This window comes from Barbus barbus (assembly GCF_936440315.1).
Source record: "Barbus barbus genome assembly, chromosome: 16".
NCBI classification, from domain to species: domain Eukaryota; kingdom Metazoa; phylum Chordata; class Actinopteri; order Cypriniformes; family Cyprinidae; genus Barbus; species Barbus barbus.
Genome location: NC_136744.1, coordinates 14,561,922 through 14,683,817, shown reverse-complemented (window position 1 = coordinate 14,683,817; position 121,896 = coordinate 14,561,922). Strand labels below are relative to the sequence as shown.

General features: G+C 38.0%; 5 protein-coding genes across 29 annotated transcripts in view; all 5 read right to left on the bottom strand.

Annotated features, from left to right (window-relative positions):
- Window positions 1-569: 569 nt before the first annotated feature.
- On the bottom strand, window positions 570-23,034 carry LOC306882020 (melanopsin-A). Its single transcript, XM_079436447.1, has 11 exons — window positions 22,689-23,034; window positions 15,134-15,276; window positions 14,264-14,397; window positions 9,417-9,620; window positions 7,489-7,660; window positions 7,059-7,220; window positions 6,220-6,327; window positions 5,140-5,335; window positions 4,866-5,036; window positions 3,981-4,049; window positions 570-3,171 (listed from the first exon to the last, which is right to left on the bottom strand). The coding sequence occupies exons 1-11, from the start codon at window positions 22,839-22,841 to the stop codon at window positions 2,905-2,907; spliced, it is 1,779 nt and encodes a 592-aa protein (XP_079292573.1). The 5' UTR covers window positions 22,842-23,034; the 3' UTR covers window positions 570-2,904.
- Window positions 23,035-30,584: 7,550 nt separating this feature from the next.
- On the bottom strand, window positions 30,585-63,630 carry LOC306882320 (ubiquitin carboxyl-terminal hydrolase 54-like; the record flags this gene model as incomplete). 3 transcript variants are annotated; one of them, XM_079436864.1, is made up of 21 exons in its annotated part: window positions 30,585-33,011; window positions 33,710-33,926; window positions 34,542-34,679; window positions 34,833-34,960; window positions 36,347-37,245; window positions 37,562-37,730; window positions 39,549-39,668; window positions 39,852-40,013; window positions 41,194-41,330; window positions 41,422-41,959; window positions 42,250-42,432; window positions 42,758-42,949; window positions 43,661-43,829; window positions 45,454-45,603; window positions 46,207-46,353; window positions 47,578-47,683; window positions 49,389-49,471; window positions 49,976-50,089; window positions 50,987-51,121; window positions 52,848-52,940; window positions 63,484-63,630. In XM_079436864.1, 21 exons carry the CDS (start codon window positions 63,628-63,630, stop codon window positions 32,470-32,472), a joined length of 4,569 nt encoding a protein of 1,522 aa, XP_079292990.1. In that variant the 3' UTR covers window positions 30,585-32,469. The 3 variants fall into 3 exon arrangements, with proteins under 3 accessions (XP_079292990.1, XP_079292991.1, XP_079292992.1); XM_079436865.1 differs by having other exon boundaries at window positions 42,770-42,949; XM_079436866.1 differs by lacking the exon at window positions 33,710-33,926 and having other exon boundaries at window positions 30,591-33,011; window positions 42,770-42,949.
- A 29,942-nt stretch (window positions 63,631-93,572) lies between these two features.
- Window positions 93,573-100,097, bottom strand: LOC306882350 (myozenin-1-like). Its single transcript, XM_079436904.1, has 6 exons — window positions 99,927-100,097; window positions 98,291-98,387; window positions 96,576-96,763; window positions 96,112-96,355; window positions 95,102-95,282; window positions 93,573-94,976 (listed from the first exon to the last, which is right to left on the bottom strand). Exons 2-6 carry the CDS (start codon window positions 98,376-98,378, stop codon window positions 94,742-94,744), a joined length of 936 nt encoding a protein of 311 aa, XP_079293030.1. The 5' UTR covers window positions 98,379-98,387; window positions 99,927-100,097; the 3' UTR covers window positions 93,573-94,741.
- A 1,632-nt stretch (window positions 100,098-101,729) lies between these two features.
- LOC306882425 (synaptopodin 2-like protein) lies at window positions 101,730-111,155 on the bottom strand. The gene is made up of 4 exons (XM_079437030.1): window positions 110,741-111,155; window positions 108,528-108,679; window positions 107,665-108,374; window positions 101,730-106,176 (listed from the first exon to the last, which is right to left on the bottom strand). The coding sequence occupies exons 1-4, from the start codon at window positions 110,840-110,842 to the stop codon at window positions 103,592-103,594; spliced, it is 3,549 nt and encodes a 1,182-aa protein (XP_079293156.1). The 5' UTR covers window positions 110,843-111,155; the 3' UTR covers window positions 101,730-103,591.
- A 4,728-nt stretch (window positions 111,156-115,883) lies between these two features.
- Window positions 115,884-121,896, bottom strand: part of LOC306882620 (calcium/calmodulin-dependent protein kinase type II subunit gamma) — a 56,957-nt gene continuing 50,944 nt past the window's right edge. For 13 of the 23 annotated variants that reach the window (XM_079437369.1, XM_079437371.1, XM_079437388.1 and 10 more), the window contains 4 exons: window positions 119,821-119,896; window positions 119,222-119,316; window positions 118,607-118,855; window positions 115,884-118,529 (listed from right to left, as the gene is read on the bottom strand). In XM_079437369.1, the coding sequence (XP_079293495.1) occupies window positions 118,623-118,855; window positions 119,222-119,316; window positions 119,821-119,896 (404 nt within the window). In that variant the 3' untranslated portion in view covers window positions 115,884-118,529; window positions 118,607-118,622. Of the gene's footprint in view, window positions 118,530-118,606; window positions 118,856-119,221; window positions 119,317-119,820; window positions 119,897-120,335; window positions 120,468-121,896 lie in introns of all 23 variants that reach the window. The other 10 variants (XM_079437366.1, XM_079437377.1, XM_079437382.1 and 7 more) reach the window with 1 other exon arrangement.

Sequence of the window (121,896 nt, the reverse complement as noted above, 5' to 3'; positions counted from 1 at the left end):
AGTTTTTCTAGTCACTTTTCAATTTAAATTAAAATTTAACCAGTTGAATGCTTACTGGGTGAATAAAAAGTCTTATCGATCCCATTTTTGAACAGTAATGTACATCAGTATGTATTTGTTTGTCCTCTTTACACCATGTTATTATAATGTTCTTAAGTCAGAAACAAACTAAAAAGCAGGCTCATGCAGTTCAACATGTCGCCAGATGTGTTTAGTCTTGGGTAAAATGAACTCAAAATTACTTACAGAACCACTAAAATAAAGAAGCATTTATCCTGACAATGTAGGCAACTTTTGCTTTGATTCTCTAAATGCAAATGAAAAACCCTGCAAGTTGTGGTTGAGAAAAATGATGTCAAATCATTACTGACAGCATGTGTTAGTGAGGACAGTGATGTCTGAAGGCTAGAGAAACATCTCTATAAATAGACCAGCTTTTTTTATTTTATTTAGTGATGCCACTTGATAGTAATATTTTATGAAGGAAAAATTTGAATAATTTTTGCTAATTTGATTATGAAAATACTTGCTCCTCTCCATAATCTATAGAGAAAAGAAACAATGAGTAAAACTGCAGGTTTATTTAAAAAAACAAATAGGAACAACCACAAAAGAGCATTACGAATATACAATAATGTTCTCCTTGGTGTTGGATACACACACATACTGTGTCTTTCATTTGAATGGATACACATTAACAAATATATATTCTGATACAATTTGAGACTATACTTAACAATATAAACAGTCCACAGACTGTAGTCATCTGGACAAATAAATGATTCCTTTTTACTAACAAACCACTCAAGAACAAGCGAACACTAGATGAACTTTAACTCTAAAGAGTGCCACAATGTTTATTAGCTAAACCGAAGAGCAGCCACCATCACATTTGAGTTACATCCAGTCATTGAGTAAAAAAGAAACACAATTGTTCAAACATTAATAGTTGAATATAATTTGATTGTGTATTCTAAAGTGAATATTCAAACAGTGGTAATTAAAACCATAAAGAATAGCAAAAACAACACGGCTGTAGAGGTGGATGTACGTGAGCATGTGATCAGTATTCATTAGGGTCATTCATCTCGGTGATAGATTGATGGAAACACACACAGCATGTATGACATCAGTTGCGCATTCTCTGTTGGCGTGATTTAGCGAGATAATGATGTGTCCCTGCTCCAGACATATGCATTGTGTGGCTTGAGCTGTTTAATATTTACTTTTTTCAAAAGCAATACAAAAATCGTTTTATCCCTCAAATCACTAGATTACATCAGTTAAACAGATGATAAACGGATGCTTTACGGTGAATTGAAGTGCTGTTTCTATTTTCACTAATGTGATAGGCCTAGCTCATATTTGCAAACTATGATAAGAAATTAAATTCCACATTCTTAACGCTGAAGTTCTTAGGGTTCTATTGGACCAGACTTTTACTTTCAGAGGCCACTAGTAATATTACAAGAATTTGACAAAACACACACACACACACACACACGCACACACAACTTTTTTTAGTGAAACTAAAAAGAAAAAAAAAATCTAAAAATGTCAAAACCAGAAATGATTACAATGCTTTCAAAAATCTGAGGTCAGAAGCAGAATTACAGAAGCCTCCTATCTTAAAGCTATTGGCATTTAGGAGGAAAATGTAAGTTAATTCCAACATAAAACCCCAATGTGGGTATTTGGACAAACTCTAAATAACTTCAAGCCTTCTAGCGGTTATAAACTAAAACTGTATGTGTCATAGAAGAAGATTGGTTGTGCTTCTGAACTTCTGCGCGAATGAAGGTTAGGCCTATTTGAGGCACTGGTGTACACATGGATGCAGTGTTTCTTACCAGAGCAGATAGATAAGTTTCTTTGTTTTTAACCTGCTGGAGGTTTGAATGAAAAATTGGTACATTTGTCTCATTCACACTGACAACAAACTTTTAGCTTCATGCTGCTACCACACCAAAAACATCAGAGCTACTTTACTTTGTGTACAGATATGACATGACAACACAGGAGAATAACACATGGATACAATTTCTTGTCTAAATTATAAATTAGTATTATAGGTTCATCAGTGTTTTGGGGTAAAGAAAAGAGATAGCGTGGAAGACACATTTGCATTTTTTAAAACTCTCCTCAATAATAATTTGCTATTTTTATTTTTTATATATGTAAAAAAATTACAGTGTAGCTTTAAGTCTGAAGATCTGATAAGTTTAATATTCAAAATAAGATCACCATGGTGACTAAACAGATAAAACGGGATTCTAAATTGTAATCTGGCTTCATATTGCATAGCCTACTTTGAAGTTCTGTGGAAGCAAGCATTTCAGTGTCTCGTGAGCAAAACTGACATACCACAGTCTTAAGATGATCCCGTTAAGCAAAACATTCAGAGTCTCGCTTTGAATGAAGATGAAATGTTATAACAAAAAAAAAAATGGTCAAAAAGTCAATATTACATTTATAATGTACAAGAAAAACAAAAATGTAAAGCTTAATACTAAAGCAAACACAAAGAACTCCCTAATTAAGATGATATTACCTGTATATGCTATTTGACATTGATGACAGACTAAAATAATCTGTGATGCACTTTCTCTCCATCTATCCAAGTCTGCATGGACTGAGCAGTAACTTTGCCTGATTCAAAGCACTATCTGTTAAATGTTTCCTTAAAATAGAGGGAGACAAAGAGTCTGGACAATGTATAACAGTTGAGGTCATCATAAAAATGTATTACAGAGCACTGATTAATCTCTCAGGTTTTGTCTTCATTTCAAGTTCCCCTTATCAAAGGTCTAAACCACAGAACACAAAAATAACTCACAAAAACACTAAAAATCCAACACAAAGCTTGAAGGTAAGATTTACATGGCGAGTGACGAGGGATAAGCACTAGAGATACTGAGGGCGAGGGTTGTCTAATAAGTGAGCGGACTCAGGTGTATCAGTAGCAGTGGAGAGATGCACTGCCCCCTGCTGGACTCCTCCACGAGAGTCTCTCCTGGGTGGATTTGCCCCAGCACTGGACACACTTGAGCGGCTGCTTCTGTAGCTGGGCCGTACCGAGGGCAGGAAAGAGCTAGACTCAGAGGTGATGACAATACTGGGAATTCGACCAATCGCACCTCTTGAAATTGGCATGTCGGTACCGTCACCAGCCTGCAAACAGCACAGAGGAACGTTTTGAGAGATTAAATCTACCTATTGCCAATTATCAGCCTTTACTGTGCATTAAATCAGAGTTAAAAAAATGTTCCTGGAGATAATACTGCTGCAATCAAGCTCAAGAAGACCTCCGTAACAAAATACTGACAGCAAAATTCTTGGTTTAATTAATAGGGATTCATGTATGAAAGATGATTAGGATTATTCTTTCAATGGCACATATTTCTTCTGCAGAAACAGGCATTTAATGGCAAAATGGAACAGTAATTTTATTACATGCCTTTCTTCTGCAATCAGAATTCAAATTCATTAACTAATTACATTTTTTCAACAGCACACTGTGATTCATCAAACAGCATTCTAGTCATTTGAATATGCTTTCAGATTTTTCATGAACAAATTTGATTGCCTGGGCGAGTTGTTCTGCCAGTCACACCAGAACAAAACATTCCTGACGTCAACAAATTTTACAAACCACGCCACCTACAGGGGCAGTCGTGGCCTAACAGAGAGAGTTGGACTTGTAACCTGAAGGTCGGGGGTTCGAGTCTCAGGTCCGGCAGGGATTGTAGGTGGGGGAGTGAATAACCAACACTCTCTCCACCCTCAATACCACGACTGAGGTGAGACCCTTGAGCAAGGCACTGAACCCCCAACTGCTCCCCGGGCGCCGCAGCATGACTGCCCACTGCTCCGGGTGTATGTTCACTACTGTGTGTACACTTGGACCCATGGTCACCATACTTGGCCACACAGCACTTCCCTTCCCTTTCCTTTCCCTTACTGAACTTAAACAGACTCACAGCTAAAGGGTTGGAACGGTCCGGCTGAATGAGCCCGGCCACAGACACATCATCCACATCAGAGGAACTCTAGGTCAGAAATGAGAGAGTCAGGATAATAATCAAAAAAGTGTAGGGTCAGAAAGTGTTTTTTGAAGAAAGCAATCATTCAGCAAGTACACATTAAATTGAGACATTTATAATGTTACAAAACATTTCTATTTCAAATAAATGCTGTTCTTGGGGCAGTTGTGGGCTAATGGTTAGAGAGTCAGACTCGTAATCCAAAGGTTGCGGGTTCGAGTCTCAGGCTGGCAGGGATTGTAGGTGGGGGGGAATGAATGTCCAGCGCTCTCTTCCACCCTTGAGCAAGGCACTGAACCCTCAACTGCTCCCTGGGCGTCACAGCATAAAATGGCTGCCCACTGCTCCGGGTGTGTGTTCACGGTGTGTGTGTGTGTTCACTGCTGTGTGTGTGCACGTTGGATGGGTTAAATGCAGAGTATGGGTCACCATACTTGGTCGTATGTCATGTCACTTTCACTTTCACTTTTCTTTTGAACTCTCTATTCATCAAAGAATCCTGAAAAGAAATGTTTCTCCAAAAATATTAAGCACAACAACTTTTTAATGTTGACAGGAATAAAAATGTTGCTTGAGCATCAAAGTATCAAAATGATTTCTAAAGAATCATAACAAAGAAATAAATTACATTTTAAAATATATTACAACCGTTTTTTTAAATTGTAATAATATTTTACCAAATTACTGTTTTCACCATATTTTAAGTAAGACTAACATGAGGATAAACAGGATTAGCAATTCTGCATGAACACATTTTCGTAAGACAGGCTACACTCCTTTGATACTTGCCACATATGTAATACATTCAGCCTGTGAGGTCACCTTTTCAAAGATGCCCGAGTCATGGCTTTTGAGCTTTGACTTGAAGCTGGATGAGTTACATGGTTTGAAGTCTGGGATCTCCGCAGTGTCCTTGCTGATGTCACAAGACACCTGCCGGCTGGCAGGCCTGGAGCTCATGCTCGAGAGATCGGCCTCAGTATCTGTCCAGCCCTGAAGAGTAGAAACAGGCCATAAAATACATCCATTACAATCACATTTGCCCATGTGAAGACTAATCATCAAATATAGAGATCCATCAGCCTCACACACTCACAGATTCGCTGTCGGAGGCTGAGGAGAGCCGGGACTTGCCGGTGCTGGTTCTGCGAAACTGTCCGGACATATCAGAGGACTGGCTTGTGACGGTGGAACGACGTGTCGACATAAAGCTGCTGTGGAGCGAGTGGAGGTCACGCTTGGGGACGCACAACAGCACACGAAGACACGGAATGTATTTCGCTATGGCCAACCTGACAAAGACACAGATGAAATACAGGCATGAGACACCGTAGACATTGTGGATACATATTTACTGTACACAGAGCATGACATGTTTGATTCAAACCTGATCAGTCAAATAATAACTAAAATAATGAAAATATAAAAATAAATAATAAAAAATGAATCTAAAATAATACACGTTTTTAATTCAGTAGCAGTGAAACCTGTTATAAAGGCAGCAATAGTAATAGGCAAAATAAGTTTCTTTTAAATGTGTCAGAATATATGCAATAACTTCAGAGCTTCAAATTAGCTACACATTTCGGATACATTTGAAATAGCATTAATACACTTTAGACCTATATCAAAATGAACCGTTTGTCATTGCATGCATGAAAACATGTTCAGTGCATAGGGACTAAAATGTGTTTAGCAAAATATGGTTTAGAGTTGTGGGAGAAAATCAAATCAAAATGACTGTTTGACCCAGCAGGCCTTACACATGTTTCCATACTGTCAGGATGCTCTGTGCAGGATTAATTATTCTTTATGCTCAAATGGATATTCAGGTTAATCAATCAAAATTAAATTTCACACTTTAACCCAGAAGCAATGCATGTTTCTGATTAATATGCGATTGAATGGCTCAGTGAGCTAGACACTAGGAAAAATTAAAACAATCACAATTTGCCTCAGGTGTTTAGACCTAATGGGGCCAGACTAGGTAATCTAATCTCTGACCCATGTTCTTTGTTAATGGAAAGTTGAGTTTGTCCAATAAAATGTCAAACATTACCACTTACAGCGTCATTAATGTTTTTTATTACTACTTTGGGAGTCAAAACTAAGCCAGTCTGGTTTCAAAACTATATTGAACTGACATCAACGATTCTCAATGAGACTCCTACATTACCTGTATTTGGGGTGTGTGATGGCGTAGATGATGGGATTGTGGATTGCTGAAGCTTTGGCTATCACAGCAGGTACTGAATTCATATATGGTGTGAGCATATCAGAATACCTGAAAAATACAAGTGTATAGATTCATTAACATGTTAATTTATTTATATATATTTTACCGTAGACCATTACCTTGGTACTTGTAGTCTACAGAATAAAAAATAAGTTTAAAAAATATAAATTAACATAATTATGCTAAATATATGTAACAGCTAAAAGAAATTACACATAAACAATAAAAACATAACAATAAAATTACACATATTATATTATATTATACAGTAAAAACAGTAATGTTGTGAAACATTTTTTAACTGTTCTCTATTTTAATATATTTTAATGTAATTTATTCCTGATGGCAAAGCTGCAAAGCAGCCATTACTCCAGTCTTAAGATCCTCCAGAAACTATTCTAATATGCTGATTTGCTGCTCAAGAAACATTTTTTATTATCAATGTTAAAAACAGTTTTTGTTGTTGTTGTTGAAACCATGATACATTTTTTGTCAGGATTCTTCAATGAAAAAGAGTCCAAAAGAACAGCACTTACTGTACTTATAGAGTAGAAGTAATATTTTAATGTCTTTACTGTCACTTTGATCAATTTAATGTGTCTTTGCAGAATAAAAGTAAATATTTCCTTAAAAATGTAATCTTTCTGACACCAAATTTTCCAATACAATACAATAAAATTTTTTATTTCTATAGCACATTTAAAACAACTGCCGCTGAACGGCTATGTATATTTTATATTACATTATATTGTGTTGTCAGGGTTGGGATTTACATTTACCCAGCAAAAGCTGTCAGTGCCACAGATGAATATGGAGACCAGGAGATGACATACATGAGAATAACAATAAGAGCAATTTTCGCCATCTTCCATTCATTTTTCAGCCGTTGAAATTGTTTCATTGAGTCTCTCTTGTTATCGCCATTAATTTTGCCCACAGCTCTTCCAAAGACAAAAAGAAAGCAACAGTTAAACAACACTAATTTTCAAATATTGGTTTACTGCCATCAAAAGCTTATCTATTTTCAATAGGTCACACCTCAAGATTAATTAAAATGCAGAATAAAAGTGTTTAAGTACTTCGGTGTTACATTTAACTGACATTTCTCCAATACATTTTACATTTTTAAAACAAATGAAATTTAACAGCTTTGAGACACTGCTGATGCTAATTAATTCATACTGTTTTGTTCAGCATCGAAGAACTCACTCATTAGTGCTGCGAATGGATCGGAAAATAAAGAAATAGCAGTAGATGATGATAATAAGTGGAATGAAGAAGACGAAGATGAAGAGGAGCATAGTGTAAGCTCGCACAGAGGGTGTGAAGGTCATATAATCCCAGGTGCAAGAGGTCAACAGCCCTTCAGGAACATAAGCACCTGCAAAACAGAGACAGACAGACAGAATAAAAAACTATAAAATAACAGAATTTGTGGAGGAAAGTGAAGGATAGCCAGCAGCTAAGCCGTTTACACCCGGAGAAATATTGTCAAAACTGGAACAAAATCACAAAGAAAAGGGATTTATGAATACTGTCTGGCTGCTGGGCAAATGCAGTGAAATACAACCCAATGCACACACAGCTGAGGATATTTAAGAAGTACGCTAATAAAATTATTATTTCTTATCGCCACCAATCACAGTCTGGCTTTCATGCATGTGCCACTATCATCAGTTCTCTGAGGTTGGAAGATATAAGCTGTCAGAACAGTTAAAGGAGACAGACACCCTTCGTTTGAAGAGCAGGTTGCCTGTAAACCAGAGATAGAAAATGCTGGAGAGCTAAAAGCACCAGGCTTAACCAGTCTATCCCTCTTAAGCTGAAAGCCTTGGTCCTCAGAGACCACCTTTATGTGACACAGATCAGAGTCCAACAGCTCACTGTTTGTAAAGTCTTGGCTAACAACTCTCATGCTCCTTTGCTCACACATGGATGACCCAGAATGCTCAGTGTACTTGTCCCAAAAGACCTGAGCTTATAAAAGACTGATGCATCCTGTGAAAAGAGCATCAAATGCATACTCAACTCCATTAACACAGGACCACACTTAAACACCTGCAAATGCACAAACATCACATGACATGTTGACATCTGGCTTAAAATAAATAACATTTTGTTACCTAATTCAGTGATTTTCATACATTTATTTGATGGATGTGTAGATCGGGTCACTGACTGTATGTGTTTTTTTTTTACAAAGAATAACTGTTTTCTAGTTTTGCAATATTGTCCTTTTTTCCTTATTCTGTATTAATCATGTTTGCAGAAATGCTTTTAGAAAGAGCAATGGAAGACAATGAATACTGCTCATATGAACCTACCTGTTTCTCTTACAATGTAACCTGCACTGTAAAAAAGGGATTGTAGAGAAACGCTGAAAGTGCAAGGCAACGTGATGCATTAAGATATTTAGGACAGTGACAATCAACACTTGTAAAAAGATGAGCTCTTTACATCACAACACAGCAAATAACTAACAATAAAACAAAACAATCTTATAACAGTAGCCATGTAGTTTATTGATGCAATGCATGCTGGAACTTCATGAACACCTAACATTTCATCAATATTGTTCAATATAAAATTCTTTGTTGTTAGACTAGTTGGAACAACATTTGCGGGAATTCTGTAGAATTTCTATAGAAACACATGCAGTGGATATGATGTTACATTTTAAGTGATAGTTCACCCAAAAATTAAAATTATGTCATTATTTATTTACCCTCATGTTGTTCAAAACCTATATGTCTTTCTTTTTTGCTGAACATAAAAAAAAATTGTATTTTGCAAGATGTCTTTTGTTTTGTCCATACAATGGAAGTCGAAGGTCATCAAAACTGTTTAGTTACCAGCATTGTTCAAAATATTCTCTTTGTGTTCTACAGAATAAAGAAAGTCATACAGTTCTGTAACAACACGAGGGTGAGTAAATGATGACATAATTTTCATTTTTGGGTGAACTATTCCTTCAGGCCACATTTAATCTTGAATGAATGCCCTTGTAGGCCTGTTAGATAAAAATATCAAAGTGGCATTAATTAAAAACAAAAAAGCATAAGAACACTTTTCAATTAAAGCATTTCACAAAGTTTAATAGGTTTAAAATGTTAAAACAACAGGTATACTACACTTACTCCAGCCAAAGAAAGGTGGCAGGCTCCAGCCAAGTGAATAAGCCCAAGCTATCAGAAGGATCAGCAGAGCTCTCTTCTGAGACAACACACCGATGGAGGCCAGCGGCCGCGTGATCACGAAGTATCGATCCACAGCGATGACCATGAGCGTGATCATGGAGCAGATGCCAAATAAAGCCCCACAGAATGCATACAACTCACAACCTGGAGAGACAGGAGGAACAGAATTAAGTCCATAACCAAGCACAGCTTATACAGAATTTACATTTCTGTGGTAAATTCAAGCAGTTTTGTTGGAGCAGTGTTGGTGCTTGTTAGTTCAATGTGAAAATAACATTTATGTTTCCAAACATTCTACATCCAGCAAACTTCTTAAAATATTTGCTGCTGTTTGTTGGGGCAGTGTGAACCAGCTTTTAGGCCTGGAGACACTTGGCTGGCAGGAACACAGACTGCCGCTGGTTCCATTTGAGGACCGACATCTGTGGCAGCGGTTCATTAAAATAATCTCCTCTGAAAAACTTACAATGAATGTTTTTCTTTCTGGTCACTGCCGTCCATCTCATCTGTTGCTAAACTGATTTGTGTGTATACATGCTTAGGTTAAATTACCGCCACAGAATTGGAAAATATATTCAAGTGAACTATTTTGCAATGCAGTGGTAGTATTTTGTACATTTTAAAATGGCAAAATCATTCTTATTTGAATTTGATTTCTTTTTAAAACAGTGGTTCTTAACCTTTTTGTCTCCCCTTATTGTACTACTTGAGATACGGGCTAAAGATTTATATCCACCTGATGAAATATTGAGTACTGCTGAGGCCCCCTAGTGGGCCCTGCCTCCCTAATTGAGAACCACTGTTTTAAATGCACTTTGTCTATCCCGCATATCCAAACGAACATCATGGTATCCTAGTAACAGTACTGTTCTAAGTGGATCCTGCATCAAATAAACGCACACAAATACAGAGATAGAGCTAGTTTGGGTCTGTCTGAAGTCTATTTCACATAATACATCATGTCATCAATGAAACAGGTCAAACAGAAGAAGAAGAACCAGCGGAGAACCGAGAAACAGATGATTTCACATCATTATACTTGACACACACACACAGTCTGGCACCTCCTAAACATCCACACACACTGTGTCTTCTACACTGTCAAGGCATATGTAAAAAACAGTCTGATTCATGCTCATTTGTGCTTGTTTTCTCAGAACACATTTACTAGATGTACTTTAATAATTACAAAACAGAAGCGTCTGTTATTGAAGATAATCCTCTCACACATCAGGATGTCTTCTCTATTCTCTCACACCTTGTCAGGTAGATTATGCTTTCAGGTTAATCCTGTAAAAGAGCATTTCTGTGAGTTGTATCTGATTGATTGAGAAAGCTCAGGGGGATCAAGATCGAATTAACAGTGGTCATATTTATGCCTTGTTTTGTAGAGCAGTCAGTGCTGACAGAAGCAAGAAACACATCTTTTAACAGTTTCCACCAAATGAAACTGGGTCAGAGTCCCTCCTCCAGGAGAGAGGCTTCAAACTCTGCTTGGGAAAGCGTAACGCGTCAGGATCCCAACAGGGAGACCAGAGGCTGTTCTGTTTGAATGGAAGTCAATGGAGCAGATGCCTTCAATATGCAAAATAAACAGCTTTGAGTGGAAATTACATAATAAATTGATTTTTGCTGTCTGGTTTGACAAATTAGGTGTTTTACATGGGATTTTTCTTTCTTCCTTTATTTTTATTATTTTTTTAAAGAATTGAATTACGGCACTGAATTTACAGTATATTTAATATTTGAGAATATTGGTTCTCTACGTTTTTGACCCCATGGTCCACAACAATTTACTTTTATTTATTTATTTATTTCGAACTATTAAAAAAATTATAATAAAAAAAAAAATACAAAAGGAAAACATAAATGAATAACAAAAAAAAAACAGATCAACGAATACAATTTTATTTTTATTTTTTTTACATATATTCAACCCGTTCGAAAAAGGATAGGTAGAAGCCCTAGGCTTCTCAGATCCTACCCTCAATAATTACCAATACCAAATCACAATCAGCCATGATAAATCAGACATACCATTTTACATAATACAAAAATACTACTCCAATTCATGTTCTACTTTATCTATCTGTTAAGATAAGGAAGACAAACAGAAACAAAATCAAGCAGCATTAACAACAATGTTGAAATTCTCACCCTCACCCCCACTTCTGTACGTATCAAGAAAAAAATGTATACCTACTTTTAAATTGCAACATATTTACACTTTCTTTGATATAATCGTTTAATCTATTCCACAATATCACCCCACAAATCAAAATACACATACTTTTGAGTTTTGTCCGTGCATTTTGATGTCTCATATTTAAAGCCCCTCTCAAACTATAACACCCCTTTCTATCTGTGAATACTTGTTGTATATTTTCAGGCAGTAGTTTATTTTTTGCTTTATAAACTATTTGTGCAGTCTTAAACTTTAAAGTGTGTGATTTTATAAACAATACATTTATATGCTCATAATATCCTACTTTATTTACTATCCTAATTGCTCTTTTTTGTATTGTACTTTTTGTACAGGGTGGTTCTGTAGGTGTTGCCCCATACTTCAACACAGTAATTGAAATATGGCAATCCAAGTAAACTATACAAAATATAAAGTGCTTTCTCATTCAATACATGCCTTGCTTTCCCCATTACTCCAATACTTCATGCTACTTTCGCTCTGACATGTTTAATGTGGGGTTTCCAGCACCCCCAGAAATTTATTGTAATATACTCTTTCTATTTCAACATTATTAATCATTACTTTTACTTGTGTATCAGTTTTGCGGTTTCCAAACAGCATAAATTTAGTTTTGTCTAAATTTATCGATAATTTATTCAAGCCAAACCACATTTTTATCTTATTAATTTCTGCTGTGACCACCTCCAAAAGCTGTAGCAAATTTTCCCCAGCACAGAAAATATTGGTATCATCAGAAAAAATCACAAATTTTAAAATATTTGTCACCCTGCATATGTCATTTATATACAATATAAATAATTTTGAACCCAAAATCGACCCCTGTGGGACTCCACATGTGATATCTAAACACTCTGATCTATATTCCACAATTTGTACAAATTGAAGTCTGCTACTTATGTAACTTTTCATCCAATCAAGTACAGCCCCTCTGATATCATATTTTTCCAATTTATTGATTAATAAACAGTGATCAATTGTATCAAAGGCTTTCTTCAAATCTATGGATACTCCCACTGCATATTTCTTATTATCTATTGAACTAGTAATGTCTTCAATTAACTCCATTAATGCCATGGATGTGGATCTGTTCGACCTAAATCCATACTGATTATCAACTAACAATTCATGCTTCTCCATAAAGTTTTCCAGTCTATTAACATACAATTTTTCCAATATTTTAGAGAACTGAGAGATTAAAGACAACGGCCTATAATTAGTAAATTGATTTCTCTCTCCAACTTTGTATAATGGAATGACTTTGGCAATTTAAATTTTGCTTGGAAATACACCTGTTTTAAAAGATACTAACAATTTCAATAATCTCCTTTTCGTCAGTTGGTTTCAAATACACTGAATTTGGATTATTGTCTAAAAAATCCATAGCCTGCTCCTCTCCTATTACTATCTTTGGATTTTCAATTTCCTCTGCCAGTCTTGGTCCTATACTTACGAAAAAAAGTTATTAAACCCATTAACCACATCATTCATGTTGCTCACAGTCCCCTCATTATCTATAAAATACTGAGGATATTCTATGTTCCTTGATCCATTCCTGATAATATTATTTATATTATTATCACACATTCCATATTATTTAATATCATTTTTATTATCATTTAATATTTTATTATAATAATCTTTCTTACTTATCCTCATAATACCAGTCAATTCATTTTTATATCTTTTATACTTATCAGCTTCAATAGTTCTGTCTTTTATAAATTCTTTACACAAGGTATTCTTTTTTTTACAAGCATTTTGTAAGCCTTTTGTCATCCATGGTTTCTGATTAAATTTATTCTTATTTTTAAATAGTTTTAAAGGAAATTGCTCATTATATAAAGATTTAAAAATCATCACAAAAGTTTCATATACTTAATCAGTATCAGTTTCCTGACAAGTTTATATATATATATATATATATATATATATATATATATATATTTTTTTTTTTTTTTTTTTTTAAATGTAAAATATAAAATATTGTATCACTTGGCATAGCTATAATTTTATTAATTCACATGACATTTCTGGGTGTAGAAACCATCTTTTAAAAATATAGCTGCAAACATTGTAAGGCATTTAAGCAAATACAAAAAAAGACATTACATATTATTTAGGAAGTAAGTATATACGATTAAATAAATATACGATTAAACAGTGCATTTTTGGCAATTCCAAGTAATTTAACATAGAAATATAATGACCCTTTACAATATAACCAAATTGTAAAGTGCAACCTTTTTAGATAATTATTGAGAGTCCAAAGAATTGTACTGCAGTGGTTTCCATGAGGTTATGCAAAAAACCTAGGACTATTTCATAAAAGTAGTTTTTTTTTTTAGTTATCTTAAATAATCTATCAAATGATTTGATTATATCATTAGTTGTCAGTTATAATCATCAAAATTAAAGGAAATAAACATTTGAAATATATCAGTCTGTGTGTAATGAATGAATCTAATATACAAGTTTCACTTTTTGAATGGTATTACTGAAATAAATAAACTTTTTCATGATATTCTAATTTTATGACCAGCACCTGTATATATTGAAACCATACATGTACGTTTCTTTGTACCTTTTTCCCCAAAGATCCATCTCTTGTGCATGCTGGTGGTGAAAAAGATGGGCGCCTGGGTGGCACACATGAGGAAGTCTGTAATGGCAAGGTTTATTATGAACAAGTTGGCAGGTGTCCTCAGGGTCCGGCTCCTACACACACACACACACACAACAATAAGTTGTTAATTTCTCTGTTCAGTTTATATTAGCTATATAACGTCTTTGAGAATATCAGCCTCCCTGTGCAACACAAATAGCTCAAACAAACCTGAAACAATTAGCCTGTCTACAAGAAACACACAATAGTTTAGTTCCTGCCTGAACTAGAGTTTTTTACTGAATCAAATGAGTGACTGATTGATGACTCACTCAGACAGTCACTTGTTTTGTTATAAACAAATCAGGGCTTTTGAAGAAATAGGTTAAATAGGTGATTCCATGACTCACTCATAAGGTCAGGTGACTTATTTCTGAATTAGTCTGTGATTTTGAAGGAATTGGATAAGTGACTGATTCATGATTCACTCAAACAGTAAATTGTTTCATTCCTAAATGAATCAGTATTTTTGAAGAAATCGGTTGAGCAGATAATTCAATGACTCACTCAGTCACTTATTTCTGTCAAAATGAGTCAAAAGAAAATCAAAGATCCACATCACATTCATAAGACAAGCACCAACTAACAAAAATCTGACCAACCAATCAAATTCAAAGAGTGCAACTATCTATTGTGGAAATGTGTCAGTTCAAAGTTAGTGACACAGAAGTGGCACATGCCTAATGATGCTGTGCACCAATCCATCGGACTACAGTTCACTTTTGATAATGAACAATAAAAATTTCATACACTGTTTTCATATTAAGTGTTCAACTTCTTTTTTCTCACCTGCTGAATGCATAGATGACCAGGAAGTTCCCCAACATGCCAGTAATGCCAACAGCAAGGATGACAGCACCAATAGTGAAGTGAGCATGATCAGGCACGTCCACTGTTGGGAAAGGGTAAACGGATTCTTCCACCATGGCAACCTTGAAGACACAGGAGCACACATTAATTAATAGCTCAGATGAAAAGCAGCACTTGCTGTTTTATAATGACCTTTGCATCAAAGAGTGCGCAATCGGTTTAAGAAACACCATAAGGCCTGAACTCAGCTGACACCACCAAGACATTAATTCATTATATGGGAGGGGAGCAGAAATATAAACAATACAGACACACTGTAGATATTTTGAATATTGGATTGAATGCATTTTTAGACAAATCTCACGATGCCTCATTTTTTCAAAAGAATATCCAGTTGTGGTTTATCTTCTAAATGGGAATTTTCATTATATTGCCAAAAGTATTGGGTCCCCCCCTTCTAATGAACAGGTTTGACTACTTTAGTAATTTCCATGAGTACAAATCTTAATGTTTAAGTATATAATGATATTCTAGGGAATTGTGTGCTTCTAATTTTATTGCAACAGTTTGGACAGAACCCTTTTCTATTCAACATGACAGTGCCTCTGTGTATAAGGCAAGGTTCAAAAAGAAATGATTGATTCAGTCAGTGTGGAAGAACTTGACTGGTCTGCATAAAGCAAAGTCCTAATCTCAGCTGAACACCTCTGGTGTGACTTTAAATGCAGACCTTGAGCCGAAAACTCATCACCAAACACCAATGATTTGTACATACACTATATGGACAAAAGTATTGGGACACCCCCTTCTGTAGAACAGAAGAAGGCACTTCCAAAACTGTGGCAACAAAGATGGAAGCATAATTAACGTATTTAAAAACTGTATTTCCATCTCTGTTTCAACAGTTTCCATCTCTGTTTTCAACAGTGTCTAAAATGACTGTACCCGTATACAAGTCATTGGTGTTTGGTGATGAGTTTTCGGCTCAAGGTCTGCATTTAAAGTCACACCAGAGGTGTTCAGCTGAGATTAGGACTTTACTTTGTGCAGACCAGTCAAGTTATTCCACACTGACTGAATCAATCATTTCTTTTTGAACCTTGCCTTATACACAGAGGCACTGTCATGTTAGAATAGAAAAGGGTTCTGTCCAAACTGTTGCAATAAAATTAGAAGCACACAATTCCCTAGAAAATCATTATATGCTTAAACATTAAGATTTGTACTCATGGAAATTACTAAAGTAGTCAAACCCAATACTTTTGGCAATATAGTGTATATAATCTGTTTTTGCAAACAGTAAGCTTTGGATATGCTTTCATTTTATTATATATTTGCAATAAACCATTGTATATTCACTAGAACAAAACAGCCATTTTCAGGTCTGACTATAGTCTATACTATATTTTTGATTGGTTTCTTGACTGTATGAAACAATGTTGAAAAGACTGTGCACTTGCAGTTAAATCCAGTTATTTGCAGTTATTTGCACATTTCAATCTTAGAGGGATTTAAACAGGCCTAAATGACAGTGAGCTTGTATTTCTTCATGCTTTTCATTGCAGATTCAGGTCTAAATCAGGACATTTAATCTGTTCATATAACAGCTGTTTCTATCTTGTGTGCATTGAGAGACAAACAGGTATAGTGAAACTAGAGTGTGAATCTGTGTAGCTGAAATTTTTTATAAACTCTAAATGACAGATCAATTAGAGCAGCAATATCAATGTTAATCTAAGGTCAGTAAGAGAGGCTTTTTGTCACTTTGAGCAGTAAATCTTTTTAATTAATTGAAATGCTTAAAAGAATGAAGAAATCCTACTATGACAAAGGAATTGTTTTTGATGGTATAATCTCTCACAACAATCCATTCAATCAGATCCTAATTTATTGCATACATTCTTCCAGCACCAGACAGCCAGTGTTGGGGAAAGTTACTTTTAAAAGTAATGCACTATATTGCGTTACTCCCTAAAAAAGTAACTAATTACATTACTTAGTTACATTTTATAGAAAGTAATGCGTTACGTTACTGTTGCGTTACTTTCACATTACATTTTAAATATGAACAGGGCTTGATTGTTTGTTTTTAATATAAGAAGTTCTATTTATAGCAAATGTTAAAGCCCTTTCACACCAAAAGTGTAATGAATAAACTTCAAGCTGAAGGAAAAGTAAATTCACATCTGTACAGTAGAACGCAGGAGAAAAGGGTTCAACACTCTTAAGCAATTGTTAGTTTATCTAAAGTCATTTTTGCTTATTAGTATGATTGAACTGGATCATCAGGTCAGCAACAAAGACATCGGCTAATAAAATGAGATTAGATACATTTTTGTTATTTAACATTTAATTATTGCAGGTTTGCATCTATTCTGAGTTTGCATTTCACTGTTTTAATTCATTTTGATGAATACTAAATCAGATTTTTGCGAGTGAGATGAATTAATGCACATTTAGTCTAGAACTACAGTAACATCATGTTCACACACAACGCCTCTGTACTTCCGATTTCTCTCAGTATGGGGACAGGAGACTTGTCAGTCAATAAATGGGAAAACAAAGTAACTGGTGTTACTTTTTTGAATACGTAACTCAGATATTTTCATGTAAATTAAAAAGTAATGCGTTACTTTACTAGTTACTTGAAAAAAGTAATCTGATTATGTAACTTGCGTTACTTGTAATGCGTTACCCCCAACACTGCAGACAGCACGGTAGAAAAAGTCTTTAAGGTAAGAGTTATTTTTTGGAATCAATGTTATTTGTTTCGCTTGGCATGATACAAAGTAAAATGGAACACAAAAGGCTTTCACAGAACAGTCATGATTAAATGCAAAAAATTATTTTAGCAGATATTTGTTGACTGCAATTTCCTCAGGAAAAGCTTTAATGAAAAGACCTTTGAGTGGCAAGGCTGTGGGCAAATGAGATGGCTGAATGCAGGACAAGCACTCCCGGAAAAGTCATTTCAAGACAGATGAGTGTAACCATGTGGTCGTAATGGAGGAAATATGACAGAGCAGATTCAATCTCTGCCTTCGGTATGTGTCAAGTGATGATGCGGAGACAACTCTTTACCAACAAACTGTCAAAATCATGTCAGCTATAACACAACCATGCATTTTTTCTGGGTCACATCTTGTTCTTTTTCTCGAGGATGTCACGCAGTCTGTCTAATTGGGCTAGTTTCTCCTGAGTGAGTGATGAGTTTGAGCCAAAATGAGTTTGCTTGCACACACACTTTTTGACGTCGACAATAAAACACAGTATATGGGAATCGTTTCTCCTCTCTTTGAAATGTTTATGAGCTGATGCATTTTGCTATCCATTTGATTATATGTTTAGCTGAATTTTTCTTTTTGCATTTAGCAATAGTAATTAATTAATCAAAACAAGCCACCGGTTGAGAACTACTGTGCAGACAAGTTTTTGTTACTTTGTCTCTTCCAAGGATGGCTAATAATATTTTGAACTCCAAGAGCATAGCTGATTAAAAATCATGTTCAAACAAAGATTAAAACCTTGGAAACATGATTCCTTTTACAAACATCCAAATTAAATTAATACAAATCATGTTTCTCATGAACCTCAACAGATATGGGCCATTTTGTGTCATCAAAACATTTGTTAAACTACTTCCATCTTGAGCTGCACTGGTGAATTTATTTGTTATGACGGTTTTTCCAAATAAAGCAGTAGCCATTGCTGTGTTTTCATTCATTAGTTCTGAGTTTGGGGTCAAATGAAGATCTAAGCCATGAAAAACTTTGAGGGCTGAGATAAGACAGTCTTATTTCTCCAGAATGAGAAGGATTGTAATGAAATAGATACTGTTTGAGTCGAACATCTGTTTCTCACTCAGAGTAATATGACAGTAACAATGTTAAGGCATTTCGGTGGGATTTTTGAAGATGCTTCAAAGTGAACCAGGCTCTTCAAAGCATGTAGTTATTCTAGAGAAGAAAGGCGGTTTCAAGTTATTTATTTATTTATTTTTATTTACTGCAGATGGGATAACTCATCATGAAATCATTTGCTTTTGAAACAGGATCGCCTCACGACAAACACAAAATAATTGTATTGACATTTTTTACCATTATGTTTCCCACTCCTGAGGACAAATACAACTCAATGTCATTGTAAATAATTAACATTACACAGACTGTTTCTTAAAATGGGAGCTTTGCTTTGACTTTGGAATTTCAAACTACAACTTCTTCTTATGTTATATAATGGATCATTTATAGTCATTTAATGGTCATGTAATTTTATTGAGGCAATCATAGCTACATAGTGATTAGTGACCTATATACTGAGCAAATGATTAAAATAGATTCTTAAAGAATATGAAACAAATATACTTCTTTTCCTCCAATAATCTGTACCTTAAAATCACATCATTACAAATGATAATGAATAATAAAACCTCGACTCCACTGTTAAAAGAACATTGCTTTCTATTTTGTCACGTGAAGGAAAACAGAAGTCATGTACTATAACACTATAAATCTAGAGGACTTTAATAATCTTTCATGATATTTAAGATTCCTGTAAATGAAAGGGATTGTTCACCCAATTATGAAAACAGTATGATTACCAACATCCTCTACAGGTTTGAACAAGTAAGGTGAGTAAATGACAACAAAATTTACATTTTTGGGTGAACTATCCCTAACTATGAGCATTATTCTGAAGCTTCAGAAATACATTCATTTGGTATATGAAAATGAATATGATGATTTTCATTTACTCATATTACTTATACATCTTAACTCTTATATATTTAAAAAATCTCTTTAATGCACATTACAATGCACAATTGCTACATCCTTGATCCTAATAACTGAGTTATGAATGTACTGTAATTCTCATGATGTTCACAGCTGTCCTTCATATTTGGATGGGTTCTCTTGCGCTCCAGATGCTACTGCGCTTGTTTGACCGCATTACCATGATTACTTAGCTCAGTTAGAAAGCAGAGCTGCCTGAGCTCATCTAAACACACGCACTGCCAATATCTTCCACTCTTTCATCTGAAACAGTGTTTCCTCAACACTACCCAGAGCTGCTTAGTTCCACTGCATTCTGCTGTCCTTTTGGGGACATTTCTCCTCAAATTACAGAAACACTGTAAAAGACATTTTGGCAGATAAGCTTGTTTTGGTTTTTACACAATATATTGGGCTTTAGTGCCAAATAATCTGTCAATTAATGTGTTTTCTTAATGGTGAATGAATTCCTTTGAGTCAAAATAATGGTACTTGCAGAATGATTTCACAATAATAACAGTTTTCTTCATAATAAACATTTATGCACCCACACAGCACAAGATCCCAAACTCAACAAACTCTCCTGAAGCAAACAAACTGTCCTACATCTACAAAACAGTCCACGCTCTGCATCTGCTCACAGATCACATTATTTTAATCAACAGGAGGAAAAGAATACATTTAGAGGTCAATATGTGAGCATGGACCTGAATGTGATTATATCATAATCGCATGATTATGGTGCATCTTTTTATCCTAATCCCTCATGGTCAGTGAAGCTGGTTTTCCTGTGAGGTTTGTTGCCGTCAGTTTGAGACAAATACAGAAGATGATGCTTAACACCCATTAATGTTATTGATAGACTTAAATCTACGTCACTGTGGCCTGGAAATATGCACATCTTATCAGTCCGGGGTGTCACTGGGTTTCTGGGTCACATTTTATTCCTGACGGGTCACAACAAGCACAAGTGCGTGTGTATGATTTATGCAAATTTGGTTAATCACCTAATAAATCCCACTTGACCCAAAAATGTATCCTCCTAAACAAGGCTCAGAGTTGCATAAAATAATTTCAGAGAGCTCAGATAGTGAGTCGTTAAAGTAACAGCTTTCGGGGCCCTTTTTAAGGTCCCCCAACATTCCACTTCCAAACACAGCACCCCCCTCTGTTCATTTTGTGCTAAAACTTTGTAGCAACTGAGATTAGGTCAATAACAGAGTCCAATTAAATTATGAATTATGTAAAATAAAATCATTCAAATCTCAATTCAGGTCATTAAGTCATAATCTCATGATTGAAATAATGTGTTTCTTTTAAATCAATGGCTGCCATCATTTTCTTTCAGCAAATCCAATTTATTTGAGCTTCATTTTAGGATCTCATTTGCTGATGAAGACATGTTGAATTACAAATAGGAACACGCCATTTGTTGAAGATTTATCCTTATTCAAATTAACCTTCAAAAACATTTCATAAATCCTAATTGTTTCAAACTTTTAACTGTTACTGTATTTATTTATTTATTGGTTAGCCTAAATGAATGCCTATATAAATCTACCACACTTTGTGTTGTGTGGGTGCAGACACCCATCAGTACTGCAGGAGTCCAGACTATCTGGTGTTCGCTTCATTAAATGACAAGAGAAAGAGACATCAACATGCCAAATGTAAAAGAAAGCCCCAAGACCCAATTAACATAAATATGTGGCACCTCTGTATATTCTCCTCTGTGGCACTGACATGCCTTCATAAGTCCTCTCATAGCTCAGTGTTTAATAATTCTCAACAGTGAAAACCCCAAAGACTTAACCTCACAAATACATCTTCAGGCTCAAACCACAGACTCGAGCCATATATGGTCAAATTAAGTGATTAACGGCGAAGGACAGTTTCAGTCATCTGTGTTTAAAAATTAAGATTTCACATGAGAAAAATGCAATGCACCTGACCTGACTCGATGGCATAAAGACAGCCTAAACTCTAGGTATGTATTTTATACAATTAAAACAAAATTATTTAGATTTATTTTATCAGAATAGCTTAATTCCTGGAAAGGTGTAAATGAAATGTCAAAATCTTTGTATATTTTTTCAGTTTCCCTTCTGATGGAAACTGGTTTTCTATAGTTTATTTCTAAACTACGCAGGTCCAAGCTGATCTAAATGACAGATACTATCATCACTACCAGATGGTGGGGTCTACATCAACCAGTTAAGAGTTTGATCAAGCTGGTTAAGGCTGGTAGACTTTTAAAGAAATGCACTTTAGACCAGATTAAGCTCACACTAGGATGACGGATTTTCTCCCAGAAGAACACATTTGCATCATAGAAATACATTTCATCACTGTTGTATTTAAACTTAAACTTTACATCCCTGTCCACTAACTCCCACTTCACCTGAAAATTGAAAAGCTTAAATTGTTTAAACGTCACACAGAAATTATATTAAAAATAGTTTTTAAATTTAGAAAGAATGTAGCATCAAGATAGAAATCTCAAAGGCTGAGGATTCTCCCTCAAAAATCTTTCGATAGCTGTCACGCTTTTGCGTAGATCATAATTATGCAGTTAAACTTTTAAGCATCCTTACGTTTTGCTCTTAGTTAACATATCCAGCATCTCTACATGGCAAACATATCAACATATTGACCATGTAAAAATCTATTTACACAGCAAGATAAACATTTAAAGCATTTGGCCAAATATTTTCACTTACACCTGATCATCTGCACAAGAAATGATGAGATGTTTGACTCACAGATGTGGTCTTGGGGGGTAAATCCACCAGCCTGTACGCGCTCATCACGGAGTTGTTCCACGAGGAGAGGCTTTCCACGATGCGCGAGCAGTTCGGGTCTTGTGTCTGACACGAGATGCCCTTCCTCCCCGAGCGCACGGCGCCGCTCATCATAACTCGCGTAACTGACAGAGAGCCGCGCACCAGAAGACTCTTCAGATCGACCAGAGCGATACAGATGTCTGAGAGCGCGCGCCGTAGTAGACCTGTAACAGCCTCGCACACCTTTATATCACTCGCACACAAAGACGATTGTTATGAAATCAGAACAGCAGCGACATGACCTTACTCCGAGTTTTGTTCAAGTATGTGAAGGTACCAATATGACGTAATACGGGATTAAATGGTCATTTTGTCTGTCAGATTATTCATTTTACACCAAATTAATATGAAACAGATGTAGTTTCACACAGACATACAGTGAGGTTCAAAAACTTGAAACCTCTGTGGAAAGATTTCTATTTTGCATTGTTTTCAAACATTTATTTGCCTAGAAAATAGAGAAAATGTTATAATTTCACACATTTGTGACTTAATGCAGGTCGTTGTGTTTACCCTTGTGAACAGGAAGTACACTTTAGCATAATTTTTTTTTTTTTTTAAGAGTAGGCTACTTATTACAGAAATATCATACTTTAAAAAATACTGAATGTAACAATCGTAATTAACATGCACTGTATTGTAGTTTAATATTACATTGCTGTTTTAGGTGTAACCACCACAGACTGTCTTTTAACATTAAAAACAACATTATAAATGAATGTTGTATTTGCAGAATGCCATCATTAAATGGAAAGTGCACTCAAAAATGACAATTCTGTCATTGTTTACTCAACTTCATGTCCTTCCAAACTTTCTTTATTCTGTGGAACATAGAAGATATTTTGAAGAATGTTGGTAACAAAAGTGAGCAATGACTTCCGATGTTTGTTTGTTTTTTTCTCCATACAACTATATCTACAAAATCAAATAAAATCAATGGGATATTAAGGCATACAGATTTGGAACGACATGAGGATGTGTAAATGATGATGAGAATAGTTGTTTTTGGGCTATTCCTTTAACATTAAGTAGGCCGACAGGAAGATTTAAAACAAAGGTGGTCCAATTTGTTGAAGAGATTCCTGGCTGGTGGAATAATCTTCCCACCCCTATCCGGAACGCTGGATCCCTGGCAATCTTCAAGCAACAACTGAAAACTCATCTCTTTCGGCAGTACTGACTTCATCCTAAACTCAAAAAAAAAAAAAAACCTTTCCCTCTCCGCTTAAGCTTGTACTTATTTGAACAATGACTGAGACTTGGTGTTACGAGCACTTCCTCTGTCTGATTGCCTCTTCAAGATTAATCGCTTTTTGTATTCCCCAATTGTAAGTCGCTTGTTTGCCAAATGACTAAATGTAAATGTAAGAACTGGAGATCACAGACATTGTGATCTCCAGTTCAGAGCACGCAAAATTGGCTCAGCTTGATTTCAGTACAGATGCCCAGAAGGCTCGTCTCTCTCACACACACCTGCACTTAAGGAGGTAAATGGCAGTTCAACAGCCCCACATCGGTCAACACAAACCCTGCAGGGGTCAAATCACTTTCCATTGAATCATTCTTACTGACAGGCCAGAATCAGTCACAGTCACATTTTGAGCTGTAGTTCTTAAACCTGTCTTTGCATGCAGAACATCAGACTAGGCAACAGCTCAAAGTGCTGATGATAACATCTCTTTTTAAAAAGATACAAGTAAATACATTATAATGCAATATTTTACTATACTCCAAACTTTAACAAAAAGTATGCCATTCTAAATCAATATTTATATAGGCCTACTAAAATAAACCTAATCTAATTCTGACCTGTGAATAGACATAATAAGAAAGAGGTCAGAATCTGTGCTAATGGGAGATTAATGTCAGCACTTGCGTCACTTCACAAAACCAGAGCCCGGTTTCATGAAAAGACGTATAAATAGTACGCCAAATAAAAACGAAAACTCGTGGTATTGATACGCAAAAATGGACTTTGGCGTATGATACGCAGGTGTTTGGCGTGCATATAATACAGTTTTTACGTGCATATGATACGAAATTTGTTAGCGTGCATATGATACGCATCTACCCCACAACCCTAATCATACCCATCGTGTAGCATATGCACACCAGTGTCCATTTTTGCATATCAATGCCATGAGTTTTCGTTTTTATTTGGCGTAGCCTACTATTTATACGCACTTTCATGAGATCAGGTTGTTTTCCCCACAGTATCCTCTCCTTTTGTCCTGCATCTTCAATAAACAAGCTACAGATTTCAAGTCCAAAATTCAGCAGCTAGAGTCCTTACCAGGTCAAGAAAATATGATCATATTACCACAATTTTACAGTCTCTGCACTGGCTACCTATTAAGTTCTGTATCATTTACAAAATATTATTACTTAACTTATTAACTTAATTTCATGTAGAGCTGCTTTGCAACGATTTGTATCGTAAAAAGCACTATACAAATAAACAAACTTTTATTATTTTATTATTGTTTAATTCTCTTCCTTTTTTTCCCACATAAAAATATTTTATAACTATGATAAATATCTTTTCTCACTCCAAGCCAAGGCCACAGGAGTATGTAATGCAATGGCCTGAGGTCTGCATGGACTGATGGATTCTCATCAGCCCAATGGACATTTGTGGTTCAGCTTCTCTTCAGACCAAACAAAATGTGGCTTAAAGATATAAATAATCACAGTAAATTAATCACAAACAAACACATGCAATACAAATGATAACTAAAACTATTTCTCTCACTGACAAACCCAAGTTGCTAAATTTGGCCAAACAGTCACGAACAGAGGTCTTTAATAGTAATTATAAATATTTTAACAGTCCATATGCACGCATAAAGCGCCGTCAAAAATGCATTCATAAAGTAATAACAATCCAATGGTAGTATGTTAACAGTAAAGTCATAACTGTAATAAAGCATCAGATCAGACAAGCACTCACAGCAGTGAAGCTGAAGCACATTCACAGTCTCATCACATATTCACAATAATCCCACTTATCTGATGACACACAGGCAGGCTTACAGAACCAAAATTCACACGGCAAGGATTAGAGCAAGACTACTTCTATCACAGAATAGAACACTTATCACAAGTCAAAATAATGTCAGGATCAATATATCTGAGGAATTACTAAATGTGCATTGTAATGTTAAATTATGCTGCATAATAACTTTGAAAGGATACAGGAAAGTACTTTCATGTGATATACTGCAGAGCATAGTTTGCACTTATGACTTATGATTATGAAATGTAAATATATCATATATAGACCTACATTTCACACATATAAAAAGATTCCAAGCACCTTTGCACATGCAGCAATTCTATGCAGTCTTTCAAGGAATCCTTGAAAGATATAATGGTTGCTTCTCAATGGACTCCATTGGACTCAATGGATTCCAAGTGTTATGTGTACGTGTTTGACCTAGTGCACAAACAAAAGATATTTAGACACACAATCACCACTGGCAGACACATCACACATATGTAAATATTAAAGGGATAGTTCATCCCAAATCAGATTGTATGGAACACAAAAGAATATTTAAAAATGCTGCAGTATGGACAAAAAAAAAAAAACAGACATTTCTCAAAATGTATTCTTTTATGTTCCATAGTGTATAGAAAGTCATTTTTAGAATGGCGAGCAAATAATGAATTTTTTTTAATTTTTTGGGTGATCCATCACTTTAAATATGTTTAACCTCTACAGAATGAGGTAAACAGGGTCAACCATATGTAAAGTTTCATTAAAAAAATAGTTGTAGGCCACTGTGTGTCATTCAGTGTATACTATTGTTAAATAATTCTATATATATATATATATATATATAGAGAGAGAGCTAAATGTGAATAGTCAGTGTTTACAGCAATAGTCCTCCTTCTACGCAGCCATGATGTTGTAATTGATGCAGTATGTGGTCTGGCATTGTCATGTTGGAAAATGCAAGGTCTTCCCTGAAAGAGACAACGTCTGGATGGGAGCATATGTTGTTCTAGAACTTGGATATACCTTTCAGCATTGATGGTGCCTTTCCAGATGTGTAAGCTGCCCATGCCCGTGGATTGTGTTCACCGACAATGTTTTCTGGAAGTATTCCTGAGCCCATGTTGTGATTTCCATTACAGTAGCATTCCTGTATGTGATGCAGTGCCGTCTAAGGGCCCGAAGATCACGGGCATCCAGTATGGTTTTCCGGCCTTGACCCTTACGCACAGAGATTGTTCCAGATTCTCTGAATCTTTGGATGATATTATGCACTGTAGATGATGATAACTTCAAACTCTTTGCAATTTTTCTCTGAGAAACTCCTTTCTGATATTGCGCCACTATTTTTCGCCGCAGCATTGGGGGAATTGGTGATCCTCTTGACATCTTGACTTCTGAGAGACACTGCCACTCTGAGAGGCTCTTTTTATACCCAATCATGTTGCCAATTGACTTAAGTTGCAAATTGGTCCTCCAGCTGTTCCTTATATGTACATTTAACTTTTCCGGCCTCTTATTGCTACCTGTCCCAACTTTTTTGGAATGTGTAGCTCTCATGAAATCCAAATTGAGCCAATATTTGGCATGACATTTCAAAATGTCTCACTTGCAACATTTGATATGTTATCTATATTCTATTGTGAATAAAATATAAGTTTATGAGATTTGTAAATGATTGCATTCCTTTTTTTATTCGTAATTTGTACAGTGTCCCAACTTTTTTGGAATCGGGTTTGTAAGTTTTAATCATTTGACAAACTTTTTTTTACTATAACCACTGATTCCAATAAAGAACTTTTATTTTTAAGAGTGAGTGGATCAAAAATAAAGTTTTCAAGAAGCATTTTTCTAATTCCTAGACCGACAAAATGTGACTTTCATGGTCACGGCAGCAGATTCAAGCATATACTTTGCATCTTATTGGCAGCATGAAGACTTCCCATGCCGATTAGATTAACGCTCATTAAATCTTTATAAGTAATTCCAAATGGAGAGCTTTCAGAACAAAAATCCATTACGCAGAACAAAGTACAGTGATTTAAAAACCAACATAACTCCTTATTCTCTTCAGATTTCAGAAAGCACATAACTCCCCTGCTGATGATCAGACCATTTGCATGGTCTTCCCTGCTGATGATCAAACCATTTGCATGGTTTTTTCACAGATTACGATAAAACAAGGCTCTTTAGCACGTCTTTGGAGTTTAGCTGGACAGCAGTTCTAGTGATGCTACAGTAAAGGAGAGATTACAGCAACTGTGTCCAGTACCGCATGGTTTGCATCAGAAAGACATCAGACCAGTGTCAGGTGATCCTCCAGCGTGAGATATGCCCTAAGAATGACCCACTTACATCTACATTTTCAGATGAATAGACAAAACATCATTGCTGAGAGATATTGACCCACGGTTGGCTGGTTTGGTGGATCGATGGCTCCAGATCAATGCGTCTTCATATCTGCAGCTTTACAACAAGCATTCAGAACAATATTATAAGTAAGTGTGATTAGGAAGCACAGCTGGTGTTTGTTTGGAACAGTGTGAATTACATCTATTTGACTGACAGCATCTCACAAAACGAAAATCAGCTTGAGGCTTTAAGAGAATGCAGAATATTGTACTGAACCCTGAATATTACTTTGAGAACATTTGCTCTTAGCAGGTACTTTCTTACCAAGGTATCTTATAGAGAGTACATAAAGAGCACAAATAATGTTCCCACAGCAGGTAGGATTGGAAAGTTTCATCCATTTTATAATGGTACATTAACTTATGAATCATAAAGATAAAGACTGGTCTGAAAATAGCATTTTACAGGCCTGTTCACACCAAGGATGATAATCATAACGACAATGACAAAGACATCGTTTTAAAAATCGAAATTTTAAAATGCCACATACCACAACGACGTTAATTATGAACGATCACTTTCAAACTTTTTTTATTTTTTTTCAGCTAATGAATGTTAAAAACATTGAGAGCCAAACAGAATCCTTTTAAAGTGGCAGACCACATTATTGATTATTTAAAATTAGTAATTTGTAATTACATTTATATAGCGCTTTTCTGGGCACTCGCTTTACATAGAAGGGGGGGAACCTCCTCAACCACCACCAATGTGCAGCATCCACCTGGATGATGCGACGGCAGCCATATTGCGCCAGAACGCCCACCACACACCAGCTTATTGGTGGAGAGGAGACAGAGTGATGAAGCCAATCAGTATATGGGGATGATTAGGAGGCCATGATGGTCAGAGGCCAATGGGGAAATTTCAAAGTTACACCCCTTCTCTTTTTCAAAGGACATTATTTTTAATTTTTTAATGACCACAGAGAGTCAGGACCTTGGTTTAACATCTCATCCGAAGGACGGTGCTTTTTTTACAGTATAGTGTCCCCGTCACTACACTGGGGCGTTAGGACCCACACAGACTGCAGGGTGAGCACCCCCTGCTGGTCTCACTAGCACCTCTTCCAACAGCAACCTAGTTTCCCAGGAGGTCTCCCATCCAGGTACTGACCAGGCTCAACCCTGTTTAGCTTCAGTGGGCAACCAGTCTTGGGCTGCAGGGTGATATGCCTGCTGCTAAATATAAACATACATTTTATCTTGTTGGTGTGGACGCTAATATAGTTATCATTCTTGGTGTGAACGTGACTTAAACAGTACCTCGTGATGCATCTTGAAGTGAAACAGCCTGCATCCAGAGCTCTACTGTGAGAATGAAATGCCTTTTCAACGAAGAGCCAATGTTTCTCTCAAGCACAGCCTGGCCTTCATCTGCAGATGCTGCTTTGGCCCATGATGTTCTTTGTGAATCTGCAAGAAAGAAACTAAAGACCTTTTGCTCCTTTCCTCACAGATAGCACAATTCAATTCGCAGCAAACTGAATTGTCAGTTGCCACTCTGGCCTCATGAATGTTACTTTGCAGACTTTTGTCATTGCTGTGACATTGGTTAACACATAACTAGCACAATCCTTGAGCAACAAGACAGTAATGAGAGTTGTGTCCTTATGTGCAGGTCATTGACTGGCCTGCTTTTAATTATTTGAATTATTCATTTTTATTTACCTCAACACACTAATCTTTAATCACCTTCTTGAATACATCAATTTTTTCTGCTTAATTTTATTCAGGAGCCCAATTATTTTGACTCAAGTCTTTCTTTTGCTTTTTATATATTTATGCATCTTTTATGCAAACATACATTTATGATTAATTTAACTTAAACACAAAGGCAATCATTCCATCAACATACCAACTTATTTTTCTTGTTGCTAAGAAACTGAAACAACCCCATTAGTGTTATAAAGTTATGCAAAAAAAAAAAAAAAAAAACTGTCATCTCAATGCGATTGTTCATGTTTGAAGTACAAGTGAAATCTTTAGAGAAGATCAAGGTTAACAAACATTCCTGTTATTAATGGATAGCAGGAAAAATATCTGACAATAAAAAAGCAAAAAGCACAGCAGTGCAAGATGCTCACCGAAGGGCCTCTCAGGTCTAAATTAGCATATTAATATTGGCACATGAACACACAGACATCGGTTTTCCCTATCATACTAACATTATTGTTACTCTGATGCTATCATAAATGCCTGCCCTATTTGACATCTTCATGCCAGAGATTTGGGCTAATTTAAGCAAAACCATGGTAGGTTTTGCAAAGATTTTCCACTTTTTCATGACTACTTCAAAAATCATTGAAGAGACTGCTGGGGGGGGGGGGGGGGGGGGGGGGTATTATTCCTTTCAACAAACAAACAAAAATACACACTAAATAAATACATAATTTTTTCTTTTTTATTCATTTACAGTTAAAATTTAGCTGAAAATGAGCAATCAAAAAGACACAGTACAAACCATAAACAAACTAGAGAGAGAGAGCGCGAAAATAGACAGACAGATAGAGACAGACAGACAGACAGATAGACATCAAAAAAGGCAGCCAGAAACAAAGGTACAGCGTTCTGCTCCAGACTGGAGCTCAATATAACTTTATTGCAAAAATACAAGTTTGATTTCTAGCACAGCATTTACAACAAATCTGAATCCGTCTGTACTTAAAGTCAAAGACTGAATATCTGTACACACATATATACAGCCTTGCTTTTTTGGCCATATCTGTTTGTATTTTTAACTCAGAAAAAAAGAAGGAAGGGTAAATCAGTCACAGATCCCTGTTCTGTCAATAATTACGCCAGGGCAGTGTTACACTGCATATTGGCCAAACAAAAAAAAGCTTCAGATAATTCGCCCAGTGGGAATTCAACGCAGAGGCACACGATTCATCGTTAGGTCCTGATTTACAAAACCATAATACATGCAAAACTGTTCTGGTGAAATAAAAATAAGAGAACATGTGATTGGTTGAGGTATTTGACATGCTCTAAAATGTATGAAAAAAATATTTGGCCCGGTTTCAATATAAACTACTCTTGTGTTCACTAGGATGAGCAGGTAACACTTTAATTTCCATGAGATGGCACATTGCACCATCAAACTCAGCTGATAGCTGACAGACACGCTCAGCACTTTCAATGTTTAAGACTTAAACTAACTAACCATCTCAAGCCACAAGTTCCTCCTCAACAGCGTTCAAGAAATTAAATAAAAAGAATATAAAAAGCATTCATTCACCAGTAGGGGAAAAACTGAAATGATCTCAATTGAAAATGGCAATTCTTGAATTTAGCACTATTATAATAATTATTATTATTTGACTGAAAATTTAGAAAATGGACACTGGCACCCAGTTACGTTGCCTTTCACAAACCAAGGCACTGCAGAATGTTCTGTCCTTCTGTTTTCGATCTCTTAAGTCTTAAAACAGCCTGAAAAAGTTTTGCACTTAACAGTTAAATGGAAGATATACTGTAGAAACCAAAATGTTAAACTGCTGCTACTACAAAATATTTAAAATAAAAATCACAACAGGTGTCGGTGCTACTATCAGGCAGAACAATACTGTACACAAAAATATCAACACAAATGCCAATGAGGTTGTTGAAAGTTGACTGTTGGTACCTGATGTACCTCTGATTACTTGCACACACTGACGTTACAGCCCTCTAAATGAAGTAGTTACACATAAACATTGTTTTCCCATAAAAATGGGAGAAGTTACAACAGAGAAACGCTTCTAACTTAACACTTCTGAAGTGCACTAAACTTGAGTTAACACAGTTAAATTACAATCACAGGACTAAGTAAGGTTAGTTTGGAATGCTAATTGGAAACTAAAGCGTACTTGTGCACATACGGAGCAGACACTGTATATCAGCAGGCAAAGTTTGTCAGTCTTGGCGTTTTGTGTTTGCATCAGTTAAGATGCAGCGGCCCACGCAGCAAAGTGCTCTGTTCTTCACAGCTTTGTGCTGAGATGGTGGCCAATTAAAGTGAACTTAACTCTGTGGAACTGAATTAGCAGTGGAAATGTTTAAAAGCACAGGGAGTGGACGTCCTCCTTTTAGCGTTTAAATGCAGCAGCTGCGTTTAAAATATGCTTTCGGAAAATGACCACTCCACATTCACATATGAGCCAAACATCATCGTCTTTCACTTTAGCCAAAGCAGCTAACAAGACCTTCCTGCTTTTTGCTGTGTGAAGAGCTTCGCAGAATTGGCATGGGCTCTCACATTTACTTCCAAGTCAAAGAATGAGTGCGTTGAAGGATGCGTTTCCTGCATGACTCAGCTGGTCATCCTGTAGTGGTTCATATGGGCTCTGCAGGTCTGGCAGTAGCTTCTAGTGGCCTCAGCTGGGTTCCGCTTGCACAACCCGCAGATATAAACAGGAAGGCCACGGGATGTCCCACCACGTGGTTCTGTCCTGGGGAAGACATGAGTGTCCCTAGCAGCCCTCCAGTCCCTCTCGGGGGGCACATCGAGGCGGAGGGGTTGGGTCGGTGGCTCTAGGTGAGGGTGATGATGGCTGGAGTGATGCGGGATTGGGGTTGTTGAAGCAGATTGTTGGTGGGGCTGTCTGTAAAAGCCATCCGTCGTCCTATTTGATGCTGTAGTGCTATGAGGGTGGGATAGTGTGGCGTAGGCTGCGTCTGGGTAGTTCCGGGGTCCCAGCCTTGCTTGGTGCACAGGGGGCCCAGATGAAACTGACCTACGGGGGGCCCTTGGAAGGGTGCCGTAGCTCATTGCGACGTTGTGGTAGTTTTCACGGGAGAAAGTTTCACCCCTGTCAAGCACAGCCAAAAACTTGTTGGCCTTTTGGCAATCTCCTGCAGAGAGGAGCGAAGAAGATTAGAATTGTTGTTTATAGCAGTGATGCATCCTGTGTAGGGCTGCATGATTAATTATAATAAAACAAAGTCTTGATATGACTTAGAGCGATTAACAAATCACAAAGACTACAATTTAATTATATTAATATGTTTTGCTTGTTTTAAAACAGATATTTTCTATATTGTAGTGATTATTATTAAAAATATTGAACAAATCATATATATATATATATATATATATATATATATATATATATATATATATATATATATATATATATATATATATATATATATATATATATATATATATATATATATATATATTTTTTTTTTTTTTTTTTTTGCTGAACTGTGCATCTCTACAAACAAGCACAGAAAACCTGGATCTTAAAAAAAAAAAAAAGCTTTTTAAATCACATTTTTATGGTATTTTTATGAGGAAAAAATGCAATTCGATTTTTTGTGCGCAAGGTGAGAAAATTGTTAAATAGACAAACTGAACTCATATTGCCAGATAAATCATCAAGCTCAACCACAATAGCGTTTTAGGTCCTTTGACTAGCTTAACAACAAAAGTGTTAAAACGCAAGATCACAGACAACAATACATATGGCAGCCTCTTGCAGACAGAGAAAAAAGCATCTGTGTCCGTAGCATGAAGGCTGAAAGTGCGGGTAGGGTGAGATGGTTACCTTTTTGTCCATGAGAGGGCCTCAGTGACTGCTGGTGCAGGTGTGATGGAGGGGCGGGGTGGTGGCGGTGGCTTGGGTGAAGGTATTGGGGCTGCGGTTCGTGAGGGAACATAGGAGGATTGTTGGAAGGAGGGGGTAAAACATGCAGGGAGGTGCTGGAGCGACGTGTGGGGAGTTGCACGTTCACATGCTTGGACATCCTGGAGACATGGGGGTCCTTTATGAAAGAAAGAAAAAAAAAAAAAAAAAAAAAGGAATGAAAGGATGAGGGAGGAGGAGACATGAAAATAATACGAGTTCCTAGCAGCACCATGACAAGAACAGAAATGACACACGTACACACAAAAAAACAACAATTGGTAATTAAAGAACAAATGGACAATGGACATATAAATGAAAGAAAATATAAAAATGAAAACAACTTAAGCTCTACTTCAGTGGTTCTCAAACTGGAGTCTACCAACTACTGGTTTCCATGAAGGATTCCAAGAGATCTGTGAGATGATTGGCTGATTTAAAAAATAAATAACTCAAATCTTATAACAACTATAAAAGTCGTTTTGCAGCTGAAGTGATACGCTGCCTGAAAACCACTATGTGCTTGTTTCTTTGTCTTCTCCACGGCCACACCAGGTGGCAGTATTCCTCTTTCAAAGTGAGTTCACAAACATTCAAGTCCACACTGCCTAAAACCATGATGTAACATTTCATACACAGAGAAAAGTACATGAAAGCTGATTTTGCAGCAAATTAAATGGTGCTAATGTATTCTGGGTGCATAATATGAGGTTTGAGTGTTTGACCAAGTGACTTTAAATTGTAAGACACCCACAAAGCTGCGAGATGGGGGTACATCAGTCCGTCCTCCAATGACAGTCCCACTCAGACTCCGAGCAATTCGTCGCAGGTTCTCGGCATTGTATGATTCATCCTCACCCAGTGGGGCATCATAGGCCGCAGCAGACACAGGCTGCACACACACACATAATGACACACTACATTAGCATTTTATATCCTTATCAAATACTAAGAAAGATCTTCACTTTGTGTTATGACAATTATACACACATCTTGTACATAATTTTATAAATACTACTGAAATAATGCAGGTATGCCAACGCACCCTCTGAAGTGATTTAGTGCTGTATGCTGGTGTCCTGTAGGCACTCCTCTCGATCTCTGCTGTGGGGGTTTTAGAGCGACCAAGTGTGGCAGAGTATCCAGCGTTGTGCTTACAAGAAGCAGCGGGACCTAGAAGAACACTAAATTTATACAACCTGCTTCCAGAAAGGACAACCAACTAACTAACTCACGAGTGTGTGTATATATATATATATATATATATATATATCACCTATCATTTCATATTGTCATGTGACCACGATAATATCGATATTAATATATATATATATATTTTTTTTATTATTATTATTTTTTAATAATAATAAACATGCTGGGGGAAATGAAAGATTTCGTGGCCATGAATTAAGAATTCGCTCCTATGACTTTTTATTATTTTTATTATTTATTTATTTATTTATTTATTTATTTATATATATATATATATTTTTCAATGATCGATCGTCGTTTAAATTAATGATCAATTAATCGATTAATCGTTAACCTATTACTGCGAAATGCATCGATTGCAGTGGCCTATATTCACCGGCATGACAGGATGTGCAAATGCCACTCAAAACGCAGGCTTTCTCACCTGAATGACAGGGGTTTTCGTCTAAATAAAAGGGTAGTAGCAAGACTGTAAAATGAATAGATGCGATTATAATCATTTGATAGATCCCGCCACGGAGGCCGCTGAACGCGCCTCTTTAAATGGTTTCATTGTACTCGTATTTTAAAACACAAATCGCAATGTTTGCAATTGACATTATTGGCATTTAAAATAAAATGATCCCAAGCGTAACTGCGGCTCGTGGGGCTGCGCCGCGGGTCAGAGAACCGCTTCTATCGGTGGTGCTGCTGAAAACACAGCTGCTCACATGAAACATTTTAATGTATGCCAAAAGTGAGGTACAAAACGTTGTTTATAAGAGAAATAATGGGTTAGCAGGCAAATGTTACATCTTGACTATGCGTTTGCATTCATGCTGTTCGATACCTGTACATTTAAAGCCATATGCGGCTTTATGTTCTGTTCTGCCGGTTGGTCACGAATTTCCAGGAATTTAATAATTTTTGTTTCTTTTCCCAAATCCTCGCTGTCTCACCCTCTAATTTCGCAGGTTTATTTTATTGTCATTCACTTTTAATCACTGTTTTTGCATCTCTTACGGTGGTAAACATGCTGGGGGAAATGAAAGATTTCGTGGCCATGAATTAAGAATTCGCTCCTATGACTTAATTCATTCCCTCATTTTAGTTAAATCATGGGTTTTCTACGGAACTAATTAATGAAACAAACAGTGCCCACAAATTATTATGTCAAACGTAGAATACATATAACGTATATACATATATAAAAATGTGTATTTCTATATAGATTTTTTTTCACGGTAAAGCTTTTCATTATTTTTTATACGTTTTTAAATAACTGAAATGTACTGTTTTTTTTTTGCAGGTGGCAGATCTTTTCAACAGAGTTATATGGGATCTCGGTGAGATCTTGTTCAAAATTACCTGATCTGTTGGCTAGCTGAGGGCTTGGTCCCTGTGGGGCTCTGGGCATGCTGGGAGCCTTCAAGCTGGCCTGATAAAGTGAGTCCAGCTCTGACAGCTCCTCACAGGGTGAGCCATGTCCCGACCGTGCACAATTCTGGGAGTTGTAGTATCGATTGACATTCTCGGCCCATCGCTCCACGGGCATAGGGCTGGCTGGACGCTGATCCCGTGCTGGTGAAGACACGGACGGAGGACAGGGGGACGACGGGGAACGGAGGTCTGCTGGAGAGTATGGGGAGGACTCTATCACAGTAGGACGGCCATCAGGACATTCCAGACTGCGACAGGACCAATTACTCGAGGGTGCCGAGAGTGATTTTTGACATGCATCAGAAGCATTGCTGTGGGGTGTGTGGGTTAGGACGTGGAGAGACCGAGGACGAGGCGGGTTTTGCAGTCCTTCCCCAGAGTTGGAGTGATCAGAGATGGAAGGTGTTTGATGGGCACTGAAATGAGATGTACTAGAGAGCGTATTGTGAGGAACCGACGACTTGAGAGGAGCCTCGCAGCCATTCACTGCGAACACAGGCACAGTGGCAGAACTGCGCATACTAGCAGTTTGTACAAGAGAGTTTGTGGTGGTTACAGGGTCTCTGGGGCCCCAAGTGTGTGAGTGTGGCCCATTCTCCCTCACAGCAAGAGGACTGGAGTTGTCCCCTGCATTGTCTTGCGGCTGGCAAAGTGTATCTGTATGGTAGGAGGAGAAAGGAGGGCCGGGAGCTTCAGAAATCGGTTTATTTGTAGACTGAGGTTTCATGTGGAGAGGTGATGGTGGTCTTAATGCATCTTCTGAAACTGTCTTCGCATCCTCTTCTTTAACATTTGTCAGAAGTATTTGGACCGGGACAGACTGCTCACTAAATGCAGAACATGAAAAATAACAATGAGTTTCAGATAATAAATAATGTGAACCTACCTGAGTCAGCATCTTGAATCAGTTCTTGACGATGTAATGCAGTACACAGATTTGTTTCAGCCTCTCTAACAACGTGACATTACCTGAGCAGCTCATTGCAATATGATCTCTTACACTAACCTGACTTTCAATTCTTCAAGTTAAAAAAAAGTATTGATCATTATTTTTAAGGCACAATGCATGTTTCCTCTTCCCGTGTGCAGGGCTCCTGGAGCGCACACACACACATATATACAACTGCAGCCAGCAGCAGGTACCTGAGGAGCTGTTTCTGTTCCTTCTCTTCCTCCTGTTGCTTCTGCTGCAGTTCTTGCTGCTGCTGCTGCTGCTGCATGCGCTGCTGCAGACCTCGTGCTCTCCTCATGCACTTTTGCATCCTGCCCTGAGCGTTAGCGCTGCTCTCATGCAAGGTATGCCTGAGTTTAGCTACAACGCAAACAAAACAAAACAAAACAAAGGCAAAAGAAAAATGAAACAGATGCAGAAAATAAAGAGCCGAGTCATGGGGGACATGCAAACACACATTAAAAAGAACTGAAATTAAAAGGGTTTTGAAGAGTCCTGAATTATGAGGAAGGGGTTGAGGGAGGGTCACACAAATAGGGGAGATGGGGAATCTAGTAAAATACTTTACTCAAATGTTAAATTCTTTCAAGCACAAAATGATTAAATTATAATGAAGTTGACTTAAATCAAAATGAATTGTAGTTCAGCCACTGAACTTAAAAAAAAAAAAAAAGCAAATTACACGAGCCTAACACCTCGTCTCAGTATAATTAATTATAAATAATTACAGAACGAGAATTCTTTCCTCGTCATATGAGCTGCAATCTACTCAACCCTACAGAGGCTCTGGAAACTGTGAGGCAGGGGGGGAGTGAGGTGTAGGTAACACACAGGGTCCAGGCAATGGAAGGTGTGAGTGTGTGTGTGCGTGTCTGTGGTCACCCCATAAGTGACAAAGCTCAGGGTATGACATACAAAAGACAGACACACGTAAAATGACATTGGTAAGTAAACGGCTTCTACATCGACCGCAGACAGAAAGATACAGAGAGCATTTTATTGACATTCATAAAAACTGATAGTTAGAGCTGGACAGCTGGATTCACGATTCACGAAATAAGTTAAGAAGTTTCTTAAGAGATTCGTAAGAACATTTGAAAGTACAATTAAAAAAAAAAAATAATGCTTAAGCTCTAAAATATATATTTTTTAATATACGTGGAGGCAGACTAAACAGGCTTGCAGGAGACGGTTTACGCAGGCTAACTGACTGGATAAGCCCTGCATCCTTCACCACAGAGATGTCTGTTGTTTTGATTAACCATTACGAGGTTAAAAAAACTAAAATAACATGCACAGATAAATTGTAGACAAGAAAATGACAAATTATGTCAAAATTATACAATTAAAATGAGGTCCCTATTTGAAATATTACTAGAATTTATGGTGTTTTTTTAAAACAAATGTTTTCAAGAATTCAAAAAGATCAACATTTTTAAGAAATGTTTTTTTGGTATACAAAATATTCTTAACTTTATTCTTAAGAATGTTTTGTGAATCCGGCCCCTAGATTCTGGTCAATTCCAGTTACTTTAAAACACTTGCTATAGTCATGGCTTAAGGGGCTGCATGCTAGGCACTGTATTAAAAAAAGAAAACATATCGTTTGACCACTAATGTTTAAATGTAATAAATTTATTAAGATAATATTTTTTAAAACTATTTTAATAACTGCAGAATAAAATGGTGATGGTGTTGTAGACTGACACAAAGGTTAACAACTTTTGTTTATTAGCCAAGGGACATGGTGATTGGCTGACGTAGATCTCAGTATGGTCACACTTGACTAGCATCAAATCTATTTAAAATACAGCAGACCTTAGTGTACATCATACACAAAGTATTCACTAAGGTTACCCATAGCACTAGGCCCAGGTCGCACTTCTTTAGAGCTGCTGGTGGGTTTCTATGGTTACAGGAAAAATCAGCCTGTATCATTATGACCTCACAGCCAAAATCAAAAATATTCAGAATAAGGAGGCATGTCGGCCCATGATTATGCAGACTTAAACCATGACACTACTATTGTCTGAAGGCAGACAGTAAAAGTGTATCTGGTGTATTAATGAGAGTCTTTATATGGAACAGAGACAAACACACTAAAACACAGAGATGTACAGACACACAAAGATGTGGCAGCAGTGATAGCAGGAGCAGGCTAAGGGCAGGATTACTTACACATTGCTTCGTTAACCACAGACAGAGCGGCGGTCACTTCTCCTGCCTGTTCCAATCTCAGAGACTGGTCTAACAGAGACTCTGCCTCCAACACACACCTCTCAAAGCCTTCCCCTTTCCCTGCAGGTAACAAACATCATAGCACGGAGCTTTTCAGCATGGAAACCAGCACACCTGTGCTTCACACACACATACACATGCAGTCCCAAGCTCCAAAGGATAAGCCACAGCAGAAACCCAAGGAAATTCATCCGGAGACAGAGCCACTCCCCTTTGCCATTGCATGGCATGCTGACGCCTCACCTTGGTTCTGGAGCTCATCCAGATCCATGAACTTGCTGGGTCTGGGATTGAAGCCCATTGCCGCCTCTTTCTCCTTTTCCTTTCGCCTCTGTAACTCTTGCTCATTGGCCCGGCGAGCTACTTCCTCCTGTAACTCATCCAGTTCACTGCGGCCTTCACCTGCTACACACAAACACAAACATGAAAATATTAAGGAAACAGGAAAAAAAAATTTTTTTTTTTACACTGACACCTTGACACACATATCAGATCTTTTTGAATGAGGGAAAGAAGCAAAAAAACTGAAAAGAGAGAGAGAGATCCAACTTTTTTTGGCAATGAACTTTCAAATGTCATCTGACTTGCACGTAGTATTGTTATTGTTAACTAAATCTTAATCTTTTAACAATCATTTTGGTAATTTTATTTCAAAGCTGAAATAAAAATATTCAATGAAAAAGTTTAACTTGAACAAAAATTTGACATTTTGCCAACTAACTGAAATAAGTCTAAGCTGAAGTACTAAAACTACTGAAAGTGAAATAAGTGAAAGCTTAATAAAAGTAGTATATCTAAAAAAATGAATAAACATGGCAAAAGCACAAAATTATTAAAAATAAACTTAAATTAAAATATAAAATATTATTAAATACAATACAAAATATTATTAAATACAATACAGCATATAAGACTAATCTTAGACCGCTAACAAAAAAACTTTGTATCTGATTCTTTCATCATCACATGGTTGAAACAGCTGCTGTCTAAACTATACCTAATCAGACCAAAAGTACCTTTTAATAATATGAAAAATATCATGCAATAATTGTGTGATTGATCACTGCTGTCACTTCATAAATCTGTAACATACACTAATTCCTACTATTAATGTAAACACAGTCCTAAGTGAATACAAATAGACAGAATAAGAAAAAATGGATGCATGGCAAAATATTGCATTTGTGCATTAAGCCTTGCAGTGTGATATCAGCCTAAGAGGTATACAATTTTAATATGCACAAAATTATATATAACGAACAGTAGGCGGTGACCAAACACATGGTCACAAGGAGAAGCACAAACAGATATAGCAGTTGATAGCTCTCCAGGGCAGACTCATGTTCCTCAGTTTACAAAACAGATACAGAGATAACATTTCACAGAAAGGAACAGGGTGCATTTCACAGCTGAATCTGCTCAATACTGCTTGCTTATCATATTAAGTTCATATACTGAAACAGCAAAAAGGGCATGTGACACCTAGTTTAAACATGATTAAACGCCGCAAGGTAAAGAACAGATGAAATCGCCCACATGTTGACTGTATGACAACTATAAACACACACGTTCATACTGTACACACCTAAACTCATGTGACTGCTGCCCTTGACTGATGCTTTGACATCCTGCAGTAGGGCACTGCTGCTCTTGGATTTGGTGACAGTCTTCCATGATGGGCTGACGTCAGGTGGAGGCTTTTTCATTCCTGCCTCTTGTAAGCTGGAAAATGCAGAGAGAGAGAGAGAGCGAGAGATGAATGATGTGCTAACAAAGATCCTTATCAGTTCTGACGAGCTTTTTTCCATTATACCTGTGTGTGCCTTTACTGGTGCCCTCGCTAACAGGCATGTCGAGGCTGACGGGGCTGTTACTGTTCCTCTCACTGCTCTCATAGCCACTCTCCATCCTCTGGATAAGCCGCGGGGGCTGCTCTGATCCCCGTCTCAGGGGTCCCGGTAGGTCTCGAAAGGTGGTCTGTTTCGATGATGCCACCAAGTCCCCCTGAGGCCCAGTGTCTTCAGACAAGAGAGCTCCTAGCGGACTGTACCCGGCCTGCTTGCGGCGTTCCCTGCTAAAGATGCTGTCAATGTTGAGGGCCTCACGGCGAGGCTTCCAGGGCGGACGGTATCGCCCTCCAGAGGAGCTGGACTTGGACTCACTGCTGGTGCTGTCAGCTTCCCAGTCTCGGGCCTTAAAGGTGGAGTCAGGTGGCCCAACGGAGCCAGAGGATGATGCGGAAAGTGGCCGGTTATGGATAATGTTGCTCATAGTCTCCTTAAAGTCTCTAAGTCGACTGGAGCTAGGTTTAGGTAGGGAACGAGGAACCTGCTGCTCTTTTAAAGTCTCGCCTGTAAAAGAGAGGGAGAGGAAATCATTTGAAAAAAAAAAAAAAAAAAAGAGGAAGGAGTAATGTTATTTTAACATAACCTAATATTACTGTACACAGCCAGTACAAGCAACAGTGATGACTAATGCAGCTCACATTTATTGTCCAACATGCTACTCGATCCACTAATGATCTGTCAGAGCATCAGTCAACTGACCACAGTTATGGATTATTATCCGGGTTTCCATTAAAATAACACAGTAATGTTAACATTGTGGTTTGGTGACAGCATTATATTGTTTAAGTGCATACCTTCGCTGTGGTAGCCGGCAGACAACACCTCATCTGTCTTAGAGCAACGACTCCTTGAATCACCCCGGGCCTCAAATTTTCGTGGCCTGCTGGTACTTCGTTTTCGGTCCAAAACTCCTCCCTTTCTGTCCAAGACCCCGTCTTTTCTGAGAGTATGGCGCTGCACTTGACCGCTGTCAGGACCTTCACAAGTGAGTTACAACCAAAGTCACTATTTGAGTTGTAGAGCAGTAGGACAACGGGTGGCGCAACATTAACGTTGAACCAAGGCACTCCAAGACACTTAAAATACTTGATCATGAGCTGCTCACTCAAGCACATATTTCTTATCTTTATATCACAGCATTTGCTATTTGATAAATAAAACTAAATCAGATCGACCATTAATTGTGCAGCCCTAAGCAGGACATAAAACAGATCACATTAAGTTTACTTCTGTATGGATCAACTCAGTGCCAATATACCTAATATGGTGTCGAAACGGTCTTTGATTCTAGTGTGAGTGTACAAACTGACGTACCTGTGGTTTCCAGGCTGCTGTGGGAGGCAGAGTCGTTGTCCGGGTTACAGATGACGGTTCCCTGGGAGTCAGAGGAGAAGTGGGAAGCCATAGACTCGTGGTGGGAGTGTGAATGCTTATAGCTGTAGCTGTCTGTGGAGGAGTCTGTCCGTGTGTCGCTGGAAATTGATGGCTCACGGCCTGACAAAACAAACAGAAGATCTGATGCTTATCACTGAGGCTACCAAACTGGGGAATCCATATTGCTTTAAAAATTAGATTCTGGAATTTTCAGCCAAAAACTGTGACTGGCAAAAAGAGTTTTGAGAGGTGACAGGGCACTGCTAGGTATTCTGGGTGGATGTTTACTCCGATCCCAAGTTTCTATTATGTGCTGGTCCCTAGATATAGCTCTGATATAACTATGATGTAGCACAACATTTAACTCTTAGGCTAAGTTTTGTCTTTGTGTGTATTACCCTGTGCACCATTTATTCATAATATTGGCTGTTTTATGGACAGGCCACTTATGATTAACTCTAATACAATCTATATTATCATAGTGGTTATTGGTATATTTTAAGGTAAAAAGCAGACTTTGGTAGTTCAAGTAGCTCAGTATATTGACATCATATCTTCTAATGAAATATATGGTTATTACAGCTGCTGATTCTTTACCGTAAATTTCACTTTTTTTTTTTTACACTGACAATCTCAGCAAACTCCACTAAAGATGCGTCTATAAAGCAATGCATAGATATAATTATTATAATCAGTAGTGAAATATTACTCATTTTGTTATGAATTGAAACATTTGCTTTACTATGTAAAACTTCCTCCTGAAGATGCACCAAAGAAATGCAATAAAATAAATTGGACCAGTAAACCGGCCTAATGCTGGTGTGCAAGTACCTGAATCCTCACTGTCGTAGTATGCTTTAGTGTAGTGATGTAGGTCTAGGCGAGAAGCCAAATCCTGAGCTGACACTGGCGTCCCTCGGGGGTCAGCATAGAGCAGCAACAGCGGCTGGTAATGCCCCTTTATACAGCGGGACACCACATCCTTCCACTTGGGCCCAATCTGTGAGAGAAAATACGTCAACCTTTTGAGAGTATAGTTTTGAAGGAGTTTAAATAATACATTTGACAGTTTTTCCAAAATTAATCCCTAAAAAAAAAAAAAAAATCAACCAAATATTACTCTCACCTAGAGAAAAACAAAACAAAAAAGCAAAGACCAGTTGAAATGTCCTGGATACCCTGAATAACAAAGCTGAGACTGAAACTCAAGTTACCCCCAAGACTCCAACTTCCCAAATGGACGACTTTCTCTATGCTCCCTCCATAAACAGACAGGATGCTTGAGCGAGCCGCAGTAACAGACAAGCATGCACAAAAACATGAAAGTGTGAGCGGAACAGTGAGGTTTAGTGTGTGTGTATCATGGCGGTTTCTGTCTGTAGGCCACGCCCTGCCACTGTCCAGCTGGTGTTGTAAACAATAGTGGGATATCCTTGTTTTCAGAGGGCTTTTGTAGGAGCTCTGTGCAGCTCACGTGCAGGTCAGCATAGGCTTGCCAGACCCCACAGAAAAAGCTGCTTCGTTTGCAGCTGTCTAGGATCCACAATCCTGAACTGCTATTATGAAGATAAAATTCTGCAAGTTCAGAACTAAGGGAATGGCACACCATTCTGAGTGACATAACACACATTATTTGTTTTTCCAAGTAGCTTTAATACTTGCAGGAATTATGCAGTAAACTTATCCTTGTAAAATGTAGGGGTGTACCAATATATTGGTACCACCTCAGTCATCCAATATTATAGATTGGTATCAGCTGATAATGAGCATTTAATTGAGCACTCATTTTTTCTATTTTTCTATTCAGATTATCCTTGCGACCATCTAACTCTTACTGAAAGTCAATTACAAAAAAAAAAATGCATTGATAAATTCTCAAAATAATTATCCATGTCATACCGTACATTATAAAACACGGTTTTATTTCTTATTTAGGTCAAATAGTATAAAATTTAGTATTTAATACCATTAATATTTAATACTTAAATAAAATTCAGCATTTATTAGTTACCAGTCGTAACATGGAAAATGGGGTCAGTAAGATTTTTTTAACGTTGCAGAAATTAGTTTTCTATCTGAAACCTTTTAAAATATAATTTATTCCTGTGATGGAGCCTTTACTGTAGATTTTGATCAATTTAATACCTCCATGCTGAATAAAAGTATTAAAAACTTTGAACGTTATTGTATATTGTCGGCATGGGTCAGATTTTTGCATAATAACTTATTGCCATTCACTTGGTATGAATGTTGTGCCATTCCTGTCTTTATGTTATGATGACCATATACAGAATGTGCACTAATGACTATTGACATGCATTGAGTTACTGGCATGTGCACATATACCTGCACACAAATGTAAAACAGCACACACACGTACATTCCCCCACCCACCCACCCACCAACCCACCACATTCTGGGAGCCTGTGGGGCACTGCTAAATAACGAGCCAACACATTGGTTTATGTTAATGATTCTACACGAACTCCCCGAGGACAGAGCAAGCAAGGAACATTAGATCAGGGGATGTATAAATAAAGCCCTACGAACAACCCTGGCAAACCGGCAAGCTAAGGGTTGCATTTTTCACATTCACTGGTTACACAAAAATCCCAGATGATTACCTCTTTCACATGAGCGTCATCGAAGTAAATCCACTTGCGGATTTTGGTTTGGAAGAAGAAAGTAGAGTAGTGTTTGCCATAGTAACAGACCACGCCCACAAGGTAGAGCTCCGCCTGTTTGGCCTTGTCCTCTGTCACTCTGTTGAACAGCTATGGGTGAAACGAAGGACGAGAGGTCGCTTATTACTCATAAATGCAAACGCATTCACATACACACATAAAAGTAGATCCACACAACCAAACCATTACAAAGATGACCTATTTTAAGTGACCATGAGATCTTTCAAAGGTATTAAAAGCATCTATTATCAACATACCATTATCAAATCACCACTTTTGATCTCTAGATGTATTTCAATTTAAAATAATCTTTTGTTTTGGCCTTTTAAAATGGTTTACATTTCACATTGAAACGTAAACCCAGTACTTAGTGAAATGCAAACCCACTTAGGACATCCTGTGCCCGCCCTGTGTCCTACGTAAGCCTGATATCAGTGGCAGAGTTGCTTTTATGTGTGAGTCATTGTCATTGACGCAACAAGTTTGGCAAGTTCTGCCTGTAATTCCCATGTGCATCACAGTGATCTCAGAGTTGCAGCACTGCTGTTTGGAGCCGACTGCATTTATCACCATCTATAACAGTCAAAAGCTTCTGTTTTCAGCTGTGGACTTGTTCATCTTTCAGCTGATTTATATAAGCAAAATTGTGTAGTTTGTGGGATATTTTAAATAAGGTCAGGGTGCATGTCTTACATCTCCGAGCCGCAGGACGGTGCCCAGGCTATGAATGACGTCTTCTGCCAGGTCAGAGTGGTCCGAGTCCCACACCAGGCCAATGGTGATGATCTCTGGGGAGTTCATCAGGACACGTCGAATACGGAGCTTCTCTCCACAGTTGCCCTGTAGAGGAGAAAGGGAGAAGATTTTTTTTTTATACTGGAGCTTAATGAAACACACACACTTACATTAGCCATTACCATTAATTCCCATTCCCCTGCACAAACTTACACAGTCACCCTAACATAGATCATAAATCACAGATGAACACTCATATTTTGTGTGTGTGTGTTTAGGTTGCACGTGAAGCATGTCTAAGGGTCAACATAACATGTCTGTTTCAGATCTACACACATTGTTCTTCAACTTTCAAATGTGTTCAATTCATAAGGAAAATCTTGCCATAATATCAAATCTCAAATATGTTTACTTCCATTTATTCTAGTAAACAGACAAACATAACAGCATAATATCATCGAATAATGTAATGATTCATTATTATATGAATTACAGAAGTCAAAATTTAAACTTGGTTTATGCTTGAATTAGAAAAAAATAGGTTTAAAAAAAAAATAGCTTTCTCTTTGAATATATATTTGAATATTTCTCAGCCTGGAAATATAAAAACAGCAATGTGAAAAATATTAATACAATTTAGAAACTGGTTGGTATTTTCATAAATTTTAAAATGTGATTTATTCCTGTGATGTCAAAGCTGAATTTTCAGCAGCCTTTACACCAAAGTTCAGTGTCACATGACCTTTTCAATGCTGAAAACAGTTGAGTATTTTTGTGGAAACCATTATACTTTTTTCAGGATTCTTTAATGAATAGAAAGTTAAAAATAATGGCATTTATTTGAAAGAAATATTTTGTAATATTATAAATCTTCACTCACTTCTGAAGGAAGTATTAATTTTGCAAAAATAAATCCGACTGATTTATGTCATTTTGCCTCTGAAGTAAATATATTTTGTTTCAAGGATGTTTAGATATTTTTGCTGAAAAACAAGACAAAAATACTGATTAAGAAAATTATTTTTTGCAATGTGATAAGCTGTCATCCCTTATCCAAGGAAATCCTGATCTGACATGAAGACAAATGTGCGTGTTTTGCTTAAGAAGTTGGTCCTCCTCAGGGCCATGAGACAAATGAACATTCCACTGATTGCATCCTGTTTTGACCCAGCGATTACTTAATGGCCACAATCCTATTCAAACCCAGACAAGCGCCACATCCACACACACACACACACACACACACACACACAGTCCCAGACTTCATTATGCCTAATTAGCACTTGATTTGATAGAGCTGAGCGTGTGGTGGTGTGTGGTAATGCTAACCGGGCAGTTGCGCAGGTCTCCCACAGTGCTGGCGTTCCTCAGCAGCTCTCCGAACATATCTGGGGTGGGCTTCTCCCGGCATTCCAGCATCCGCACTGCCTGGTTGCTGTAGCATAACCAACACATGTCACACATAAAGACAGCACAAGCAATAAACTGCAGCTCTCATATCTGTAATTACGGGTGAAGTGTTTGTATTTGTTGGCTTTGATTTAGTAAACAGCCTATAATTACTATATGAATTTAAAATTAAAAATGGAATTTGTGACACTAACCTAAACAACTGACTCAAGTGTTTAAGGTGTGTTTGTGTGGAGCGTTTTTTTGTATTCAGGGGGGTGTTCAGAGAGGTCACCGTCCAGACCGGTTTGATCTTATTGTTGCAGCAGAGGTCACTGCGTCTCAAAGACACTGCAACACTGCGTGCCTGGAGCAACATCGCAGCTCAGGCAGATTTCACGGAGACAGCCTTGCCAATGTCACAATGTTACCTGGACAGGCTCCTCCCAGTGAGAGTGTGTATACAAAAAATATCTTAAACATAGTCATTCCCACTGACATTAAAATACATCAAATATAATATTATAGAAGAGTCTTAAATCTTCTAGTTCAGAAATTTTGCCTGGTTGAGAGCCATGTTTGAAGCTGTTATGCAGATATGCTCACATCTTTGAGTGAACATAATTTGAATCTCATATTAATGGGCCAAGTTGCTACATTCACTGGTATTAATAAACAGCCTACATTAAGGCTAATAAACAGTTTAAAAGGCATCTGAACTGAATCTGTGGGCAGCATTTCAAGATATTATAGGCCTGCTCCTGAAGACTGTACCAAAAGTTAAGAAACATAACTCCCTCACATACCATGTTTTCCCAAATAATTGGAGAAGGCATTCCTGACTACTTTTTTCTTAAAATCTGTGTTAAATATATTTATTCTTATCAGAATATTGAATAATTCCTTTTGTGATGCATGTATTGTAACTCATTTGAGCCAGCACTATTTGTCTAACTTATTTCCTGCCTATGTAGACTACACATTTCATGTTATAGGCAGATCACTAGGTTTAATAGTATAAAACTATACTATCACTAGAGACAAACTATACAGCTTAGCTAAATAATGTTTTTACTATAATTATTGTATTCATTTATTAATCCATTAGTTGTAATACTTGCAGTGGGACAACGACAGTACTCGGGTTCAAAAACACGGAGTCTATGTCCTTGTACAGAAGAAAGCGTTTCTGCACTGCAATGTCATCTATTATCATAAAAAGCCTCCTTAATCACAGAGCTGCATGCTGGAATATTCATGAAGTCCTTTCATCACTGTTGTGCTTACGAATGTTTGTTCACAACGCTAAGTATCTGCTCCACTGGCAGGCTGAATGCAGTAATCCAGACTGCGCCCACAAATACGCAACTCTAAAAGCAGATGCTGACAACGTTTGACTGGAGAGTTCAAGGGGAGCTGCTCTAACATGAAGCTCGGCTTTGTATCTGGCCGCTCATCACCCATGATTAAAAGCAGTGGCACTGCTGTCCAGGAGACCTAGAGTAATATTTAAGCTGGCTGTTGCCATGTGCTCTTGGCTATTGAGGGAATCTCTCTCTGTTCTGACTGATTTCACTGTGTTTGATGTGGCAGAGAGCTCATTTGCTCAGCTGGAGAAGAGTATAGGACATGATGTTTTCTGTGCCATACACAGTGTGGCCCTTTTCAGTCCCAGCTTTCAAAATGACCTCATTCTTTAGCATCCCTCATTTTTGTGCATGTGTATGTGCTGCAGGGATGATTTTGCTCACCACAGAGAGGTGGTGGAGATGTAGTGGACCATCTGAATGAAGGGCAGGGGGTCTGAGGAGGCTCCACAGTTGCTGCACACACACTAAATGAGAACAAAAAAACAATATCTGATAATATTCTTTTCTATACAAATGGACAGTATGTTAAACATTATTTTATATTAAAAACTAGGTGTATTAGGGTTCCCACACTTTCTGACACAACACAAATGAATGAATTGACAATTGAGGCAATTATTTTCCATTATTTTTATATGACTTTCCCATGACATATATGAACTTTTGATGACTGGAATGGGATTTTAAAAAATTAATTTACAAAGATGTCACTTGTGCATGATACACCAATGCATGTTATTATAAAAGAGAAATGATCAATGAAATAAAAACATTTACTGACATGTGCAATGTAGACAGGTCAGACCATGATCCAGTTAAATCCTGATGTGTAATATACTGTTTTAAATTTTCTACCAACAAATATTATGTAATTTAGAAATATGTCCTATTATGGAAGTTAAATACATTGCGAATGGATTTCATATTGCCTTCAAAAAGATTGCTACTTGTTAATAAAGAGGCTTCACCTGCTCAAAGAGTGTCATGGCAAACTTCTGGTGAGGGATGCAGTGTTTGGCCGTGCAGATGTCCTCCTTGGTCTCATCAGAGATGTGAAAGTGGATCCTCATGAGGATATTCTCCTGTGAGAGAGACTTATTACTTAATTATTACCAATTAGTATGTGCATGAATCAAAATCCCACTGAAGAGAAACAGCATACATCTGTCCTGCATGTCTCATGTTAATTGATTCTCGCTGTCCAGTGAGTGTGTACTGGGTCTGTGAATAATAGTATGCTCAGCTCTTTTGGCTGAGAGATATAGCTGAGAATGTTGAGTTGGGGGAAGGCTTGTGTTCTGTAGGGAGATGTTGAAAGTTCACAAAGCAACTGCCCTTCACCAGTGTCTCCAGTCTTGCATAATGACCAGACAACAATAGCGGTTAAGGGGAAAATAAAAAAAATGAACATTTGCAGTTTGTGGTGGCAGTTATTACTGGTCAGCACATTGTACGATGTTGCTAAACCAGCAGTAGAAAGAGAAAGAGGCTGAGACAGGGAGCCATTCTTTATCTTATGTGTTATGATGCTATGGCCTTTAAAATGCGCCATTAGCAGAAAAACGAATCACTGTTCAAAATAGGATGTGTCTATGAGATCACAGAAGATTTACCGTCAGACAAGAAGGTTTACATTTCTGTACTATCAAGTATCCTGCCGAGAGACAAGAGATAAAAACTAACATGAAAGCAGACATGCAACCAAAAAAGACAGGGAAGGACTGATAAAGGGCCTAGAGGATATCAAACACCTTCCTTCTACTTGTACTGGTGTACTCAAGAGCTGAGCTAACAAATGTTAGACTGCACAATTTCCTCTTCAAGAAAATCTACGTCTTGAGCAGAGAGTCTAATTTGGCACGTGAAAGAATACTAAAGTATATGGAAAAAGCAAGGACATGGAGAACAGCAGGAAAAGCCGTAATGCGCTATAGGAGAGGAAAGCTAAAGGGCGACGGTGAAGAAACAAGAGCCCTTACGAAGCACTCAGCTGCATCGTCCATAATGCCGAGCTGGAATCGCTGCTCATCCTGGAAGGTTTTGGCCAGAGCGCAGCGGAGAGCATCAGAGGGCAGCACCTTCTCACTGCTGAACTGGAACTGTGCAAATATGCTCTGAAAAACAACCACAGCTTTCGATTAACGTTCTATCAACACCAACTAACATCAACACCACCTCATCACACAACTTCTTTCAAAAATGGGCAAAAAGTGTACCTTTATATAACAGTTTGAAAATGAATAAAATGTTCAAGATTCATTTTAGTTTCAATGTAGCCAATAAATCACAACTTCTTTTTTTATATCTAAAAAAAAAAAATAGTATGACAAGCAAAGATGTTTTAAAGAGTGTGTTTTATGAAGGAAAGAAAGTAATACAGATGATACGACGGTGAGTAAATGCATACATTTTTTAGGGGGGGGGGTTGATCTATCCTATTAAAATTAGTATTTATTCCTCTTCAGCCACATTTAAACACAGCATTATTGAGTGTCTCCTGTGAACACATAAGATTTCCCATGCTGTAAAGCAAGACATGCCTGCTTGCAAGACTTCTGTGCTGAATTAAGAAACTCCTCAGTAAACAGAGTTATTAACTTCTTTACTTTGAAGGCTGAAAAGGTTGAAACAAGAAAGGCTCTGCACTTATGTCACTACCCGTGAAACATACTGGTGTAAAGTCAGAAAGAAACAGACAGCTGAATACAGAGGCAGTACCAGACCCATGAGAGCGAGCGGACAGGCTGACAGACATATTGTCCCAGTCCTGTGTGTGAGAGCAGACAGGCAGCCCCCTACTGCGCTGGCACAGGGCTCAGGAGAGAGATCTCTAATTTCCAGCTGAGTTATTGAACATTTGATGGAAAGCGCCAATGGCAATCCTGAACATTAGAAGGAATCTAATATAAAATGAGTGTAAGGGAACGACTTAAAAGAAACTGGATGGAAAAAGAAATGGCACAGCAAGAGCAGAATACTGCTCGCCACGCAGCTGTAGTTAAAACACGGGATAGCTAGTTTTTTGATGCATATCTATTCCTTCAATGCCATATATTTAATGTTTTCATAATACATCAACATACATACAATGGTTGGAAGCAGACAAAATGACAAAGAAGTGATTCAACACTGTTTTTTTATGTTTTGGTATCAGACAAATGATATCCAGAACTGGTTTCCTTTAGGCTTTTGACAAAATAACTAGACCTAAATAATAATTAGAAGAGACACGTAAACTAGTAATTATACGAACAATGTTAATTATAGTTTTTGTTTCTCACTTGAGAATGAATAGCTGTTACATAAACTTGTGCAAACAACCAATGAAACAAGTTACTATCCTTTTGGATGCACAGTAGTGTAACGGAGTTGCTGGGTGCAGTTCTTTATAGACTTATCAAATGAAGCCATATATTAGCAGACCCAACATAAAAAAAACTAGTTTTGGTGACCACTTACACTGAAAAGATATTTTCAGAAACGTCGCAGTTTTTTTTTTTATGTTCCACAGAAGAAAGTAAGTCATAGAGGTTTAGAACGACCTGAGGGTGAGTAAACGGCAGAAGTTTCATCTGTGGGTGAACTATACCGTTAAACTAAAAATGTACTTTTACCTGTAAATAAAGTGGGTCAAGCCAATCATCTCTGCTTCTATAATAAAGTTCACTATTTAATATTTGATAACATTTCAGAATCTTGAAGCATATACAGATGGCAGAAACACATTAGCCTTCATATAAAAAAGGAAAGTACTGAATTAGAAAAGCTATAATGGAGCAGAGATCCCGGTCAGCTCTATGAATTTAATGCATCGTGAATAAAGTAGGCTCAGTGCTTTACCTTCAGAGCGCAGAAGATGCACGAGTCCTCCATGCACTTGTGTGTGGTGAGCTGTCGGAAACTTCGCCGGAAGATATCCAGATGCCAGAGAACCTATATATAAAAAAAAAAAATTTCAATTAGATGAAAGGAATGTTTACATCATTCTCTGATCTTTGATGCTGCCTGTACATGATATGAGAGTGCTCTGAAAGGCTGAGAAAAGGTTGAATCAAGCACCAGACACTCAACACACCTTCTAAAAAGCCTGAGAAGCTCTAGTCATCAAAAATGCATCAGGCTCAAAAAGAACTTGGACCGCCTGCAGTTGACTTTCCACCTCTTCCTAAGTGTTTCTCTCAGAAGGGCAAGGCATCTAAAGAAGATGAGTCGGGGTTGGAGATGGAGATTGTGCAAGCTTTATCTGATGCTGACCAACTCAATCCAAAAAAAAACTTCCTAAATCCAGCTCTCTTGACACCCCATAATACAATCTCAACCAATCACATGAAAGAAGCAATTATGTCTCACCAACCAGGTGTCAAAGGTCTGATAAGCCTGCGTGCTCTATCCAAGAGTTTGAAGAAACGGGAGCAGGATAACAAGCAGAGCAAAGTCTGATAGTAAGATGAAGTGATGAGCGTGTTTCCCAGCTTTAGTCTTTCATCTTGAGGAACGTATGCGTCTCCAGGTGAAGGATGATGCGGAATGTCAGCGGAACAAACAAAGACCTGCTAGCTTCCTGCTGGGCAGCTCACATGCACACACAGACACACAATCATGCACACCTCCCATCTGGCCGTGCCTGGGAGGCTGCGGAGGTCGAGCTGACCCCACCTGCCCGCCATGAGCAGGGAATTTGTGTGCCATGGCCCCGCTGCTCGCCCGGCAGATCTACACGCTTACATACTGAATTATTGAGAGAGCTGTCAGTCCCACTTAACACAACTCCGTTACCCAAATGAATCTGCCGTCTAACTTTACCTTCACAGATGCCTTAATCTGTGATAAAGTCTGTCAATGAACTTCAAAAGTTAGCTGGCTTGTAAACCAAAACCTTTCAAGGTGACATATCACGAAAATCTAAGTGCTATAATCAGGACCCTAGTGCATCTACCAAGGAAACATGAAAAAGATTAACCCAGTAACTTTGTTTTAGTAAGCCTTTTTCTGCAAGCTTCTGAAAAAACGAGCACATCTGATGTCACTCCCTTGGTGACGTGGCAAAGGGATCTCATTATAATATTACCGCCCCTTAATCTGTAAGTTTCCACCTCCTGCGCCATCATTTTGATTTCAAAAGCGACAGCGGTGTAGCAGTTCTACTGCCATGGTGAAAGTTTGAGCAAAACATGCTAACTGTTCTGCCTTTGGCTGCAATGACGAGCACAGAACACTATTTAGTCCCCGCCTCAGTGGAGACAAGAGAACAGTGGATTTTTTTATTTATTTACTGTATACTGCTGCCACAAAGATCTAAAATAATCATGCGATTTATTTCCCAGCTGTTTACCTTCACAGACATAACTGACTGTTTTTGTAACTTGTGTGTGTTTTAACGTAAACTTGTGTGAATGAGTACTTAGTTTACTCACATACTGTGACAGCCGCTTTCTATCCATGTGCTTCAGATGTGTGCACTCAGAAAACCGTATATCAGAAGTTTAAACTAATATGGTTTAAAACGCATGATTTCAGCTCGATAAACATGATAATCAGAACCAAAACAGATGTTTTTAGCAGGTACCAGCTGAAATGAGATGGGTATAAACGGAGGTCGGAGCCAGCGGTGCCAGCCGCAGGTGGGTGGGACTTAAGCTGCAAGTGGGCTGTACAAACCAACAGAAGATTTTGATTGGTTTGCTTAATGTGTGGGTTGTAGTATCTGTTCACACTCCTGGTGGCGGTAGTGTGCATTTTTTTTGCGATCCGTCAAATAAACGAAGATGATGACTTTCAGTGGCGGCACGGTGGATGAGTGGAAGAGGTAAGCATGATTTTTTGTTTTGTAAAAAGTATTACAAGCTGTGAAAAGTGCATTTTCTTGGTGGCTTTTGTACAACGTTTTCTTAATACCACACACAGCTTACACTCTGTAATGTGCCTGACTGACGATATCTTTGTTTATTTCTACATACAACAAATTTCTCTGCAGGTTATGGATACCGAAGACCATAAGCAGGTAATGTAATTACATGGCATTGTCATTTTGGTAACACTTTCTATAAAGCCCATATTTATAATACATTATAAGGGTATTTTTAAGGCATTATAATGAATGCATAATACATTATTAAAAACAACAACAACAACAACCTTATAATATGTTATATCATCTTGTGAATATAAGAACAGTTTTAAATGATTAGTTTAGTATTATAATATTTACTTAGTGGTTATAGCTTTTAAGAGTATGATGATTTATAACACACAGTGAACAGATTGCATCATCTTAAGTTACAATGGATTATATTTCTCATAGTTATAATGTATTATAAGTCTCATATCTTGCCACCTTTCTTATGCTACTTTACTTAAAGGCATCAATGACCACTTATAAGTATAGTAATAATAGTAATAGTTTTCTCTCAAAAAGCCATAAGATCAGATATCAGATCAGATTGCTTTGAACTATTTCTATTTTAATATCAGTTTGATTATTTTGATGGTACCTTTTAGACAGCTGTTTAGTAACTCTGCAACTACATGTCAACTAGCAGTCATTGGAGTATAGTAGTATGTTGTCTGCTAAATATATGCTAACACTTTATTTGGATGGTTCCCCAACAGACAAACTGACCATCTAAGCAACTTTATGAGTACGTCAACATTCTACCAACCCTAACTTTAACCTAAACCTACTAATACTAGTTGACATGAGAGTTGCAAAGTTGCATAGAGTCAATAGACAAAGGGGACATCAAAATAAAATGTAACCTAACATATAAACATTGCTTTTTTTTTTCTGTTGAAATTATTAACTAGCTCACATAAAAATTAATATTAGCCTCACAGGGAACAAATAACACTTCACACCTGACCACTTACAAGATGTACTGTAGTAAGATACTGTGCAGATCTTAAATAATGTCAAGATATATAGTCCATTATCAGTGTAAAAGTAGATTTAATATAGTGTTTATTATGTTATAAATAATCATAATCTTAAAAGTTATATGTACAAATGTGTAAGCATTATAATGTATTAAAATTGACAATATAACATATTATAAGGTTGTTTATAGTGCATTATGCATTCATTATAATGCCTTAAGAATACCCTTATAATGTATTATAAATATGGGCTTCATAGAAAGAAATTTTTTTTTTTTTTACATTTTGGACTGCACTGATTTATAAAGTGTAAATGTCTTAAACGTTTGTAAATAGATACCTGTTTTTATACAGTCTATGATAGATACACTGTAAAAAGTGAACAGTTGGATCAACTTTAAAAACTTTTTTTTAAATACTTCAATTGGTAACACCTAAAAAAATGCTTGTTTTTTTCAACTTAACTTATTACAAATAAAGGTAATAAATTAAGTTGAAATTTTTTTTATTAGATGTTACCAATTGAAGTATTTTTTTTAAGTTGATCCAAGTGTTCACTTTTTACAGTGTAATTTTCTAAATAATAAGGTACATTTTCAAAAGTATTAGAACACATCTCCTAACATCCTAATCCACAATGTAATATATTTAAAACATAGTTTAAATAACCTTTTTTTATTTAATACTAATAATAATAATCAATAATCATCCATCTTCCATCCATCTTCTTCCGCTTATCCGGGGCCGGGTCGCGGGGGCAGCAGTCTAAGCAGAGATGCCCAGACTTCCCTCTCCCTAGACACTTCCTCCAGCTCTTCAGGGGGGACACCGAGGCGTTCCCAGGCCAGCCGGGAGACATAGTCTCTCCAGCGTGTCCTAGGTCTTCCCCGGGGTCTCCTCCCAGTGGGACGCGCCCGGAACACCTTCCCAGGAAGGCGTCCAGGAGGCATCCGGAACAGATGCCCGAGCCACCTCAGCTGACCCCTCTCAATGTGAAGGAGCAGCGGCTCTACTCTGAGCTCCTCCCGAGTGACCGAGCTTCTCACCCTATCTCTAAGGGATCGCCCAGCCACCCTGCGGAGAAAGCTCATTTCAGCCGCCTGTATCCGGGATCTTGTCCTTTCGGTCATGACCCAAAGCTCATGACCATAGGTGAGAGTAGGAACGTAGATTGACCGGTAAATCGAGAGCTTCGCCTTGCGGCTCAGCTCTTTCTTCACCACGACAGACCGGTACATCGACCGCATTACTGCAGAAGATGCACCGATCCGTCTGTCAATCTCCCGTTCCATCCTTCCCTCACTCGTGAACAAAACCCCAAAATACTTAAACTCCTCCACTTGAGGCAGGAACTCTCCACCAACCTGAAGTGGGCAAACCACCCTTTTCCGACTGAGGACCATGGCCTCGGATTTGGAGGTGCTGATTCTCATCCCAGCCACTTCACACTCGGCTGCAAACCGTCCCAATGCCTGCTGAAGGTCCTGGCTTGATGAAGCCAACACGACAACGTCATCTGCAAAAAGCAGAGATGAAATCGTGTGGTCACCAAACCTGACACCCTCCGGCCCCTGGCTACACCTAGAAATTCTGTCCATAAAACTTATGAACAGAACCGGCGACAAAGGGCAGCCCTGCCGGAGTCCAACATGCACCGGGAACAAGTCTGACTTACTGCCGGCAATGCGAACCAAGCTCCTGCTTCGGTCATACAGGGACTGGACAGCCCTTAGTAAAGGACCCCGGACCCCATACTCCCGGAGCACCCTCCACAGGCCGCCGCGAGGGACACAGTCGAATGCCTTCTCCAAATCCACAAAACACATGTGGACTGGTTGGGCAAACTCCCATGAACCCTCCAGCACCCTGTAGAGGGTATATCAATAATCAGAGAATCAATAATCAGTTTTGTGTAAATTAATGGTGAATAAACTATCATTTTATCTAGTGGTTTTTAAAAGGAATACTTCATATAAAAATAGTAATAAAGACTAATTTTCTTGGCCTAATGTCGTCACTTAAAATTTGTGGACAACATTAACTTGCATAGCATTGACCTACAGAGCTGACAAATTATTCTTGAAATGTTTGTACATGTTCAACAAGAGAATAAAGTCATGCATATCTTGGATGGCATGGGGAGAATGTTTTAAATTCGGTTTAACCCTAATGCTCATTGTGCTTCTTGTGTACCCACCAGGTTATGTTCGGAAGGACAAGCGAGGCGAGCTCCGTGGAATTTACTCAGAAGCAATGCATCCTGGATTGTGCAGTGTCCACTGCATGCAAGTCTATTGTGCTGAATGAATAATTGTACATGATTTGAGTCATCAGAAATAAAATAATTTACCCACCCTGAGATTTCAGATTAGTACATTGATTTGTGTAACATGTTCTGAAGAACATTAGTCTGTCATGTGTTGTAATTTGATTTAAAAAAAAAATGAAAAATAAAAATGTGCAGTACAGGCAAATGGTAACTACATTTTCTGAACAGTACTCAACATTTTCTTTATGTATCACACATTTACCTCCAAAGTGCAATTGCATCTCACTTTAATGTTCCTTAAAAGGCTACTGTAGAAGAATTGAAGTAAAATGTAATAACCAGAAATATGCTTAAATTACTACAGTTAAAGGACTTAAAATGACACCATCACGAAGCATGGTAAAAGGTGTAAAGACAGGATTTCAATTTTGACAGTGAATGGTATTGAATACAAATAATGACAAAACTAAGAATAAGACAATTTCATTGTTAACAGTGAAATTGGACAAACACAATGACAAAACTATGAATTTCAGTTTAAACTACTATGAAAATGTGTTATATTTATGTCATTCTAAACTACCATGAAATCCTGTCTACTTGCAGCATAAGCACCTCCCACTTGCTGTTCTCAAACTCCTCCCACTTGCTGTTCTTGGCGTAAGCTCCTCCCACTTGCAGGTCTCCGGGCTGCAGCTATCACTACATGGCTGAAATGGGCAGCTCTATTCTGGAAAGGGGGCGGGAGCAGCAGCTCATTTGGATTTAAAGAAACAGGTACGAAAATCAGAGTGTTTCTGCTTCCACTCAAAATAGGCATTTTCAAAATGATATAAGAAATTATCTGTGGGGTATTTTGAGCTGAAACTTCACTGACACATTCTGGGGACAACAGAGACTTCTATGACATCAAAAAAGAGCATAATGTGTCTCCTTTAAGATACCTGCTTATGGTTCAGTCAGAAGTCTTAAGAAGAGCAGTCCATTTGGCTTACTTTGAACCCCTTTAAAATCTATAGTACTGACAGAATCAATTTCAGAGAGTAATTTCACAAAGTAGAAAACATCTGTTTGACTGCAGTTGGGGCTGTGCGTGTGTCTCTGCACAATAAAACTTAATACTCAACAACATTCATCTCTCATGCCATTACGATCACCCTGTATGACCTCGTGCTGATGCTCTTTGCATGGCAAGTGAAAATGTAAGGGAATAAAATGTATGAAATGGAAATGCTGTTTTTGTTAAACACAAAACCTTGAATGTAAATATTTTCTCGGGCATGAAAACGTGCATCAGAGGAGTATTCATCACAATCAATAAACTCAATATTTTTGCTCGCAATGCAAACTAGAGGGTGACACGGGAGTGGATTCTCAAACCTCTCCCGTCCCAATCCCACCAAAAAACTGGGGGAAAATCCTGTCCCGTTCCACTCCCGTGTTGTTGTTTTTTTTGACTGAATTCTGTCAGTTACAGTAAAAAAATATATAGTACAGATCACAGCGTGCCCACCTTAATTGAATAAAAACGCAAAATGTACTTTTTTGTTATTATATTGAACTGAAAGCCAGCTTTGCACACATTAAATTTCATGTAAATCATCCATGCTAACACACGTTTTCTATTTGAATTTATTTTTATTTTTTCATTTGAAAGTGGATTTCACTCTCTATAGATATATTTTTCAAAGACGGAGTTTCGAAGATTCTCGCTCAAGTTCACAGAGACCTAAAGCACATCCTGTTTGCTTTGAAGTGCAACGTTTCTATTGTTATTCTGAGTGCACACAAATAAACAGAGTCTTTACAGATTCGAAAGATGTATTAGGCTACTTTTATCTGCATGACCAAAATTTACGGAGATTTTAAGAGCAAGTGAACGCACCGGTGCCTGTCCTGCAGCGAGCGCGCTATTCAGCTTCCACTCTCCACACAAACACTTCAATAGCACACATTTCTCTAGGTTAACATCATATTGAGCGGTCATGTAAAGTTGCTACTACATACATCTCTCAGATGAAAAGCCATATTTGAGGTCGATGAATGATAGGTGAGCAGGGAATGATAGGGACAGTTTGACAGAGTCATTTGCCCTTTTGTACGGTGGCCGAGAGAGCTCAACGCACTGAAAATAGAAAAAACACCTGCAAATTAAGAAAACAACTTCATCAATTTTACAACACACATGCTGCAAATGCTCACAACACAACCAAATAAAGAAACGCACTGCAAATAGAAAAAAAACGCCTGCAAATTAAGAAAACAACTTCATCAATTTGACAACACACATGCTGCAAATGCTCACAACACAACAAAATAAAGAAACGCCCTGCAAATAAAATTCTTTATTTGGTAGTGTTGTGAGCATTTGCAGTGCGTTTCATTATTTGTCTGTATTGGGAGCATTTGCAGCACCTGCTGTCAAATTGATGAAGATATTTTCTTGATTTGCCGGTGCTTTTTCTATTTGCATGTGGTTTCTGAAGGTGCAGCGCGTTGAGCTCTCTAGGCCACTGTACTTTTGGGCCATTATATCTAAACAAAAAAAGTTGTATGATCTAAACAAAAAAACAAAACAAAGACACTAACTGCACTTTAGAAGAAAGAAATGGTGCGATTTGTGACCAAAAACCTTATATACAATGACATACATAAAGACATTTTCAGTAGTTTCCTACAATAACCATTGTTCTTAAAACACAGTTCTGGTCTCCGGGTGCAAGTACGCAGGTCTGCAAATACACAGGAACATTCTGAGCCAGTGGCCATGGACTAGCCAGTGTGTCCATGTCTCAAGCGGTCAACATCAGGGCACAGTGTCCCCTTCTATTGATTTGACGTCACTGATCTGACACTTAAGTTCTGGGAGCTCTTGTCATGCCACTGAGTTTGCCTCTGAGAATGTGTAACAACAAAATCATTTTTTTGTTTTTTAAATCTGGAACTGTCCAGTAGAGTTTGTATAGGAGGAGACTGGCCATATTGATGAGAAGCCTGCAGGACCTTACAAGAAGTACAGGTGTCATCTGCTCATTAAAGCAATGTTCTGATTACCGTCATACTGAGGGGATTGTCAGATATCTGATCTGATTCATTTTTTTAACAAACACACAAACGGCAGCAGAATCCTTCTGACAAGATCTTTATAAAATGGTCTTTTAGGAGAAAGGAAGCTGAAACTGATAAACCGTGGAGTCTGTCATTGTGAAATACACAAACTACAGTAGACCACTGCTTGAAAGATTAGTTCAATAAGAGTGAGCAAAACTGCACGAGTCCTTAAACTAGACACATCATAGATAGCCCTCTGCAAAGTGGGACACCACGGCCCATTACTAACCATATTACACGCTTCAGATCCAGGGGACAGAAAACAGACAGGAGGCAGGGCTGATGGAAAAGATAGACTGAAAATAACTGACTGACTGAAACAGAGGTACTTCCTTCAGCTCATCAAACAATGTCTGCGGTCATGTAAAGACTTCCCTTCACGGAATGTGACCATTTCACACCAACAAGAACAAACCTGGATTTTACACTTTTAATTTTACAGGTTGCATAAAAATATTAGTATTATAAAAGCAGCACATCTATTATCATTGATAAGTCTTGAGCACCAAATCAGCATATTAGAATGACTGACTGGCTACTGAAAATTCAGTTTTGCCATCACATGATCAGAATTAATGTTTCTATTTTAAAGCCATTTCATTACAATACTGTTGTATTTTCAATCAAATAAATGCAGCCTTGTGTGCGCACAGACCTTATTCAAGTCGTTTAAACTCACTTTAGCTTGCAAACAATACAAAAGTCCAGTTTTTTTCATTCAGATTTAACTAATCAAGAGCCTTAAACTAAACTAAAAATGAAGTTAGTAACAAGGTGGCTAAACATTTATTTATTTATTTATTAATAGCCTAAAACCAAAAATTCCTTTAGCTGCAGCCGCACTCAACAGGAAGCTGCTGATTACACATCCTGACTCTTACCTTCTGTCTCAGAATCAGCAGGAGACCAGAAGATGTCAGCTTTGAAAACCAAGGCGGTCTAGACATAACTCTCTCCCTCAAACTCATTTATGCTCCATCCTTGGATCTTCAATCAGGAGTTTATTGTGCATAGCAGATTTTATTGAATGGCTGTTGAGAACTATTGATTTTGGAAGGGGTTTCTGGGAAAGCTTAAACAAGGACAGCTTATTCCATTATAGGGCATGTAATGCCAAAATAAAAAAAGTTATTTTCACTTCATGTGAACAGAACATCAAAACTAAGGGACAGAACAATACTGGAGAACTGATTTATCTTACATGTAAATAGGTCTATATTATCATTTGTGAAGACATCAGAGCCAAATTAACTCATGCTTTAATGTGAGTAACATTTTTACAGACTTTATACAAGTTCTTAAAATCCAACAAGTTCTAAAAAATAAAACAAAAATAAACTACTTACAATTCCTCAGAAAAGTATTCAGGAAAGTTATTAAAGCACCACAATTTGTTCTGCAGACAAAAAAACAATACTGCTTTCACCCCCAGGTTTTGAGTTCACTGTCTTGCCATATTGTTAGGATTCATGGCAACAGACAATCCAGCCCCGACGCTCCCTCAAACACCCAACCCCCCGAACCAGTCATAACTGACTCTAATTTGTAGCTTTAGACGTATTATCAGTCAGCTAAGCCCCTTTATTTCCATATCGCTGATTATACAGTAATCCAAAAATAGAGGGTAAGTAATGGCAGGTTGCTGTGCAGGGTAATTACCGGCCAGGACTGTGTGTGTCTGACAGTTGTTTGTGGGGTCTAGTGCAGACAGTGCTTGAATCATCAGTAAATCTAATGCAGGCTCCACCGAGCAGCACAATGGATAAAAGGCACAGCGGTTTCTGTCTAATAGCACTCATGCGTGAGGAGAGCAACGAGTGAAGAGTCAGCGCACCGTTCCTACTGCTGCCATATGCATCTAGCCGCTTGACTTGTTGCATCAAATGGCTAAATCACAAGAGGAGTGGGGCGCAATTTCTGCCCACAAGAGCAAGCATCTGTTGAGGTCATGTGTTGCACGAGTCATTAATTAATGAAAGAGTCTGCACAATATTTATCTTCATAGACTACAAGTAGAGCCTAACAAATGAAAACATCTCAGCAAGCTCATGCGGGGTGTCCTCAAAGTGTGCAACATTTTATGGGAGTCCACACAGAGATACATCCCTAAAAGCACCATATAAAGGCTAATAATTTGTCTAGATTTTAACCAAGAAACCGTTTGCACATTTCAGAAAGGTAACATGAAAGATGTATTTATAGCATGAACATATGCAGTCCTACCTGGAGAGCGCTGTTCAGGAAGCAGCTGTTCTGTCCTGGCTCATTGATGAGTCCTTTGCTGGGGGCGATTGATGTCATGGTTCGTGGGGTGAATATACCCTGTAAGCCACTGCTGCCAGATGCAAAGTAGTTTCTTTTCCATGACATGGTGGAGTAAATCAATATCGCTTGAATTCTAAATCGTCCCTCCGCTCAACAATTCCAAGTTCATTTTTCCAAAGTTGAGGAGAAATGCATTAGCGTTGTATTCAAAAGATGCAAGAAATTAGAAAATAGTTCAGGGAAAAACGTTTATTCAAGGGCGTTGGCTTCTTATTGTCGTCTTACATACGACATACGAAGGCCTTGTTAACTGCTCTCTGGGATTTGGTTGTGGAATTTCACACCGCTATACTCCGTATTCTGGGTTGTGGGAGGTGTGGTGATCTTCACTGCAGCGCTCTGTGCTACACCCTTAAACAGAAGCAACAGTGTGCAGATTGACGGCAAGAGTCTCGTCCTGCTTGTAAACAAGTGTAAATCTTCACAACACTGTATCTGCAAAAATAAACAGAAATAAAAATATTAACAAAAGTTATCTCTTTACACTCAATCCAACCTAAAGTTCATGCATTTTTCACACTGTGATTTGCAGCACCAAAGTGACCACAAGTCATTAATTTTCAACGGGAGTTGCTAATATTCAGTGGATCACAAAGTTTTACTTCATGCAAATGGATAGTGAATTGATGCAGCAATGTCTAATAGGAGTGAATACACTGGAGCACATGTCATCTCTGAAATACTGTAGTGTAGCAGAGACAAGATGGATGAGAAGTTAATGTTATAGTGTCTGATCTCCCAATTGATTTATGTTTATATCACTATGCAATCTGTCTCTGCTTACATACAGGGATATAATAAAATGCTGTAAAGATATAATCAATTAATCCATATATTACATAGACACAATAAATGGAACATTTTTTTTTAGCTTGAAAACTAATTGCTTGTCGGATTAGAACGGCATCTTATTTTTTATCTCGTTTATTTTCAAAAGCAATGGTATCATCAGCAGCAAGAACATCAGCAATAGACAAATGACCTTCCCAGTCGTTCTTTATTACTAATATTAAACTGCTGATAAAACATTAAAATACATTTCGTAACCATTTCATCCAATTAATTAAAAAGAACCAAGTCACAAGATGGAGACTCACAAATCAGACACTACTGTGGATTTTATGCAGTTTTACCAAGCACAAGAATAATACTAGCATAATTATAAAAATGTAAGTATTCATATATCCCTGAATTTTAAGACTTCATTAATTTCAACATCAGAAATTAGTTCATAGGGGATAGTTCACCCAAAAATATAAATTTTCTCATAATTTCCTCACCCTCAAGTTGTTCTATGACTTTGTTTCTTCTCCATATCTTGAACACTGGGAACCAAGCAAAACTGGTCCTCCTTGATTTTCATTTTATATTCCAGAGAATAAAGAAAGCCATTCAGATTTGGAACAACATGAGGGTGAATAAATGATGACAGTATTTTGTTGTGAACTATCCCTTAGAGCCACTTAGTGACCCACAGCAATAAAAATCTCAGTATGTGTGAACACATCAAGTGAGCATACACTCACTCTACAAAACAGTGACGTTTTAACACCGTAGCTGTGAAATTTCCTTAACAATCTGAGTCAGATCTCATCCTGCTGGCTAAAATAACACTTGGGTGCAGACAAGGATTTGTTTGTTTGTCCCAGTCCAAGCCAGCATACAGAACATCCCCTAGCTGGGTGTTGATGTGCTGCTCCAACACATGACTTACAGGTTGACCTCCCAGACACGACACTCTGACATAACTCAACAAGTGATGTGATAGTCAAAGCTCTTAAACCAGTCTCCCACTGGTAGGCTTATATTAGCATCACTTAGCCATGCAGCGAACTTGCACGAGAAAGACACCCACCTAGGACCACATCCATCGCCTGCAACATTTAGATTGTACCTCAAGCTCCTGACAGGAAGTTTAAAAGTAGCAGCTTTGAGCAGTTCCTCTCCAGAGTTTAGCAAATCTGTCTACGTCAATCCCTGTCTGATGTGCTTTTAACGAAAGCAGACTTGAGGGCAGTTTTCAAGGAATGCAAAATAAAACAAGATAGGGAAAGACAACAGAAAGACAAAGGCCACAGACAAAAGACAGAAAGGAAAATGCAGACAGAAACAAAGATGACAAGAGCCGAAGTGAATGGATGAACAAGAGAAATTCTAGTTTATACAAGTGAGTGTTTATCCAGCTGAGTCAGTGGCTGACCTTACACTGCTGATGTCAATGGTTTCAGTGTCTGTGTTTATGGCTTTGAAACCACATTAATGCCTAAATTCGCTCTTAAAATATGCCTTGCCTATAAAACTACATGGTATAATGTCCGCTTTCAAATACCCATCTGCATTAGTCTTTGTAACGGATTTGTCATGTGATGAGTGGGAAAGCAACTGATAGCTCTCTCCAGATATTGCAGACCTCATTGGGCCATGCAAACAAGCCAAGCAATGTTGAAAGCACCACAGAGCAGTGGTGTTTACACTGTTTGGAGAAATCACCCAGAAACTGCTTATTAAATGTCTCTTGCCATTAAGCTAGGATAGTAGAGAACACTTTAACATTGAAGAAACAGTCATGGTGGGTTCTTTATCCCAGGTGGACTGTACTATGCCTCTGCTTGGTCAGCAGGGGGCGAAGTAGGTCGAATGGCAGGTCAGGCAGGCAGATTATCCTGATCAGACGGTGGATTATCCTGTCTGGCAGAAAACAGAACTAGTAGTGTCTACTGTAAGGTCCTCATTAGCTTCCAGACAGTGGCTAAGACTGTCTTGCTGGGCCCCATAGTAAGTTCTTGTAAACATGGTTTTGGTGAGCCACAAGCTGATAAACAAGCATGTCTCAGAGATTCACTCAACATCCTTAAAAAAAACAAGATGTGCATATGGATGGTTGTTTGTTGAATGGTGTGAAAAAAATTGTAACTCGTACAATTTATTTTTTTAATTGTAAATATTTGTAATAATTATGTCTAATTAATAATATAGTATATAATTGTATGAATCCTTTTGATGTTTCCTGCATCACAGCAGACAATCTACAGTGCCAAGAACTCATATTTTACTTAAAGTCCATGTGCCACAAAATGACAAGAAAACACAGACAAGCTGAGAACAAAAGCAAATAAGACAGGGTGACCATTGTATTCCAATTCACAAACAAATGACCCTTATAAACCTAACAGTTCAAACACACTAACAAAGTTATCTAGATGAACAAACCCTTCCCTGTGTGAGCTACATGAATCAGCCAGAGTGGATAATGAATCAATCTCTGACTCACTCGGTCTCAATCCTACAAAAGCTTTGTGTACTTATGGTTTGTGATACAGAATCATTGTAACTATGGACTGTTTTTCATATGTGTAGTTTAATACTTTTTAATAATAAAAATAAATAATTAAAATACAATTAAATCATAACTTGTTTTATTTTTTGCCTTAAACTAAATCACTACAGTAAGCATATAATAACTGTTTATATTTTAGTGCTGTTGGGACAGATTTTGCATGCATGCGTCATTCACTTTAGCATGTTAAGTCATAGTCGTAAACAGAGAAAAGTACCTCTGGCTAGACTAACACATGCATTGTGCAAAAGTAGTGTGAAGCTGAAAGTTGTCACAATGAGTAAGAAATACTAACCATGAACTTCGCAACACAGCAAACCTCCTTTTAATCAATGATTGTAAAAACAAAGAAACTCCAAAAGGGCCAAAGTCAGCACTGGTTTGGCTTTTTAGAGGTGGCGAGAACTGAAAGGATTTAAAAGTGACCTAGAGTTGACTTCTTTCTTATGCCAGGTATACACAACACAATTTAGCCCCAGTTTTTTGCTCGCTGACAGTTTTCTGGAGAGCTCGGACAAAAGCCTTAGGCAAATTGTGTTGGTTCACATGAGTGACGATTGCATAGTGTGAATAATAATAATGCAATCTGAGAGAAGCACCGATGCATCACCAAAACAGAAAAATGAAAGAGGAAGATATAAGGCAAGGAAATTTTCAGGGAGTAGGAGTCATTGTCTTTTGTGATTCTCTGTATCACTTCTCATGAATTTTGCCTGGGATTCTTCCTAATGAAATATTTTGTAATGTGTGTGTCCCAGTCACCAATTTGTCATGTAATGAGCAAACCACTGCAACTTCTACCCAAAACAGGTGTGCTGTGTTAAAGGAACAGCAATCTGACGACTCTGAAATTGTGTATTCAACAAGTAAGGCATTTTATTTAACCAACAGACAGGAATTAAGCTTTCTAACAGTAGTTTATGCTCATAATATAGTGTCAGCTAGGACTGTGTAATGGTATGAATCTGGCGATACGATGCATATCACGATACAGGGGTTGTGATTAGGGCTGGGTATCGAGTTCGATACTTTTTAGGCACCGACCGAATTGCCTCGATACCACAGAGTATCGAAAAACGTCTTGTCGTTCGGTACCAAATTTCGATACCTAAGGGGTTAATCTCATCACCATCAGTGAGCCAATAAGCCTGCAGCACTAGATGTGTTTGACTAGAAGAGGCGCGGCGCTGATAGATCAGTGTTTGACCTCCACGAGAGCGTTTCGAAAGCACAAGGCGCAGTCTGCTCTTTATATCGCACCGGTTTGTTTACTACACACAGACTGAAGCTCGCGTGACGCTCGCGGTGATTTCAGCGTCTGCCCCCTAACTAAATGAGGACATAAACACATGAACAACATCTCCAGACCTGCTCTGAGACTCACTTCATGAGCATTTTACCGTTTGATTAGAGCAAAACTAACTCATATCATATACACACAGAACTGTAAAGGTATTCCCGGCAACCCGTCAAAATAAACGTTCGGTTTCACTTGGAAGACACTGCGGCAGAAATATATTAATATTGTTCAGCGGACAGTACATACTGCTACTACTAGGCTACTATTAAAATGATTAAAACTTTATTATTATTATTTTTTAGAAATTATCACACAACAGTTATTCCATTTTTTTATTTTAATAGTAAACCCCCTTTGTTTGCCAAAATAAATAAACTTTGATTTTCAATAATTTAAAGAAATTAAATTAAATGTTTTATGTCTTCATTTGAAAACCAGATACAGAACACAGAATTTCTGAGGAAAAATAAAACATTTCATTAGGCTATTTTAAGAATAAATTTAAATAAACTAAGTTGTTTTTATGCATTCAAATAATTAGACATACTACACCAGAATTTAATAACAATAAAACATATGGTGAAAGAAAATAAAACACCCACTTATGAAAGTGGATGAAGATTTTAAATTTCTTGAAGTCTTTAACAACCTAGAAATGATGATGCGTTTTAAAATGAACACGCACTAATGTAAACGTAGCCTAACAGATGTGTAAACTGAAAACAATTTGAACTTTATTAAAATTATTTATTTATTGTGTTGGATATATTTAGTTCCTTTGTGCAGTGGCTCAGGAGATGAGGCTTTGAGTCTGTATAAATATCAACATTAAAAAAATAGTTTTTTGAGATAATGTAATATTAAAATTGATTTCATAAAACTGGTATCGTAAAAAGTATCGTTCAGGAACCGGTATCGAACTCAAGGTATCGGTATCGAAAATTTTTGAATGATACCCAGCCCTAGTTGTGATACGATATATTGTAGGGCTGCCACTAACGACTATTTGTATTTTGATTAATCTATCGACTAATTTATCGATTAATCTAAACGATTAATTTCCCACAAAAAAAAAACAAAAAAAAAAACACAATTTTACTTAAGAATATTTTATTAAACCAAATGAAATCCAAATTTCTATGAAATCCTGTTTTTAAATCAAAAGTAAGAGCAACAAAGAGCAACAAAGCAAGTGTCGATTTCATAATTACTGAAATCACAGTTCAGTATTATAGTGTAAGAAAGACAACGTGTTCTAGTCTAATAATAATACAATTCTCATAAAAAAAAACACTTTAAAGTAGTATTTACCAGAATTTATTTAGAAGAAAAATGTAAATATTTCTGGAAACAATATTTTTATATCAAATCAATTAATTGGAGATGATTTTGATTATTAAAATTTAAATGGAATCATTAAAATGGAATCCAGAAAATAATGGAAAACAGAATTTGGTAAAGATAAAACTGTAAAACTCAATTAATTAGACAGGCTGTCTGATTAATAAAATTTAATTTAACCATTAAAACTGAAAAATTTAAATGGAAAAAAATGAATTTGGAAATAAATAATAGCTTTTAAAATGACTTAAAATACATATATAATAGCAATGATGCAATAATAATTACTTCAAATAAAGTATCAAAAGCAAGAAATCATATGTTTTACTGAACAAAACTGTTAAAATACATACCCCCGGTTTCACAGACAAGGCTTAAGCCTAGTCCCAGACTAAAGTGTAAATCTGAGCTGTTTTAACTGAAAGAAACTTGCACTGACTGATCTTAAAATATATCAGTGCATATGTTTTGTCTCAAGATGCAGCACAGTAATGTTTTTTTCTAAGGCATGTTAATAAAAATTACTTAAATTTCCTAATTGAACAATGGCCTAATCCTGGTTTAGTCTAAACCCTGACTGTGAAACCAGGCCATAATGTATTATGAACAATAGAAATAATATAGATTACGCATAACAACAAAGGCCTGCAGGGGCGCCGACGGCCTGACGATTATTTTTACACATTACTGTGCGATCTGATCCTTGCTTAATGTTGACCAAGCACCATTTAATTCAAATGTCCACTTAATCTTTAATATTTGTCCATTTCTTTAGGACAGAAATGCTGTAGCTGCTGTAATTAAATGAATATGTGGACATCAAAACCTGTAACCTCCGAGTGAGGGTTTGAGCTTTTATTTTGAAATCGCGATGTATTCTCCTGTCAGATTCTCTTAAATCTGATGCGTTCCCAGATTAACGTTAAAATAAACAAACTCACAACAACATGCAGAGATGAGTTTGAGATGCTCCACACATGTAAATGATAACAGTTTCTGTGGAACTACTGTGAACGTAACCTACACGCAAGTAAATAAAGCGCATATTCTGCGTTAGAACTGCATCGCATATAATTGTTTAAATCGTAGCGTTTGTGAATTCACAATTATGCTTAATTATGATTTTTAATTGGGTTTAATATATCATGCAGCCTTGGAAAACAGTCTAATAATGTGTTTTATGGATTCTCGTCCGTGAAATGCGCCACTTCCGGTATTTTGCCAGCAAAATGAAGTCGATGATTTAAAAAAATTGACTAGTCGACTAAAATCGACGTAACGCGACAGCCCTAATATATTGCGATACTGTAAGCAAGGCAATACATTGGGATATTTCTTATTTTAGGAATAGGATATATTTTTAGGAAAGCTGTCACACCACCATATGCGAACCTTCACAAAAAATAAATAAAAATTGTTTAACCAGAACACACTGGGATCTGCATTTGCAATAATCAGTCCATGTAACATTCAACGTTATTGGACCACTTTTTGTGCAGTATGAGACAAGGGGGACAAATTCAAGTGCTTGCAGGTAGGGCTGTGCGATTAATCGAAATCGAATCGCAATTTGAGACATTGTGATTTGCTAATCGCAAAGCCTGCGATGTGGAAACGATATAACTCTGTTCCAGAGCATTTGCATGACTGCCAGCCTTGAGTGGTGGTCTTACTAACCAATAGAGTGAGCGCACCTCCGTTCTCCCCGATCAGCACTGCTCTAGCCAACTGGGTAAATGCCCACCTTTTAAAAAGGGTCAGATCGAAAGTTAGGCAAATTAAAACTAAAGAAAAACGTATGTAACTTCAGCTTCGAAATGACAGACAACGACCAAAAGAGGTCATTTGCAAGAGCTCCCTTATCGGTTCTGCTTTCAGTACTGGAGAATAAAAGATACATTTTTAGATGTTTTTATTAGTACGCTACGTGAACCTTATTTTACACATTTTATTTCCCAACAGATTAATTTGAAATAAGTTTATAATGCATGTTCGCCAATTCAGAAGACCGCACACCCGTGTCTCTGAATGCTTCTCATACACGCTCCGCTCTGCCCCACGCTTTGCGTTTCCCAGACGAGCCATTTACACGCAGCCTGTCTCGTAATGCTCTTTTATACTGACGGTCTCGCACCCGGTTCTGCTCCACAAGTCTCTCACGAGTGCATGGACGAGGCCTGACGCACGTGTTTCCCATTATAATGGGAATTATATTGGTTTTAATGTAAACTAAAATGTGTTCACTGGTATTTGATGCATTCTATTGGTGGGATGTAATCAAAGTCTCCTTATATGGTCTTTGATGTAATCTAGCAGATGGCAACCAATAGAACAACAGTAATTTCTATTGGAATAATGCCCAAAACAAAAAGGAATTTTGTAATGGTTTTTATGGAAATTCTAAGAATTTCTGTGATGGTTTCTATTGGATTTTTGTTTTTTTCATCAGGGTAACGATACTCCTACTGTGCTGCACATTATTGACAATATTGAGCTGAAGCTTGACTTTGCTAATTTAAAAATCGCAAATCAAATTGCAATCGCAATATCTGTCAAAAGAAATCGCAATTAGATATTTTCCCCAAATCGCACAGCCCTACTTGCAGGATTCTTTAGTTAAATAAAATGTATTTTATAAAAAGACCATCTATATTTTTAGACCCTGCTTTTAAGGTTCACAGTTTAAGTTCACAATTGTGACATACAATTGATCTGAACAAAAAGTTACATCTGCTTAATATCAATGAAACAAAGTGCTTGCAGGATTCCTAAAGAAAACAAAACAATTGTAAAACAAAATAAATACAGATGTTGAACATTCTCAAAACCTTTCAACTTGGATTTCACAGGTTTTTCAGTTTGTATTTATGTTCTGCGTGGAATCACCAAAACCGCAACGCGAGCACCGCCCCAACTGCACAAAACATCCCCAACACGAGAGAAAGCTGCAGCCGCGCAGCGACACTATCGCCCAGCGCGCCCCGCACGAAGGCTCTTCACACGTGACGCGGCAAGCGACAGAACCGAGGTGACGCCCGCGCTGCGGTCCCGGGGCGGACATTACCACAAAAGCCCAAATGACGCCACACTTCAGCTTTGTACACTGAAACGGGAACTGGAACAATTCTTTCATCCTCCATTACTGGCAGCAAACTATGGTAACGCTAACATTATTGGCGTGCTCTAATAATGCTAGTATTTCCTGTCACTGTTTAAGTTCAGAGATGAAGACTGTTATCTAGCGGGATATGAACTCAAAATGAAACAACTGCCATGAATACTGTATGATTTTTATTTTTTTATCGATATTCCGTTTTTGAGAATCAATATAGTGTATCGCCAAACAAAATATCGCAATACTCGCGTGTATCTATATTTTCTTACACCCCTAGTGTCAGTTATTGTAAAAGGTCATTTCATTATGGGTTGTTTGTAGTGCTGGATTTTAATTTCAAGAATGGACCACATTCATTCGTGCACAGCCGAAGCACAACCAAAACAATATTCTTCTGGAAGACGCATGCAATTTTATTTATTAACCACTAGAGGGCCAAAAGTTACAAATTTATTAAAGTATCACCCTTCTCCATTCATGCCACCTAATCAGAGTCGGAATTTGGGGGGCAGAACACATCCTGAAGGTTTCTGACAATTGCTCCCACGGCAGTTTGGCTCTACGCTGTTATACAACATGATAGCCTATGGAAGACATCCAGCTCTTCATCCCACTGCCCAGTGCAAGCCTCTAATCACATATGATGCCTCAACCTGGCTTTAGTCCAGCATCACACGACTTCTCTCTCTGGCCATCAGGCTACAATTCAACCAGCAGTCACCTCGCACAGACAATCTTGTGGCAACCAGCATGCCACAAGAAAAAAAATAACAAGAGGTCTAAAAGAACAAAGATCAACCACATCCATTGCAGAATAAATTTAATAAAATATGTTTAATAAACACTGGGGTCTGACGTGAACTTGTGTCAATTGCATCTGCAACACTGAGCAACTTCGCATGTCCCACAAGCCTGGCAGTTTCCATTTTAGGAAAAGCCAGGAAGAAGCAGGAGACAGATCCCTGCCCTGACCCAATCTAACATAAGGTGTCACAGGATTATTCCTGCAATATTAGACTCTGCCGGGAACAGCGATGCCCATTTAGCCATCAGGGGTGAGAGAATTCCATTCCTCCCAGCCGCCACCTCTGACGCAGCTATCTGACATTTTCAATCCAGCAGGGCACATTTGTGTCACTAATGAAGTCTGTAATGTCTCACTGGCGAGAAGCTTCACACCTCAGTCTGACACCGACCGCTTTGCCAAAACTTCACTTGAACCAACAGTGAGAAAATATCCAACAGAGACAAAAGCTTGAGGGAAACATGTCGCCAGGCGACAGTTCGGTTGGATGAGCCTGATAGTCTTGGCATCCCATTTCTATTACTGAAAGTGAATAATAAACAAGCGAGCTATCTGGCCAAAGTGTCGTTACAGTTTACTTTAGCGAAAGTACCGTTTCGTCAGAGGCTTTTAGACATTTTATCTTCGGATGTCAACTGAACAATGCTGTTCAGACAGATGGTGCACAGGCTTGCGTGCGGCAAAAGCTATGTTTGGGATTTTCTCTGTCCAGTTAATTATATTAATAAGACATAACTCTGCTTACATCATCAGCCTTAACCTACTTTTTAAAAGGCTGCTTCTGGAGTGCAAAAGGACAAGAAAACCTTGAATGTTCACACTAGCGGCACAGGCTGATTTGCCATCTGAGAGAAGTTTAGTAGGACGATTGGAAACAGGAACAGGCCCATCCCTGAGTGATACGCTCTCCACAGTCTCCATCAGACCCAGAATGACATCATCCCGCAGCAGGAGCCCGGTGCTGAGGAAGCACAGGTCCAGGCTGGAGCGCAGTTATTTTCCACTAAACAGAAATAAGACGGTGGGTTGCGGTTGCCATGGAGACCTAGACCTAGTGCTGTTTTTGGAAGGATGAGGTGCAAGCACATGGGGCGGTCAAGCACAAGATACAGCCAGGCACAAACAGTGTCCTTATGTTTATATGTCCTATTCCAATACTTGCATCCAAGATGACTTAAGCATTTATTTAAAATAAAAAAAATTTATAAAGTGACATTGTTATACAATAAATACTGAATAAATGCATATCATGGCATGGCACAGATCACATACCAGGGGATCAGAGGATGTGACCCACGGTTGGAGAGTTTAGTCGTTCTTGTAAGCATGAGCCAATGAGCATCACTTTGGCCTGGCACAAGCAACTGCATTTCCCTCGTACCATCTGTGAAGCTGTGAGCCCACCTGAAATTGGGCCAGTTCGCTACAAACTCTCTCTCCACAGCGCAGAGAGAGACTGAGAACACACATGCAACTATAGGGCAAATTTAGCCTGTCGGTCAGTAACCAATTTGGTTACAATACAAGTGCTTCAGTGCTGTTACAACACAAGTCCATTAATTCAGGTGTAGGAAACAACCATTTTTTCAAATTATGAATAACACCTGAAAATAACTTCATACATATCATCATCCAAATGCTTTGTCACTTTAACAAATACATCTATGCCAATCTTCTGTGTGTCTGAACAAGCATTCATCCCTGCTATACAGCATGTAAAAAGTAGGATGTCCCATAAAGCCCCAGGAGCTAAGGAGCCATCAGATTGAAAAAGCAAAGGCAAAGAACTGCAAGGCAACTCTTTTCAAGTCTAGGTCAATTGTTTTTGCAGCATGTCATTCATAGGTCAGTCAAAGAAGGCCACAAAGTGCAACATTTGGGTTCTGGAAGTAAAAATCCCATTCACCAACTCTCAGTAGGGGAACAGATTTTTTAAAGACAGACCTACTTTATGCTTTTATTGAAGCCATCAGCCTCCATTAATTGAACTTATTTTTAAATAATCATGTTTAACAGCGAAATTCCTGGTGACATTATACCTATGATTCTGCAAATAAAAATATAATATATAGGGACAATGCCAACATAGCAGATGTAGTAGGCCTAGCTATAGGAATATTTACTTGCATACCTAAAAAAATCTAAAGTGAATCAATATATTGTTCATCAAATTCAGCACAAATAGTACAAGAACTCATGCACAGCGCTTGTCATGTTATTGCGGCATTACTATCAACAGGCTTTTTTCCCACGAGCCCTTTCTTTTGTGTGCCAAAGCCTGTTAGTGTGGTCTGTTTGTTCTGGAGCTGACCCGACCAAAGGTTTAGCCAGATCTCACATAAGTGCCATTAGACATGTGACTACTAGAACTGGCCTGCAAAGCTTTATGCCAGTGACTCTTGAGCAGCCTACCCACCTTTTTTCAGATTAAGTCTATTACATTTTCAATAATGGGTGGAGCTTACGGTTTGGAAGGACTGAAACAAAACATTTCAAATAAAAAGGCTGCTAATCCTTATCTGTCAGTTTGACTAAGACGTACATTTTCTGAATACTCTATTCTCCTGATGGATAAAAATAATGTAACTTGGTATTTTAATGCGCCATTGGTATTATAAGAATATCTGTGATGAGCTCTTTTCAGTCCGCTGTCTCATGTTCTTCCTGATAATTTTCTTTTTCGTTTCCAATGTAACAATATGGAGAAGACAACAGACACTGCAGTCTTGTGGTCTATTCTCCTGATTTAATGGACGTCCTAAACATGAAAGTTTCACTTAAACGCACTAGGAATACACTGTTTTTCTCCACAAGCCCTTACTCACACCTCTTTCCTGTTTTTTTTTTCTAATCTCCATTAGCAGTGTTTATTGTAATGTTTATTTTGGGGTTATTCATGGTCTGCTGAAAATTATTTGTCAATGATTTCACGTGCTCCTTTTGATGACTGATGAAGGGTGAAGGGTGTGGAGACTGTCATCTAGTTTTCGCACACGGACCTTTAAACAAGTTCACTGGCAGCATCTGAATGTTCAGTTTAACAGAAGTTACTCCCATAATTCACAAAGCATTAGGTGTGTAAGGAAAAAGCATAAGGAAAAAGGCGGTTATGCATGTAGTAGCACACATTACACATACGCATTACACAGAAGAAATCTGAACTACAATTCATGACAGAAATGCCTTTATGCACTGCATTAAGAGTTACATAAACACTCCCATTTCTGAGCAGATCATATTCAGTTTTCAGAGTCATATTCTGTCATAATATACAGGTGCATCTCAAAAAATTAGAATATTGTGAAAAAGTTCATTTTTTTGGTAACATTTCAAAAAGTGACATTCATATTTTCTAGATTCATTACATGTAAAGTAAAACATGTAAAAATTTTAAAATTTGTTTTAATTTTAAACGATTAGACCTTACAGCTCATGAAAGTCAAAAATGCAGTATCTCAAAATATTAGAATATTTACATTTGAGTTTCAATAAATGACCATCCCTACAGTATAAATTCCGGGTATCTCTTGTTCTTTGAGACCATAATAATGGGAAGACTGCTGACTTGGCAATGGTCCAGAAGACAATCATTGACACCCTCCACAAAGAGGGTAAGTGACAGGGGGTCATTACTGAAAGGTGTGGTGGTTCACAGAGTGCTGTATCAAAGCATATTAAATGCAAAGCTGGCTGGAAGGAAGAAATTGGGTAGGAAAAGGTGCACAAGCACCAGGGATGACCACAAGCTTGAGAATACTGTCAATCAAAGCCTATTCAAGCACTTGGGAGAGCTTCACAAGGAGTGGACTGAAGCTGGGGTCTGTGCATCAAGAGTCGCCACACTCAGACGTCTTCAGGAAAAGGGCTACCAAGCCACTTCTGAAACAGAAACAATGTCAGAAGCATCTTACCTGGGCTACAAAGAAAAAGAACTGGACTGTTGCTCAGTGGTCCAAAGTCCTCTTTTCAGATGAAAGTAAAATTTGCATTTCATTTGGAAATCAAGGTCTGGAGTCTGGAGGAAGACTGGAGAGGCACAGAATCAAAGCTGCTTGAAGTCCAGTGTGAAGTTTCTGAAGTCAGTGATGATTTGGGGTGCCGTGACGTTTGCTGGTGTTGGTCCATTGTGTTTTATCAAGTCCAAAGTCAATGCAGCAGTCTACCAGGAGATTTTGGAGCACTTAATGCTTCCATCTGCTGACAAGTTTTATAGAGATGCTGATTTCCTTTTCCATCAAGACTTTAGCACCTGCTAGGGCTGTGCGATTAATCGAAATCGAATCGCAATGGCGATTTAAGACGTTGCGATTTGCTAATCGCAAAGCCTGCGATGTGGACGCGATAAAACTCTGTTCCAGAGCATTTGCATGACTGCCAGACTTGAGTGGTGGTCTTACTAACCAATAGAGTGAGCGCACCTCCGTTCTCCCCGATCAGCACTGCTCTAGCCAACTGGGTAAATGCCCACCATTTAAAAAGGGTCAGATCGAAAGTTAGGCAAATTAAAACTAAAGAAAAACGTATGTAACTTCAGCTTCGAAATGTCAGACAACGAACCAAAAAGGTAATTTGCAAGAGCTCCCTTATCGGTTCTGCTTTCAGTACTGGAGAATAAAAGATACATTTTTAGATGTTTTTATTTGTAGGCTCCGCTCTGCCCCATGTAATGCTCTTTTATACTCACGGTCTCGCGTCTGGTTCTGCTCCGCAAGTCTCTCACGAGCGCATCTGGCAATATGGACTAGGCCTGACGCACGCGTGCAAACTGTGTCCACTCGCGCCTGGCTCCGCGTTTGAAACGAATGTAAATAACTGCTTGGCAATTTCACGTGGATGAAATGAAACATTCAGCACATTTCCCACTTGTTTTAAAATTCCAAATACTTAAAAATTAATGAATCAGCCCGTGTAACATGTAATACTTTAATAATTGACTAAAGAAACAGTTCTTTATTTATTAAAAAAAAAAAAATCTTTCCTGTGAAATTCAGTAATTCTGTAATATTAGAAATACCCTCCCTGCAGAAAAAACAACAAAAAAACCACAGTAGAATCCCTCCCATAACACAATAGAAAATGTAATGGTTATAATGGGAATTGTATTGGTTTTAATGTAAACTATAATGTGTTCACTGGTATTTGATGCATTCTATTGGTGGGATGTAATCAAAGTCTCTTTATATAGTCTTTGATGTAATCTAGCAGATGGCAACCAATAGAACAACAGTAATTCCTATTGGAATAATGCCCAAAACAAAAAGGAATTTTGTAATGGTTTTTATGGAAATTCTAAGAATTTCTGTGACGGTTTCTATTGTTTTTTTTTTTTGTTTTTTGTTTTTTCAGCAGGGTAACGATACTCATACTGTCCTGCACATTATTGACAATATTGAGCTGAAGCTTGACTTTGCAAATTAAAAAAAAATAATAATAAAATAAAATAAAAAAATCAAAAAAAAAAAAAATCGCAATGTCTATAAAAAAAAAAAAAAAAAAAAAATCGCAATTAGATATTTTCCCCAAATCGAACAGCCCTAGCACCTGCCCACACTGCCAAAAACACTTCCAAGTGGTTTGCTGACCATGATATTACTGTGCTTGATTGGCCAGCCAACATGCCTGACTTGAACCCCATATGGAATCTATGGGATATTTTTAAGAGAAAGATGAGAAACAGTCGATCCAACAATACAGACGAGCTGAAGTCTCAATAGTGCCTCCGCAGAGCCACAGGCTGATCGCTTCCATGCCACACCTCACTGATGCTGGAATTTGTGCTAAAGGAGCGCCGACCAAGTATTGGGTCCATAAATGAACATACTTTAAAGAACTTGAACATTTCTGTTTTGCAAATCCTTTTTTTTTTTTTTGATTGATCTTAGGAAATATTCTAATATTTTGAGCAATATATATAATATATCTTTCATAAGCTGTAAGGTCTATTAATCAATTAAAACAAAACAAAAAACTTTTGAAATGTTTTACTTTACATGTAATAATGAATCTACAAAATATTAAAGTTTCACTTTTGGAAATAAATTACAAGAAAAGAATGAACTTTTTCACGATATTCTAATTTTTTGAGATGCACCTGTATGACATTTAACATACTAACGTTATGTGATATTTAACATCCTGTCTACTTCAGCATTACACAACTTCCTCATGTAATCACAGATCCCTCCCTGAAAAATAGTAAACTAAAATGAATCAGGTAAAATCTTGGTATTATGATCCAGTTCAGCAGGTACATAACTATAAAAATCACACACATTAAAGGCACTCAACAGGTTAAAATTTGAGATTCAGTTTAAACATTTTTCTCTCACATCACACGTTCAGACGTTAAGCACTTGTTATATAACGTTACGCGTTAAAGTTGAACTTTCTCAAGATGCACTAAACATTCTCTGAAACATCAAAGCTGCGTTAAAAACCCTATTAAAAATAAAGTTAATCTCAACAAACTCTCAACAACTCATCTATTTAGCTGCTGAAGTAAAACCTGTACCTTTCTATTAAAACCTCGCACATTTCTTCAGGTTACAGTACAGAAAAAAGAAACTATATACTTTTATTTGAAAAAGCCATTTCTTTTGAATGCTTCCTCTGAAACATGCGTCTTCATAGGGATTCAGGAACAATACACGTCTCTTCCGAACCAAATACTGTGAGGAATGCCTGAGCTATCTTTCTAAACTTTTCGTAGTAGATATGTTTGTAAAACTCACCAGTTTCATTCAAAACTGCGTCCGTACAAAAGTTGTGGGTGACAACGGGAGCGTTAGCTTCGGTTACCGGTATCCTCGCGAGCTCCGGATTGTCCTCTGCACATAAATTACGGCGCGCGCGCTGCGCGTTCATCGAGTTCTGTGATAATGCAGGGGGGCGGCGTTATTACCTGCAGCCCCTGCCCCCAGACACACACAGAATCGGGGCGGGTGAACTACTGAGCATTGCCCACCCTTGAAAAAGGATGAGTTTATCCCTTCAAAGACCTTATTGAATAAAATCTGTAATTTTAGAGCTTTTACATCATGCATTTTATCTTTAAGGGTACATGCTAGTGTACACTTAAAATCACATTTAGCATATATACCTAAAACACAAATAATGGCTCATACTGCATAATAACTTTTTGTCCAATCAAATGAGCTTCATAAGAATTTTCCTCCCACTCAGTGTTGGGGTAAGGCATTACAAGTAACATAAGTTCCTTAATCAGATTACTTTTTTTCCAAGTAACTAGTAATGTATTCCTTTTTAATTTAGAATAAAATGGGCTATCGGAGTTACTTCAAGTAATGTCAGTTACTTTGTTTCCCATGTATTGACCGACAGCTCTCCTGTCCCCAGGAGTAACTGCAGTTCTAGACTAAATGTGAACATGCATTTAATCATCTCACTTGCACAAAAACACATTCACTATTCCTCAAAATAATAATAAAAAAAAAATCTGAATAGGATGCAAACCTGCATTATTGAATGTTACACTAATATCCTTTATGTATTTAATCCCATTTTATTAACCAACGTCTTTGCTGCTGACCTTTGATGATCCAATTCAACCAAACTAATGTGTCTTTAGATAGATAAGAGTGTTGAACTTTCTTCTCCTTCATTATACGGTTTAATTTACATTTCCTTCAGCCTCAGGCTTATTCATTTCACTTTTGGTGTGAAAGTGTGGTGTTTTTTGCACAAAATTATTATTATTTTTTAAACAAACAAGCAAGCCCTGCCCAGATTTTAAAAGTAATGCAAAAGAAACATTACTTTCCATAAAAAAAATATATATAACTATTAGTTACATTTTAGGGAGTATAACGCAATATTGTAATGCATTACTTTTAAAAGTAACTTTCCCCAACACTGCTCCCATTAATATATAAAACAAGACCAGTGTCCAAAATCTCATACCTGACGTACTGAAGGTATATGAATTATGCTGGTGTAGCGTATAAAGATATAATGATATATATATATATATATATATATATATATATATATATATATATATATATATAAATAATGAGAGAGATATATATATATATATTATATATATAAATAAAATGATAATCAGCATCGAAGTATAATAACGTTCTGTTTATTAGACACCCGCAGCAGTTCTGTCGTCTGTCACTTTAAATGCTCTAGTGCTTTAAAATCTATTCTGATTGGCTGGTAATGTTTTTATCATTCCCACGTTCCTCCTCCTCCTTATCATTATAGTTGTGGTGTAGACTTCCCTATTCTCTTAGAATCAGAACAATTATTAAAACTTTACAGTTTGATTGTAGTTTCGTATCTTTAAACTTATTGTATATGTGATGTACAGTGCCCTCCAAAAGTATTGGAACAGTAAAGACAAAATTGCTCTGTTGGCTGAGGAGTCAAAACATTTACAAATATGATCAAAAGATGAATATGAGACAAAACTACAGAATGTCACATTTTATTATTGGGTGATTCAACACATAGATGTTTTACCAGCTGAGAAGTTCTTTTTAGAGTTTCATCCCTCTATCTGATGTGAACATAAGTATTGGAACAGTTGCCTCACAGGTCTTTCTAAGTGATCAGCTGTGTCCTGTTGCATTAATTCTTCAGATATTAAAAGCAGGGAATGTGTCGTATGAGTTATATCCATTACTTCTGTATTCTGAATCTTGCATTCGATGATGACACACACAAACCAGGATGAAGATGAGGGAGCTGACTTTGAGAGAAAAGCATGCAATTTAGATGCTAAAAGAAAAGAGGACGTCAATTAGAGCTATAGAAAAAACAAAGGGCATGGAGAAATCAAGAGTTTGGAAACCACCAGCGACACCAGCAACCAACAACGACCTGATCGGCTGAGAAAACAACAGTAGTTGATGACAGACAAATCATAAAAGCTGTGAAAATGAACCCTAACAGACATGTCTGTAAAATCACCAACAACTTCCAGAAAGCTGGGGTGATGCCCTGACAATCTACTGTCCTCAGGAGACTTTGACACATAATTACAGATGCTACACAGCAAGATGCAAACCTCTGACCAGCACCAAAAATAGAAAGGCAAGATTAGAGTTTGCAAAAAAAGCACAAAGGTGAGCCAGAAGAGTTTTGGAACAGTGTTTATCGACCAATGAGACAAAAGGGCCTTTCGCATTGCTTTAGTTCCAGAACTAAAAGTACAGTACTAAAGTACTGGGACAATTTTGCGCAAACTATTTCCCAGTACCATTTAAAGGGTTGCATTCGCACCGCTTCTTAGTGGGTACTAAGAAGTGACGTAAGCCGGTCGACAGCGACATCATTTGTACCCAGCGTTCAACAACGTAAACAAAGAAGAACGACGTTAACAACAGGAGGATAGAGAATGCTGTGATCGGAGCTGTGTTTTTGTTGTGTCTCGCGGGTTTCACAATAATTGACATGGAATTTCGATGGATACGTCAAGCGGTTGAAAGAACGGAAAGGAGGACTAAAGAATCTCCAATGACAATTTGCAGTGTTACATTTCATTGAGACTGATAGAAGCACAAAACGCCGTAGACAAAATCTTCAGGTAAACCGTTTATAAATGCTCTCAGTATGATACAATGTTTACACAGTATTTTAAATCATGGCAGGTGAGGGTGTTTTCGTGCGCATTTAGCCAATCAGCGTACACTTACGTCACGGATGAAGTAGCTAATTTACTTCCTCTAAACGGAGTTCCTGGAACTAAAACCGTTCCTAGTTCCCGCGGTGCAAACACGCCAAAAAGTGGGTTGTTCCACAATTAGTTCGGGTACTATGAAAAGGTTCTTGCGGTGGGAATGGCCCTTAAAATGAACCTTTATCTAAGTGATGGGAAAGCAAAAATGTGGAGAAAAAAAGGGAACTGCAATGACCCAAGCATACAGCCTCATCTGTAAAGCATGGTGGAGGTGGTGTCATGGCATGGGCATGCATGGGTGCTTCTGGAACAGGCCCTCTCAAATTTACTGATGACTTAATGTATGATGACAGTAGCAGAATGAATTTGGAAGGGTACAAAACCATCGTGCCTACCAATATTCAAGAAAATGCCACCAGATTCATTGGGAAGTGCTTCATATTGCATCAGGACAATGACCCAAAACACCCTGCCAGTTCAGTCAAGGAGTTTATAAGGACAAAGAAATGGAAAGTCTTAGATTGACCAAGTCAATCTCCAGATTTAAATCCAATTGAACATGAATTTCACCAGCTGGAGAGGAGAGTAAAGGCAGAAACTCCCCAAAACAAGCAACAATTGGAATCGGCTGCATTAAAGGCTGGGAAAAGCATTTCAAAGGATGAGACCAAGAGTCTGGTGATGTCTATGGGTCACAGACTCACTGCTGTGATTGTGTGCAAGGGATCTGTAAATAATAGCTTTTCATCTTTTATACATGTCTTATGTTCAACTGTCCCAATACTTATGCTCACATCAATGAGTGGGATGAACTCTAAAAGTGCTGTTCTTTTTATTTGGTAAAACATATGTGTTGAAACGGCTAATAATAAAATGTGACATTCTGTAGTTTTGTCTCATATTCATCTTTTAGTAATATTTGTAAATGTCTTGACTCCACAGCCAACAGAGCAATTTTGTCTTTACTGTTCCAATACTTATGGAGGGCACTGTATGTGATTCAGCGGTCAAAAATCAATACATAGATATCAATATAGTATAATGCGTCTCAATGATTCCTAGATAACATAACTTTGGTATTTAATGTGAGCCAGTCTTCTTAAACTTCAAGTGTCACTTTAACAGTTTTAAGTTAAATTGTTTGATGAAAATACAAAAAGTTGTCTGAGAATAAAATAAGCATATAACTTACTGAGAATGCAGACAAAGGAAGTTCTACTCTTGAAAAAAAAAAAAAAAACTTTATTCTTCAGAGCCTAAAGACAGGCACCATGCACCAAACATATCTTTCAAAACAGCAATTTTACAATCCCCAAACTGTTAACTGAATGACTGCTGATTGAATGAAAATAACATGGTGTGAGGCAAGTTACTTCCTCCACCCAGAGATAATTAACCGGGCCATAAGAACAGTTTAACCTGGAGAGCAGCCAGCAACTCCGATCAAGACTCATGATTAATAACATATGACGAGTGGGAAGACCAAGTGTCACAGATTGAGAAACTACTTGTATTACACATTAAATGTATTCCCAACTGCTTAAAGGGATAGCTCACCCAAACATTCTGTCATAATTTACTCACTTTCGTGTACAACATTTTCTGTGCACATAAAATATGATATTTTGAGAAATATCTCAGTGTTTTCCTTTTTCAGAAAGTCATGCAGGTTTGAAACATGAGGGAGGGAAAATAATCACTGAATTTAAATTTTTGGCTAAACTATCTCTTTCTCATCAAGTTAATGCTAACCAAGTTATGCTGTAAAATAATCAAGATTAAATGTATATCAGTTATGACATGACCAATTGTGGTCAAAAAAAAAAAATTGCACACCCAAATTTTCCATTAGCCTATCAGAGTATGCAGTGCTTTTTCACAGAGAGCCAGTCTAAACTGATATAGTTGGTTTTTAGCGACCACACAAAAGGAAGGAAGGGAGGGCCAGTCCACACAGAACTTTATATTGGCAGATGTTAAAGGCTTTTCCTTCTGAAAAACAGGCTGATGTGGTGACTGTAATGAACTTTTAAGTATGAAAAAGATTTGACCACACCAAAGCATGCACATCAGAGGCCCATTAACCATGATGAAGGCCATTTCTGACATGCATGCATAGTATTTAATATACATTTTGTCTCAAACAATTTCACTTATCTCACAAGCTTGCCAGGGCACGTAGGAGAAAGTGGAATAACAGGATAGTGGCAAACATACAATGGCATTTTGTGTTGTCAGAGATTTTTGAGATGCTTGTGCTGAATAAACCAAACCGGCTCCACACCATTCCTTTACAAAAAAAAACTAAAGAAATGAGGTTACTGCACACATCACAGCACAGAAATGGAAATTAAACTGTAAAATAAAATAAAAATAAAACATGTACAGGAAAGCTGTACAGCTTCCAGTCTGCACAGGAATAAACAAACCCTGAGAGAATCAAACAAAAACACCACATTATGACTATGAGGGAAAACAGAAGATGGAGAAAATCCCACAATCCAACATAATCACTGGCAATATTTCACAGAAAATAACCTCCCCCAAAAATAATAATAATAAATGAAAAAAAACAAAAAACATCAACAATATTTTAGCAGTGTCAATTTAAAGGAATAGCAATACAGCTGCCCACAATGGTCTATTCATTAAAAAGACAAAAGCTTGTGTTCAAAAACAAAAGGTTTCATTCACAATGCTTGCACTCCTAGTTCCACCACTAGCTTCCTCCCCCTGTCCCAAAGGCATGACAAATTGTTTTCCTAGCTTCACAACTGCACTCATTAATGATGATTTTCCCCCCATTACTGCCCCAGAAGAAGCATTTGTGTTAGGCTAGGGAATAATCCTAGCAGATAAGACTCAAAATCATATGGTTACTCATACAATTTTCAACTCATACAACTAATTAACTTTTCTATCAGTAATGTTTATGAATTTGACTTCTGATATCCAAAACCCTGAAATTATCATATTGTGCAACAAATCATTATAAGATATAATAAGATAACTATAGATCACACCATATAACATGCATTATATCAACCTGTAGCCAGTCTAAAACAAGCCAACATCTCCACAACATACATCTCCACTGAAAAATGGTGACAAGGCTAGTAATGACCTAGTGACAAAATCAGTTCTTTCTTATGAGAATAGTGTAGTGTTACTTAAGTTATGAAACAACAAAACTATCACCTAAAATAGGGAAACAACAAAAATCCCATATGAAAATGTTTGAAGGTAAAATTGCATGCTGACCTTTTAATGTCCTTCAGAGATATTATCTATTCTTCCTGGTGGAAAACACACTTTAAATAACTAGCAGCCCACAACATTTAACTTCAAAATTTATAGTGCATATAAAAAGCATGTCACTTTTAAAATTTTGCCTTTTGATTTGCATGGACTTCGGCAAAAAAAAAGCTCTTTTCAAGGCAAGAGGAGAGGAAAAAGAAGGAAAAATCGGTACTTCCTGTAAGTTTTCATATCTAAACCACAGAACAATGAACCAAACACTTTACAACATAAAATTTGCATTCACATCCTTCATGAGAAAAAGGAGTGACCATCCAGGTGATTCAGAGGTCTGGGTAACTATTCCTGTTTTACTCGATCTGCTTCCTGTATGACATCATCCTCGCTGAGTGACACCTCCCGGACAGTGAGGCATGCTTTACTCACTAGGTCATGTGATTACCCCACACAAGGGATGTAATGACATCAGAGGGCATAAAGGCTCCTTATGCATAAACTCAATGTCTGACTTAAACTACATCTGCTCCAGAAATACTATACTCACTACAAATGGAAAATAGGTCACTATTGGAATTTCTTGTTTTCGTCTTCACTTTTCATTGCATGTTTCTGAATCCTAATATTTTTAGCAATTTCCTGCAGCAGATTCATATCCGCTGTAGGTATCATTTTCATACTCTGAAACAGCACAACACCTCATGGTATCTAAAACTGATATGTGCAAAGTAAATTTACTAATGTATGGCATGAAATACAGCTGAAATAAATCTGTGCAGTGACAAAGACTCCTGTCCAAAAGCAATCACAACTCCAAGGAAAAATCAAACTGTTAATCTCTGATGACTTCCATACACAGCCTAGTGCCAAAAGTATTGTCCTACAACATGAACAGAACCCTCTAGAATTTCCTCTTAAAAGACAGAAAAGCCTGAATGAAGACACTAAATGTTTAAAACACCGCAATCGCACCTGTCAGCTACAGCTCTCTGCCGTACAGTGCACATAAAAGTGTAAAACAAACCCTCAGGCTGACAAAAGGAGTTCCTTATAAAGCTTTATACCGAGTCTGTGTACTTACAGCGTCTGTCTGGCACACATCTGCGATCCGGTCATGAGTAGCTGTAATGTGTATATCTTACTGACAATCATGCAGGTTTTTCCAGGTGATTCTGAAACAATGACATCATCCCTATCAGCATACACCTGTTTCCTCAGGAAGCTCCTCCCACCTTCCTGCTTTTAAAGGGACAGACAGGGTACCGCAAAAAAAACATGTGACAAATCATAAAGATGATTATCTGTTTGAACAGACTCAGTCATGTGAGCCGATGCCAAACAGTGTGTTCTAGACAAATATGACCTCACTCAGATAGCAAATATGACTTGAGACAGTTAACAGAGACTGAATACAGAGTCAGTCAGCCAAATATAAATAAGCATGACCATTAATTTGTCATGTGAGGTCTTGTTTTTTTGTGTTGCATTGCAGATGTCTCTGGATTAATTATTAATATGAGCCATTTAGTAGGTCTGCATGTTTAGAAGGTTAAACCCCAAAATGTTGCTTAAAATAAGCAACTGAAATGTCATTCGTAGCCAGAAACATCAATGAATGCCATATGGGATATTTTTGGCTGTAATCCTAATAATAAAGAGGCGCTGTTGCCTGGATGGACAATGAAAGGGTGTATGGGTCTAATTTCATCATTCATTTGTCCTGAAAATCTGTTATTAGGAGCTAAGCCTTTCTTAGAGATCTGCTAATTAGACATCATTAAAACCAAAGCAGTTAAACATTAAGAACCTGTCATCAGTAATCTCATTCTGCCATTCACATTAAGACATTCAACCAACTGTACTCAAGATACATCATATAAAGCATGAGAAAATTAAATAATTTAAGGTGCCACTAATATTGCTCTTATTGTGACTTTCATATTGGTAATGACATATATCCATCCCAACCAGGGTTAATATAGAAAACATATTTAATATAAAATATTAACATTTTAACTTTTTAACTTTTCATTTCAGCTAAGAACAACTTAAAATTACAAAACTTAACTAACTTAATAAAATTACAATAACTAAAATTAAAAAGAAAATGGAAAATAAATCTAAATAAATAGTAAATATGATAGTATAATTTGGCAATCCAGTGAGCATCAAGTATAATGCCTAAACTTAATTCAACTGATTAATCTATATATATAAAAATTATATATGAAACATAAATAAAAGTTTTAAACCTTGTCCAGGACGGAAGAAAGAGATTTTATCACTGGCAATTCAATTCCAACCTCATATCAATAGTTATCCTCATGGCTGACCTGTTTACATAGTCACTCACTATATGACAAAAGTGTGCCTGTAAGGTTAAATTTGAATTGCACAACAGATCCGTCAATTTGTGCGCCGCGTCTCCTCGGGTGGTCGGTAGTACACACACAGCGCCAATGGCACACGCAAGTAGCCATTCACAAATGTATGCTGTGCTCCCATGGGAATTCTGGGGGAGGGTTAAAAATAGTCCAGAGTTTCAAATGGGTGTCTTTCTCAGAATTTCTGTCTCTCAGCGTGTTTCCACGCTTGAACTTGGCCGCTGAAGCGTCTATATTCTTTTATCATCTATAAACACTGTGTCCTCAACCATGAAATTATTATGCCAGAGATAAGAATGTGGATATTGTGTTTTCATTTAAAGCCAGTCTGGGTCAACATCATTTGGGTTATGCTGTTCTTTTCATATCAGCAAGTGAGTGCAGTAGTTATTAGCTACGTAAAGTCTCCAGAAGTGTTTCATTTTTCGATGGCTTAAGCATTGAGGGTGTAGACTTCCTTATGGCAGCCAACAACTCTATGTCTTCATGGCGGTGTAGAAATTTCATGGTTTTCAAGGAATGTCCGTGACTCAAGCTTTTTCAATAATACACAGAGATATTTAAGCAGAAACAGATGGGAAGGAGAGAGAGAGAAAGAATAGGAGGGAGTGAAAAAAGAAATAAAAAATCCTGTTCAATGACTCACAGACGCCTATTCAGAACAAGGTCAAGCAGTTTTTGTAACAAATTGAGTCTTTTCACCTCAGATATCATAATTGTGCCCAGTAAACATCATAACATCCCTTACCAGCCTAGTGACCTATAGGAGGTCATGTCATGGCTTAAACACACTGTGTAATGACCCTGTATGTCAAATACACTGTCAGCTTCAATTAACGTTCAGTTCGCTGCCTCCAAATCCAATTATTTGTTAAAGCTACTGTGGCCCTTTTCTATGGGAACAGCAAATAGTTCACATGCACCCAACAATGAGACATTAAATAAACCAGGCAGCAGATTAAAAAGCGCAGGGCCTCCATTAATTATGTTTGAGAGAGACCGTGGAAGTCTCTTGTGCTTAGGCATCAGCCTTTTAAGGCTGACTGATGTCCAACAGGTTTTTAATGGTAACTTACCTAAACAAGTCATTTTAGGAAGCAGCATTAAAAACTAAATGAAGCAATGATAGGAAACATGTTTACAGGGGAAGCAATCAGCTGAAATGTTTACACTATGACATTTGTAGGAGGGTCATCCATAATTCTCAGTAGTACTGTCTTCTAAATTACTGCTGCTAGTGGCTTTTTTTTTAATGGAAATATAAGGTATAAAACATAGTATGTACCTTACACGTTACATAACTTTCGGCGTTTCAAAAATTCAGCGTTGCCATCTCAAGAATAAATTGCATTTTAACATGAAACATTAAAATAGAAAATGGTTGTCTTAAATTTACAATATTACTGTTTTCACAATATTTTGATCAAATAACTTAAACTTTCTAGATCAGTATAAGAGATTTCATTAAAATATTACCCCAGGCTTTGAATGCTATTACACCAAACCAAATGGCATATGTAAGCAACTGATGCCAGGTCTTTTCTATTTTAACATTTGTGAATTATTTTTTAAATGAAGTTTATCCACCTGGTCTCCAGGCGAATTTAGTGGATGTAAGTCAGTTCACACAGGTGTCCTAGCTGAGTAACCACAGGTGTACATCAGCACATTAACCATGAACATGTTCAACTTACATTTGCTAACCAGAAGGTGTCCAAACATTTTTGACCAGTTTATCCTTTCTGTTAATTAAAACTTAATAAACTTGGTTACTTGTTTTGCTTGCACAATGTGCTTGTGCTATCTTTCATGAAAATGATTGTCACAGAGTTTAAAATTCATACATGATTAAGTGTTTAACTGTTCGAATTCACTGTATACATTTCTACAGAAAGCAAACTCTGCAGGTTTAAAACTTTTTGAAAGACCAAAGGTAGATCAAGAGGCTTGTGGTTTCAGAAACTGTTACATAATAAGGGATCCAGACTGTCACACAGGTTACATGTAAGAGGGGGGCCTCACTATCAGCTACAGGCCAGCAGACAGAATTTAATGAGAAACAGGCAGGTGCGTGTGAGCTGCACTCGAAAGAGAGCTGGACCGCTGAAAGCATTAATCTTTCTCCATTTCGCTTTCTAAAAGCATTTCTACAAACACAATTAATAAAGAATAAGAAACAAAAGGGCAATGCGGACAAGAACTAGAAAACACAGACCCATTAAAATCCTGCAAAGACACAGTGGCTGCAAATCATTTTTGGACAGTTAAGCCACAATTGTTGGTTTGACACTTCATTACCAATGCAATAAAATCTGTTCATTTCAAGTGGGACTTCGATTTAGATTTTAGTCTGTGATGTGCATTTCATGCAAGTTTGTCTCTGTTAGGATATTGTGTAATACTGACAGGCAATGACAGTCCAAATGTGCAAGATTATTTACACTGACTGCTGTGAGACTTGAAAACTGAAAAGCAATAAACCAACTACATGTGCAATGCCAGCAGCAGTGTCAGTCTCATTAAAATCTCCTCACTGTCCATGACACATTCTACTGGGCTACAGACTACTCAGAAAAATAAATGTATTTCTTTTTTTAATAAAATCCATTATAAAAGTGCATTGTAAAAAAAACAAAAAAAGAGTTATACAGGCATAAAAACAAACATAAGCGGTTTTAATTATATGCTTCTACCTTTCATTAAAAAAACAAACAAACAAAAAACAATCAAAATTCTCTATTGGGAAGTATGCAAATCCTGTGACTTTTTTGTCTTAATTCAGTATACTGGAAAGTATTTATTTACTAAATAAAATGCCTTAGCCTGAAAAATATGAACGGATCATTATGAGTGTATCTATACAGAGAATGATACAGAGAAAGTTTTGATTTACACATGAATGTCCCCCACTCAGCTCAAATGTTCCTTTACCTTGAGAAGTTTAATAAAAGTTACCCTCAAGGGCTTTTCTGTCCCTTCCTGTCATAAGCCCTTAAAAGCATGTTGTGAAATTTACAGGAATCCCATACACCCCCAACCAATTAGCCAGACTGAAGGCTCTGTTTGCTGATGAATGCATGGGAGCGTATGCCCTCGAGGAGTGACCATCAGTATGTTAATTTATTCATTTCTAAATTTTACATAACAATTAGTAGGCTTCTTTCGCATGCATGCCAGGGCTCTTATTTATTTTTCACAGAGAGATTGCTAAAGGAGGGGTGATGAGAGAACATAAAGAGAAGTTTCGGATGGAGGGGTGTCTATTTCATTAATAGAGACATCTCCTCCTTGTTTATGTAACACACTGAAAACTGACTGAATTTTGTGAACGCAAATGAACCAACTCATTAAACTCCAATTATTCTGTTCAATATAGGAAGAAAACCCAAAGTTTATGAATGCTATTATGATTTTATGACCTTGTAATTTCCTCAGAACAGCAGGTGATTGGAATAAATAGATCTCAAAGCAGATGTGTCTCCAGACAAACAAAAAATCCGAAAGTAATGAACCATAGATAGATCATTTTTCAGCACACCTGAATGACCTACACTTCTCACCCTCTCTGCTTCTCACCTGCATAGCCTCTGAAACGCCACCAGATGACATTGGCGGCTAGAGGACAATCAAGTGTATTGAAAAGATGAGAAACCGCTACGTCACTGAAAATGGTGAGGAGCATATATGGTCTTGAGCTGGGTAAGTTAAAACGCACGAGACAGGGCCAGTAATAAATCACCTCCAAATACACAATATCCCTTTTTCTGTGATGCAGGCTTCATTCATTGGCTATAGAAAACAGAACATTTGAAAATGCATGCGTAATTTGCCATGCATGATAGAATTGATGCATGCATCGACACGGTCGAGGCTCAACCATGTGCTTATTCTACTACGTGGCGAACTTCTAGATGCGCAGCGTTGTGTTCGCCACAACGCACAGTGTTCACAGCTTTGTCAGCACATTACAGCATGTGAGATTTAGCGTCTCCTTCGCACTATACCTGTATTACAATACAACCCTCTCGGAAAAGCATAGCCAAAAAAGAAAACGCCAATTTGAAACCCGCCGTGCTGCGTAAATGATTAAATGCTTTCGTTCTGACAGTGATGCATCCCTGTGTTTGTTTACTAGATCAGCACATGCCAGCTACGTCTTAACTTCCCAACTCACACAGCGAGACGTCTTCTCTGCCCTTTTTTTCATGTCGGAGGAGCAGACATTGCTTCGATAGAATGGTGAAAGGAGGGTTTCCTTACCTTGCAGTATGCATCCTCCCCCTGGCTGGTCGGCAGGGTAAAAATCTGTTATTTTCTGCCGCTAAACCTTAAACATCCCTCAGCGTCACTGTGTGCTGCAGCCAAGGCAACCAACTCTCGCGATGTTTGGCGTCTCAGGTGTCAAGTCGACGGAGTGTGACAAGGAGACTGGGCCGTAGGCTGGGATTGTTGTACAGTAAATACATAAGTTCATAAGTACGAATGGGAGTCGTCAATTTTGGAACGACTTTAACAATTCCATGAACGACTTTTGATAAATTTGGGTGTGGGGGAATTATGTTCTTATTACATTTGCCTCTCTCAGCAGTCTGTTGCCAAATTATGAAAACATGAACGGATATAGGCTAACACTACAGGAAAAAAATGCAATGTTTTTATGTTTGCAGACTCTTAAGGACACTAATCTAGAGGCCCAGAATACCAATCGATGCCAAAAAGTGACATACTTTTTTTTTTATCCTACTATTATACTAAAGATTTCAGACATATTTCATTCAAATTAATTAAATTGTATCTAAATAATACAAAGGTTCTTGTTTATTTCAACATGACAAAATAACAAATAAGCAGCCTACATGTTCAGTAGATTTACATCAATTCAGTTACTGATATATTGAATTTTTAACAATTATTTTATATATTTATTTGAATTCTTTAAAGAGAACCGGTTCATTCAAGTCATTTGTTCAAGAATTGAACACTTGCATTGCGCATTTTTTTTATTCACTAAAAAGAACCAGCTCATAAAAGTGATTATGAAAGTCCTCGTGAAATATTGCATACAACCTGCTGGCTGTGGTTAGTATTAGTGCCATAAAACACAGGCAAATATACATATGACCCACTTTCTCCTTCCCAATTTAATTAAAGCAACAAACGACACAGTATTTTCACAAAAGACAGCAACAGAAATGTAAGCAAGCAATCAATCATTTATTAAAGAATGGGCATGTAGTGGTGTGAAGACAGTAGTTATGAGTTTTTATTTGTGAGTTGTTGCATTAATGTTTGTGAAGACATGGATATAGTATATGACTATGCATAATGTGCTCGTATTACATGTAATAATTGTGATCTACTACAGCAGAGACAACAATACTGTGTAAGATGTTCCACAATGTTGTTATAATCATAAGTACATGATGACCATGGCTATAATCAGTATTTACTCATGTAAATGACACCATAATGAAATGGTAAAGTGGGACATTATCTTATTTTAAGAGAGTTTGCAGATTATGCAGTCAAAACTGTTAACCTTAATCTAAGTGACAGAAAAAAAGCAGCGCGTGCCAAGCAGTCCATCACTGCGAATGCTAACTGGACATTGTTGCCCAAGGCACATTATGCTCATTTGTTCACTTCTAAAGTGCAACATGCTGACAAAATAACAAGCGAATCAAAACTTCAGTCTCCACCTGACAACTTCATTTAAGTTGATATGCTTCATGCATAAAATTCCTCCACAAATAAATAGGTATTTCTTTGTTTAAAGCTCACCTTGAGAGGCAGATTTTAGATTCAAATTTACATGTACAGTGAGCGAGATTTGCCATTCACATTTTACATGTCCTCCTGATGGATTGTTGCATTGTGGCTGTGTGCGTAGGTGTGTGTCTGGTTATTAGAGTGCAGCATAATTAGGACAGGCATCATTTTTTGTTGTTTTTGTTTTTTAGGGTTGTGGATTCACAGGTCATCAGTCTCCCCATCAAATGGTATAGTATCCAACTCCATGTGAATGCTGCCTGGTTCAGCGCTACCCCCCCAGCCGATGGGTGTGCGGTTAAAGGAGGGCCTTGAGCCGATACCATGATGGTACACCACTGCAGGTTCAGGCTCCTCAGCAGCCACCTCGATGTCTGGCATCTGGAAGGTCATCAGCTGAGAGGCCTTCTGAAAACCTCCAAAAGGCATAGCACTCCTAGAAAGAGAGAGGCCAATTAAAGGCAAAAAGGAAACCATAGGTTTGATAAAGTATAATTGTCACATGCACAGGAAAAGAGAAGAGGCAGATTGCCCAGCCTATATGAAGAAATGCAACTACACCTGTTGAAGCACTTATATTTGCGCAGCTCATTTTGAGAGCAGGGTCCTGCCATTTGACTCTTCATTGTGGCTAGAAGTTCTTCATTGCCCTTCATAGCCCGTTCCCAAGGGGAAACATATGTCTTCACACATGCAACCCTCTTTTTTGCCTTCTCCAAAGCAGCCTTAGAACTTTCCTCACCTATAGAGAAATATAAACTGATTGAAAGTAATTGCATTCCATTAGTAAAAGTGTTCATTAGTTAAAGGCATGGTTCACCCCAAAATTAAAAATCTGTCTTTTATCATTTACTCACCCTCATTTCATTCCAATCTTGTGTGACTGATTTTGTCCAAAATAATGGACAATTATTGAAAACAAAGAACAGGATTGCAATGACATGAGGGTATTTAAATTAATGGGAAAAATTTATTATTTATATACTATTAGAATTTTCATTGCCTTTTTTGTGCATTGCATGTTTTCATTTTCATTTAAGTTTAATTTTTTATAATTTTAAAATTTTGTAATATGCTTGTAATTTTTGATTAGTATTTGATGTTTTTAAATATTGGTATATCGGTTTCATTCATTTTTATTTCTGTTTTAATTTAAATGTTACTGCTTCAATTTAAACTTATTTCAGTTTCGAAAAAAACATTTCAAATTTTCTAATAGTTTAAGTTTTTCATCTAATATTTGTATTTTATTTTATTTCTGTTTTTAATACACTGTAAAAAAAAAAATTTTAAATCCTACTGTTGATTAATTTTTTTACAGGTGTTTTATCTGAATTTTAAATTTTTCACTTCATTATATTGTGTTTTCCGGTTAACAGTAATGTCCATAAAATTAATGCATAATGTCCTGGCACAAAATTACCAGAACGTTTTTATTTACCGTGTAGTTTTAGTTTTATTTAACGATAATAACTTAGTTTAACACAAGTTTCATGGTCAGTCTCCATGGCAGTTTCTAGTGTGGGTGAGCTGGCTAGTGTATAAAGGTCTCCATCTGGGTTCTTACTCACTCTGTGAGGCATCTCCTGACACACCGTCCTTTCCCCCTGCTCCTCCTGACACTCCGGCACCTCCAGTGAGCCCACCTGCTTGCAGGCCACCCCCTAATCCTTTTCCATAACTTCCGGGTTTAGGAGGAGGCACTGGTGCTTGACCGGCCCCACCAGCCTGGCCAGCCATATGTCCACCAATCAGGTGGCCACCAACATCCATCATCTGGCCCCCCAGGCTGGGCACGAACTTCTGAAGGTTATCCTTTACACAGAGTAACGTCATAATGAGTGGAAGAGTTTCCAAATCAGCATTCAAAACACGTTTGGAATGTTATATTTAAATAAGAAATAAGAACTTGACCAGAATAAAGAATCAGAATAGGATGAATGGAGAACAAACTGAGATTTAGGAATAAGGATCATTTAATGCAAATAATGTGACAACAAATACACAGATGCTGATAGCTCTTATCCTGCCTTACCATGGACTCACTACTGAAGAGGTCAGGATTGTTCTCATAGATGAACTTCTCCACACGAATCTGCCTCCTCTTGAACATCTTGGAGCCTTTGTTCTTCTGAAGGGATAGTTCCTCCAGCATGATATCCTTGGGTGACCTGATCTTTTTCCCCAGGTCAAACTCTGAGGCCTCAGGCTCTGATTCATACTCTAGAAAACAAAAAAAAAAAACATTATTCACTACTATGCTTGTTTAATGTTTATATATCATTAAATGACAATCAGTTGTAATGTATAATAACATAAAGTGCAATCAGCGTTGTAATACTCTGTTGGTTCACTTTTATTTTAACTGTGCATGGTATTATCAGACTAGGCATAGAAAGAAAAACTATCCCAGATTCTCTAGTATCAATTGTCGTCATTCATATTTATACAGATGTATCTTTTTTTCCTGCATTGTAATCATAACAGTAACAAAAGCTATTAGTCACCCTACCACCCACTGTTTGTGCTGGAAAAACAGACACAGTTCCTTGGAAATGTTCGTAACAGTATTAATATAAACAATAAAATCAATCAACAACTTTATCAAGTCTAGTCCTCCATTAGATTTAACATCCATTACATTTAATTCCATTGCATGGAATAAGAAACAGTTTCCTCATATCAAAATAATGTTTTCGAAGGAAGAACATGTAAACATGTATCAGGTTTGCAAGAGTCTCTCCATTCTTCCACAGCAACAATTTTTCACTCACATTCAAAAGCATGAAAAAAGAACATATCAATTAGACTTAATTTCTGCTGGAGACACTTATGTAATTTTCATTCAGTGGAGTAAATGTCCCATGATTATAATGATGAAAGGGAGGGAGAAGTGCTCCGGTAATAATCAGAGACACTGAAATCTGCAAGATGCATGTTGTTGCTCCTCATTAAAACATATTAAATCCAGACGCATGAAACCTTAGTGACAGGCCCTGAAATGAAGATGATGTTCCCAATAAACAGTGACACTGCAACACAGGCGATTGAGCAGTTTGCATGCTGTCTGTGTTGTGGCATGTTCATAGTCTAATCTCTATAATGACATCTTTCAAAGAAGACATCTTCTCACCTGTCAGGAAGGCTAAACAAACACACTCTTTAATTGTATGGAAAATAACTGTTATTTAATCCCAGACCACAATATCATAGTCAGAAACATACAGTATATCATTCTGAAATATTTTTGCAATTTAAAAGCATATTTTGAATAATAATCTAATTCTTATGCTGATTTGGTAATCAGGAAACATTTCTTAATATTACCAATGCTGAAGAAAGTTGTGTTGCTTAATATTTTTTGTAGAAACTGTGAAACCTTACCATTTCAAAATTTTGGTTTCAATAAAATTTAAAAAAAGAAAAATTAATACTTTATTCTGCAAAGATGCATTAAATTGGTCAAAAGAGATTTATAATGTTACAAATGTTTCAAATAAATGCTGTTCTTTTGAACTTTTTATTTATCAAAGAATCCTGAAAAAAATCTGTTTCCACAAAAATATTAAGCAGCAACACTGATAACAATAATTAACATTATTCATAACTGATACTAGCCGAGCACCAAATCAACATATTGGAATGATTTCTAAAGGATTATGTGACACTGAAGGCTAGAGTAATAATGGCTGCTGAAAATAATGATTATGTAACAAATCAATCATAAAGCCAAAGTTGTGGGTGTTTTACCATCTTGGGTTATGTGCGACAGGTCAGTGATGATCTTGGAGGGCTTTTTCCTCTTGTTGGGTGGTGCTGGTGTTCCTGACAGAGGCATGATTCCAGACTGGGAAAGCAGAGATCAGAGTAGATTTAATTATGTACTAAAATGTATCTCTGTCTTGTCATTTTGCAGTAGTTTGGAGTAGTTTCTGGTTGAAAGTAAATGAACAGACATCATTTTTTGTGGTGTAAGCAAAGTCTGCAGATCACACTGTTAGTCCCTGAGGAATAATACAGTTAGAACAGACACTTGCTGAGTGTAGATATGAATGACCTCACGTTCCTCAGATTCCAAGGACAAGTACATGTATGAAGACAAACATATAAATCACCACAGTATTTGATTTGTTCAGGGTGGTATTTTTCAGTTTCCATATATAGTTAGTATGAGCCTTACAGAAAAGCAAACTCTAGAATCACAGAAGAAATTAAATTTATTTTTTTATTATTTTTTTTTTTTTTTACAGTTTATGAGGTCAGGTCATTCCTACTAATTTTTCAAATCAAAACACATTAATTAATATTCTTTTTCTTTTAACTAAAATCATAAATTTCATTTTCCATCCCTTATATAATTCCTAACAAAAGCTAATTTGGTAATGATATCCTTTTCCAAGAAGCTACATCATTTTTTGTTGGGACATAAACAGCACTGACGTCAATAAATGTTAGCAAATGATTAATGCATATAAATTGTGATTTTGTGCTATTAGTTGGTTTGTCTCGCACAAAAACATTCCATCCAAATTTCACAAATCTATTTACAGATTTTAAACACTGAAAAATATCCAGCTTTAGCTCTTTTTTTAATTTTCATGTTCCATTTTTCTTCATGCCAAAGTTAAAAAAAAAAGTAGTAATAATTAACACGGTTTAGGCTATTTTTATTTTTTTTTAAAGCCTGGGCATGGAAGTCCAGTTAAATTGCAGTGTAGGCCTATCTTTTAATTTTTATTTCATTCGTTTTCCTGCACACAGTGTATCTGCTATTTTTTAAGGCTCTGAAACACTCCGTTGACTTCACTGTAACTCAATACAGTATGGCTATTTTTAAAGCAAGACCTTTAAGTGGCAAGTCATGCCATTGGTTTTTATTGTCAGATACTCAGGATTGGTCACAAACACACACATAAACACACGTACAGTTACTTAATGCATTGTAGAAAACGGAAATCTCCCTCGAACTGAAACTACACCATGGATTGATGTGTGGTGAGCGGTGGTGAGACGAGGAGGGCGCACTGACCCACCCTGTACGTGTAAAATAACCACGAGCTGGGGTCCACCGGGCTTAAGTTCCCCCAGCTGGACAGTACAGGCTTTGCATTCCACATAAAATCATCGGTCAGGTTGGGTGGGAGTGTTTAGCACATTCCCACTTTCTGGCAGCAAAAATGCATCGGAGCATTCGAACTTCGATTATTCTAGTCAATCCAAACTTAAAATGAGAATGTGCCATCAGTGCTTGCAAACTTTTAGAGTGGGTATCGCACCAGCAACAGGAGTGTCTGCTGGCCATGTTTTCATTGCCGTCGTGCAGCTGTTAGTTTAACGATGTGTGCGATTAGTAAAGTGACAGAACAAAATCACATAATCCACTTACCAAGGCTCTAGACTGCTTACAGGAAGTGGTCTCAAAGGTACAGTGATAAAAGGAAAAGGTTTGTTGCTAAAAAGTTTACCAATTCCAGGGTACCTTTGACCTGTGGCTGGACCAAGAACCCAAGGCGTGCAAAATCCAGTTGGGACTTGAATGGCAGATCTTCATGGGGGGAGGGAGAGTCCGGGTTTGAAAGGGGGAGTGAGGGGTAAGGGAGGAGGGGGGTGCATTTGGTCTGCACAGCACTTTGCTGATGGGAATATCAAGAGACTAATATCTTTCTTGCAGATGCTTCATTAGCTAAATATAGAGAGACCGGGTGATTGCACATAGTTATCAAATAACTTGTGGTAGATTTACACTTTTTCTTCTTTCGTTAATCACCTTCCACTCGTGAGAGGATTTTCACTTTTTAAATCCAATAGTGGGCCCCATAACAGTGCTAAATTTATTTTTATGATAATGATTTAAGCACTCCGAGGGGTCGTGTTGGACAGGGCAGCCAATGTTACATTAACATGACATGGTTCTAAATAACTATAGTGTAAATGAGAAAATGATTGGCAAATTTACAAATGTTCAATCTATCAAGTTTGATGCTTGGGTCTAATTTAAAATCAGCAGAGTTACCCTTTGTAATCAAAGAATACATATGTATGAATATATATAAATATGTATAATGTATGAATATATATAATCAATCAAATATATATATATATATATATATATATATATATATATATATATATATATATATAGATATACAAACATTCAGCACAGTACAAAATAATTCTTTCATTCATAAATTCTCTGCCATTCAAGAAGTATTATTTCAGGTGACATTTTCCCACCTGTCTCAGAGACCATGCTTATTATATCACTTTTCTTACCCACATCATTTGCACCATATGAACCCGAGAACTCGTCAGATTCTCTCTATCTTTGTCAATTCAGGAAGGAACCACTCATAAATGGAATCTAAGCAGGGAAAGCGTGGAGCAGCCATAAAAAGTGCCTGAACATTATCAGGCCTAAATATAGGAGGACAGCATATGCATGAGAATGGTGCCAGCTTCAACTGTAGTCCACTCACCCAGCAGTGTGCAATACAACACTTCACTTATCAGTTTTAGGAGACACATTTCAGGTTGGTTATATTTATTGTGATTTGAATTTATAGTAATTGTAAAGGAAACTGGAGATCTGCAGGTGTGTGTACAGGCTTATCCTCCACACTGGGGACCAAATTTCTCCACAAGGATAGTAAAACCTGACATTTTCAGTCCCCATGAGGAAAAAAACCAAACAAAAAAACTTGATGTTTATCTAAAAATGTAACATGCAAAAAAGGTTTCTGTCAGGGGGTTTAGGGGTGATTTAGGTCTAGTGGACAGAAAATATTGTTAGATCAGTATAAAAATAATAGAAGTCTATGCCAAGTCCCCACAAAAAAAAAAAGATCTAAAATATGCAGTCACATTTTACTACTTAGCCTTCTATTATGAAAAGACATAAGCGCCACCATGTGGTGATTCGTCATCTTCACCCCATAAACCATGTTTTTAGTCTTTAGTCTAAAAGGTCGACGCTGATTATTAGTTTTTCAAATGAATTAATCTGAAACATGTTACAGTCAGTCAAATTCACACACCAACATTTAAACGAGCTTGGCGTTTCTAATCAGATTCATTCAAAATGACTTTTCATTTGTAAATTTACTCAGACATCTTTAGGTTTAAGTGCATTCATGTGAGACATTGGGATCGTGTCTGCGTTTGTGCTTGCCATGAGACAGAGTCATTATGTGAAATTTCAGACATGTTTTATTGAAACTATTCATTGTATTAGAAATACAAAGTCACTTTCAGTTAGAATTACTTGGGTCCTAAAGTTCAGCTGAGATCATCATAAGCAATTCACAAACAAAATTACCAGAGACATTAACCACAAAGTTGATTTTACCAAGACATATTGTACAAGTCACATTGGTCTAATGATTTGTACAGCCAAAATTAAGAGCACTGAACAATGTAAAGATTTAGTCTAGAACATAAAACATGACTGACACTAACTAGAAAGACAAACAAAATTGTGGCTCAGATTTTAAACACTCTATCTACTCTATATCAACTTCTAAATGTAATTTTTAAAAACAAATGAAATATTCTCACCTGCCAGTACTACAATCATTATTTATTCATCCTCTCTGTATATCTAATTCACAATGAGATAAACTGTTTTCCTTCCTTAAATCTCTATCCATTGTTCCCTTAATATTACAAGCCCTAGATTTTTTTTTTCTTTTAAGACATTGCCATGTTTTGAGGACTTTGGGAACACATTCGAAAACCACCCATCCCCGAAATCATCAGCCTCACTGCCGTACATGCCATTCAAATATTTCATGTTGCTATGAGTATTCTGACTAATTCCAGTAAAGCCAGTTGGCTAATTAACCTTCTGATAATCCTGGACAGTGCTAGCTTTGCACTTTTCACGCCTGTCTTCATGAGACAGATTTGCGTCAGTGCTCAGATAGCCTTTCTCTAGGACCGTCTCCAACACTGTACCTTTCCAACACTTACTGATTTGACCACTTAAATATGTTTCTATAAAAAATAAAAACTCGAGTTTTCATTAATGTCATCTTTTTAATGCATCAATAGTCGGATATAAAGACCAAAAATCCAGTCAGAGCACATTTTAAGGAGCCAGAATGGTTCCCTGTTTACTTTGCTCCTACAAATAGGCTGTGACCCTTATGCACCTGTTCAGTGCAGGCTCTGCCAAGAGATATATAATTTCTGATTGACCTAAGAGCATACAGCAAAACAAAGCCTCAGCTTGGCTTTTTTTCTTAGGTACTCGCATAGGCCTATGTGTGTGTCGTAATGGATAAATTTGAAGGAAAATATTTCAAAATACCTCAGTCCAGTCCATGTGAAATGTTTTTTCTGGTGACATATCCCTATAAAATTGTGAACACGTGAATTGGCATTTGCAACTATTTTTAACTGCCGTAATGTGACTCATTGTGTGTTTGTACACACTTGGTGAATAAAATCTTGCTCTGATTCTGAGGTATGGATGGAACAAGATATGCAATGAGGGGGAAAAAAACAAACAAACAAAAAATAATGTATGTACGATACATCTTGATGTTATCCATAAGGAACTGACTGGATTAAAAAAAACTGGACATTCTGCACCACTACAGAGCCAGACCAAATGTAAGCTTGCTAAAACAATGCCCAAGTAGCAATTTGGCTATTGGTTAATATCAAGTGAAAAAGGAAGAGCCATTTCAGAGGAAGAGCAAGCTACACTTTGATTGAGGTTTACAAAGCCAAACAATGTTTTCTTTGGAATAGCATATATAAATTGGTTCACAAGAACAGGAACATGCATTAAGTAAATAGATTTAATGTTAACAACACAGAAGGTTTTAAACATTTAATGTTGAACATTTAGCAGAAATTCAGGATTTTTCATCTAAGTTTTGAAAAACACTCAAAACAATATATAAAACACAGTATATTTTCATCTGAAGTGGAGAATATAATTTCTTTGCATCTTCAAGTTATATTAAATCATATTTGAAAAGTATGAATTTTGAGTCTGCAACAGAAACAGATGGTTCAGCTTCTTCCACATGTAAAGTAACATCATCAGTGAGGAAGGGTTCCAGGCCTCCAGATGTGGGGCTGAATACCCACACGTGTTACAATAAAACGGGGTTTTGGAACTTGGATAGGAGACTTTAAGGGGTCTGGTGGTAATGAACTTAACTCAGGGGCACTCTTAAACTGTTTGACAGCTTGAAGCCCAGAGTAGCTTAGGCTTGACATACTTGACATGGGAGCTGGGGGTGAGTATGGCATGGGGCGAGGGATGGGCACAGATGAAATTTTAGGGAGCTCTGGGAGGCCTGGGGCTCGTGAAGGTGCCAGAGTTGATTCGGGTACAGGTTCAGGCAAAGGGGACGTCATGTCTGAACGAGAGAAGCGCTCACCAAGTGTGGTCCGTGAGCGTGGTACAATCACTGTGGGGTTGAGAGTTGGTGCTGACATTGGGGTGGGAGTGGAGAATCGTTTGATTTCATACACACGTGCCGCCTTTACTGGGATCTGCTTGGGTGGTGTCAGAGTGTGGCCTTCCCTTTGTTGCCTCTGGTAGGAGGACACTGAAGACTGTGTGCTAGTGCCACCACCAAAACTGAACATTGCTGGGTTCAGTTGGTAAGGGTGCCTCCTCATAAAGTCCAAGGCTTTGATACCTTCTTTTGGGGCACCATAATTACCCTTACTTCCTTTAGAATGTCCCTCAGACACATTGGCACCCCCACGCTGCACCCCAACAGGACAGGATGGAGACAGCAAGGGGTTGTAACCTATTGGTGGAGGAGCACGAACATTAGGGGAATACTTCCAGTGGGATGGGGTTGGTGAGGTTTTTTGTGGTTCGATCAAGTTTATGACTGATTGGGATTGTTGGGGTTGTAGAGGTGCAGGCTGCAGATGTGGAGAGTCTACAATAAACAAATCCATGCGACTCTGTCTACGAGCAAACAGCTCTGCACCTTTTCCCTCCGCTTGAGGGATCTGTGACATTTCTGGGATGACCCTTGGCTTAGGAGCCACAGGCGGTGGCACCCTTGTCCTATTGTCATCGATGTTGTGAGTAATATTTTCCGGTTCATAATATTCACGTCTGGGTCTTTCATCTAGGTTCTGCACCATAGACAATAATTCAGGGTTTGGTGAATTTTTCTTGCTGTCAGGTATCTTAAACATTGGCTTGTAGGCACTACGGCGGCGGGCCTCTTGGAGAATACCAGAGCGGCCAGTGGTGGCAGAGGATTTTTCACGATAGACTACAGGTGACACCGGAGTTCCAGTTAAAGAGATCTCAGAAGCTGCAGAGGTCAAAATAGAAGAGGTTTGGGATGGTATTGCAATGGCCTGAGGAGTAACAGGAGCCACAGCGGTCACTGTGTTGTCAACAGGGATTGCTGGAAGAACAGTTGTTTCGGTTTCTACAGGACAGGTAGGTCCTTGGGTTTGAACTATGGGAGGTGGCACTGATGCAACCTTTATGTTTTCCACTGAGGAGCAGTGAAGAGCAGGTTGAGAATATGATTCCACGTATACAGGTGGAGGAACAGAGTTTCCAGGCATAAAGGGCTGTGTAGGTATCATTTCAGCAGGGATATCGGCACTTATTTGACTCATTGTGACTTGGCTAACAAAGGAGGCCAGGTTAACACTCATGGCATACTCTTCTGATGGTGCAGAGAATGGATGTGCAACCACAGCCACTGAAACAGGTCTGGGTGTCTTCTTACTGACTGTAGGCCGAAACACAACAGGAGCAGTGGCTGCCCGATTGGTAACACAGCCTGGGGCAAAAGGTTGGGCAGTTCTGTTTAACACAGAACTGGAAGGAAGTTCTGGCAGAGGAGCTGGTTGTGGAGACATCACAGGTTCTGCAGAAGGTACTGAGAGACCAGTTATGGGCAACACAGCAGGGGCTGGTGCCATTGTGTTTGAAGTATCTCCATTAACCATAACAGGGACAGTGGAAGTGGCTTGAGGTGTAGCCATCTGTGTCATGTTTTGCATCTCTGCTGGTGGAACCTCATGATGTAGAGTTTTTGAAGGTCTGGCAGGTTTTGGAGCAACTGGTGGTGGCTGGACATTAGGCTTTGTCAATGGGTCTGGTTGTGGTTGCAGTGTCTGTAGTTGAGGAAGTGCTGGTGTATCTTTCAGTGCAATTCCCAGCATTTGGCTTTGTAACTGTTCTTGCGCAGCTTCCATTTTCTTTGCATGTTCCTCAGCTCTTCTCCGCTGCTGCTCAAACAACTGTGCCCCCTTCCCAGATGTATCACTCAGACCAGGACTGAGAGCACCACTTTCTCCTTCCTGACCTCTGGAAGCAGATCTTTTCTCCAGCATCTCAAGGTAGTCACTGTCCCATGTGGGGTCCGGTGCAGCAGAGAAACCTTCCTCATCAAATTCTGATTCACTGCCAGGAAATATGCCATCCTCTTCTTGAGAGTCCTGTCTCATGTCCTCATCAACACTTCCAAAGCTGGTCAGTGTGTATTTCTTGGAGCGTTGTCGGCGCTTTTTAAACATCAAAACACCCTTTGAATGAGGGTTAGGTGCATCTGTCAGTAGTGAGGCGATGGTGCGGCACTTGGACCGAGCTTCTTTCACCTGTTTGTCCGTGATCGTATCTCCACGGTTCAATTCTGCATAACATGAAATTAAAAGTTGAGACAGAATTGAGCTATGAATTGATGTTTATGGCTTTAAACTATTCACATTATATCGGTCAGAAATTGTGTTGAATATACAGTAGCTAACAGTGCTCTTCTAAATCATTGGGCCTGTAAAATTGTGCAGACAAATTTAACATTTATATGTCCATGCACATGCTACACTCAACTCCTCCATTAACAAATGTAGTTATTGATAGTTAAATATCTCATAAATGGCTAGATAAGATTCAGTTTTTCATATTTTGCAAAGTTGCATGTCAAAGAACAGATTCACAAATAAAGTTTTCATAGCATAACCCAATAAAAACTATTTAATCAAAGCATTTTGCAACAGGGACCACTCATATTAATCTACAGCAATAAGAGAAAAAGAGCATAATCATTTTGCTGTCAAGTTGATTTGTCTACCATGGGGAGATGATTTATTTACCAGTGCTTAATTGTGGTCCCTGAGAAGAGCATGAGAATGTTTAGAGTACAGATTAGGACTGTCATTAGATTTATGACTGTTTATTTATACCGGTGCTTGAAATTACACAGCTTCAAATAGCTGTGGCTCAGATGATGTTTGTACGCTTTATTAAAAGTGGTATTATGGCACATAACCCCAAGTCTCGCCTCTAATCTATTCTTAAAACCTAATCATTATCTAACAGGGAAAAAAAACTTCACTCTAAAATGTAATATCACTGGAATTAATTTAACAAATTAATGTAAATCGTGGGGTGTTACCATCATTTGAATCTAATGTTTTCACTAAATCGTTATCATAATACATATTTTGTTCATGCAAATTTAATATTAATATTCCATTAATAGCATATTACATTCCACGGTAAGTAATCTCACCATAAACACAGATGTCAATATGTTTTTTATCACCTGATCTGGGATCAACAAACACACATTCCGCAGATGCTATTCAGGATCAGTGTCATACCAGTGTAATGCAGTGTCCGGGCACCGGAATGTTAAACCTGTGTAATTAATTGTGCGTATCTCATTTTATGAACACTAACCTGGCTTCTGAAATATGCTAATTTGTGACTTGTACTGATGACTTTTAAATGACTTTGCATTCCAGCCAGATGCTTCTATACATGTCTGAAAACAATACGGAGAATACTAACAATACTGTCCAGTATTTAAGCTGTGGATCTAGGTGGAGAGAATGAGCGCAGGCCTGTGAGGAGCACTGTCACCTGATATAAGCTAGCAGCCGGAGATGCTTATGCCAGCTCATGCAAGGCAGTGCTCAGGTTATCAACCCTGCGAGCCTCAGGACAAATATAGACACTTGTGCTGGCTAAAAGACTCATGATCAACGCTCATCTCTTCAAGGGTTTACATGCAAGCAATCACAAGCTGTGACTTTAAGAACACATTTACAAAGCTAAGCAGACAGTATATTTGAAGCTAGTAGATCAATGATCAAAGCAATGATCTTCATATACTCACTTGCTTGTTTTGCTTTATCCATGTATGTCAATGTGAGTTCCTCATCCACTGGATTGTCAACTGGCCCAACCATGGGCACCAACTGAGTACGAGAGCTCAGCATGAGAGCTTCTTTGGCTCTCTCTGGAGAAACCAGAGGGGGGACGTTTGTGGGCTCCTGGAACCCACTGTCCTCTTCCATTAGCCCTTCTCGTGGGTTTTGGTCATCCGCGCTCATAGATGAGGTCTCGGTGGAGGTCTGCGAGGACCAGGCTCCATGCGGAGGGTGTTGATAAATCACTTCTCTGCGGGCTACACCAGGCAATGCATCTTCTCTTTCTTTAGGCCCCAAAAGATTGTACACTTGGGCATCCGAGGCACTGTCATACCCACTCATTTCTGAAGTCTCTGCTCCCTCCGGTGAGGCTCGACCCGCCTTGCCAGGTGAATTGCTGGGGCTACGTCGTTTTGGTTTGCGTTGCCTCTCATGAGCAACCACATCTGCATCGCTGTCTGTTTCTCCGTAGTAGGCCTCACTGCCCGGCGGGGAGGTCAATCCACTGCGTCCGGTCGGGGACATCATGGATCCCCGGTGGATCTGCCGCACACTGGACTGGTGAGGTCGGGAGCTGGATGGAGACATGGCCCTAATGGCAGCACGGTACTCTTTATCAATGCGGGGAGAAGGAGCTCGAGCAACCAGAACCACTGACTGGAAGCCAGCTGGGGCCCTGATAAACATTTAAGAGGGTAAAATAGCACAGGGGTGGTCAGAAACAGTAACTCACAACAACCCTGGCTTGGAGTTAATACAGTCACTTACTTTCAGCTCCCATTTAAGTTAAACACACACTTTGGCATTGGAAAAGGAAAGGATGACTTACCTCCTAACTCGGATGTGTAGTGTTCCTGGCATGCTGTCGATCAGGTTCATGGCCTGTGCATGCGACAGACTCCCACAGGAATTATCATTGATGGACACCAGCTCATCTCCCTCACGCAGTCCGGCACGACATGCTTTACTTCGCTTACGCACCTACAGGATAATTGTAGCAGTTGATAATGGATGAATAGGTCAAGAAGCCTTGAAAGTTTTCCATAGATTAGGCAAAGACTAAGGCACTGATATCGCATTTCAAATTCTTCCCATCTTTAAAAGTGGATCTCCAAGAATGAGTGATATACGAGTTTGGTCAGACACATTAAGTCTATATCCATCCATTCTCTAAACCTGGCTTTTGTAGGTGTCTCCAATTCACCTATCCTGAATGTGTTTAGATTGTAAGGGAAACCATTGCACATGCAAACTTCATACCGGAAGGCCTCCTGGAACAGACTTGAATCAGGGACCATCAATATATCAAATGGGATAAGCCAGTGAAAATTGTGCAACATTGTACACAATACTTTAAATTATGTCTTTATTTCAGATCATTTTACCTTAATATTTAAAAAATTAAGAAAAAAAAAACACTCAGTAGGCTGGCATAAACAGTTAACAGATGCTGCCCATGTGCCATTGTTAGTGTTGTTTATCAACTGGACCTAGCAATGGCATTGCTCAAACCTCTATCCTGTCTGTCATCTTACTCAGCACAGGAGGACAGGCTCTGATTTCAGTGGTTTTGTTCACACTGACAGGTTCACATCTTACTGAGGATGCAATAATCAGTCTATAAATACTTACATTTAGGATATAAATAGACAGTGAGATGGGTTCATGAAATTTTCTCTGCTCTTTAATACTGTGCGAAAGCTCCTGAGTCACTATATTATTAAAAGGACATTTTAAAGTCTGTGCGCTCCTTTGGCCTTTGATTATGCAGAACAGACTAAAACAATGTGGCATATGGGTCATTGATCTGCTTTTCCACTTCAGACTCTAATCCTGTACTTGGTTGCCTGTGGTTTTTAGGATACAGCTATAATGCAAAGGTTATATTCAGTACCAAGTGTTGAACTGGGATCTGTATGCTGTCCTGTCACTAAACCGCATCTTGATACGGGGCAGTGTCCATTCCACTAGTTTAATCTAATTCACTTTTGATGACAAGCATCTAGCTACCAATAAAAATCAATAATATTCACGACAACCAACATTAGTGGATGCATCAAACTGATCAGATAACATTATAATACAGATAGGAATATATAAGTCCATAATAGTCGTTACTAATGTCTTGAATTATCATCTTTGGTGTTGGATTAAAGTAAAATACATAACCAGGGCCATTTTAATTTCCTAAACTGCAAGCATGACATGACAACAACAAGACCATTAACCAGAATAATCTGCTTTATCATTAAATACTGTGTATGACATTGTATCCTGTATAAAGAAAGTAGATGATTTAGGATTTAACAAGCGTGGTGTGATTTGGGACGAAATTACACTCAATTAGGGCAAATGCTATTAATATGACCTGAATGCTCAAAGGCTAAGGTAAGTCATAAACTACAGTACGGTGTGTGTGAGAGCATAAAGTTCAAAAACCTTTATTTATATATTATTGTAATAATCACAATCTGCTATTGAGATCACAATTTGTTACTTAGTAAGTAATAAGTAATAACAAAAAGTAATTATAAAATAATAGCAGAAACCAGTATCACATAATTATACTGTTATTACAATTATATGAACCATACAAACACCGTTTCCTTGTACTATTAGCTAGATAGAAAAATGTTTGCTTAGCTTCTCATGAGCTACTAGTCATAAACTGCCCATTGTTTTACATATAAAGTTTTATTCTACAATCTTAGCCTGTAACTGGTAATCCACTCTTGCATTGTCACTATTACAAAATGTGTACAATTTGTTCACATTAGCTATTTAGGACTCAAAGGTTAAGAGTGTTAAGGGGAATACTTGAAAGTTCACAGCTCTGTGAATCATTTGGCTTTTTTGGTAGAGGATCAGTTCCACACCACACTAAGAGTGCAGGGGCCTGTGCTTCTGGTGTCCATTACATCTTCATGCAGCTCCAAACATCTTACGTTTCTTTAGAATTAAAGAATTGTGGGCTGAAATAACTCTAAAAGACTTAAAAGTGAGGTACAATACATTCATTGATGTGTTTCCTGGCAATCATACCTTGGCAACCTGCAGAGGCTTCTGGTGCTCGATTCCTCCCTGTAGTCTGAAGCCCCATGGTGCTCCTCCGGATAGGGTGATGATAACCTCCTCAGCTACCATGGTGCGGTTTGTGCTTGCGTCTGTGATTCAGTTTGTTGGCCTGGGGGCCCTTAGTACACACAGTCCATGTTATTTCAGGGCCCCCTTAGAGAAGACAACTACCACTACTGCAACCGTGTCCTAGGGTTCCCTTCTAGTTGCTCTTGCAAGAATACGAGTGCACATGGATCCCCTCCCACACCCTGAGCTGGATGCTGGTGATAGGGGGACAGCCATAAAGGAAGTTAAAATAGAGGGGAAAGAGAAAAAAGATACCCACCGTCTCCCTGTGCAGTGCAATCTTGTGTTGGATGAAGGCAGAAGCTAGTTCATCACAGCTGTGCTGTCACTCATTGCTGGCTTAAAGGGAGGGGGCGTACATTGCTGATATAAAAATAGCCCTTTGCCTCTCTTGCCAAGCGGTCAAGCTTTTTAACAACTTCAGAATAGCGACAAGTAGATTTAAGTCTGAAACTGAAAGAAATTAGTTATTAATTTTTACAATATCTAACTGAAAAATAGAGTATTTTTAATTGAACCTTTTCAGTAAATGGTGGTCAGGGAACTTTTTTTTATTGTCAACTGAGGTTTTCCTAAATGGTTGGTCTTTTCTAGGTTTTATATTATAACATCAGGACCTTGTTGTAGTGTGGCAAGAATCACAGAGCTAGTTTGATTTACCATTGCATCTGTACACATACTGACAGCAGATCTGTCCTCTTGGCGTCCAAACTGGGACACATGGCCAATCAATCTTTCTTTAGACAAGCACGTACATGCCTGACCTGAGTAGGAAATTTAAAGAGACTTAGTGACACTTTATCCACATACAAGATTTAGACTGATCACCAGGTCTAAAGGAAATTAAGACCAAATATTTCTATTACAAATAAATTTCTGTACTTTCTATTCATCAAGAATTTTCAAGAATTCTGAAAATAATAATAAATTTTTCTTGAGCACTAAATCAGTATATTAGATTTTTTTTCTGAAAGATCACTGAAGACTGGAGTAAGGACTGCTGAAAGTCCAGCTTTGGCATCACAGGAATAAATTACATTTTTAAATGTTTTAAATGCAATAACACTTTGATTTGTGTTTGTTGTATGGGTCAAATTATTATTAATTTTATAATAAATAGTGGATAGAGAATAGAAATAAAATACAGAGTGGTAGTGCTAGAGCCTCAAGATTAAAAAAATAATAAATAAAATAAGTAGATAGAATATAAATAGAATAGAAAGTGGTAGTGTTAGAGGGTCATGTTTTTTAATATACAAAAGTAGATAGAAATAGAATAGAGTGCAAGTGTTAGAGTGTCAGTTTTTTAGTAAATAAAAAGAAAACGTAGATAAAATAGAAGTAAAATAAAGAGTGCTAGTGTTAAGAGGTGTCAGAGAGTCACCACAGTCACCGCAGTCTCCACCAACGACACTCACCAGATCCCAGTCCCCTGATTTCTGATCACCGCCACCTGTCAGCACTAATCAGCAGCACTATATCCCTGCACTCCTCCAGTTCACTCACTGTCTGGTCTCAAACTGTCCATGTTGACTAACCTGACCCACTTACCTTTTGTCTACTTACCAGTTGCTACAGTGTTCCTATCCCTGTTCTCCACTGCTCCAGTTTTCCACGGTCTCCATGCTCCACTGTTACCTCCGGATCCCCTGGAAAAGGAAAAAGTACATTCACACTCAGATAAGCCCCTAGAGACATTCCCATTCCCCGCCTGCTTACCTGGACATCCTGTTCATCTCATTCCCCTCTGCTACTACTCAATAGACCTGTTGATTGTATTGCATTTACCTCTGTGTCCTGTGTCTATCTGCTGACAGAAGACCAGACCAGAACCGACGACCGGAGATGGAGTTCCCGAACCCTGCCGCTGCGGATCTCCTCGAAGAGCTGGTCAGCGCTCTTCGAACAGCTCTCTCTCCATTCACACACCCTCAGTCTGCCTCTGCCAGTCCCATGGTCATCCCTGCAAACTATTCGGGCGAGGCAGTTGAATGTAGCGGTTTTTTACTCCAAGATCAAGAACATACAGGGAAAACCGCTCTGGCGTGGGCACATCAAGTTCCAGTTTCCGCCGATCACTCTGCAAGTAGGCTGTCTTCATCAGGAGAGGATTTCCTTTCTGGTACTGGAGGGACCCACCGCCGATATCATCCTGGGACGCCCCTGGCTATCTCAACATTCCCCCGAAGTCAGATGGGATACCAGCGAGATCCTCCGATGGAGTAAAACCTGCATCCAAAACGGTCTCTCCAACGTCCCTGTACCCCTGGTTAGTAACCTGAAGCTCCAAGTTCATTCCACCCTAGTGGAGAGCCTGAACCTCGTGAGGTTCCGACGATCCCATCAGACTACCTGGCGTTCCAGGAAGTGTTCAACAAACAGGCAGCCACGAAGTTACCACCGCACCGGCCCTGGGATTGTGCCATCGACCTGCTGCCTCGAGCTATGCTCCCCAAGGGTCGTGTATATCACCTGTCCATCCCGGAGCGCAAGGAGATGGAGGATTACATCAAGGAGGCTCTCCAACAACAGTTAATTCGCCCTTCCACCTCTCCAGCGGCCTCGAGCTTCTTCTTTGTGGGCAAGAACTTTCCTGTAGCTCAAATGGCAGAGTATGGCGCTAGCAACGCCAAGATTATGGGTTCGATTCCCAGGGAAAGCAAGAGCTGATAAAATGTAAAACTGTAACTTGAATGCAATGTAAGTCGCTTTGGATAAAAGCGTCTGCTAAATGCATAAATGTAAATGTAAATGTAAGAAGGATGGAGGCTGTCCTGGAACTCCGAAGCTTGAGCTGCCTACAAGAAGCTCCAGGAGGGCTTCTGCACTTCTCACATCCCGAACCCCAACTCCCATTCATAGTGGAAGTGGATGCCTCCACCACAGGCGTGGGAGCAGTGCTGTCTAAATACCACGGAGAGTCTCCCGACTCCATCCTTGCGCTTACTTCTCCAGGAAGCTTTCCCCAGCGGAGCGGAACTACGATATTGGAAATTGGGAGCTGCTCGCAATTAAACTGGCGCTGGAGGAATGGAGACACTGGCTGGAGGGAGCTCAACACCCCTTTACGGTTATCACGGACCACAAAAACCTGGAATATCTCAGAAGTGCTCAGAGGTTAAACCTCTGGCAGGCTCGCTAGGCTCTCTTCTTCACCCAGTTCCAGTTTTCCATCACGTATCGACCCAGAGATAAGAATGTCAAGACAGATTCCCTCTCACGTATCCATGCCCCTGACGAACCCTCCACACCTTACTCCCTCGAGCCGTCCTTGTGAGCCCCATCCGGTGGGCCCTGGATGAACAGATCCGCATCGCCTCCATCACCGAACCCACTCCGCTGGGAGGCCCAAAACCTACGTGCCCACCTCCTTGAGGACTTCCCTTCTGGGCTCCCTGCATGCTTCCCCGGGCTCTAGACACGCAGGCAGCCAGCGTACTCTCTCGCTCCTCCAAGCTCAGTACTGGATGTTTCCCAGTACGTTCATGGATGCTCAGTCTGCGCCATCTCCAAGACTCCACATCACTTACCCACCGGAAAATTAGTCCCATTACCTATTCCACGTCGCTCCTAGTCCCACGTCGGAGTCGACTTAGTCACAGATCTCCCCAAGTCAGAAGGTTATACCTGCATACTCGTTGCAGTTGACCGATTCTCCAAAGCCTGCAGGTTAATTCCTCTTCAGGTAAAGGGGTGCAGAGCCAGTGGTTGTTTTGTAGGCAAATATCAATACCTTTAATTTTATATGAGCGGCTATTGGTAGCCAGTAGAAACTGATGAACAGAGGTGTGACATGCACTCTTTTCGGCTTGTTAAAGACCACTCTTGCTGCCACATTCTTGATTAGTTGCAGAGGTTTGATAGAACTGAATGGAAGACATGCCAAGAGAGAACTGCTGTTGTCTAGCCTGGACAGAACAAGAGCTTGAACCAGGAGTTGTGTAGCATGTTCTGATAGAAGGGGCCTGATCTTTGTTGTATAACGCCCAATTCGAACGGTAATTGTTTGTCATGTGGGCTTCTGTAAAAATAAATGTACATATCACCTCAGTGATAAAACTCATGGATTCGGATGGCGATTTACAGTAGAGGAGCAAGTTCTGTGATCCTACGAACACGGGAACGCACAGCTCACGTGGCCAGTCACATGATTGCCTGCTGTAAATAAAATGAATTTTACTTACAAATGTATTCTTTTTGTGTAAAATGTTTTTAAAAATACTTATGTAAAATGTATTCTTATTATTCCAAACATATTTTATAATATATAATCCTATTTATTATTTGATTTAAATCTCCTGTTTAAAAATAGGAAAATAGACATGCTATAGATGTATATAATTATACATTATATATATATATATATATATATATATATATATATATATATATATATATATATATATATATATCTATCTATATATATATATATATATATATATCTGTTCATAATAAACATTTTAAAATTGTATTGCATACCTGCTGCTGCCATAATAAAGACCCATTTCGATTGTTTATGTGCTTTTCTTCTCTTTCTGCTCCCAGTCGCTGTAGTGGAGCAGTTATGAAGTATTGTTGTTTTAAATCATTTCCAGCATTTCAGAAATAAATATGTATGCAAATTACACCGAAGTACTATCTTGCAGTGTTTGGGAGTGCTTAAAAAGGGTTTAAACACTGAATTTTGAATTGATTTCTTCTTGAAAACTCAGCGATGTGGATTCGGACAGCAATTAAATTACCACACAACCTTGGTTTTTGTTAAAAAAACAGTAGGTAATTTGGCCGGGGATATTTACGGGGGTGGTGAGAGAAAGAAAAACACTGAATGCTATTTTCTGAATGCTGGATAATAACACATCCGGTTTAAAGGTGTAGATATGTCGACAGTCTAACTCTAAAACGCAAGCATGGTCCACACGTTTGCATTCGTGTCTACTTCAAATGCACACTGAGCAAGATAGCAAAGACAGTGATGTTCCAAATGTTTCAATAATAACAAAGATATGATGGTTTAACAACATTCAAACAAACACTTGATAGATTTAAATTCATAGTTTTATTAATTGTATGGTCATGCAAAAATCCAGCATCCAATTAAACCTCAGAGTATAAGCATATGTAGTCCCATCATATATGGTTACAATGCCAAAAACTGACAAGAATGGGGAAACATACCAAGCTAAAGCTTTGTTAATCTCTTTTAGTCCATTTCTTTACAAAGTTAGCATTTGATTTTAACATTGGAAACCATATCTCAGAGCCACATTTAATTTACCTTGAAGATGCAGGTAATATACACATAATTAAATTTTAGGTAACACACAGTGAAAATTATTACTAGAAAGTTACACATGCATATTTCCCTTCTGCTGAACTGCATATATGGTTTGGTTGTGGGAGTTATTTAGTTCAGGAATTATTCACATCGCATACAAAAGGCGTTTGAGTCCATCTAACAGTCATAAGAAATACAAGAACTACAATCTCCTGCATCTGGAAACATTTCTTAACCATTTACATTTTTGTAAATGGATGTTTGACTGACTACACTGCACTTTTTAAAACAAGGACACTCATATCCGAGAGGATACACTATGAGTGATAGAAGTGGCCAGAGACTAGGGCTGAACACACTGTTATAAGACACACTGCAGAAGGGGGGCAACAGAGAGCGCAGTATGAAGGTATGGCAGACATCACAGTGCCAGACGGTTTCATCTGTGGACAAGTGAACTCACTAACAAGATGCCTTTAAGGTAGGAGTACTCTCTTTCCTCCCTTTTTTGAACATATAGGGTTGGGTGCAACATTTGGCTCAACTTCAAAAGGTAAAATGTCACAAGAAATGGCTTAGCACAGAGTAAAAGGGGGAACGTTAAACCCCCAGGCATCACAATTCACACACAGGATCTACATAATAACACAGTCAAGAACAGTGTTCTGAAGTATGACAGTCACACAGATAAGCTTTAAAGGGAGCACAATGTGTCCATGTGCTTAAACACACCCAAACCAAGTTTTTTTTTTAACTATGTGAGTTTTTTACCAAACACTGAGTTGTGTGTACGGAAAGTCTGTGTTTGTACGTGCATCTGGATGAAGACGAATGGCCGAGCGTTCGATTCATACCTCATCAATGATCTGCATTAGTATTTACAGGTTATACTGAAAAAATTTAAATAAAACAAGATCAAGATACTCAAAAGATTCTACCACAAAATGGACCCCAAAACACCATGGAACTGCATTCATCAAGTCATTTTCATTCAAATCCCCGCCTATAGATGGTCAGGTGATCTTCACAAATCAAGTCTTTTAAAGTCACAATGTATTATGAGACGACACAAACAGCATCAGAACAAGTGTGCAGACACTCATGGAGGGATAATGTGACTTTGAGTCTTCTTCTAGAGCATGGACCCCTATGGATGGATTTCATAACCTGAAGTTGCAAAGCAGTCCACAAAAAGTGAACAGAACAGCAGAGTGTCTCATGCTTGTGTGCAAAACAGTACAGGCCATTTCATTTTTTCATTTTTTGACATGCGTATCGTCTAAAAAATTATATGCACAGCAGCTGGAAGCCTAAAAGGATGAGCTTAGTAACTCTGTGTGTGTGTGTGGGGTGGGGGGACTATGAGCGTGTTGTGTGTAGTGTTTAGCGTCCCCTGGGGACCAGGAGACAAACTCGAATCTATGTGAGTTCTGCAACTTCAGGTTCAGAGAGCAGGGAGGTTATGAGTGCAAACATACAGGAAGGCAAGTAAACCAACCCAACTTGAGTTTAGGCCTCATGTGGAAGTGTGTGTAAAGAAGATTTACGCAAAACACTACATGGCAACAAGCATCTTGAACCCAAGAAAAAACACACATCTCCCCACCCTTCTCTCCCTTGGACACCACTCATTGTTTTGTCCTTTATGCACAACTATAGTAAATCGTGTCCCACTTTAAAACAATTCTTGAAAACACAAAATACTTTCAAATACAGCATCATTCAGGAGATAAAAACCAAGAGATCCACAAAAACACGACAGAAAGCCAGAAAAAAATCTTCCCCAACCCCATTCCTTAATTTCAAAGAAAATAAAAGCAACATTAAAACATCCTCTTCTCAATATCTAGAGTCTACACTTTGGTGCTTCAACACATGATACATTTTTCGTTCCCTCTGATATGCCATGCCATCACATTCTTTGTGTAAAAAATAAAATCAAAACAGAAAAATGTTTTCTTAAACGTAATAAACTCACACCATTTACCCTTAAAACGGCGTGTGCTTTTCAAAGATTCACATTTCTGATTCTAACTTCCATGTCTACCAGCTGGTAATTACACAAGTGAAGATCTCAATATTTTACAATATATTATTAATACTTTAAACACCATTTCCGAATGTTGGGCAGCAGACATTATGGGATTATGGGTAAAGACAATACAGCGCCCCGTGTGGGCATTAGAAGCATGCAGCATCCAGAAGGCAGGGCTGCTGCCGTGGCCGCCTGCCCCACATCTAGCTAGAGTTGGACTGAAGTGGTGGCCATTTTTAAATATATTTCTTAGTTGTGTCAATTTTTTCCCCTCACGTTTTCAAAACTTCAAGAGGTTCTCTTCTGGCCGGGCTCCAGGCGGCAAGACGTGCACGGAGAAGAAATGCTCCAATCAGCTTTAGTATTCAGGCATGCTAATGAAGAGAACATAAAAAATACTAAGTAATGTTTCCCTTGTTGTGTTGACACTAAAGCATTTGTCAACCAGTACCTTTGCCCTGTGTGGTTCACTGTAGAGGTGCGGCAGGCGCTCCAGAGCAGTGGAAGTGGATGTTGAGCCACTTGGCATCTCGGCGGTGCCACACACGAGTCTCCTCCGACTGGCTGCTGCGTGGCCGGCCCTGGCTGTCCATGTACTGCGTCAGTCGGATATAGGCGATGCAAGCAGCGTCTTCTCCAATCAGGTGCACGTGAGGGTTCAGGATGGTTGTATGCACAGGCTTACTGCTCTTACTCAGCACTGGAGTCAAACACAGGCAAGTAGATAAAGACATATTCTGTTATATAAGCCATAACAGGTTAGCTTTAATACCCTTTAACCTTAGGAATGTCCAAACCTGTTCCTGGAAGGCCACTATGCTGCAGAGTTTAGCTTTAACCCTAAATAAACACACCTCAATCAGTTAACCAAGGTCTTCAAACTCACTAGAAACTTCCAGGCAAGTGTGTTGGAGCTGGCTGAAGCTAAACTCTGCCAGGAGCAGGACTGGACACCCCTGCTTTAACTGAATTTGCTGCTTATAATTCTATAGAGCATGAAAGCATGTTATTAATAGGTACAACAAACTTCATTGGACACTAGTACATTAAAAAGCATTGGGCTTACAATTCTCAAAGTAGAACTTATGGAAGTCCATTCCCTCAACCAGGTTTCCAAGTGCTTCGGGCTCAAAAGAGGTCAGGCCAGGGTCACAGATCCTCCTGAAACAGTTAAGGCATAATCTTACTTAAAATGCACAAATTTGTACCGTCAACATGTCTCATGCATGTTATAATCAAACATGCTTGTGCTCTTCAAGATAAGATACCCACCATAAATGCTGATAAAACAAGATTTTCAAAAATCCCTCTTGATAAGAACCAGCAAGGTTATTTTGAAATTGTAAATAAGGGGTTTGTTCCTGTTATTTAACACAAGATATTTTATTTGCAATATATGTTTTTTATTTGCAATATATATATTTTAATGTTCATAGATATAGCCATTATTTGTGTACTTTCGTAGTTTTTAGCTGAAAACTATTCCAGAAATTTATGAAACCATTACTTATGCATGTTGTAACTCAGAAAGCATGATTTTAGTTCAATTTGAAAGTATTTCAAATCTACCAACAAAAATGATGAAAATCCATAAAATGCACAGTGCAAACAAATGTTTAATCAGTGGTATGGTAGCTGAAAACATTATATATAAACAGAACTTACGTGTAAGCTTCAAAATCTCCGTTGTTGATGGCCTCAATCAGCTGCTCTGTGATTTTAATGATCTCCTGCTTTCGTGCTGGTGTTTGGAATAATAGGAGGAACAAATCAAGTTTTATCCACAACCATTATTTAAAAACCGCAAACCCATTTTTTATTCCAAACTATCTGCAATCGGTTGTAATTGGGTGTGCCGTCTTTCAAGATAAGCACTATTTTCCTAGGCGCTCTGATTTTAGCACAAGCTGGGGTCTTAAATGACTTATACACAATGGTTATTAAATGCTTCTGATTTCAACCAGCTCATTAACCACAACCCAACTGTAAAGTACAAACATTTAACACTTGTATCGTCTCATAATCCCTACGGATGGCCATGTTTCACTAAAAACTGTTACAGGGTCATGAACTGGAGGGACTTTGTTAAAGCCAGAGGGAATGTCAGGACTTACATTTAGGGGGGGGGGGGGGGGGGGGGGCCTTAATATCTGTCACTAAATCAACAGTCTAAGACTTACACTGCTGCCTGTGCACGCTGCTGCCCCCTGGTGTAGTGGAGGCTGGAGCAGGTACAGCAGGCTCTAAATCAGGACAGGAGCTCTGACCTGAACTGCTCCAAGCAACATTCTTAACATCATGTGGTGGATCGGCTGCAAGACAACGGCACAAATAAACAAAGCTGCAACTAAGCACACAGAGATGCTATGCCAGAGCAAAACAAAAGTATGATAAACAAACGGAGCACTACTTTAAGAGGCACATGCTGCCTTCAGAACAGTGTACTACCTTACTACGGCTTCAGTATATAGTATGCATACTGTGCACAATATGCTAAAGTTCTGTGTCATGAAATATCTGGATAATCTATTACATTTGACAAAATATGCAGTATTAAACAGATTACTGATTGGAATACTACATCCCATAATGCAACGCATTCAATTTCACCTTCCATTTCTATTGTAGCAAATGAACTAAAAGAAACAAATTGTTTTTAGTGCTTGACTCATTATCTGATGAGAACACAGTCATTGACAAAATATTACATTAAAATGATTTACTTATAGATTAACTTTTCTATTTGTATTATTTTACATTAAAAATTGTATTTAAAAAGAAATTATAGTGTATACTGCACAATATTCAGTTAGATAGTATTCTGTTCCAAACATCCACAGTCACTAATTCATACATCTAGATCAGTGGATTCCTTGGGGGTGGGTATGCCTTAAAAGTATTCTGAATCAAGTATTAAATAAAATTAATAAATTAGTACCAATAATACATTAAAATAAACTCAAATTTAAATAAACACATAAAAACGAGATGTAAATCATCCTATGATGGGATATTCTATAATGGGATACTGAGGGGCCTTCGAGTCAAAAAGGCTGAGAACCACTGACCAAGATTATATCGCATGCTACATAAAATATCAAACTACAGCAAATTATGCTTAAACCACTGCACTGCTATTCACTGCATGTCACACAGAAAACACTGCAGAAATAAATTCAGTAATTAGATGATTACGGAGTTTGATTAATGAACAGAGAACATACACACTGCCAGGGTTGATAAATATGAAAATTATCTAGAGGATTACAGTAGCAATACTGCAGCATACTGAATCAGTCCAGCAGATGGTGGCAGATCTCATGGGTTTTTTTTAAACAGAAACCTGCAGCAGTCTGGTTCAGTGGTTTGAGCAGTCGCTGAACTCCACATGCAGCCAAGACAGACAGATGCAAAGACGATACAGCCTGTGTTATGTGTAATCTATACAAAACAGCAGCATAAGCAGCAGGAGTTAATGAAGAACACAAGAGGAGCAATAGCCACACTGAGTAGATCTATGCACAGTATGTGCATGTGTTGAGAGATGTCTGTCGTGTACAGTCCCAGCATAGGCCTTCTGCTCATCTGTCACACTCAAAGTATTCAGTGTCACACAGATAAATAAATGAAAAGGTCACTCTGACTGAGAAGGTCAGTGCAATTCTTTCCATGTCAGAGGTGAGGATGTACACGAGTAAAGGGCAAAGATGGTGGACTGCGAGACTCAAAATTAGGTGACAA

Bases quoted from the DNA above. Each gene is read 5' to 3' on its own strand.
- LOC306882020 (XM_079436447.1), bottom strand. From the start codon at position 22,841: ATGATGAGCGGCGCCGTGCGCTCGGGGAGGAAGGGCATCTCGTGTCAG. The intron at 7,661-9,416 runs GTAAGTGTAGTA...TCTGTTTTGCAG, and splicing joins GCCACCTTTCTTTGGCTGGA to GTGCTTATGTTCCTGAAGGG. The intron at 6,328-7,058 runs GTAAATGTAAAT...TGTATTTTTCAG, and splicing joins GCACTGACAGCTTTTGCTGG to GTATTCTGATATGCTCACAC.
- LOC306882350 (XM_079436904.1), bottom strand. From the start codon at position 98,378: ATGCCTCTGTCAGGAACACCAGCACCACCCAACAAGAGGAAAAAGCCC. The intron at 96,764-98,290 runs GTAAAACACCCA...TTTGTTTTCTAG, and splicing joins GTCGCACATAACCCAAGATG to AGTATGAATCAGAGCCTGAG. The intron at 94,977-95,101 runs GTGTAGTTGCAT...CTCTCTTTCTAG, and splicing joins AAATATAAGTGCTTCAACAG to GAGTGCTATGCCTTTTGGAG.
- LOC306882425 (XM_079437030.1), bottom strand. From the start codon at position 110,842: ATGGTAGCTGAGGAGGTTATCATCACCCTATCCGGAGGAGCACCATGG. The intron at 108,375-108,527 runs GTAAGTCATCCT...AATGTTTATCAG, and splicing joins CTACACATCCGAGTTAGGAG to GGCCCCAGCTGGCTTCCAGT. The intron at 106,177-107,664 runs GTGAGTATATGA...CATGTTATGCAG, and splicing joins GGATAAAGCAAAACAAGCAA to AATTGAACCGTGGAGATACG.